Consider the following 144,179-nt stretch of genomic DNA (forward strand, 5'->3'; position numbering starts at 1 on the left):
TCATTAATGTCTTGAAGCATGGAATGGAGAAAATGTTTATAAAATTTGCAGATGACACCACACTGGGAGGGGTTGCAAGCCCTTTGGAGGACAGTCCTGACAGCACCTATGAAGTCTCAAATGTCACCCAATTTTACTCTTTGGGGTAATTTAGCAGCTAAGGTCAAAAATTTTCAAATTGGTTCTCTAATCCATATTTAGGCACTTTGTATATGTGCCTGACTTTAAGCAACTAAGTATGAATATTTGGCCTTAACAGATGGCTCTTCTGTGGGAGGACCTGCCACCACCATAACCCTAACCAGGGGTGAGGGTCACGGTGAGGCCCTTCTGGATGTATACTAGGGGTCTAGATACTCTGATATATTCTTTCTACATGTGGAACTCCTACTGCTGTCAATAGGAGTTCTAAATGCAAAATGAATGTAGAATCTGCCCCATCAGTCCCTCTCAAGTTTGAGGAATAAAAGCACAACAAATGCACTTTGAAGGACCAATCCATGACCAGGCACGTGATTGGGTGTCAGAAGACATGAGATCTATTCTCAGCTCTGCCTCAGATTTCTTATTTGACACTGGGTAAATCATTTAATATCTCTGTGCCTTAGTTTCCTCATTTATAAAATGGGATAATAATGTTTTCTTATCTTGCAACAGTGCTGTGAGATTCAATTCATTACTGTTTATAAAGGACTTTGAGATCCATAGATGGAAAGTACTATACACTTTCAAGGTATTATTTATTATTTTGTTTTACTACAGCCCTTTTCTCTTTACATCAAAGCCCTTCTGATGCTCAGACTTTGGCTCCAATTCACAGCAATTCATATTAAAAAAACCACACTCGAGGGAGATTGCAATGAAATGATCCAATCTTGAACTTTACCTGTTGATTTTAGCATTTCTGTGGGCTCTAGCACACGGAGCAGTTTGAATTTCCCTGTGGCTCAGTGATGCCTTTTAGCAGATTATTTTAGATTCTCTCTTTTCTGAAATCCTAATGGGAGAACAGCAGTAAGCATGACACCTAAAGGTCACAAGCCCACAGGGGCAAATGACTCACTGTATCTATATTTTAAAGGTACTTAGGAAAAGAATGACAAGCTCTTGGTAAGGAATGTGGATAATCCTCATAACAACCACACTATCTGCCTGGATTCTTTCTTTCTTTCTTTCTTTCTTTCTTTCTTTCTTTCTTTCTTTCTTTCTTTCTTTTGGTATCAGTGTTCTGGGTGGCACCAAGGGAAAGGAGAGAAAACAAGCTTCCATTTATTTGACATATGATGTTTATATAAAAGGCACAAAGTATAAATCAAAATTGTGCTGCTCTAATCCTGGGCCTACATTTTTAAAAGTGACTATTGATTTTGGATGCCTCCATTTTTGGCTGCCCAATTTATGCCATTTTAAAGGGGCTAGATTTTCAGTGGTTACGTACTCAGCATGTCTGAAAAATTCAGGCCCCTTTAAAGCAAAGTTGTTTAGATGAGTTCCATGTCACCCACACAACATACCCTTCTGAGGTCCTTCCATTACCCCACATCCAGGGCCATGCAGAAAAAGTCCTGAATAGATAAACTTTTGTTGTAAATAACCAGCCCCTGTTTATTTTTAAAGTATTGATCCTTAGCTGGTCTGCACTAATGTAGCTCCATTGACATAAATCCAGATAAAGAAAATGAGGATCTGGTCCTTGATGTTTAAGTTATTTTGCTAGGACTTAATTTGGTTTTGTCAAAATAAAATACAATATATTTAAGACATTTAGGTTATTTCATATAACCCCTGTAAGATCAGTTGGACTGAATAGCTCAAGGGGACATGAAGACTTTCAATTATTTATGATTAGAAGTCACTAGCAGCTGGTGCTTGTTTGGTAGCACCTGATAAAAGATCCACCTCAGAAAAACTATTGCATTATATGACAACCCTACTGGAAGTCTCTGCAGTAGAAAGGGCAAGGGTTCCATGAGTAGAGACACTGAATTGACTAAATAAACCCTTGCTTCTCTTGTTATTCAGCAAATGGACCAGGACTGCATAATGAAAGAGGCTGTTGTCTGGAGGATCCTTTCCTCTACCTTTATGGCAGTTGGCAGGTGTGTTATGCCGAGAATGAGGCAGGGAGAGTAAGGATAGCCTTCAGTTAAGATGGCTTCCCCTACCTAGGGGTATGTCTACACAGCATTTTGGAGCCTGCAGGAGAGAGTCTCTCTGCCTGGGTTGACAGACTTGGACTAGCAGGGCTCATGCTAGCCCTCTAAGAATAGCTGTTTAGATAGTGCTTTGATGTTGCAGCTCAAGCTGTCGCTCAGGCTCTCAAGCCAAACCGGACCTCCAACCTGAATTGAAACTTCAGAGTGCTGTCTACACAGCTATTTTTAGAGCACTAGCACGAGTCTCACTAACCCAAGTCTGTTGATCTGGGATGGGAGGCTCACTCCCATAAGCTCCGCAATACTGTGTAGACATACCCAAAGATAACTCATTTGTATCCCTGCCTCTGCCACAGACTTCTATATGGTTTTGGGCAAATCACTTAAATCAAAACTTTGCAGGAAACCTCTAATTGTGTATGCCTTACTTTCTGGGTGTCTAAAGGCAGACTTTTTTGATATTTCCTAATTTCCAAGAGTTTGAGCACAAACCCAGCGTGTATGTTCTGTGCAAGAACAGGTAGGGATTTAGATTGATCAGTGTGCCCATCTTGATCTGTGTAATTAATTATATACAAAAACTAATTATATAGACTGCAGATGGGTGCCATGAACAAGCTTAGTCCTTACCTCCCCTTGCACAGAACACACACACTGTGGCTTAGTAGCCAAACTCACCTTTCTTCTTGTTACCATACTAACATGTGGAGAACTAGAAGGATTCTTTCACCAACTCCACCTGAGAGAATTCTTTCACAACAATGGTGACATCACTCACAATTACCATGTTCCCACTGACAATCATAAGAAAAAAGACTTATCCGACCAGACGCCACAAAGCAGATGAAACCACACTTTTGATCATTACATTGTTTGCTTCAGGAAAAAAATTGAGTGTGAAATCTTTAACAAACATCACATCCAACACAATCTCTCCACCACCAGAGGACAGTTGTACAGTCTGTGAAATCTAATCACCACATAGGGACCAAACCAGCAGACAAAGGGGGCACCATCGTAGTCCTAAACTGTGATGATGATGTGAATGAGGCCAACTGACAACTCATCAACACTACCTACCATAAAGAACTCAAAGAAGATCCCACACAACAATTTACCCAAGAATTTAAGGATATCACCAAATCCTTCTACAAATAACTCCAAGAGAAACTCTACTAACTCATCCCCCATGAACCCACACCAGGGACCTTCTACATGCTTCCCAGCATACCCAAACAACAGAACCCAAGCAGACCCATCATATCTAGTACTCTTACTGAAGAAACATCGGAACTAATAAAAGCCATCTTCAAACCACTCACCACACAAAGGCCCAGCCTCTTTCAGTATACAATTGACTTCCTCCACAAACCTCTGCAACATTAACAACCTCCCTCAGAACACCATCCTTGCCACCATAGGTGTCACTTCCCTGTACACCAACATCCCTCACAATGCCTGCCTCAAATATTTACAAGACAATGGACAACCCTCAGATATCCAGCCCAAACACATCAGCAAACTCATCCATTTCATCCTCACCCATAACAATTTTATACTAAACAACAAACACTTTGTCCAAACCATGGGAACAGCCGTGGGTACTAAGATGGTTCCCCAATATGTCAACTTCTTCATGGGCCATCTTGAAGAAGAATTTCTGGACATATGCACCGTGAAACCAATGATATACCCGAGATACATCAAATATATTTTCATCCTATGGACAGACAACTTAAAGTCCCTCATAGATTTAAACCAAAACTTCAACAATACCCCTGATCCATTAAGCATTCTCTGGAACACTCCCACACTAGCATCAATGTACTGGAATACACGTTTGGCTTTAGCAATGGAATCCTTCAGAAACCCACAGCTCACCACATCTACATTCATAGATCCAGAAACTATCCCCAACGCACCAAGATATCTATTATCTACAGCCAGGCACTCAGATAACAAAGAATATTCTCTGAGGAGAAAATCAGGGATATACACATTAACACACTCAAAACAGCCTTCACCAAAAAAAGACACCCCACCAAAGAAGTAAATCACATCATGAAATGGGATCCCCATATACCAGCAAGCTGAGTAGGGGATCCACATAAACTAGCCATAGGAAATGTTGAGAAAAGAGGTGTGACCTAAGTCCCTCTCCCCAAAGGTAGTTAGACGCCGATGTCTGGACTGGAGAGCTATGACCTTCTCCTGGAGTTAGGTACTTAAGCCAGGTCAGTCTTTTTTTAAGGAAAAAAAAGGACTTAGTGCCCTGTTATAAACTTTAGCCCAGTGGTTAGGGCACTCACTTCAGATGTAGGAGACATAGGTTCAGTTCCCCTCTGCACCTGATGTAGAGCAGGTATTTGAACCTGTGTCTCCCACTTTCTAGGTGAGTGTCCTAACCACTGCATTTTGGGATTTTCTTAATCTCTCCTGCTGGAGCTGAGCAACTGTGCATAACTAATTAAATATTCATTGGGCCAGAGAACGAATGAGACTGACTTTACAGCCCAGTGGTTAGAGCCCTCATCTGGGAGTGGGAGACTAAGGTCCCCCTCCTCCAATGCAACATTAATTAGCTATACAAAAAGCAGAACAACTTCAACAGGAGATCGAACTGTTCCAGAATACCTCATAGCCCAGAGGATAGGGCACTCTACATTAGACAGAGGGGGCACTTCAACCCAGTCCCCTACATCCTGAGTGAATGCTCTAACCACTGGGCTAAAGTTTATAGGGGGGCAGCACCTCTTCAGCCATCCTTTTGGTATAGGTTTAGATACGCTTTGAGCATACCTACTGGATCAGGCCCCAAAGGCAAGTGAGGCAGGGAAACTCCTAGTGTGTGAATCCTGCTGGGGCATAGGGTTGTGTTAGTCATCAAGTTGCTGGGTAGTGTTTGGACTTAGGTGTCTGTGCTCATGTCCAGACACCAAAATTTAGGTATTCAAGGGATTTTACCACTGGAAACGTAGGGACCTAGGCTTAGGCGGCAGCTGAGCAGGGATTTTATGAATGCCAGTGGTGGCAAAGTGCTTCATTTAGGCTATATCTATATTAGCACTTTTGTCAGTGAAACGTTTGTCAGTCAGGAGTGTGAAAAAACAAGAGAGCTCCCTCCTGTCGGCATCAAGTGGCTACACGGGAGACCTTACAGCAGTACAGCTGTGTCACTGAAAGGTTGTAGCATAGACATTGCCTTTGGTGCCCTTACATCCCCTTTATGAATTCCACCCAAAGTCTCTTCTTGCTAGATCAACCAGGGAAAAGTAGGATTCTGAACATTTTCAGTTTGTTCTATAAATAAATCTTGATAATCTTTAAGGAGAAATAAATAGCTGTCATATAAATGACTCTCCTATGTTATTTTACCAGCATTTCCATCTCATTCCCTTAATGGTGGTCATCTTACGGCAGATTGGGGCTATGACTGAAAATAATACTCCAATATGCCAGTGAGTGGCAATTAGTATCATTTATTTATCGAGAGATATTATCTTGAGGAAAGATGAGGTGAAAGTAAAGACATGTTAAGATAACCCAGATATTTTCCCAACGCATTTTTACTTTCAGAAGGCAGTTTGTGAAGCCAGGATTGCTACTGCTCTGACTGATAGTGGATGTCATTTTGTAGATATGCAGCTAGATAGTAGAGACAGAACTGGCAGAGAAAGAGGAATAAAAACACTCAGTGAATTAACAGATATGTACTTTTTTAGAATTGTGTTGAAAACAGACTGCAACTGTAATTTTAAAAGTGGAAAGGCTCTATCTAATTACCATGAGTGGATGAACTAAAGAATGAAATGGCACATAAAAAGAGAGAAAATAAAACATCCAAGCATTTTACATTCAAGTAAAATTGCTGATGTTTTAGGTGCTTTTGGTTTCATCTGTAAAATTCAATTTCTGTTATGAAAAGTTTAACCCTTTGTGTCTGTATGTAAGCAGGGTCTGAATGAGTTCTCCCCTGACAGCTAGCTGACAAGGGGAGAGACTTCAGGAGCAAATTGTATTTACATAAACACACCTACTCTGCCTAGATATCCAGCAGATAAAGCAGTGTTGCTCAAAGTGATCAATTTTGGGTGGAGTTGGGTTACAAATCACTTTAGTACTGAATGCGGGGTAGTGAATGTTGTTATCAGTGTTGTTGTCTTCATTGTATGAGTAAAGGGGAGGAGAACTGTGCTTAATCTTTCCCAAATAAGAAGGTCACCTTCAGCTGAAAGGACCCCATTAAGCCAGGGGCTCGAGAGCCAGAGCCATGTGAAAGTCAGAGGGGTGGGGACAGGAATCCCAGCCAGGAGATATGAACTCTCCCAAGGGTCCTTGGGCTGGTTTAATATGTTCCTTCCTGCTATTCAAAGATAGAGTTAAATAGGCTCCATTAAGAGCCCTTTGTTATTTTAAGGTCTCAAAAGAGCTGACAATCACTTATGGTGGGACAGCGCAAGTGCTCAGATGGTGGAGCAAGCAAGGTGCCTTCTTTCCCAGGTGGGAGGTGAATTCATACAGATGCACTTCTAAACCCTGGGTCCTCAATGACCAAGGACAACCACTGTGAATGGGGCATGGTAAGGAAGCAGAGAGGGGCACAGAAAAGGAACTTTTGGTTGTAGAACTCAAGAACGTGAGGCAGAAGACACTGCCCCATGCATTCTGGAGTGGATGTCCTGCTCACAGTTTTGTGATTATGAATCCTGCTTGTGGCATTTTCCCTAATTAATGTCAGGTGACTTCTTTTCTTTCATTGAAAGTTTCTTTTCTACACTCAGACTCTGTGCTTGCAAGTGGGGAAGTACTGCCTCTCAGAGGTGCCCTGGGGTGGTGTGTAATTTTCCCAGGTTACTGTGTGGGCATTCAAGCCAGTTCTTTGTTGTATTGTTGAAAAGGAACCCCTAGATATTAAACCCAGCCCTGGTTGCTGCCAGCTCCACCTGGAGGAAGGGTTACCTGTGTAAAAAAAATGAGTCTGATCTTTGAAGGTGCTGAACATGTCCAGTGAGGTTCTAAAGAGCTGCCCTAAACTCCCATGGGAATGTCTGACTACAGTGGGAGCTGAGGACCAGACAGTTGGCACCTCAGCACCTGAAAGGATCAGACTCATGGAATGGTGAAAAAGTGGTGTAAGCGGAACAAAGAGGAGACATGAGAGCCAGCAGCTGTATGTATACAGCACTTTTCATGATCCATTGCTATATTTTAGTCTGTATATGGCACAAAAAGCTTAGGTCAATTCTTGTAGCTGTCTACAGCTTTCTGGTCAAAGCCACAGAAAAATTACAGATGAAAATGGCTGGAATTTTTGCCATTTTTCCCTGCAAAACATTTTAATGCTTCCTCACAATAACAGTAACAACACAATAAAATCAAGGGTCCAAATCCTCTGTAAGTGGAACTCCTTTGGCTTCTGTATACATAAACCAAGAGGCCAAGTATACATTAAAGTCACAGCCACAGTAGAGGATTTGGGGTGGGTGACCTTCCCCAAAGGGAATTCCTAGAGGAAGTTTATTTTAGGCAGGGGGTCATGAGGGGGTCACTCTGCTTTGCTACCGTTTGACAAAATGGCAATGAGCTTGACTGGACTGTATGGAGTGTATTTTGGGACAATACCTCTATCCCTTGGGAGGTTTAGAACCAGACAGCGGTTCTCAAACTTCATTGCACCATGACCCTCTACTGACAAGAAAAATTACTAGATGACCCCAGGAGGGGGACTGAAGCCTGAGCCCAACCAAGCCCTACCGCCCCAGGGTCTGGGTGGAGAGACAAAGCTGAAGCCTAAGCCCCACCACCCTGCTCTCGAGGGCCAAAGTCGAAGCCTAAGGGCTTCAGCCTTGGGTGGTGGGGCTTGGGCTTGGGCTTGAGCCCTGGACCCCAGCAAGTCTAACATCAGCTCTGGTGACCCCATTAAAATGGGGCCAGGACCGACTTTGGGATCCCGATTGACAGTTTGAGAACTATGGTGCTACACTCACATAAAGTAGTGTTCATTTATCCTGAGCACAAGGGCTGGGTTTGTATTCACACCCTGACCAGGATGCTAAGAGAGAGAAAACTATTCCCCTTCCTCACCCCAGTGCATCCATGTAGGATGGGGCCCAATGTTTAGAGCAAAATTCAGCCTTGGACAAAGGGTGTAGGTGCCATTTAAGGTAATTAAAGAGGACACAAGTGATAGAGCTTTGTGTTGCCCCTATGCACACGTTAATTTCAGCATTTCAGAATAATTCAAAGGCTGTTTGAACAGAAGTTAGTCTGATAAAAGATATTATCTCACCCACCTTGTCTTTATAATATCCTGGGACCAACATATCTAGACCAACAAAGGGAGCGATGTCATTTTAAGTATGCCATTGGGCTTTCACTCCCCATATCTGTAAGTATCTAGGCATTGTAAAGGTATCTTGGCTTTCTAAGGAGAAAGTATGACTCTATAACTCTGCAGCACCACCTGCCAAGCAATTGGCACAACAGCTTTCACAAAGGTTAAATAAAGAAATCTTTTGTCCTCTTCCAGGGTGGAGAAAAAGCATCCTCTTGAAAATGTAATAAAATGAATGCAGTAAGAAACTCCAGCCTCTGTTTTACTTTAGAAGTTGAAGTAGGAAGCTGAAATCCTGGCCCCTTTGAATTTGGAAGTTAATATTCCAATTGACTTCCATGGGACCTGGATTTTACCCTGAAAGTTCTAGGTGGAGAGTAATTGGATTCAGAGAGCAAGGCAAGGGTACGATGAAGATAAAGATAATATTTGCTTGCTAATACTAACATTTATCAGATCTCAGCAAGCTCTGACATTAACACCTCATTGAGGTAAATATTAGTAACGAACCAATTTTAGAAAGCTGTGAATTTAGGCAATTTTTTTCACTCCCACATTTTCTTAGTGGCTATAGTATTGAATCATCCATTATTCCATCATGATAATTTTGAGGAAATAAATGGATATTAGTAATTGCAGGGATTTTACAATTAAATTTTATTAATTCTCTAAATTTCTTCCTTCTCTGTATATAGCTGCAATAAAGTAGAAGAATAAAAGATCTTTACATTGCTATTTTACATCCTTCCTTTGTACACTTTGGAGAAAGCTGAGGTGTAGACATCCCAATAAATGTCTACTATGGCCTGAGTTATACAGAAGCTCAGATTGGATGATCACAATGGTCCCTTCTGTTTTTGGCATTAATGAGTCTATGATTAATTGTGGTTCTAAAACTTCCTGACATGATAGAATCCTGGCCAGGCAAAGGCGACAGTTTGAGCAGTTGCAAGTGAACATGCAGAAAACAAACTACAGGAATTGTACAAGAAAGACTTAAAAATTACAGTGTATCACTATTGTATCTATAATAGATGGCTTATAGTGGCCTTCTTGATTAGCCATCAAAACTGAAGGCTGGAAATATCCCCTTTAAAACTGCTGAAGCTTGCATTGTCTATTATATAGTAGTTCATGGCCAGAAAGCACAGCTATATGGTTTTGTTTATAAATCACTAGAAAAATGCACTACCTTTTTTATATTAGCAGTGTTAGGAATTGAACTCATAAGTTATTTATATACATACACAAGCTGCATGGATTAGAAAACTCCCTATGCATATGTACAGTATTAAAAATACTTTAATTGAACAAGTTAACAAAAATAACTCAAAAATATTTGAAAATTCAGACTGCCAACAACCTCCCCAAAACAAAAAGAGCCTCACACTCCTTCAATACCTTCCCTCAGGCAAATGTCTGTTTAAATAAGCAGACCTTGCAACATACTTAGAGATCAACAAATTTAGGCTCTGTTGGATCATTGAGGAGAGTGAGAGCCAGAGTTAAGGATTTCCCTGGAAACACTTTGCATTTAAATGTGGTCTGTTTGGGTGCCCCAGCAGTTGGAGCCATTGACTAAACAACACTAGCCAGGGCCAATGTGTATCAGAACCCCTGCACTGAATTGTACCTTGCAACAATTTAAAGCTAGTATAAATCGTTACATCTGCGCTGCCCAATTTCCTTGTGAAAAGCACAACTAATTGAGTAGACATTTTCTGCATTAGTTCAAGTTTCTGAGTACTTTTCAGGTGCAGCACTTTGCAGGGGGGGATGCATAATTGAAGATGATAATGGCAAAAGTAATTAATCATAGACACATTAATGCTAAAAACAGAAGGGACCATTGTGATCATCCAATCTGAGCCTCTGTATAACTCAGGCCATAGTACTTTCTGGAAAAGATTCCTAGAGCATATCTATTAGAAAAAGCATTCAATCTTAATTTTAAAATTGTCAGTGATGGAGAATCCACCATGACTCTTGGTAAATTCTTGCAATGGTTAATTTTCCTCACTGTTAAAAAATGTTCACCTTATTTGCTATCTGAATTTCAATTTCAATTTCCCACCACTGGATCACTTTATATTTGTTTTCTGCTAGATCGAAGAGCCCATTATCAAATACTTGTTCCCCATGTAGGTTCTTACAGACTGTAATCAAGTCACCTCTTAACCTTCTCTTTGTTAAGCTAAATAGATTCAGTTCCTTGAGTCTATCACTCTAAGGCAAGTTTTCTAATCCTTTATCATTCTCATGGATCTCCTATAAACCCTCTCCAATTTATCAACATCATTCTTGAACTGTGACACCAGAACTGGAAACAGTATTCCAGCAGTGGTCACACCAGTGCCAAACACAGGGGTAAAATAACCTCTCTGCTTCTACTCTAGATTCCCCTGGATAGGCATCCCAGGATCACATTACCCGTTTTGGCCACAGAATTGCACTGGGAGCTCATGTTCAGCTGATTATCCACCCCCGCCCCCAAATCTTTTTCAGAATGTCTACTTCCCACAATAGAGTTCTCCATCCTGTAACTGTGCCCTACATTCTTTGTTCGTAGATCTATGCATTACATTTGGTCATATTAAAACACATATTGTTTGCTTGCACCTGGCTTACCACGCGATCCAGATCACGCTGAATCAGGCACCTGTCCTCTTCATTATTTACCACTCTCCCAATTTTTGTGTCATCTGCAACCTTTATCAGTGATGATTTTATGTTTTCTTCCAAGTCATTGATGAAAAATGTTAAATAGTACAGGAACAAGAATTCATCCCTACGGTCAGGTGCATATCCAAAAGGAAATCTCAGTTTTATAGCCAAACATAGATGAAAAATTGTAGAATGATATTAAAATGGCAGGAATTGTGGATCTTTTGTATTCCCATTTTTCCACACTTGACTACTGTTTCTACTTGTTCTTCTTAAAACAAATAGGCACCCTTACATTGCAGACCACAGTAACAAAAGTGGGACATACTTTTTCTGTCAAAGGGTAAATATCAACTCCACAACCACTTCCAAATGTTCTACCATCCATCCATCCTAACAATTGTCTTCTCTGGTTTGAGACTCAGGCAGCCTACTCTCCTTTAGTCCCATTCCCAGTAACGAGAAAGTTAACCGTCTTATGCAATGAAAAGATACGTATCATGAAAGTATCATCAGCATATTGATAACATTGCAACTGCCTCATTATCTCCTGAAGTAGCCCCCATGCACATTGTAGAGTGGGTGATCAGAACTAGAACTTGTAACACCTCAAGTGGCAGAAAAGTAATCATCCTACACTTTTATTTTGTTTCTCTCCAAGAGAAAAAAACAGTGCAACTTCACTAACGTGCAACTTCCCCTAAGTCTGCAGCTGTGTCAGCAATAATTTATGGTCGAGTACCAAAGACTTCTGACAGATCATGGCTAAGGCTGCGAGACTGTCACAGAAGTCACAGATTCCGTGACTTTCCATGACGTCTATGACTTCTGCAGCCGCCAGTGCACCTGGCTCAGGGGCAGCTCAGGCAGCCTCTCCGCCAGGTGCACCAGCCACTCCTGGGGCAGTCTCGGGCCACTGCACAACCCCCCACCCCACCCCCAGCAGCAAAGTTTGGGTGTGGGAGGAGGCAGAGGGTTGGGGCACTGGATGGAGTGAGGTGGGCTCTGGGCAGCACTGACCTGGGGGGGCTCCCTGGAAGCGTCAACATCCCCCTCGATCAGCTGCTAGGCGGAGGCTTGGCCAGGAAACTCTGCACCTCCGCTGAGCAGCTAAGCAAGCGGGATGTTGCTGCTTCCAGGGAGCCCCCCAGGTCAGTGCTGTCCAGAGTCCACCTCACCCCATCTGGTGCCCCAACCCCCTGCCCTCTCCCACATCCACACTCTGCTACTGTGTGGGGGGGGGAGGGAGGTGCGGAGCCAGGTAGGGAGCTTGCCAGCCCCACCAACCCCCGTACCCCCCAGCACCAGTGGGGATCCCAGGCCGCGCACTGCCACCCTCAACCTCCCAGCACTGCCACTGCCTGCACCCCCAAGTATCAGCAGGGGTTCCAGACCATGGGCCACCCCTCCCCAAACACTGGGCCACCCTCCCCCAGCACCCGCGGGGGCCCTGGGCACACCCCCCCAAAGTTTTATTCACTGGTATTTTTAGTGAAAGTCATGGACAGGTCACGGGCCATGAATTTTTGTTTACTGCCCGTGACCTGTTCGTGACTTTTACTAAAAATACCCATAACTAAAACATAGCCTTAATCATGACGAATCGCAGAGCCACCTCTCTTTTGGCCATTATGAGGAGATTGTATGTTATCACACGATGAGTAGGCATGAACTTGGTAATGGTGAAAGAGGACTAACATTCCTCCTCCTGAAGTTCTGAATGTTAAAATATTGTGTGTGAAATGGAAGGACTTTTCCCAGCTCATCAGGGATAGATTTGTGCAAGGGAAAGCGGACAAGAAAATAGAAACATTTTTGGTTTCCCATCACCAATAGAAACATTTTTTTCTGTGTATTTTGTCAGCCAAAAATAGTACCATGCCAGCCCTAATTTTTCACATATAAATATAAAAAAGCCCTATATACAATAAGCATTATCCACATAAGATAGCATGGATCCTAATATAAAAGCAACAATTATCTCAGTAGAGCATAGATCTCAAAAGCTGGGTGGTGTTTTTCAAACAGAAGGTTTAAGGGATGTTGCAAATCCAGTGCCGGATTTTGTGAGCTGGAAGGTGGTTCAGCCACTCCAAACAGCCAAACACTCCAAAAAGTCCATGGAGAGGATCCTGCAAGTGTGAGCTCATGTTTTGAGGGCATGGCAGGAAGGAGCTGGGGAGTGGGCAGATGCATCTAGAAGTTCATGGTTCTTCCCATTCACCTCAAAGGAGGCTGAATACAATGGTTGAGAAGGCGACTGTGGCCCTGAGGCTGAAGCAATGATACACAGTGGCTTCATTGATGTTCTGCAGGCTGTGGGGGAAGATGAACCTGAATTAGTAAATGTTGACTAAAGTTTCATATATTTTAGTAAGGAAATGTGCAATTTTTTTAACCAGCTTTTTCATGAGAAGTTTAAAGAATAATGGAAAAAGAGAGAAATAGACAACTAAAAATCTTAAACAATTGCTTCTTATAACAGTACTAGAACATACAAGAGGATAGGCTCTTCACAACTTGGTCCTAAGAAACCTGCAAGTGTTGGTTCAGCAGCTGTTAAGCCACAGTGAGCACACTTAAGTTCCACATCCACTGTCTGCATTGGTATAATCCCCCAGAGACGGAATTGTACCAAAACCAGGCATTGTGATAACACTAAACTTTTGAGAAGGGGATTTAAAAACAACAAGGAAACATGTCAAAAAGATCCTAAACTCAAACATGAGCATGTTAAAATCATTAGACATCTGATGGAGGCTATTTAAAGGTACCATAAGAGATTCAGAGAAGCCATGCATAGCCCTAAATTAAAACAGAAATCAGAATCTAAGGAGGAAAAAAACAATATTCTGGTTAATGGCAAAGTAAATAAAGAATATTGGAGCCAAATAGGTATCTGCCAAAACATAAATTCATCCTTTCCCATCTTTGTTAGAAAATCCGTTTGCTATAATGATTTTATACAGTACTGATGTTGTGTTTTCTTGCATTGTACTGACGTTACTTTTTAATCAGTTCTGATGTCTCTACTGAAAAAGGACATATGCTGCAAATAAGACCAACTAAAGTGAATTCAACCCTTCAGATTCATCCTGTTTTAAATTATGACTTGCTTCATATGCAACATTAATGACATCAATAGTGCACAAGTGTTGGGGCCAGTGTCCAAATGCTGGAAAGGTTATAAGTCAGCAGAGATATTAGCTAACTTTTTTTCCCCATACGCTGGACTATTTGACATAATGGGCCTCCTTCTCAACTGCCCTGCATTTTATAACCATTTGAACCTGTGCAAAAAGTGAGCCAAATCAGAATGGTAGAATTTTACACTCACACTTTGTAGGTGCCGACAACTACACAAGGTAAAAGGGTGTGGAGAATCAGGCCCATTAACTATGGAGTTATCCATTAAATTGCATATAAATAGTATGGTAAAGATTTTTTTCTTAAGGCCAGGGAATATTGCTAACATCTTGAACTATGTGAATCTTACTGAGGCAGAACACTTAATTCATGCTTTTACTACATCAAAAATTGATTATGTAATGCTCCGTTTGTTGGACTGTCTGATGATTTGTTAGCATGGCTTCAATCTTCACTAAAAGCAGCAATTCATCTGCTGACTAAACATAAAAGCCTGAGTGTATTAAACCTTCTTTTGTTACTAGTTGGTTTTAGGATTGACTTTTACATTATTTCATTTGTTTTTAAATCTGCTCATGGCCTTGAAGCTTTCCTACTTGTCCCAGTGTAGCTTTGAGCACCTTGTACTCAGCAGTGAACAGTTCATTACAAGCTCCAAGGGTAAATTTGATATCTAATAAGCCTTGAAGCTAGGTCCTTTAGCTATTATTGCCCCAGTCTAAACTATAGAGCTAACTTCTAAGATGTATTAACAGGTCCAAGTGTGCCAGGGTTTTCAAGAATTATATACAGGTGCTGTTATGGCTATTGTTGCATCCACTGGGTTTTATATTTGTAGTCTGTAGGGAGGCTTTTAGTAAATGATGCTTCAGATAACAAAAATGGTGGTTATTGTTATTATTATTATTTTATTAACTCCCCTCCCCTACTAATACATTTTATGTTCAGACAATTACAGCTGTAAAATGAAAATGTCAACTTATCTTGAGTGAATTAAGGATTAATTAACCTTACATTCCCATAAGGCCATTCATCTGGAAACTGCAAGTCATTAATTGGATGTTGTAACCACTAGAAACCCAAATTTCTTAAAGCACACAGCCCACTTTGCTCTATGACAATATAAGGAAACATGCTCTAGCTTTTAATAATAATAGTAATAATATGTTACAATCTTTCCAGTCATCAAAAACTCATGACAGCCTTTGTATAACAACATTGATTTTATTTTACATAATAATATAGGGTTAGATTGTTCCTATGTGCCACAGCCTTGCATTGAGGATAGTGCAGAACCATGTTGCCCCAGAGGGAGCACAGAAAGCATTCTGCCTCCCTGTGCTCTCTTCCTAGAACTCTCAGTGTACTGGGGGAGTGAAAACTGCAATACCTCTTCTACTTTGCAGGCCAGCCATCTCCACTTAGCAACGGGTAAAGTTATGGCTCTGCCTACTCTTCATCCCATTTGGGGCACCGGGTACCTCCATGAGGACATCTCAGTTGCAACCCTGCACTATCTTCAGGATCTGCAATTTTTCTGTGCCCTTGTGCAGGCTGTGCTAAGTGGAGAGAGGGGAGAAGTTCCATAGTAAGGATATATGATGGCAGGGGAGAATCTACCCCATCATCTTTTGGTAGGGAAGGACGTCATCTTGGTCTCTGTAACTTCATCCACTGTGTCCATTTTAGCTAGAGTTTGTACCACACACTAAGTCAAATTCTCTTCTGGTATATGTCGGGTGCAACCCCAGTGTGTTCAGTGGAATTGGATCTACTTACTATTTGTCTTGTATTACTCTTTGGGTCAATCATCTCCTGATTGCCCAGTCCTTTCTTACTGGAATTTTAATGTGTGCCATCTTGTTTTGATCCTGACAACCTCTTGTCCAGCTTAGTGGCATTCACTATCTCTTTACATCCCTCATTTTTTAAAACTTTGTCACATCCCCTTTTCATCTTTTTTGTCCTAAGAAGAAAAGGCCTGAATGGCATGGTTTTGCCCTTAGTAATTTAAACAGACTTTGTGTCAATCATGCCATGAAGGGGACTACATGCATAGGTGACTCCATCCCCAATTCTACAGATCCGTGCAGAACATGAGAGATTCCCTGTAGGCAAACACTACATTGAGGCCCTTTGCTTCTGTATGGGGAATGGGTCTCCTCTGCTGCTCTTTCCCTTTTCTCTGACAGCATGGCTTTCCCTGCAGACAGTGGACCATGGAACTCACCCTGGGGAGCGGGGAAGAAGTTCAGTTCCAAGTATGGAGAAAGGGCTGTGGAAAATTTCATAGAGCTTCAATTTACCTGCGCTGTAAAAGTACTGTCTTTGGGCCTTAGGAGGAGACACTGTGTCCCACCCTCTCCCTAACCCACAGGTCCTCCTGATTGTCCCCTACTCCCCATTTATAGATTCCATACCCTATAAAGTGTTCTTGAGATTGAGGAGGAAAGGAGGATGTTGCCACAGATATACTTGATCCCACTCCTTTTGCCGTGCGTAGGAAATGTGTCTTATGGGTCTTGGTTCATTGTGTTGTGATGTCACCATTTCACTTAAGGGGTGAGGAGTCTAACATTTTTAGAAGTTTGCTACTGAATGTTTTTTTTTTTATCCCTCATGACTTTGTTATTTTAAAAAGCTCTCAGTCCTTTATGGCTGACTATCCTCCCACTGAGGACTAACCACATGATAATTCAGTCTGAAGAATTTTAATTAAACTATTTTACTACCGATGAAGAGGAAAAAAATCTACACATTTTTAAATGAAGATGTTTTTCTCATCCTATAATTTTCCTTAAAGTCTACCGAATGGAATTTTCTCAAAATTTCTTTAAAACAAACAAACAACACTCCCTGCCCCAAAGAAATGTAGGGCTATGACCATTAATGGCAAGTTTAAGCCCCCAAACTGAAAAAAAAAATAATGTGTCCACAGTGTTATGAAGTACAGAACACAGTTTTATAATAAAAATAAATTTGCATTCTATATGTCAGTATTTCTTACTCTGAAAAATATAACAAATGTATGTGTGAAAAAGTGAGATTTAAACAAGTTCTGTATGGGCTGCTCTCAGAGGTGACAACCATCTCTGTCTGAAAGCTGTAGTAGCTAAAAGTATGGACATCTTAAGTCATTTGAAAATTTCAGGAGCGATCTGAGAAACTATTTTCAAAAACACTTCAATGTTCAGACTGTCATAAATATTTTTTTTACATGGATGAAGGCTCCAGGCAAGAAATGTAGTATTATGTCAACATAAAACTTTATAGGAATAGAACATCAAAACAAGAGTATAGTAAGTGTAGCAGTAGGACAATAAGATGACATGCTGGCTCCTTGAACAGTATGACTGAGTGAAGAGAGCTCTGTACTATGAACACAGAAGCTTTCACTTATGCTCTTGAATCTGTGAAATTTCTAAAATGCATGTTGATCTTCTATTCCTTTAAAGAATTTAGTTGTCATAAAGTTATTCTTCAGAACTGACAGTAAGGTTGTGCTTTGTATTTTTGCCTAAGTTTAAGAACCTAATAGAAACACAATGATAAATTTCAACTGCCATAATTGGCGCAAGGCTGATGCTTTGTAAAACTTACTGGGGGCCAGATCTTGAGGTCCAGTCTCTTAAGTTCCTAGTGAAGCTTCACAAAGTTGGGGCAAAATCACTTTAAGCCATCTTTGTGCTTGGATTAGAGCCATCGAGTACCAGTCTCACCTTTTGGCATAAGATAGGTGGAAGTCTTCTCTGTCTTACTTTGGCTACTCACAGCCCAACAGGGCCCTCTAGGAGTCAGGCATTGCTGGGGAACATGGACACCCAGGACACCACTTTCCACCAGTTGAAGATGGCCTGGAGGTGCAGGAAGCTGTACTTCTCTTTCTTGAACACTATCAAAAATTAAACTTCACAGCATTGTCTACACTATGCAATTTACCCATTATTGGCCAAAAATGCCATCAATGAGTGCTACTTAACTCTATTTAGTTGCAAATGTAGACAGGTTTTAACCACACTTTCTGTAGCATAGAACGTAGTTTGCCCTTGTATATATTTGCAGGTGAAGTATGTTCAACATCAGTTTAGCTGCATCTCTTGCCACTTTGTTCCTCTTGTACCTTTTCAGCAATGGATTTTTTTCATATTGTAGGCAAAGCTATGTTGGTGTTATGGTTTAGGAAAATGCCTGCATGGAGAGGCCCATCTTTTTATGCTGCCAGATATGGCAAAGATTTGGGCTCAGCCTAATCTCTGGTGAGGTGAATCTGCTGCAACTGCAGACCTATTTCTACCTGTTCCAGCTGATTAGCTAGCAGAACTCTGTGATCCATGATGTTGAAGGGCACTAATAAGTCCACTGACACTGGCCTTGAAGCCTGCCCTCCGCATGTGGGAAAAGGAAGATAATAAATAATAAAAGTTACACCCACAAAAATACAAAACCGCTTAAATAAAGACATATGCACACATTTGAGTCAAAACAATGTTTGTCAACCCTTTTACTGCAAGCCACACTTCTCCTTCCTCAATCCCAATATTTTACCACAGACTGCAGACATTACTCATGCATACTCACATGCTGCACAGAGATCAAAATACTTTCTACCTAGGAAGTGGCTAACTGATGGAAAGACATTTAAAATGTATGCAGATCTGCACACACAGATGCACACTGCATTACTGGAAAGGTTTTTACAATAGATTCAAGCTTCTGCCCCATACCAGGGCACAAGCAGTGTAACATGTAGGATGCTCCTAATCTTCAGTAAATGGGAGGCTTCAATTTTCCAGTATGTAGGTGGGTGCATATATGCATGAGAGAGACGGTCAAGGGAAGTCATTATAGGCACAGCCCTTGGGTGGATCTAAGGTTTGTTTTTATCTGTCTCATTTCATTGAGCTCAATGTGCTCCATCAGAAAACTATGAGATAAGTGGTTCTTCCTGTCAGTTACCTCACAGAACTAAAGAAAATGAACTTATTAGAAGCTGATCTCAAGCAGCTTTCTATTCTGATTTATTCTTCTCATGGCGGGTGAGGGCTCTGCACTATTACTTCTTCTGCACTACTTCATCAGGAGATTTAGTCAAAGGAAAGCAAGAAATTGTTTGTGTTAGGTGTCACTTTGCCTCCTATAATGAAAAAAACAAACACACCAAACCCCACATTTAGGGAACTTGGTTTCACAGTAATGTTAAGAAAAACCGAAGACAAATTTGTTCTCTAAGAAACACAAGACCAGGAGGATGTGTTCTGGAAAACTTAAGTATTATTTGAACAATATTGGTTAAAGCTTTGCTGAAGAAAACAGTATTTTAAGGTTCACACTTAATTTAAGTAATACCAGTTTGTAGTATGGTTAAGAGACAGAGTTTTTAAGTGGATGTTCAAACCTGACCTCTACCCAGTCAATCAAACATTAGTGAATTTAGCAATAGGATGAGAAGAAGAGAGGGGGCTGCAGCAGAAATCAAACATTTCTGGCATTAGTTGTGTTGTCATCTGGAACAGAGAATACGTTGTCCTGGTACATTGGGAATGCTGAATGTAGTAAAGGAGAAACCACACGGCTAAGAGCAAAATCAAAAAGGTAGTGTTGTGTACTTTGACCTTCATGTAACAATAATAGCATGAAGAAATCACATTGGCAGCATGGGGTCCAAATAACTGTGTTTATTAAATATGCATAATTGGCAAGGCTTACTTATATACACAGCTGCTCCAGCTGGTTACTAAAGCACAGAACACAGGAAGAGCAACTAGAAGGCTGACAAGTTATTTAAAGGGAGATTAATTTCTATAAACTACAGGTATAGAGTAGTATAGTTACAGTTGTAGAATAGAAGAGTGGAAGGAGTGTGAGGCCAGAAGTAGAGATAAATGGGCAGAGAAGGAAGGTGGTTTTCTGGAATAAGATCAATGGAACTTTGAAGGGAGAGAGCCAACTCCAAAAAGCAAAATGATTCCAAATCTGAGAGAGATCTCGAGCCAAAAGAATTGTTAAGGAAATATATACATGTTCCTAAATGAAAACAGGCTTTAATGAAAAGTGACCTATAGTCCAAGCATGAAAACTGAGTTGAGCTGACTTTTGTTCTGAATGTCCCCCACCCCACCCCTCCAAAAAAAAAAATCAACCTGTGAGGGGCGCAGTCAGCAAAGGAATACGTTTTAAAGAACATTTTACAGATTCTTTCTTCCTTTTGAAAAAGCCCCTTGGAAGTTTCTGGTTCACTAAACAAATTTCAGAATACAATATTCTGTAATATCACAGGTACCATAAACTGCATTGGCTGCAATGGTTTTCATGACATCATGGTCTGGGATATTTTCAGTGGAAAAGTACTGAGAGGATTTTAAAGTGATATAAATCCTTTGTTTTGTTTTGTTTTGTTTTGTTAAGTTATGTACTGTAACAACTTTTTTGTACAAGATAGTCTCATTATTAAAAAAAAAAAAGTCTGATTCATTCCATTTTCATTTTGCTTTTTAGCTCACATGCAAATACAAATATGACCACTCATACTACTGAGTAAAATAGCAAAAGGACCATGAGCCTGATCCAATGCCACATAAAGTCACTGAAAGTCCATTTACTTCAACAGGTTTTGGAGCACGGCTCATATATTCCATTTTTGTGTTCAACATTTTTTTAATGAATTGTAATAATGTACTGGTAAGTGTCAGCAGTTGGTGCTGTTACACTGTCTTCCAACTGATTTTCTTAGCATGTGAGTAATTTTGTAGATATGGAAAAAATGCTTGCATTGTTGATAGCTTGCATTATTGTTAACTTGGTTGTGCAAAGATCGTTTGAGGGAAGCTGTGTGAACAGCTGGAGAGTCTACTTAATCTCTCTAAATAGAATCAATCATTGAGGGAGAGCTGCTTCTTAGGAACCAGGTATTGGTGTTGGACTGAGATTTCTGGAAAAGGGGGTTGCCTGCATGCTGGTTTGGGACTACCACCCTTCCAGAAGTAGTGTATATGTATAAGTAAAGCAAGTTACACTTAGACTATACCCAGATATCTCTGTTCTCTCCTCCACTGGGAAACTGACCTGCAGGTAGCAGAATTCTGATAGTATTCAGCAGAAGAGTTATGCTGGCATCTGCAACAGGACACTGGTGTCAGAAGAAGAGGAGACAATAAGATCTGGGTAATCACATTTAGGACAAAAGTGGGCAATACAGTGGGGAAATTGAAAAAAAGGAACACTATATATTAAAAAAGTTATAACTACAACAAACTGTAACAAAGAATCAGAATATGGAATATTAAGAGACAGGAACGTAGGAAGAGAATGGGAGCTAATTATAATACACCATCTATATATTTCTTCCTGGATACTTATCTTTAAAAATAATATTTTTGAACAAGTTCCCCCACGTTTCACAAATACCAAGATTTTTGTTTCAAATAATCACGAAGTAATTTAAAGCTGCAGAGGTCTGTTTTCTTTCTTTAATACAAACACCTGAGTCTGCGTATAGACCTAGATCAATGGGACTGCTGCCCATACTTACGCCAGCCTGACCAACTTCATTGTCCACTCTAGAGCTTGATGACAAATTCTAGGTAAGCAGAGTATTAAACTATGGAAGATAGATTCTTTAAGTCACCTCGAAAGCAGATCTTCCTGTGTATTCATAATAAAAGTAACAGTGACAATATTGCTCCTGTTTTTCTCTACTGTGTTATGGAGGTATGGGGAGAAGGCACATTTCGCACACACTATTCCAGTGTAAATATGGTAAAGAGAAATTCTACCCATTAAACTCAACTGATTTTTTAGACATTAAAAGCTCAGTATACCCCCCAGTGAAGGACAAATACCTCTTCACACCAGCACGTCTCCATATGCTGAACCTCACCTGTCCTGATAGGCTTGACAAAGTCATCTTGGTAGTTAAGCCATCCAGAATTTGCCATCAGAGTTAATGCTATCAAGCTATTAGTGTACAGTATCTATGACTCAGAAGTTATTTACCAGGCATTTTGGTACTCATTCAACACAATGACCACTGAAGTGTCTTTGACTTCAGCATCCCAGGCTTACATTTATTTCTAGATTCCCAGCTAAAACAAATATTTTCCACCTCTTATCAAAGGAAATAACCATAAGGAAAAATCAGTCCCAAATACTAGGAGATCAAACGTTCAGAGCACTAAAACCTAAACTGCACACAAATATGACTTCAAGGGAAATTGCCATTCAGGGAGAAACAAAAAGGAAGCAGAAGTATAGATATTTGCCTGCAAAGAAGTGAAATATCCCAGACTGCCATGACTAATGCTGAGATAAAACAGTGGTTCAATTAGAAGATTTCAGGAAGGGAAACTCCTTCATATCCTGTAGCCCCTCCAAATATTTCCTGTCTCAGTTGCTCCCCTTGAGATTTTGTGTCTAGTAGCCCCTCAAAATGCAGCCTACCATTTGTTAAGCACAAAAACATGGAATTCCCAGACCAACAGGGAGACTCTCTGTGCATTCCTGGCATGATTATTAAACCTTGTAACCCTGCAACCAAAGAAAGAAACTGTATGCCAAAGCCCATGCAGTTCAGTTGAGAACATTGAAAAATCCCCTGCCTTTATCATTTGTGAACCCTTATAAATAATAAATAAGTAAGATTATAAATAAAAATGTAAACTCTGAAGTGGTATAGGTCAATATTTTGGACAGGAGAGTACCTGAGATATTCTTTTACTACATACATACTGCACATTCTCCAACAATCAAATCAGTCACCACTGAGCAGCTATTTCAAACTCCATGTACATTTGCTTTTCCACTACAATACCACAGGGAGGGCAAGATTTATCATTTAGTACTTCTACTGTGCCTACTAATGAGAAGGAAATGGCACAGATGAACAGAATACAGGGAGAACATAAAAAGGGTGCTTTTACATTTAAAGTATTGTTTTCATAGTTGTGCGTTAAATGTTAAAATGGTTTGTGTGTGTATGTAAAAAAATGTTTTGTAATAAGAACAATAGTGGACTAACCAATGTTCCTAGGAACCAGATTCCAAACTGTAGAGATTTCATTCTTCAAGTGGTGTTCAACAGCTGCTTGTACAAGCTTGTATTTGTCAGGGGAAAGAATATAAATAGAAGCCAAGCCCTAAACATCTCTGACTGACATTTTGGCAGTTACCGGTAGATGGCTGCAATTTCTAGTTGCTGAAATGGCTCACTCAGAGCTATCCTGTTCCAAACAGCTGTTGGAAATGAACCAGCCTCTAATTGTGTTTTGAAGGTTGGTTGCTGATGAGGTTGCACTGACAGTCACACACATGTACACCTAAAGAGAAATATAGACAGTGTCTACATTGTACACCACTTGTAGAATTCAGTATCTACTGCAAGGTTTTTGAATCCCTGGAACCTCTGTTTTTCTACTGCTACACTTGTCACAATACCTCTTTTGTACACACAAAGTTTGAAAGTTATGTTTGACATACTCAGCCCCCATCCTCTTACTCAAAAAGATATCAATAACAAACGTTGATTTTTTTTCAGTTAAAAATATTTTTTCAGGAATTTGACTCAAGAAGTGTAGAAATAAATGGAAGAAGGAAAATAATATTACACTTTATGATTTTTATTTACCACTTTTTAATACTCTTTAAAAGTAGAAATTTTCCTCCCACCAATGTGCATCCTTTTCTGTTTGCTAAATAGTTATCGTCCTGTTTTTTGTTTTGTTTTCTTCCCCGGGAGCTGAAATTAACATGGGTGGTTGTCTTTTATGAACTCAAACATATACAGAAACTTATCTTGACAAAATCAAATTGTTTTTTCCTCACCAGTACCAGTACAATAATATTTCTCAATCTGCTACTGAGATATGCAGAAATCAGGCAGGAAATCAGATTGGCAAAGACAGCAAAGAGATATCTTAGAGAAAACTGATAGAAGCCAGATCACGTTCACGTTAAAGCTTTATACAAAAAAGAATAAAAAACACCAATATTGTAAAAAGAGGACATTTTATGGCCCAGATGAAAATACTGTATGTATTATAGATTTAGATTGTCTCTTGCCCTTGTAAACATTATGTTATATTGCACCATCACTCATTATATCCTAATAGACAGTGGCAACTATGTAAAGGTTATCCCATTTCTGCTGGGCCATGTAGCCTCTGTAGATACAAAATCAGACCTGTTTCAGAGTAGCAGCCGTGTTAGTCTGTATTCACAAAAAGAAAAGGAGTACTTGTGGCACCGTAGAGACTAACCAATTTATTGGAACATAAGCTTTCGTGAGCTACAGCATCCAATGAAGTGAGCTGTAGCTCATGAAAGCTTATGGTCAAATAAATTTTTTAGTCTCTAAGGTGCCACAATTTTTGAAAATCAGACCTGGAGTTATAGCCTCAGCCACTGGAAAAGGTCTCTGCATCCAGAAGCACCCTAAACAAGACCTAAAGGGGCTGATAAGGGGGGGAATCCTCTACTGGCTGAAAGGCCCTATCTTGGATATAGTCCCTTTTTGTCAACATCTTCTACCCCTTCCCCCTAACTCTCCCCACACACAAACACATACAACAGTGCAGTGAGCTTGTTGGTGAGGGGTTTGCATCCTTGACTAGTGAAATGGTCCCTAGAAGTTCATTGTAGCTGGAGCAAGTTAGAGGAACCTTGTGCTGTTCTAACTCACACGGGGGAATGGTTCAGGCGTCTGTCTCCAGGAGTGGGGGATGCAGGAATGTGGCTCAGCCCCACCTCCTCTTCGACTGCTCCATATGCGAGCTCAGTGCCTCTGTGGCTCTAATGTCTCTGTTGCAAACAAGACTGGCCTCACTGCTTTGTTTTGTATTTTGTGTGCACTTCCTGCTCGCTGAAACAGGAATTAATTCAGGGAAGCCAAATGGCCTCTTATACAGAAGGTCAGACTAGATTATCACAGTGGTCTCTTCTGGCCTTATAATAGATGAATAACCTTTGAAATGACAAACTAGTGGTATTGGCTAAAGATAAGCAGATAGATGTTTTGTTCAGGTTTCCTTATACAGCTCTACTAATGCATCTCCATCCTGACTTGCAAATGTTCAGGCTTCTTCTGGGCAGAAACTCTGAAAAGTGTTAAGTTCTCTGCTGTTTTATAGTGAGCACTAAAATGTATTAGTGATAACTAGGATGAATCCAGCAAACTCAGTTTTTTGTTGCTGTCACCACTATGTACTAGCAACGGGCATTTAGAAACTGAAGTGAGGTGCTGCAAAGTGTAGACAGAATAAGGAATCATTCTGTGACAATTCTTGCTAGGTATGCTAACTGGATTTTTTTTTACTCGTATAATTCTTGACAGGCTCTCATGGACTCTTCCTCATTTACATGATATCTCCTCATTTCCTACCTTTCTGACTACTCTTGTCATACATACTCCCTGACTCTTACTACTTGTGGAGTCTTTACGTCCAAGGGAGCTTGCAATGGACCATCAGGCTTGCTGACTGTTGATACATAGACAAAAATGGTAAAAATATAGCAATACAAAATAAAGCAACAGGTATGGACAGTGGTAGGTATAAATCAAAGGAACTCAAAGGAACTTACCAGTGTTTCTCTGTCAGGATTTTAGTGAGGATCCCCTTAGCATTTTCCTTCAGAGATAAAATGACAAATTAAGGGAGTCGGAGCACTCCAATACCTGGGACTCCCAGTTGCAAAAGACACATAAAAAAAAAGCAAGTTTAAAAAATTAACCTGAATTTTAAAAAAGAGCTGGGAGAAAGGCTGCTCTCCGCTACTAATGTTAACTACCTCTCTTAGCTTGGAAAGCTCACACAGAGCATGGGTTAAGAGTAACTTCCTAGACGAACATTAGTGTGTGTCACTTTAACTATTCTGTAGGGACTTGACTTTTATAATTTAATTGTGTCACATCAGTGTGCCACAAAGAGGGCAGAGAATTCTGTAATTTACAACATAACACTAGGGAGAGGTTGACGATGATTCAATGCCACTTCCAGCTGAAATATAAAATGGTGCACACTTATTTTCAGCTAGGAAAACTAGTATTAATTCATAAAGTAGCTTTTGCTGATGAAAAATGGTAACAGAGTAGGGTAAGTGGTTTCCCCGTTGGGGATTGGACGGTTGAATCCTCCTCAAACACTTTGCAGTAGAAGGAAATTTCTAAATGTATTTTTAGTGTGATTAAATAAGACGTTTCCTTGTGAACATTGAAGCTCAGTGTGTTTGCAGTCTCACCTTCTTCAGATGAAAAAGTTCAACTTTAAAAAACGTTTTGCTGTTAACTGCCACTGATGTTTATATGTCCTTCAACAGATCCAAATGAGTTATGAAAAATACAGAAACACTCACAGACTTCTTAGAAAAAAGAAAAGGAGTACTTGTGGCACCTTAGAGACTAACAAATTTATTTGAGTATAAGCTTTCGTGAGCTACAGCTCAATTCATCGGATGCATTCAGTGGAAAATACAGTGGGGAGATTTATATACACAGAGAACATGAAACAATGGGTGTTACCATACACACTGTAATGAGAGTGATCAGGTAAGGTGAGCTATTACCAGCAGGAGAGTGTGGGGGGAAAAACCTTTTGTAGTGATAGTCAAGGTCGGTCATTTCCAGCAGTTGACAAGAATGTGTGAGAAACAATGGGGCAGGGGGGGAAATAAACATGGGGAAATAGTTTTGCTTTGTGTAATGACACATCCACTCCCAGTCTTTATTCAAGCCTAAGTTAATTGTATCCAGTTTGCAAATTAATTGCAATTCAGCAGGCTCTCATTGCAGTCTGTTTCTGAAGTTTTTTTGTGGAAGAATTGCAACTTTTAGGTCTGTAATCGAGTGACCAAAAAGACTGAAGTGTTCTCCGACTGGTTTTTGAATGTTATAATTCTTGACGTCTGATTTGTGTTCATTTATTATTTTACGTAGAGACTGTCCAGTTTGGCCAAAGTACATGGCAGAGGGGCATTGCTGGCACATGATGGCATACATCTAATTGGTAGATGTGCAGATGAACGAGCCTCTGATAGTGTGGCTGATGTGATTAGGCCCTATGATGGTGTCCACTGAATAGATATGTGGACACAGTTGGCAATGGGCTTTGTTGCAAGGATAGTGTCCTGGGTTAGTGGTTCTGTTGTGTGGTGTGTGGTTGCTGGTGAGTATTTGCTTCAGACTGGGGGGCTGTCTGTAATCAAGGACTGGCCTGTCTCCCAAGATCTGTGAGAGTGATGGGTTGTCCTTCAGGATAGGTTGTAGATCCTTGATGATGCGTTGGAGAGGTTTTAGTTGGGGGCTGAAGGTGATGGCTAGTGGTGTTCTGTTATTTTCTTTGTTGGTCCTGTCCTAGCACATAAGAAGGGATCTGAGTTACTATAGAAAATTCTTTCCTGGGTATCTGGCTGGTGAATCTTGCCCATATGCTCAGGGTTTAGCTGATCGCCATATTTGGGGTCAGGAAGGAATTTTCCTCCAGGGCAGATTGGAAGAGGCCCTGGAGGTTTTTCGCATTCCTCTGTAGCATGGGGCACGGGTCACTTGCTGGAGGATTCTCTGCTCCTTGAAGTCTTTAAACCACGATTTGAGGACTTCAGTAGCTCAGACATAGGTGAGAGGTTTTTCGCAGGAGTGGGTGGGTGAGATTCTGTGGCCTGCATTGTGCAGGAGGTCAGACTAGATGATCATAGGAAAAACTTTTTCACTAGGAGGGTAGTGAAACATTGGAATGCGATACCTAGGGAGGTGGTGGAATCGTCTTCCTTAGATATTTTTAAGGTCAGGCTTGACAAAGCCCTAGCTGGGATGATTTAGTTGGGGATTGGTCTTGCTTTGAGCAGGGGGTTGGACTAGATGACCTCCTGAGGTCCCTTCCAACCCTGATATTCTATGATTCTATGATCATAATGGTCCCTTCTGACCTTAGTATCTATGAATCTGTGAAGCTCCCAGGGCCAAGGACTGACTTTTTACACTTGTTTATAGGGTGTCTAGTATGATGAGGCCCTGATCCTTAATTGTGGCCTCTAGATCAGGGATCGGCCACCTTTGGCCAGCTGCCTGCCAGGGAAAGCCACTGGCGGGCCGGGATGGTTTGTTTACCTGCAGTGTCCGCAGGTTTTGGCCAGCGCTGCTTCCCACAGCCCCCATTGGCCTGGAACGGCAAACCGCGGCCTGTGGGAGCTGCAATCGGCCGAACCTGCGGACGCTGCAGGTAAACAAACTGTCCTGGCGTGCTAGCGGCTTTCCCTGACATGCCATGTGCCAAAGGTTGCCAATTCGTGCTAAAGATGCTGCCACAATGTGAATGTATAATAATAATTTTAAAATAAAATAAATAAGTATAACAATTGAAACTGCTGGTTTGTGACCTTTGATGCCTTAAGGCCCAGATCCTCAAAGGTATTTAGGCACTTTACTCCCACTGAAATCAATACATTTGAGGTTCTGGGCCTTAAATAGCTTGGGACTCACCTACTTCAGAGACTGTCTCTCTCCCTGTATCATACTGCCACAGCTGCAATCAGTGACATTGCTTAGACTGGAGTTCCCTTATTTCAATGAGGTGGGGGCTGGGGACAGAATGTTCTCCCTGAGGAACTCACAGCTCTGGAACAAGCTTCACCCCAGTCCCCATTCAAAACAGCCCAGGACTATAGACCTCAGGACACATTCAAAGTGCCACCAGCAGATCTGTGTAGGGAGAGAAGGTGCATGTTTTGTTGGGGATTGCGTTCTGCAAGCTGGTGGGCATTGAGAAGGGGATTTACAACCACTATTTACATTTTCTTTTGTAACTTGCACCAGGGATGGCTGGAGCTTTGGAGAGCTGCCTATTTTTATTTTTTGTATACATCCAAATAAATCAAATTAAATTAAATTAAATTAATGAACAATACTAAAGTAGACAGTAGCTAATGAATAGAAGAAATTAAATTAAATCCAAAAATTCTTTACAAGAGGCAAAAATCAATACTGTGTTATTTAGCGTAAGACACAACCAGCAAGCACAAAACAGAGACAGAACATTGTCACATTTCCAGCAGGAATATGCAAACAACTCTCTCGTGCTTTTTTATTTTTAAACAGACGCTAACAAATAAGCTGTGAAATTGTATAAAACTTTCATTAATTCCTTACAAGTTTTTTTTTTTTTCCTAACAGAATTACTGAGCAGGAAAGGTGACACATACTTTATGCCCACCCCCCATGTATCTCTCTAGATTGCTCTATTAAAACAGGCACATCACTTATTCTACTAAGTATGGAAAAATTAGGCTGAAACATTGTTAAACGAACTATGCTAAACTCTGAGGAGACACAGTAGGTGGCTGAAGTGAGAATTAAAACTGCCATGTTCCCAAAGTTCACACATTTTTAATATTCCCCTTCAAAGCAGGCAATGATGGCAAGATCATTCCAGTCTTGTGATATAATTAATTGCTGTAATTTCAGATATTCCAAAAGCAAACGAGCCCTTCATACTGTGTTAATGAGAAGGAGCCTGCACAGGAGCTAAAGATTTTGTTTGTATACAATAATGAAAAATATCATTATCTGGAAGGGCACAAATTTCTTCTACTTCTGATTTAAACATAAAGGAGCAAACTCTGTCCAGTTGAACCCCACTAACTGCAGTGGTATAATTATTTTATATAGCTCTCCCACATTATTTTTCCTTTCCAACTCAGCTATCCTGGGTTTGATTTGCTTTTTCTTAAATATCCTTTCATCTGAAAGTCCTCCCTCGACCAGAAATAATCTAAAAAATGGTCTGCTGAATTGGACACACAATTTAGTGAGTAATTCACAGCAAATCATTTTATAAAATTAGCCTCTTTTTCTGCTCGCAGGTCTTCAAACAAATCATTGTTTCCTTTAATGTCTTCATTATTCAAATTCTTATCATTGTTTTCCCCAAGATATATGATCATAAACAGTTCCCTTTGAATACTTGATACTCAGTATTCAAATTTCAAATATTGCTGTTTAGTGGTGATTGGTCATGAAAGTCACATGGTAATCTCTCTGAACCCTGACTGGATAAGAAGAACTCATATAATCAGAAGGGATTATAGGCCACTGAGCCTTTGAGGCCCCGAGAGAGAGAGTAGTTTAAGCAGTGATATTAGATTAAGGAATTTTAGAACACTGTAAGCACTTTTCTTTGTGTTAACACAGACCTTGTCTGAGGTGTTACTGATATAGAAAGTAGATGACTGCAAGATTTACTGACTGACTGAAAAGTTTAAATTTAATTTTCTATTGTCACAGTTATACAAAATTATTGTGAACATGGTACTGGTTGTGAAGGGTGAGGTCAGATTCTCATATGGCTCAATTATTTGCTTTTGTGCCAGGTTTTGGTGATGCTGTATCGAGCAGTATCTCATTCCAAGAAAAATATACCAAGTGTATTGCATTTACTGCTCTGTAATTTTCTGTCATCACTGCAATCATTAACACTAAGTAAACACTAAGTTACTTGTAGCCATTCTCTTAGTTCAAAGGGTGCTGTCAAATATTTCTCTGGTATATTTAGTTGCCTCCATGTCAAAGTACCTGAGGTATTAGGAATTATCTTCCCGATTCATCATGGCAGAGACGATATTGGGCTGGCTACTATTTCCCAAGAGTCTAATAGGTGAGCTTGACCACTTCCATAGTCCTGAGGACGTGTGGGAGAAAGGGGGGAATTAAAAGGGGTATTAAAGAAGTAGCAGTCCAACAAGCTAATGTTAACACCCTGGTACTACCATTTAAGCTCCATGCTGTTCTCCTTTCATCTGCCACTAGAAATACATATGGCATTCCAGTGGTCAGCGGAATGTATCTGATACAGTGTCAGTAGAAAACAGATATTCATTCATCTTGTGACTTTTGCACAAGAGTTTCCCTTTAATCTGCAAACTCTTTCTCTCCAGCAGCCTGTCTTCCCTCTTTCTCCTGGACAGCAGGAGACTGCAAGGTGTATGTTTAATGCTGTGTGCACTATAATTGTGTTCCATTCAATGAGGTTATTGAAAGCCAAGCACTCAACTCAATGGCATCTCTTTGTATGTCTACCTGTCTGCCATGTGATAGCTTTTGAAAAACACATCCAATCAAGTCCAAAATTTCAGAGAATTGTCTTGGTATCAACAGCGAGAAACATTGATTTCAGTGAAAATCAGAAAACCTGAAAACCCCATTTCCACTATTCAGGCCCACAGAGTGTCCCCTTGGTAATTTAGGACACTGTGGTAAGACTGTGACCTTGCAGAGACCCACGGCAGGGGAGCAAAGTCACTCTTGATTCGGGGTGAGGTAATGACCTCAAGGTGATGATGAGGGTTAGGGCACCAGAGACCTTCTTCTGCCTCCAGGACCAAATGAGCACTCTGTGGGTCTGATTTTCATGGAAATCAGGCTCCTAGAAACCTCTTTCCCTCCACATTCCAGCTAACACTTCCTTCAGGCAGGGCCCCTTGTCCCCCACCCACTCCTTCAGTCCCTCCCCAGTCAAGCCCTCAACCTCGCACTCCAGCCAGGTCCATTAGATGGGCCCCTCATCCCCTAGTCTAGCCTGACCCCATTAATCCAGGATCTTCACTCTCCTTCTCCCACCCCTGTATCCTGAGTGACCAAATGGGAACTCAGATCATAAGTGTAGAACAGCCAGGAGTCCAGCTGTGATGGGGTGAGGGGCCCACTTGGGTGTACACTTCAGTCTACATAAGCGATTAAGTGTGTGACCCTCTGGTGTACTATTAGATGAAAAGCACTATATACATATGTAGCTCCACCTCCTTTTTATTGGCCCAGTATGAGGTTGTTCAAGATAGGGGACGCCTGCCTTGTGTCTTTTTACACAGCTTTGGGGAACTGGGCCTGAGGCTCCTTTGTGTGCTCTGCATTGTGTGTCAGCATCAGAAAAGACCCACTCAGACAAACCACTGGGAACGAGGCTTTATTCCGTAAAGAACATAGAACAGAATTACAGTCCAGCAGCCTCCTTTCTGCTTGCCTGCTATGTGCTCCCAGCTCAGTCAGTGCTGAGACCTCCTTCTGGGAGGACAGAGGGTACATGCTGGCATGAACCAGGAAGTTTTCCCAACATGCTGCAGTTTGTAGTCCACAACTTGAGGTTCCCACGGCTGCTGTTAAAGCACACTGGACCTTGGGCTACACCTACTGAATATTATATTATTTTTCTCAATGTGCACCTGTCATAGACCAGGGCATAGGCTGTCAGATCTAGTAGTCAAAACAAGAATCAGGAACCAGGAACCGGAGGTCAGAGACAGAGACCAAGTCAGGAGACAAGGTAAGGGTCAGAACCAGAGTTAGTAGCAAGGGCTGGGCCATAGAAGTTGGGTTCTGGAACAGGGCAGAAGGGCAGGAACCAGGAACAGCACAGGAAGGCAGGGCTCAGGAGACAGGCAAAAAGGCAGAATAAAATGTAGCAGCCATCCAAGATTTCATCTAGTTGCTCAACAACTTCCTGTGCTGCTTAAGTAGTGAGTCTGAGCCAACTGGTGAGGCCAAACATCTCCAACTGAGAACTCTGTGGGCAGCTTTGTGGAACTAGTCCACCAGCTCACATTCACGTCATTACAGAAAGCTGGTGCATGGTGGCTATGGTCTGATGACTGTCTGGGGACTCACAGATCTGGATTTGAGACCCATGATCCCTGCCACCACCCCTATTAAATAGACTCTGTTAGGTATGTCAACTCAAGCATTTGAGCTTAAAATGTATTTTCTGCAAACAATCCTTCAGATAAAACTTAGCCATGTGAACACAAATGTGGCATGAACTTGGACAAATTGTGACAATTTTTTAAGGAATTCTATGTGTTTTTTTTTCTGGCAGTAAGCTCAGCTGCCCTCAGGGAATAAATTACTTTCAGCAGACTTGAATGTCGCTGGTACAAACAACTGAAACATGAAGAACCTACAGATGTTTACAAGGAGGAAAATTGAGAAGAATTAGTAACATAGCACTGTAGGGTCACTGAATACATTTCTTCCATCTTGAATGATCAGAGATATACCGAGTGCTCAGTGAGACCCAAAGCACTGAAAAGATGTTGCAGATGGAAAGTGAAGCAGAAGAAGTGTAGGATGAAGGCAGAGGGGAACCACAGGTGCAGATCATAAATCAATAAGGTGACCCGCAATGGGGAGGGAATGGCAATGGCATATTGCTCTGGTGAGTGAATTCCCACTGTCCGTTGACTGGGGCATACATGAACATTCAACCTGCTGGTCCTCTGTCTTTCGCTGAACTCCTTATATTCTGATCACCATATATTCCTATCCTGACTTCAAGAGGGACCTGGGGTGAATGGAAACTTACAGAAATAGCTACGGTCCTTCATCTTAGACTGATCTCAGAGAATGTTGTGGGCAACTATTCCTCCATTTCCAGAGCCCTTGTTTGTTGAATCCCCACACGACTCAGTCATCTCCCACACATCTCTATACAGACATTGGGAAAGCTGATGAGACAATATGAGCTGACGCGCCAATTGTATGCAATGACTACCAGCCCTACCTCCCCTTTACATTGAAAGTCAACAGCATTATGGTGCAAATCCTCAAAGATATTCCCCAGTGGGAGCTTGGCACCTAAATACCTTTCAGGATCTGGGCCCATATCCCAGCTTTTCCATTGCCTACCTGAGCTTAGTACCTTGATGAAGAACATCTGACTAAATCTCAGACCTGCCAGACAAGACTGAGATGAGGCCAGTAGGAGGGAAGTGCTTGTCTGCTTCACAACAGCCTGTCCTCTGAGGGCAGAAGCCCTCAGATTGTTAAATCAGCCCACAGCAGCCCCACTGCTTTTGGAAACAAAACAGTCACAGCAGCAAAACCACACCCATTTTTGTTTGAAAGGCTAGAAAGTAGCACCCCAGTCTATAGTTATAAATCTGTCAGGGGAGACCTACGTATTAATAATCTCCAGGGTTGACTACTGTGACTCCAATCTGGGAAATGAGTCACATTCTCTGAAAAAACATCAATCAAGTATACAAATCTCTAAATTTACAAGAAGTAAATATAAGTAAATATAGCCACCCATCTGCTTATCAATACAGGTCACTGTTGTGAACACATCACCCAGTATTTTGCAGTCTACTCTGATTCCTCAGTGAATATAGAGTCCAGTTTATACCCAGTATGGCATTTGCCCCAGATATATGAGCATTAGGCCTGGTTTACATTACATTACTAGGTCGACATAAGCTGCTTAGCATTGATCTAGCTGTGGAAGTAGCTTCACTTAAATTTGGCTCCTGCTGACATAAGTGCCTTTCTACACCAATTTAGTAATACCACTTCCCTGAGTGGCATAGACTCATGGTCAATGAAATTAGGCCAATGCAGTGTCAGTGTAGACACTACATTGTTACTGGCTTTCACAGCAGTCTCATGATGCCCCACAGTGGCTATACAATTGATACAAATGTGCTTGGTGAGGATGTGCACCGCTAGCACAAGAAGCCAAGTGTGCATACACACAGGCGATTTAACAACTGCCATGGCTGTACGCCAAGTTAGGTTGATATAATTTTGTAGTGTAGACATAGCCTTAGGCACCCACATGTCATTGTGAATCTGGGCCATGATGCTGATTGCTCCTTGTTCCATCTGCCATATGTTTCATCACATTAAGAAACAAATACATTTAATACATTCTTAATATTACTTACCCATGCAAGCCATGACTAGAGTTGCAACCAGGATATCATGTGATCATGAAAGAACGGTGGTGTCTGCAATGGAAATAAGAAAGAAGGCAAGGCAACATCTCTACTAAATTATAGTCTATATTATGATAGCTTGAGAAACCCTGCTTTAGAAGGTCAGAGTGTTATCTTTATATAACTTCCAGGATGACCATGAGGAACTCAGTCATGTATAATATGTAGCAATCTTAGGATATGTCTACGCTACAATTAAAAAAACCCCACAACACATAGGTGGCTGGCCTAGGTCAGCTGACTCGGATTTACAGAGCTTCGGCTGTGGGGCTATAAAATAGCAGAGTTCATGTTCTGGCTTGGGCTGAAGCCTGGGCTCTGAGATGCTGCCCAGGGCTCCAGCTGAGGATTCCTGCAATTTTTAGCCCCACAGCCCAAGCCTCCTGAGTCCAAGTCAATTGACCGGGTCTCTGAGCCTCAGTGACAAGGTTTTTTATTGCAGTGTAGATGAACCATTACTTCAATAATTAGTAGTACATAGGTGAGGAAAGAATATGGCTCTAACTCTCTAATGACACTCAGTACTACTGCTATTATATCATGGATATAGATATCTAAATGAATTATGCAAATGGTTTAATATTACACTTTATAAAGGGACACAACTGATTTAGAAGGAGACAATTAAGATTTTCCAAATCCTTGTTTAAAGCTCGTTGAATAACCAACAAGTTTGGTCAGATATGAAAACTCAAATAGTATACTAGCAGATATTTTATGAAAATATATATGAAAATATTAAAAGTTCTATTTTTATTTGCTTTGACAAACAGTGAAATAAATATGGTCTGATTTTAAAAAAAATCAAACCACATTTTTAATCTTGCAGCTTCAAGATTGGAAATATAAGGCTATTATAAAGAAATATAGAACCCAAGGCAATTGCTGTAATATTTCAAGTAAAGTAAAACATTAAGCTTGAAACAACTTTTAATCAAATTTAGCTATTTTTATTATTAAAAATACTTCCCCTTGTAGTACTATGTCTGTGTTATATGAGTGCATTCTATACCTTTTGCAAATTTAAAGGTTTGAGGAGGTGAGGGTCTACTACAGACCACTGAATAAAACTGGAGAACAGAATCAGATACTCCTTAAGCACCTGTCTGTAATGAGTGGAAAGGAAAAATGTGTATTTCGGGGACCTCCACTATCTGAGGCATTTGTTTGAAGTCTTATGTAGCTAGTAGTCAATGAACTAACCCCAAACATCCCCCTGGATCTGCATGGCCAAGGACATCCATATGGAGTTTCATGACTCTTCATTATGCCCCCTTAGCGCTCCAACTCTCCTTCTTCCCCCCAAGATGCGGCAGCATGGTTGTACTTCAGCCACACTGCTAGGACTAGTGCTTTCCAAGCAAGCAATAATCTCTGGGACCTCCCTTTATGGGTAGAGGGAAGGTGCAGTGGATAATATAGCCTGTGGATGGATTACCTTTCCACTTGACATCTGTATGGCTCAATGGAGGATGATATGCATCGTTTGGCAACACTCCAGATTAATCATTCTACCCTAGCCAGCCCTTTACCTATAATCACCCTCCCATGAAGATTCCTGGGCCCATCTTCTTCCTGGAATGGGGTCATGCAGAGGGTGCCCTCTGTGTGAAAATAAGAGGGCACCATTGGGTTTGGTGTTATGACTTGTTTTTTGTTGTATATAATATTGGATAAGGTGCTCCAGTAGTTTCTTTCCCTGATGCAATGCCCAGAGGCATAATCAGTTTCAAAATATCAACAATATCCACAGAACCAGAGAAATCAGAGATAGAACAGATAAATAGACAATGATGCCACCTGAAGGACTCTATCTAACTTTCAAAAGTTCGAAGGAAAGACCTCTGTTGACTTCAGTGGGCATTAGATAGAGCTCAGTGTGAACAGACAAATCTGATAAGTCCCTCCACAGCCAGTTCGGATGACAGCTCAACCCAAAAGTTTTGCCATGATCTAATGCATGGGTCCAGTTATGAGATGGTAAAAATTCCTATTTGGGAAGCTATTTATTGATACACTAAGAATGTCCATAGGATAGTCCCTTAGTTTCCCGCTCACTTTTAAAGTGTGCCAAATGGCTGGCAGAGTAGAAAGAAAGAGAGAAAGAAAGAAAAGTGAGATGTCTCACAGTGATTTGAAAAACAAAATAAAACAAAACCTGCAGAAAAATCACAGTCCAATAATACCTCACCCCCCTCAGCCGCCTTCACCAGTTGTTTTTAAGACCAGGAGAAGCTAGTGGCAGTGGACTTGGAGGCCTGAGGCCTCATATACGGCACTGTCCTTCTCTTGAACTGCTGAGATACGCATGATTTTGGAGACAGAAGCATTGCCTGTTCCAGGGAGTGGGAGGGAAAATCCTAATAAGCCTCATTTCCATAGAATGATTTGTAAGACTCTCTGTGAGGTGATCCTCGCCAGCACTCTGTTTCCTCCTCCACTTCTTGTCCCGTGGATATTTCTCTGTGTATATGTGCATGCACATGCGTATGCATGGGGGCTGTGTTTAGGACTAGCATTTCTAATGGGTAATTTTTTATAACTACAATATGTTTTTTTTTACCTTATGCTACTGATATGTACTCACAACTTTAATGCTATTATAACAGAGTTTTTCTTGTGAGAATATACATTTCCTTTATCAAGGCAAGTTTTTCAGTACCAGTGAACCACAGAGACACCAATACAATCTCATATTTCTTGAGTACAGAGACTATACAAATTTTCCTTTGAATTATGAACAGAAAGAGGATAGTAACAAAAAGTTTAGTTAGATTAATGTACAGAGAAAGGAAGAGAAATCAAGCCTACAGGTAAAAAATGTCTCTTTCCCTCTCATTGCTTCTTTATATTGATCTACTGCTTTATGGAACGTGCCTGGTAGTATGTTTCTACCTGGTGTTCTGTAGCGGAAGAGCAATACAGACTAGGGGGAAAACACAAAAACACATGCACACACACACGACAGAGAAGCATGACAAGAAGAATAGGAAAGACAGATCTTCCTTGCCCAGGATCATTTTGTCTGAAGTTTAATGAATGCACACTGAAGAATCTAGTGAAGGTCTAGATAGTTGTTGTGGGATGAGCTCTGCAAGTTAATGGCTTCCTCTGTAATGAGACCTCTTTAATACTGACATATAACTAAAGCCATTGTAAAATGTATCTTCTGGAGGAAGCAATCTTTCTTATTGCTTTGTAAACCTCACCATGCATGCTGATATCTTCATTGAAGATGTATTGTGTATTTCTCCCCCTGGAAAGAAGACATACACAAGCACACAACTGTCTCCAGTTGGCTGTGTGTTTAACATTTAGACAGTGTTGTATTTTCTCATTTCTATGTGTTAGATTGGGAGCCACTAAAAGGAGAATTATTCCTGGTTCCACTGAATTCACTCATGGTAGGTTAGGTTAATCTATCTAGTCTGGTAGATAACATAAAGGACGTACAATGCTGTATATCAGATCCTGTTTCCTGATTAAAGGTGGTAGCCTGAATTAAAATAAGACATCTGTCTTCCTACTGAGTTCAGCACACAGAAAGTCTAAATGATAGAGATAAGAGTAAATAAACTGGATGTGTTTCAAATCACACTGAAATATCATAGCAATGTTCTACAATATATGTTTATTTCTGCAGATTATGAATTCAAACTTCAAGTGTTCAGATTGTTCAAATTAGTATTTCTGAACACAATATCTTAAATCCTATACCTTCCTAGTATTTCACTTCTTATATTATCTTTGAGATTTTCATTATAAATGTCTTAGATAAAAGACTTTACAGCTTTTTAAAACCCTATTTACAAAGATCTGAATGAAGAAAAAAGAATGCAAACATTGATAACAGCTGTGAAATATTTCTTGATATTATTGAAATCTATCAGAGCATACTGCAGCAGATATATAAATATTAATGTACCTATTTAGATGTGCTCTTACACAGATTCCACACCAAAAGTTCCAATCCAAAGCTCTGGGCATGTTTGACATACTTTTTTTAAAAATCTGTGAAAATGGGATAGAAAGTAAATATTGACCAAATCATCAACCCATTTTCTCTTCTACCCTACTACACATACTTTGATCACCAGTTATGTCATCAACTCCCCATCACACCTTGCCACTGAAGCAGAAATCCCATCCTCAGCAACCTCAGCTCTCCTCCAATCTCAACTCAAATAGTTGGGCTATTCAACATGGCAACCAGGGCAACAAATTAACCTTATTAATTAGTTAATCAGTTAGTTAAAATATGAATTGGGAAACTTTTCTAACACACACACACACAAACTCTCACTCTCTCTTTCTCCATATATATTATATGAAATGTATATGCAAATACACAGTATAGCATAAGCATATGGGTTTTTATCATCCTCTTAGAGTTTTATAATCAGTCAGATTGGTTAAAATAGGTCACATGACCACTATTAGCATTCCCCGATCCTATAGTTTGTAGAATTTAATAGAGAATGAATGTTATCCTCTCTGTATTTTCTTTCCTTCTAATCCATTCTATAGAGAGAATATAATTCCCTGAGAAAATTCAAAATATCTATACAAGGTTAACATTTTCTAATAAATTCTTTAGACTTCCTGTAATGGACACAAATCTGACATCAGGAATCATAACATTCAAAAACCGGTAGGAGAACACTTCAACCCCTCTGGCCATTCAGTAAAAGATTTAAGGGTGGCAATTTTGCAACAGAAAAGCTTCAAAAACAGACTCCAATGAGAGCCTGCTGAATTGGAATTAATATGCAAACTAGATACCATTAACTTGGGTTTGAATAGAGACTGGGAGTGGCTGGGTCATTACACATATTGAATCTATTTCCCTAAGTTAAGTATCCTCACACCTTCTTGTCAACTGTCTAAATGGGATAGACAGTTGTCTACAATGTCAACTTGTCATCTTGATTATCACTACAAAAGTTTTTTTTGTTTGCTTCCCCACCCCCACCCCCCCCGCTAATAATAGCTCATCTTAATTAATTAGCCTCTTACAGTTTGTATGGAAACTTCCAACTTCTCTGTATGTGTATATACATATCTTCTTACTATATGTTCCATTCTGTGCATCCAATGAAGTGGGCTGTAGCCAGGGGTGAAAGTAACTTAAAGGACTTACCGGTACTCCGGAGACCTTAGGAGGGGGAGGGGCCTCAATCGGAAGAGGCATGGTCTCTACCAGAAGAGGCGGGGCCTTTACATCCCTGGGCCCTATAAATCAAGATTTAAAGGGCCCGGGGCTGGGACTGTGGTAGCAGCAGCTAGGAGCCTCGGGCCCTTTAAATCACCCCAGAGCTACCAGCTGCAGAGGCAGCTGGGAGCCCCAGGGCTCAGGGGTGATTTAAAGAGCCTGGGGCTCCAGCTGCTGCTACCACAGTCCCAGCCCCAGGCCTTTTCAATAACCATCGGAGCCCTATGGGCTCCCGGCTGCCACTGCTATCCCGAGGCCCCGGGCTCTGGCAGAGATTTAAAGGGCCCGGGGCTCCACCGCAGTAGCGGCAGCCAGGAGCCCCTGGCCCTTTAAATCACTGCCAGAGCCCCGCTGCCGCTACCCCAGGACTCAAGCAGCGGGGTTCAGGTGGCAATTTAAAGAGCCAGGGGCTCCCAGCTGCCGCTACCGCAGTGGAGCCCCGGGCCTTTTAAATTGCCGCCGAGACCCCCAGGGCTCCAGCAGCAGGGCTCGGGCAGCAATTTAAAGGGCCCGGGGCTCCGGCCGCCATTACCACCCTGGGCCCTTTAAATAGCCACCAGAGGCCCCCCCCGCCATCGCTACCCCAGGGCTCCGGCAGGCTCCGGGGATGATTTAAAGAACCCGGGGTGGTAGCGGTTACTGGAGCCCAGGACTCTTTAAATTGTCGCCGGAGCCCTGCTGCCACTCCAGTGGCTATTTAAACGGCCTGGGTCGGTAGCTGCGGCAGGAGCCCCGGGCCCTTTAAATCGCCACCCGAGCCCTGCCACCACTTCCCCAGGGCTCTGGCAGCAGGGCTCTGGCAGCAATTTAAAGGGCCCGGGGCTCTAGCTGCTGCTAGGAGCCCTAGGCCCTTTAAATTGCCGCCTGGGGAAGCTGAACCACCCCAGTGTTCTTGCCGGTACGGCGTACCGGGGCGTACCGGCTTACTTTCACCTCTGGCTGTAGCCCACGAAAGCTTATGCTCTAATAAATTTGCTAGTCTCTAAGGTGCCACAAGTACTCCACTGTGCTTGGTAGGCACTGAGAATTGAGTGATAGACAGTACGATTCCTCAAAACAGCTCCCAGGGTTCCGGGACAGTGTACCAGCTGTGTGATCTCTTTGAATATTTTGTGAGGCTGTGCAAGGTGTGGCATGAAATAATACTTTCATTTGTTAGTGGATGAAAATGACAAAGGCCAAATCCTGCACCATTTAAGTCAATGAGAGTTTTGCCATAGACTTCAAATGAACCCAAAGGCAGCAGTACTATTAATATTGTATATTGCCTTTAGTCCATGGGTAGATCTCCGTTGGGTATCCTAGGAGCTCCACATAGCGCTCCACTTTATCAAAATATAATGGAAAGTTCTTGTCTCATTTACACTGGTCTAACTAAGATCAGAATATGACAGGTGAGGGTCTAAGCCTCAAAATATGTTATTTTTTAAAAAACAGACAAACACAACAACTAGCACAATGTTTTAAAAATCTGTCTTTTATACTTATTTGGGAAAATGTGGGTACATTTTATCAAAGTTTATAGAATTTCAGTGAAATGTCAGGCTTATTTGATGGTTCTTGTGTGTGTTTGTAGAATGCCTAGCACAATGGGACCCTGATCTAGCGGGGGCTTCTAGATGCTACTGTAATACAACTAATTAATAATAATAATTACAAATCTATAAAATTAAACCACATTTGCACACACAAGTACATTCAATATTTACTGTGTTTATTTTTCAACACTTCCTAGTTCACCTTTCATATTTCGGATACAATATCTAACAATTATGTGTATAGCTTAACTTCAAAATGAATACTTGTCCGTATTGAACAAAGTAGGTTAGGTCTGATGGAATAGGAATTTCCCTGACATTTTTATTATATTACTTATTTTATTTGGGAAGCAATGGTTCAGCTCCTGTTGTCTGGGGTCTGTGTTGGTATTTCCCATTATAAACTGCTATTTGAAGGAGTTTATGTTCAGTCATAATATTTCATTCTGGTGGAACTTGGCATCCAGATAGGTTCTGAGCAAGGGCAAGAATAAAGCATTTTGCTTTGCTATATTTAAAAATCTATGGCGACCCAAGCCCTTTACATGTAAAAACTTCTTTTCAAGAAACAAGGTCAACATTGGTAGTTTTCTAATGTGACCTACAGTTTTTTGCTAACATGTTTTGGAACGCTTGTGAATCTGTTCTTCAAATCAAATATTCACATGCTGTTTTTATCCCCTAAAAATAAAGACCAGCTGCTTACCATTTATGACTATGATCAGCGGTGCTGGAACAGTGTTTATAGTGGGGGTGCTGAAGGCAGAAACCATGTATATGGGTTATTATAACTACTTCAAGCCAGGGGGTGCAGCGGCACCGCTAGTTCCAGCACCTATGACTACAATAACAAACCAATGTGTATGTATGTGAGACGGAGAAAAAATGCAAGGAAAGTGATTTCCATTTAAAGTTTCCAAGAGGTATAATACAAATGAAATTTCATATATATTTGAATTTCTCTTACCTTTGGAAAGTGGGTGTGCTTCTTATTCTGTCAGTCAGGCAGGAATACTCATTCCAGACAGAGAGTGCTGACTCCCACTTTTCTTTGCTAAGCTCCTCCTAGGCTTTGCTTTTTAGTTATGATCTTCTGAAGAAGGAAAGAAAGGTGTTAGCCTGCACTGACTTACCCCTTACTAGCCACCCAGCCAGGTCCTGTGCTTGATAGGCAGCTAGAGTGGGAGTCAGTGCTGGCACTGTCACCTCAGAGAAAATAATGAGAAGGTGCCAGGAATTTTTTTTTCAGCCTGTGTCTTCAGCCAATATCAACACTAGGTCTATTTAACAATCACTTGATTGTGATAATGAAGGAAAAAAGAAATTATGGAGGTGGCAAAGGGACACAGGGAGAAGCAATTGAGTCTTTATGTATGTGGAAGTAACAACTACTGCTGAAAAGGAGTGTGGACAGGAGTATCGACAGGACTTCCCGCAGAAGAGACAGAAAAATATAAATAAATAATTAAATACTTCATGCCAGTACACTCTCTCCGCTTATATAATTCCCTTCAAACAACTATCTCTCATCTAATCTGTCCTCCTTTCTGCTTCCAGTGGTGTCTGTGTACAGGTAAATGAGTGCAGAATTTTAATAGAGACAAAAAGTAAAAAGTTTCCAAACAAAAACAAAATGCAAATCATGGAATACAGTGTAGACAAAATAACCAAAGATAAACATACAAACAGATATCTAGGCGCAGAAAATAATAAATACAGATTAACTTTTATTTTAAGAACAAATACTTTTATGGTTTTTTAAAGACTAAATGGCACATTTACTTTTGCTTGTCTTTCACTTACCAGTGCCTTTAATGCCATAGTAGTGAGGTCTGATACTCTCACTTGCTAAAGGTGATAATTCTCCTCAAGTAGATAAAAGCTCACCCTCCTTTCATGGATCATATAGAACCAGAGGCAAGTACAAAAACAAGATTTGGGACACCTGCAAAATTAAATGGGCTACATTCACAAATGTTGAGATGGGTGTCTACAAGTTAGACATCTGGGGGCAAGTCTACACTAAAGCGCTAAGCTGCACTGATGTAGCATGTCTGGTGAAGAAGCGCTATGCTGACAGGAGAGGGTTCTCCTATTGGCATAATTACTCCTCCTCCATGAGAGGTGGAAGCTATGTCAGAGGGAGAGATTCTCCCGCCAACATAGTGCTGGTATGGACAGTGCTTAAGTCGATATAACTTATGTTACTTGGGGACGGGGTCTTTTTCACACCCCTGAATGATGTAAGTTACATTGACTTAAATGGTAGTGTAGATCTGCCCAAGGATATGCTAGCTAGAAAATGGGTAGCGTGCAGTCATTTGAAATTTATCTATTTTACTTAGGCACTTTTACCATGGCCATTACTGTTATATCTGAGCACCTTCCAATGATTCATTAAGCAGTGTGACCAACATTTGTCACCATGATGATCCTTCTCAAGGAAAAAGATTGTGTGTGTAATATTTTGTTTCTTCGTAACTCCAACAACAACGATCTTTCACAATTTCTTTCTTATTTCCTATGTCTTGTTGAGAGTTTGTATCTAAAGTTTCAGTATCTCCGTTTTTTTTCCTTGGTTAGAGGTGGCATCCATGTCAAATTGCAATTCCCACCACTTCCACTGGTTGGTCCATGCCACACAGCCTGCCACTCAATTATTCTCTCACACACATAAATGCACAATGTTTCATCCACACATAAACACCCACATTGTTTTATTTTTCACATAATTTATCATCATAGGAATCTCATCTGCATCTGTTATTTACCCAGTTTTAGAAATATTTGCATGGGTGTGCATTTATACATAAAAGAGCAAAAGAAAAAATATAGATCTGCGCATTCTTTGGTCAAGATCAAATGGAAAGGTGCTAAGGATTACAGATGATTTATAAATTGCTCTTTTTAATGAAGTCTCTTGCTTTATTTCCCTTTCCCCACTATTTCACTATTTGATTATTTTGACCTGGTCCTGCAAGATGTGTTGCATTAAGCTATAGTCCATAACATATTGCACAATGTAGTATGATTGGCTGTCTTTACTTAGCTAAGGCCCAGGACTGGAAAAGCAAGTCAAAGTTGAGAAAAATTGGCAGAGCATTATGTTACAGTACATATTACTCTAGCCATTGCTTCCTCTCATAAGCAATAAATCTGATGGATCACCCACAGCAAGTTATAAAGCTAAAGAGATACAGTAACTACATTTACAAACTTCTACCCAAGAAACGTTGAATTAAGATAAATAAAAATGAATGTGAGAACAAGAGACGTGGCTTGTGCTTAGGGTGACCAGCTGTCCCAAATTTATAGGGACCGTCCCGATATTTGGGGCTTCGTCTTATATAGGCGCCTATCACCCCCACCCCCGTCCTGATTTTGCACACTTGCTGTCTGGTTACACTACTTGTGGTGGAGCAGGGATTATTGGTGAGGAGAGAAATTATTGCCAAGAGAGGTTATTAAGAAGACAGGTAGCCTTTACAAACTATCCAGCAATTCAAGGGTCTCTAGCACCTTCTAAGAGATTCTGTGTACTCAGAATAAATTTCTTATTGCAACCCGCAGGGAGATTACATAGATTCCTGGGACCCTGTTTGCTGGCAGCTCAGGGAGAGGCACACTGTCCCTGGTAGGGAAGGGGAGCCAAGGCAGACTCAGAGTCCACCCAGCAACCAATAGGGAGTGAGAAGCCCTCCCAGGGAGTTGAGAAAAAGGGAGAAGCCATTTTGGAGTCACTCTGGAGCCAGTGGAGGAAAGGACAGGACTGGCTGTGTGGGGATCTGGTGAGTCCCAGGCCTGCATGCAGGGTTCCCCCTGAGAACAGGCCTCTAGGGACCTGACAGCAGATCCCTTTGCTAGGCCTTTCCCTCTCCACTGATGATTCCCAATTTGTAGAGTTTGCTGGGAAATTTCCCCAGCCAGGCTGAGTTCGCCCTCCGGCTCTCTAGGTGAGACCAGTCACCACATGGTCAGCGCTGCTCTGGCTGCTAGTCCAGGGAAGCTGCCTGCAGAGTGTGTGTCTGGAGGCTGGGCTAGGAGGCTACAGTTTGGATGTTAGTGTAGTTGTGTAACCTACACCTTGAGCCCTGCACCCCTCTGTGGTGAGGGGAAATCCTGGGACCGACGCAGCCTGATTCCTGCCTGAGGAGGATCCCTGCCAGCAGAGAGCAGCCCCTCTGCAGTGATTGAGGAGTCCTGAGTCATCTTCGAACCTGAGGATCATTCATGGAGTTTGCGAGCGCACCATCGTTTGGTTAGTTAGTCAGGGAATTTGTTTTGGGGACCCCCACTCCCTGAACTGTGTCCTCAAGCCAGGGAATATGGGTTTGAGGATTTTATAACCTGCTGCAAATTACACCAGTGAAGGGATTTACCACCTTCTCCCACTTGTGAGTCCTTTGGGCTGTACTGAACCCAGTCAGCCACACTGCTAAACCACTGTAAAGAAGAATTTTGTGGTTATAGATCATCAAGGGCCCCAGCAAAGTATGTGTACCAACGGGATACTAATTTTACATTTGCTACATCAAGTCATGGGTATTTTCAATGTAGGCACCGGTGACCCTAAAAATAGTGTTTTACCCTGTTATGTTGTATTTTTCTTCTGTTTAATATAATTATTGTGTTGATTATATTGTATGTGTTTGAGTTATTTCTTGGAAGTCTCCAACTGTCTGGCAAGTAAGTGGGGATTACCCTGCAGATAGAATTTTCTGCCCAAACTGCCCTGGTGACCCTGCCAGGAAGGAGCGAGGGGGGTGGAGGCACCGCCAAATAATTTCATAGGAAAAAAGAAAAAAGATACACCCTGGTGAGTCGGTGGCAGGAGCCAAAAGAACCCAGACCTGTTAGCGGATTGGCATTAAAGGAGGTAACCAGGTGGAGAGGGGGCGCTACACTATTGTAAAAATCCATGGTTACCCAGGAGACATCTTGATGACACAAAGGCCAAATATAACCTCACATGGAGAGTGGGGATAGATGTTTGATCCTTCTGATCCAAAAGAACTGGCCTTGCCACTTTGGTGACAAAGGAGAATCACAATAGCAAAATTATAAAGCTTGGCAATTCTGATTCTATCCACTAGAGGGCTGTGAAACGCACACATTTTGGTCTTTCTTTCCTATACTCCCCTAATTAGACAAATCTTGTTCAGTAGTATCAGAAGTTCAGATCTTGTTTCTGATACTAGTGCAAGAAATGTGACCACCTAGGAGTTTCGAATTGTCCACACTATGACTAGTTGGTACTCTGAAAACAGAACTTAAACTCATGTCTTCATGCACGAAATGTAAAAGGCCTAACACTTGAGGTAAAGAAAAAATCCTGTAAATGTTATCAATATGGCACCTATGTCAAACTGTTGAGCTGTTATAATTCTATCCAATAGAAAGCAGCCATATAAATACAATGGCCTCATTACACTATGCTCCACAACAAACACAGGAGGACAGTCTCTCCCACTTACTGGTTTCTGATAAAAATCCATCTTTAAAGCTCAGTTTCTCATTCCAAAACCTCACAGAACTTAAAATTATACTCTTCAGAGAACTTCCTACAATGTCAACATCAGCTTAGCATCCCAATATTTACAATAGCTATTCAGTTAAAACTGCACTGTTCAAATTATAAAGACTTAGGGACATGATATCTCCTCGGAAAAAAGACAAGAAAAAAACCCTTCTTGCAGTTTTCCGATCAGATGCCAGTATTTTTTCCAGTATCATTTGCTCCCATAATTAGAGACTGATAAATATTTTAACAAAGAGTATTTGCAATCATTCATTTAAATAAAAATGGCAAATTTGCTTAGGTGATATCTGTAACCCTTTTCATTCATTTTTGGGTAATGATCTTGTGAGTGATTATTTTTTTATTATTATTGCTTTGCAAGAATGTTCAAGGAAAGCCAAAAGATTGGAATGCTTTTATTTTGTATTTACACACTGAGCTTGAAATCTCATTGTTTTTCCCATCTTTGGAGCTTCACTTTACTGCCAACTTCGAACAACAGACCTTAAACCTTAGCCAGAATTTCTCCCAAGCTTGGCTGTTTCTAGAGTTTCCTGCAGGACTTTCTATCTCTGCTCTTAGGTCCCTCTAATCAGAAAGTCACACACACTCAGCCTACATCTTGATGTAGTTAACACCATTTTAGCAGAGTACACTCAGCATCTTTTGCAGACTTCTAATGCTTGTTAACTGAGTTATACAACAGAAAAGCTCTGCATCTCTTTGTAAGGTAATGGATCTTGACCACTTGTTGCAATCCTTCCTCCATCCTATTTTCTTAGCTATGTATATAGTGCATAACATCTCCCCATTTTCATTTTTAAAACCAATGCAACTTAAATAAAAATCCTCTACATTTTCACTTTGAAAAAAATTATGATCTAATTTTTTTATAAGCAAAGGATTAACAGTTACTCTAATGCCCAGCCAATGAGTAATTCTATTTTTTCAGATAATCCGATATCCTGATAGTTTTGTGCATCTCTGAGAAGAATTTGAAGGCTGACATAATCAAAATTTTCAATGTTTATGCTCTTATAGCAGGTGAATGGTTCTCTTAGCTTTGAATGTGACAACAAAGAGAAAATGAGGGTTTTCCTTGGTTAAGTTAAGAAATATGTGGCCAATTCCATAGACAATGTTTTTCTACCAGAATTAATGAATATACCTGTATGAATGAACCATTACATGAACCATTTTTGAACAGAATTGTTGTAAAAAAGTGACAAAGGACAAAGAAAAAAATAATTGTTTCTGACATCCACAATTATTTCAATAAGCATTTCCAAAACTGACATCTGGTCTGGATTTAGTTGGACTATCAAAGTGAAATAGTTGTGAAATAACATGTTCCTTAACCAGTTGCACTTACTATACTGGAAGTCAGATTACAGTACAGCTACATATGTTTAGAAGGCATGGTGTTGATGGTTTTTGCCGGCGAAAATTTACAGTGGGGCACTTGAATGTATTTTGGTACTCAACTTTAAAAATCTAATTTTAGTTGTCAGATGTAGGAAATGCATCTCATTGTTACTGCTTAATGTGGAAAAAATGAAGCTAGGACTGTGAAAGCATTGTATGAATTAAATGGATGTTATTAAAGCTATGCACAAAGCGTAGCACATAAAGCAATATCAGCAAATTTAACTTCTAGGTGGTTTTGTGAAAAGGTGATGGAGAAAAGTTTTTCCTGGCTAATCTATTTTTGCAATAAACAAGAGATAGTTTTGGCATTGCGGGGAAAGAAACAAAACAAAAACTTTTCAACACAGTGGAAGTCAAAATAAAAAAAATTGCTGCTAAAGATTTTGGCACAGTAACTACATATGGTCTGGGGTCAGTAAAGATGGAGATAAGAATTATAGCCTTTTGTCCAAATGGTTGCAAATTTATTAAAATATTAACTTAAATAAGATATCTCTTAAAGACAGCTGGTCCCGGAAGCAGTAGAGATTAGTAGAGAACATAGCCCTGATTAAGTTAAGAACTTCTAGGGAGCAGTTCTGCGGAAAAGGACCTAGGGGTTACAGGGGACGAGAAGCTGGATATGAGTCAACAGTGTGCCCTTGTTGCCAAGAAGGCCAATGGCATTTTGGGATGTATACATAGGGGCATTGCCAGCAGATCGAGGGACGTGATCGTTCCCCTCTATTCAACATTGGTGAGGCCTCATCTGGAGTACTGTGTCCAGTTTTGGGCCCCACACTACAAGAAGGATGTGGAAAAATTGGAAAGAGTCCAGCGGAGGGCAACAAAAATGATTAGGGGACTGGAACACATGACTTATGAGGAGAGGCTGAGGGAACTGGAATTGTTTAGTCTGCGGAAGAGAAGAACAAGGGGGGATTTGATAGCTGCTTTCAACTACCTGAAAGGGGATTCCAAAGAGGATGGATCTAGACTGTTCCCAGTGGTAGCAGATGACAGAACGAGGAGTAATGGTCTCAAGTTGCAGTGGAAGAGGTTTAGGTTGGATATTAGGAAAAACTTTTTCACTAGGAGGGTGGTAAAACACTGGAATGTGTTACCTAGGGACGTGGTGGAATCTCCTTCCTTAGAAGTTTTTAAGGTCAGGCTTGACAAAGCCCTGGCTGGGATATTTTATTTGGGGATTGGTCCTGCTTTGAGCAGGGGGTTGGACTAGATGACCTCCTGAGGTCCCTTCCAACCCTCATATTCTACGATTCTATAGCAAGAGAGGACTGGTTCTGCCTAGAGCCATCATCTTAAGGATCATCCCAGCTCTCCACCAACCAATCTCAAAGTTTGTAATAAGTGCAGAAACTCAACAAGTGGCAACTCGCCTAAAGAGGAGGGGGGACACAATTGTTTGGCATCACATGGAGTGGTGTTTTGTTCCCCTGTGCCTCACCTTGCATTATAGGGTGATTTATTAAGGGCCAGCCCTCTTTATGTTCATGGGCACAGACTGCACCGCTTAGATCCATACTTGTATCACATCTTAGGCCATACTGTCTGAGTGTACTGAGGAGGCTATATGGATTTGAATTTGGGATTGTTAGCTCAATGGCCCCAGCTGACCTTGCCAGTTGTGGAATCTCTGGGGAAAGGGAGACATTAGTTCATACAGTCCATTAAGTTTTGTTGCATAAAATTCATGCACTTTTATATTTTTCAGTTATACCACAACAATTTCAAGAAACAAAATCCAGAAGCTTCATGCAGACTTAGTTTTTTAGATTGTTTTTATCTATTTAATAGTCAATGGGCCTTCTTACTTTCATTGATTTCATGAGGGAATGTTGTAACACTATTTGCTGCAAAGGAGTTACCCCTCATTTACATTGTTGCAAGTCAGAGGAGAATCAGGGCCAAGGTGTATAAATTACCCTTTATGTATTTCAAATTATGCAGTTTTCTTAGAGCGATACTTGCTGATGGTAATGTTTCCAAGACCTCTCACCAATTCACATATTTCCTATAAAGTCTCAGACTTTTGTTCCCCATTAGCATACCTCGCCATCTCATTTTGTCACATCAGAGTTGTTTTAATTAATGCTATGATATTTAAATACAGCTGCCCATGTGAGACTAACCCCTTTCAATCTTAACATAATAGATACACTAGGAGCCAGTAATGTTTGCTATCACAGCTGGTAGGAAACTTTTCAATTAAACATTTCATAATTTTTTTTCTGTTTCATCCACATTTTCTCAGATTCAGGATGGAATTTCTTGAATGGTGGGGAGAAACCCCAAAATAGTCAATAGCCTGTTTACATGAGTGCCCAGATCTCAGAGATATGGGGCAGTCTCTCTCTTTGGCCCAACAAATATTTAATTATTTATACAAAGTGAAACAGCTCCAACAGGAAAGAATGAGTGTGTGTGTGTGTGTGTGTGTGTGTGTTTGTGCGTGTATGAGAGAGAGAGAGATGGACGGAGAGAGAGAGGCTGTATATTCTGGTGGCCAGGACATTCACTTATGTTGTAGGAGACTCATCTGAGGTAGGTCTCTCAAGTTTTGATGAGAAAAATTTCAGAAGGTCTCATTTTAAATCTGTATCGCAATAAAAACAATTTTTGAAACCTCAATTTTTTTTTGAGAAACTGAATCACTTTTTGGATAATCCTGCTGTCAGAAACTGGTCAACTGATGTTAATGAAAATTTTGCCTGAGTTATGGCTCAGTAAGAACTTCAGGGTATGACCCATTGCTTTTGTTATACAAACTCAGTAAATAAAAACTTTTCTTCTTAAAAACTTTAATAATCTCATGCTTATTTCTATACCAATAAATCAGCAAGTCTCCCATATTGAAACATGGTAAGCCAATTAGAAATGGAAGTTTCTGTTTTATTTATTTATTTTTAAAAGGTCTGTTACTTAACTTTAAACTGACCATGTTTAAATAACTGTTTAGTTTGCCTCAGGTTATCTTGTTTAATTTCCTTTCTTCAGCTATTTCTATAACAATGTAAAGGATTTTGCGCATGAACAACAAAATATTTCTGCAGAAATTCAGAAAGTTTTCCTTTTGCTCCATGAATTATCCAAAAATGTTTTTGTTTAGTTCTTTATAGAAACATTTTAAATGCAATATTCCTTTCTTAGTCCCATGTTTCTAGCATTAAAAAAGACTAACATATAATAAAATTAAGCTCCACAAAAGCTATTTAAACAGTGTTCTACTCACAATGAAGAAATTCAGCAGTAAGGTGGAAAGATTATGTTGCCTCACCTCCTTGCATCTTGAAGACGATGAGAGATCTATGTAATAGCTAGACAAAATGAGGTGAAATAGGCTTCAGCCCTTAGTCTTAACATTTGATATCCTTGTTTTTTGTTAGTTAAATTCATGTGCATAGTATTATCTAAATATATTTTTGAAGGTTTTATTTTTCTTTCATCTTTCAAAGTATTTTTGAAAAAAAGTTGCATAATATGGAAATATAAATTTAACATGTGCAGCATCTCTTTGGATAATCACTGACAATTTTAAAAAGCAGTCTAAATGGTATGTGTGTGCATGTGTATGAATATACAGACAGAGAGAGTGAGTATATGACTGTGTGATAAAAAGGTGTTGTTTGTTTTTTTTGGTATGGGTGCAGTTTTTGCAAAGAGCAAAGCTCAGAATGATTTATGCCGGACATCCGTAATGAATACCATACCACACCATGTAATCAGTGCTACAACTTGCACAAAACCTTTTGTAGACTTGAAACATAATTGCAAATTATTTAAAGTTCTATTAGGGGCAATACACATTATATACATAAGAACATGAGAAGAGTATAAAAACGGCCAAACTGGGTCAGGCCAAAGGTCCATCTAGCCCAGTGTTCTGTCTTCCAACAGTGGCCAACCCCAGGTGCTTCAGAGGGAATGAAAAGTGATCCATCTCCTGTCACCCATTCCCAGCTTCTGGCAAACAGAGGCTAGGGACACCATCCCTGCCCATCCTCGCTACACATGCGTGCACATGCACGCACACATTATCATAGTTCTTATAGGTCAAGTTTGTTGAACCCAGTTCTTCTCCATCCCCTTCCCTTCCCTCATGTCATCACCCCAAGTTTCACTCACACAAACTACCCCTTCCCTCCATTTCATCTCCCCACTTCCTCCACTTGTAGTTTACCGCTCACTCCAGACAAATCACTGATTATTTTATTTCCTACTGTGTTAAAAAATAGTAAGTTTTAAAATGAATTTAGAGTTAAACCAAGCAACTCTCTGCCTTTGTTTAACTCTTGATCTTCATTCCCCCATACCAACCCTCCCTACTCTTTGTCTTCCTTATTCCCTTTTATTTAATCTAAAGACCCTATTCCTGGTAACAAGGATGGGAAATCACATGTATATGTTTCTCCTGCTCAGATCCAATTGCAGGATTGAGGCCCTGGGCCACACTCAAGCAAAACATTTAAGAACATGCTTAAATTTATGCGTGTGTGTAGTTTCACTGAAGTGAGCAGGAATATTCATGTGCTTAGAAATAAGCATGGAATAAAGTGCTTTTTTGGACTGGGCCCATAGAATCTCTACACTTTAGAAACTGTTTTATTATGTTCTGTATAGACCTGGTAGAAATAATAATAATAATAATAATAATAAATAAATAGCTAATGAAAATTAACCTGCATGATGCATGATCTATGAGCTGGCTAAAGACAGTTTATAGGGAAGCTCAAATTTCCACTGCCTATACTGTTGTTGTTAGTGAAAAAATTGAAGACTTCACTCTTGACATCTGTCAATTCAGCTCCTTTTATGAGCATTAAATTCAACTACAATAAAAAAAAGTAAATAAAATGAAGTGATAAAAGGTGTTCTTGAGTTATACAGTGAGTCATAAAAAGGTTCAGAAAATACTTAAGGTCTATTTTTGGTCACTCTGATATCTTAGAATTTAGTCCAAACACACTTTTTAATGTTTTCTGGTGTGTGGGGTGAGGGAAGGGGAGGAATCAGTCCTGGTTTATAACCCTCACTGCCAACTTTGAGCGTGAAGGAAATTTTTACAGCTGAGTTATAAACTCCTAAATATAAGCATTTATAATGGCAAGGCTAACAGCCCCTTAACTTCAACACTAGCTGTGTCAGTATAATATAAGATCTTGGAAAAGAACGTAATTTCAGTGAGGTCATACTGAGTTAAAAAAACTAAGCGCAGACCCTTCTATCCCACAAGCACATATATATCCTTAATTGCACCTTCACCTAATTTAAGGCTACTCAAGAAGAATAACTCAAGTGTTCAAATTATAAACCATATAGCCTTTTTCAAATACTTCATATACTGACATTTTCTGATGAGACCATAGTCAAAATCCTGAACACATCTTTTTATGTAATCCTGATTGTTTGGTGTTTGTGCCGCCAACGTTTTCTTCATGCTTTCTCCATGACTAAATAGACCATATGGTAATTCAAGTAGCAATTAAAGAGCCGTTAAACACTTCAACCGCAGGTACATTAGGGCTATGTCTCCACTGCAAACTGGGGGTGTGATTCCCAGCTCACACAGACATACTATTTTTAGTGAGAGCTAGTGTAAGTAGTGTACCTCCGGTAGCACAGCAGCAGCAGGACAGGCTGGCCTTGCTGAGTACAAATCTGGCTGAACCGATGGGTGTGTACTTGGCACAGCTACCCTGTGCTATCACAGCTATACTACTATTCTTGACAAGAGCAAGTATGTGTGTGCAACCTGGAATCACACCCGTAGCTTGTAATGTAGATTTAGCCTGAGTAATAAAATAACCCCCCTTCTTCTTTACTATATCCTGTCATATAATTGTATGGATTTTTTCTTCCATCTTCTCTCCCATAACTCCCTCCCTGTTGTCTTGTTTCCCCACCCATTGCATCATCTGTAATTTAGTTTTAAAGCATCTTGGGTGAGGGCATAGTCTTGAGGCTTTAGGAGACCCACAACACTCTTTTGAATGCTGACAGAAACAATAAATAAATCATAATAATCATAGATGGGAATAGAGGCTCACTTCTACTTCCACTGAAACGAATGGCAACACTCCTATTGACTTTAGTAAGGGAAGGATCCCCCCTTCCCCAACACCTGTACATTAGTAAGAATTTCTCTGGAAAAGGATATTTTTCTCTGTAATGTGTCAGTGAATGAAATCAAAACATCTTATTAAAGTTGTATTCAAACATAAGTTAACTCCTTTCATTGTCCTTGTTCATTTTGGCCAATTGTGTTCACTCAGTCAGTATAAATTACACTGCATGCTGTTCAAATAGATGTTGAATAACAACACAGAAAAAAATTATGGGATTTATGTCCAAGTGCTTCCAAGAAGAATGATGCATGCAAAAGAGACTTAGCTCAAAGGACAAATCCTGAAATGTCCTGTTTCATATCAATATGTTGCAGGCCAAGGAAATGCGTGTTTATTTAAAAGGTGTTCCAGCTCTATTACACCAATTTCATGAGTGATTGGATAGATCCGTTAGGATGGTGCAGCTAGCTCCCTTCTTGTGCTTAATCAGCTACTATGGTTAATTCAGAGGGACGGTGCTACTTTTGAAGTAGATTGTAACCATGTAGGTGCTAGTATGGACTATAACTGTCACTGGCCTCTACATAAGTAAGAAGGAAAAGGCCCCTTGCACTTTCCCTTCTTTGTGAACCTGACCCCAACGTTAATCCAAATTTTGCCTCTAGGTGCTGTACACCAATGGAAATTTGGAGTAACTCCAGTGAGTACAATTGCAGTTACTGATTTACTTCAGATTTACACTGGTATACCTGACAGTAGTTTGAACCTATATGCTTACACATCTGACAAGTTTTATTCAGAAGCAAATGTGAAAGTTTAATGACTCACATTAGGAGGATCCAGTAGAGTGTAAACACCCTCCTGTGCTGATGGAAGATGTATTCTTTGTTACGTTGTTATTTTTGCATCATTTTACCTCTCCCCCACACTTTTTAAATAATTTATGAACAGTTCTTTCTGCAAATACTTCTCTGTTAAGGTGCTGAATGAAGTTAAGTTTCTGGACAGACAAGCTGATTCCAAATATCTATTTCTGGAAGGGGTGAATAGCTTATCATGCCCCTCTTAGAATGCTGTGCCCTGGATCTGAACACCATCAGTTACTAGTATTGCCTCATTTTTGTCTGGACCAAATCTCCTGGAGAAACATGCTTAGCACCAATCTATCCAGATGCAAATTTCAACTGAAACAAGTTCTTCAAATCTATCTGAATATCTTCCAGTATGTTCAATATAAGCAACTTAGGGAAGTGGACATGTAATATGCAATTGCTTGTGAGACAAAACATATACACCATATAATTCAAGTTGCGTTGATGGCTGTGAACTTAGAGAGCCAAATTCTCCACTGATATAAATTGGAACAGCTCAGTTGAAATCAGTGGAGCTGTGCAAATTTAAACCAGCCTAAAATTCTTTTACACAAACACACATCTTAGAACATCACGTACTCTTCTTACTTTCCAGAACAGCTTTACAGGACTGTGTTCTATAAATAGAAATGTACTAGTAAAACTGGAGAATTACAGCAGTGTCCCAGTGATTGACGGAAGAGCTGTGGCTTTTGAATTCTGCTGTACATGAGGGACTGCTGGTTCAAGTATGCAACATTTTGTTGTCCTTCATGACCAAAGATGAAGCTGAGAACAGTTACATCTTGTGAGTATGATTGTGGCTAAAAAGACCCATGAAGAATGGGAGTCCCTTCAGCATTGAATGCATATGTAGCTCAATATTGAGGAATGGATTACAGTCTGTCCCTGCAGAATCTGCCACTGTTTACAACTCAGCCTCTTTGTCTCAAAAATCCATATGGCAATTAATCTCAAACTGAGTAACCCCATTGTTGATAGCAGCTCGCCAGTGAGATCCATTTGTTGCTGACGACTCTCAGCTGTCAACGTCAATATTGAACTGCTTCAAGATTATGCTTCAGTGTGTCCTTGGAACATTTCTTCTGGCCACACCGTGTGCAGGTACCCACTCTCAGTTCGCCATACACCAATTGATTTGGCAACCTGGTGTCATCCATCCTTAACACATGACCAATCCAATTTACCTGTGATGTGATGAGCATGGATTCAATCCCTGTGGAGCATCTGTATTCCGGAACCTCATTATTGGTAACTTTATGCTGCCATTTAAGGTGGAGTATGGTATGCAGATGTTGTAAATGGAACTTATCTAGAAGCTTGATGTGATGCCTGTAGCAGGTCCAGATTTTGTGCCTATACAACAAATTGGACATCACAACCACTTTATAGACTTTTAACTTTGTTTGAAGCATAATACCGTGTTGCTGCTAGACTCTGCCTGGAAGTCTGCCAAATGATAAACTGGCTTTGTTGATGCGACATGTCAGCTCCTTGTCAATAGTAGCATCATTCGACAATGTGCTGCCAAGATAGCAGAAGTCTGTAGCAGCATTCAGCTGTGTGGTGCTGATAGTGGCTTTTGGTTTCATGTAGGGTTTCCCTGGCACAAGTTGATACATGACTTCTGTCCTTTTCAGATTAATTTGTCAACCTATACCTTTTTGCAGATTCTGCCAATCTTTCCTAATCAATTGTATCTCTTCTGAAGTATGTGTCTCTCAGTCATGGGCATACAGAAGCTCATGAAGAATTGTTTCAAAGACCTTTGTGGAAGACTGCAGATGGCTCAGGTTGAATAATTTTCCAGAGTATCACAAACATATTCTCATACTGGCATTCAAGTCTCTTGCAGCAGCATCAAGCACTTTTGAATCAAAGAAATTGAACAGTATTAGACCAATTATGCAGCCCTGCTTAATGCCACTAGTGATAGGAAATGGGTCATCCACTACACGGGGAACTGTACAGTGTAAGCTCATAAAGTTCACCCCCTCCCTCAAAGTGGAGAGGAATATGCAACAGCTTTTGCTCCTTGAGCTATGATTCCCATACACATCACTCAAACTCACTGGTTTATATAAAGCAAAAGCAAATTTATTATCTACAAAAGATAGATTTTAAGTGATTATAAGTGCTAGCAAACGTATCAAATCAGATTACCTAGCAAATAAACAAAAAACACAAACTAAGCTTAATATACTAAATCGATTGGATATGAATTAGCAGATTCTCACCCTAAGAGAAGATAGCAGCAGGCTGCAGATTCTTAAGGGGCAAGCTGCACTTGCTTTACAGTTTGGAATCCGTAGGTGTTTCATTCACAGGCTAGAAATCCCTTTAGCCTGGGTCCAGCACTTTCCCCCAGTTCAGTCTTTGTTCCTCAGGTGTTTCCAGGAGTTTTCTTGTGTGGGGAGTGCAGAACCACAGACGATGGCACTCCCTGTCTTATATACCTTTTGCATATGATGGGAATCGTTTGTTTCAAAGCTTGGTTCCCAGACCAGTCTGTGGAAAAACACTGACATCCTAAGAGGATTCCAGCATCATGTTGTCTGATCACATGTCCTTGTAGAGTCACAGCAGCCATTACTCACAGGCTGTTTGGAGTGTTCTCAGGAAGGCTTATCACCAAGTGGGAGATAAGCTTCTCCTAAGGCCTACTGCTTTTTCCTAATGGTCCATTGCCTTGAATAGGCCCTTCCCCACCCACTATCTAGACTGAAAGCATCTTGTCTAGTGGGTGTTACCCAGGTGTAACTACATTTGAAATATAGATACATAGTCAATATTCATAACTTCAATTACAAAAATGATACATGCATACAAATAGGATAATCACATTAATTAAATCATAACTTTTCCAATGACACCTCACATGACTAATCTTGCATAAAATTCATCATAATTATGCTATAATTATATCATAATATCACTATGAAGATTATGGGGTGCAGTGTCACAAGTACTCTGGCCAGACCCTTTCCAGCAATGGAGAGTAATGAGATACTGTGATAGGTGCCAGTCAGATTTTCACCTTTCCTGTTGTTTGCAGTGATAATGGTGGTATCTTTGAAGTCTTGTGGTACATCTTCAGTACTTCATATATTGAGAAATAGTCCATGCAGTCTGATCTTAGAATCTTAGTCATGCCTCCATATTTGAGTATTTCTGTAGGAATGCCATCAGATCCTGGGGCTCTACAGATCTGTAGGGCACTCATTGCAGTGCTAGCTTCATCAAGGGATGCAAGAATTTGACGATGCCTCTCATCATCTTCTTCTGATCTGGTAGGTGGGGAGATATGGATAACTATGCCTTTTTGTTAGACTTAGAGGAAATAAAAAAATATACTGTCAAGTCATCTTGGCTTTTGGTGATTTCAGTTCTACAGTAATCTTTTGTGATTTTTTTTTTTTAAAACATGACTTAAATGGTTTTCGGAAGCTCCTGTGGCATTACATCCTCATATGTAATATCCTTTCTCCCCATTTACAGAACAGATTTTTCTGTTCATCTAAAGTATTTTTCAGAGATAATGCGAGTACCCAATACGAAGATCATTTGCAAACAAATGATTTTTTTCCGGAGTCAGTGCAAAATTACATACACCTACCTAATTCCAGTTTAACAGCCAAGATCCTAAATTGATTGCTATATCTTTCTTGGTGATAGGCTCCAATTCTTCTTTAGGCATTTGTATTTAAAGAGTTAACCCTCTTCCTCTCTCCCTGTTCTCACTTTCTGCTGGATTTAAATAAAGAAACGATAAAAACAGATCCACTTCCAATTCCTTAGCTGTTTGTTTTTCCAGTTAAGTGCCTGTCTAGCTGTGACTGAAAGTATCCCTGAATTCACATCCTACATACCATTGTAATTATCTTTGTACAAAATGTGCTTCGTGAGGTATCATTTGAAAACTAATGACTTGCTTCACCTGTGACTGGGTCTTGCCAATCCTGATTCATATAAGTGGCCTCATTGACTTCAATGACACCACTCACATGAATAAGAGTTTATAGGATCTGATGCATAATTAATTATTTTAGGATGTATTAGATGTATAGAGCTACTAATCTCAGTTTAAATAGTGAATAAAATATTTGGAATATACTAATCAGATTTTAGAAAGTTAGATTCAGCAGGATTAAGGTGAAGCAATTAAGAAAGATGAAAAAATATTAACTTGTCTAATGCATAGTGGAAATTTATGCAGTCACTGGCTGTCTGTAATAAATGCTAATTGATTGAATTTATATTCTTTGGTCTTCATCCCACAGGCTACATATCTTGATTTGAACTAAACACAGCCAGCAAAGTGTTACAACTTTCAGTCACTACCAGTCTTAAGGGGAATTCTAACCTGTTACCTTGAAGAGTAAGCCTTCATAGACTCATAGACTTTAAGGTCAGAAGGGACCATCATGATAATCTAGTCTGACCTCCTGCACATTGCAGGACACAGAACCTCACCCACTCTTGTAATAGACCCCTAACCTTTGGCTGAGCTACTGAAGTCCTCAAATCATGATTTAAATACTTCAAGTTACAGAAATTCATCATTTACACTAGTTTAAACCTGCAAGTGACCCAGGCCCCATGCTGCAGAAGAAGGTGAAAACCCCCCAGGGTCTCAGCCAATCCAACCTGGGGGAAAATTCCTTCCTGACCCCAAATATGGCGATCAGTTAGACCTTGATCATGTGAGCAAGACCCACCAGGCAGATACCTGGGAAAGAATTACCTGTACTAACTCAGAGCTACTCCCCATCTAGTGTCCCGTCTCCAGTAGTTGGGTATTTTTGCTACTGGCAGTCACCAATGGACCACATGCCAGTGTAGGCAGTCTCATCATACCATCCCCTCCATAAACTTATCAAGCTCAGTCTTGAACCCAGTTAGATTTTTTTACCCCTACTGCTCCCCTTGGAAGGCTGTTCCAGAACTTAGAATCATAGAATATCAGGATTGGAAGGGACCTCAGGAGGTCATCTAGTCCAACCCCCTGCTCAAAGCAGGACCAATCCCCAATTTTTGCCCCAGATCCCTAAATGGCTCCCTCAAGGATTGAACTCACAACCCTGGGTTTAGCAGACCAATGCTCAAACCACTGAGCTGTCCCTCCCCCCCAAAAAATCTTCACCTGCACCTAGGTACACTAGAGGCTGACAACAATCCCATTCATAGAATATCAGGATTGGAAGGGACCTCAGGAGGTCATCTAGTCCAGCCCCCTGCTCAAAGCAGGACCAATCCCCAATTTTGCCCCAGAACCCCCTAAATGGCCCCCTCAAGGACTGAACTCACAACCCTGGGTTTAGCAGGCCAATGCTCAAACCACTGAGGTATCCCTCCCGCCTCCCCTCAATGGTCCACTTCACTCCTCCAATGGTTAGAAACCTTCATCTAATTTCAAGCCTAAACTTGTTGATGGACAATTTATAGCCATTTATTCTTGTGTCCACATTGATGCTTAATTCAAATAACTCCTCTCTCTCCCTTGAATGTATCCCTCTGATTTGTTTATAGACAGCAATCATATTTCCCCTCAGCCATCTTTTGGTTAAGCTAAACAAACCAAGCTCTTTGAGTCTCCTTTCATAAGGTAGGTTTTCCATTCCTTGGATCATCCTAGTAGCCCTTCTCTGCACCTCTCCCATTTGAATTCATCTTTCTTAAACCATGAAAGACCAGAATTGCACACAATATTCCAGATGAGGTCTCCCCTGTGCCTTGTATAATGGTGCTAACACTTCCCTTTCTCTACTGGAAATGCCTCTCCTGATGCATCCTAGGACTGCATTAACTTTTTTCATGGCTGCATCACATTTACGGCTCATAGTTATCCTGTGATCAACCAATCCACCAACGTTTTTCTCCTCCTTTGTCACTTGAAATTGATAAGTCCCCAGCCTATAGCAAAAATTCTTGTTGTTAGTCCCTAAATGTATGACTTTGCACTTCTAAATTTCATCCCATTTCTATTACTGCAGTTTACAAAGTCATCCAGATCTTCTTCTATGATATTCTGGTCCTCCTCCATATTGGCAGTACCTCCCAATGTTGTGTCATCTGCAGATTTTATTAGCACACTCTCTCTTTTTGTGCGAAGGTCAGTAATAAAAATGTTAAATAAGATTGGGCCCAAGACCGATCTCTGAGGTACTCACTAGTAACTTCCCTCCAGCTTGACAGTTCACCTTTCAGTATGATCCATTGTGGTTGTCCCTTTAACTGGTTCCTTACCCACCTTTCAATTCTCATATTAATCCTCAGCTTCTCCAATTTAACTCATAATTTCCCATGTGGAACTATATCAAATGCCTTACTGAAATCCAGGTAGCTTCTATCTATTGCATTTTCTTTGTCTAAAAAAACAGTAATTGTCTCAAAGAAGGCGATCAGGTTGGTCTGGCATGAGCTACATTTTGTAAAACTATGTTGTATTTTATTCCAATTACTGTTCACCTCTGTGTCCTTAACTACTTTCTCTTTCAAAATTTGTTCCAAGATCTTGCATACAATTGAAGTCAAACTCACAGGCGTATACTTTCTTGGAAAACTTTTTTCCCCCTTTCTTAAAAATAGGAACTATATTAGCAGTTCTCCAGTTTTAGGGTATGACCCCCCCCCCGCCGAGTTTACAGATTCATTAAAAATCCTTGCTGTTGGGCTTGCAATTCATGTGCCAGTTCCTTTAATATCCTTGGATGGAGATTATGCAGGCCTCCCAGTTTAGTTCCATTAAGCTGTTTGAGTTTGACTTCCACCTTGGATGTCGCAATTTCTACCTCCAAATCCTCATTGCCATGAGCCACGCTGCCACTACCCCTAAGATCTTCATTAGCCTCATTAAAAACTGAGGCAAAGTATTTGTTAGGGGGGTTGGGCCATGCCTAGATAATCTTTAATCTTCACCCCATCCTCAGTGGTTAGTGGTCCCACTTCTTTCCTTTTATTCTTCTTATTTATAAGGCTATAGAACCTTTTACTCTTGGTTTTAATTCCCTTTATAAAGTCCAACTCTGCTTCACTTTTGGGAATTCTCACTTTATTCCTAGACATTCTGACCTCCAAGATGTAGCTGTTCCCTTGCTGATCTCCCCTGTCTTTCATTCTTTGTAGGCTTTCTGGTTTCTCTTAATCACCTGTTTGAGATGCTTGGTCTGCAAACCTTTCCTATGAATTCTTTCCCCTGAGTTGGGATGCAGGCTTCACATAGTTTCTGCAACTGTGACTTAAAAAAATTCCAAGCCTCCTCCACATTCAGAGTTATTTGGTCCAGTCCACTTCCCTAACTAATTCCCTTAATTTATTAAAGTTAGCTCTTTTGAAATCAAGGACCCTAGTTGCAGATCTATTTTTGTTTATCCTTCCATTTAGTTTAAACTGAATGAACTCATGATCACCCAAACCAAGGTTGTCCTCTACAACCAATCTATGTCAAGGGGGAGAAAAAAACTAACATACATGTTTTTATCTTAACAAAAATCTAATCAAAATATGTGTGTTAAATTTTAATATACAGAACTGGGAAGTATATATTCTATGGGTCTGATTGTCAAGGTATCAATGACTCAGGCTAGAGTTTCGGGCACTCAATACTTCATATTACTTTACCACTACACTTCACCCAAATGACCATTTATGAAATTCCGTTGTCATGCACTATTCACATGATCCAAAGCTCCAAAGCCCATTGAAGTCAATGGTGGGTTTTTACTTCAATTTCCATGAGCTTTGGGTGAGGCCCTCCTGAACTTCAACAGGAAGTTTAAAGTTGTCACCTATACTCAAAGAAACTATGCAGTGCCACACTTCCTGTTAACTTTTACAGACTCTTACTCACAAAGACAAGAACCAGTTACAAAGACTGAAACAGAGAATAAAGCTACAGTAGTATTAGTACTGTGTTTACACTTTTTTTCTTGTTGGTGATTAAATAACTAAATTAACCCCAGATCAGTAACACAATGTACTTTTTTGTAAAGTTTTGTCTTTAACTTGCCAGCATGGTTCGAGATTCATTTTATGTTCTGTACAACTGTAAGATCTACAAGCCAACATGAAAATGTACAGGTTTTATTCGTATTGTTTATTGTGCTATTATTAGAAATAGAAACCACAAAAAAGAAGAAAAAAGAACAATGAAACAATCTGTGACTATTTTAGCCAGCTTGCTAAAAATGTTAGTCCAATGATTAATTATAACAGCTCATGTTCAAGACAGCTATGCATATTAGTGACAATGACCGTGGTATACAAAGAATCTGGAAAAATGTGTCATAGAGAGGATGCCTGCAGAATTAATAAATATGAATCATCCTTGGGTGCCTACTCAAATGTAATTAGTGGAATGTAATTAGCATCTAATTATAACTTCCAGTATGAAAAAAATCTTGGCTGTTTTGCCAGATTCTAGTCAAAATGTGGCAAGAAGTCCACTAAATCTTTGTTATGATTTTTTAAGCTAAAGAAAACACATTTTAACCTTTTAAAAATATGCCTACTAGCTTGAATTTTTAACTTGCTGTTGTCCTGGTATTAATTAGCAATCGATGGGCAACAGCAAGACTATAAAGTGATTAGATAAATAAACACTAAGATAAAGGAACAATCAAAGCTTTAACAGTAAAGTAATTGCATGAAGACCACACCTTCCCTGGCTCACCTTCTCCAGTACATGGCACTGTGGAGACAGGCTGCAGCTTTGCGTTACTAAGTGCCTGAGGAAAATCTTTTAGTTAGTAGGGACTAAGTGATTTAATATAATAAGTAACATAAAATATGGTAAGAAGATTAAAGGGAGAAGAAGAGTTAATAAATGTAAGATAAAATAAATTGTAGAAGTATATATCTTTGTATGATTGTATTTAATACTTGAACCATCACTATGCTGTTGACTTCTAGTATTGCTAAGGTATGGTGGTGTGGAGAAGGGAGAAACATGGAAAGCAGACCATGAGATAGGAGAGAAAGTTGAGAGAGGAAAACAATTGGAGCACAGGAAATCTGATATTGATGAGGAAGAGAAGGCAGGAGAGAGGAAAAATTAAACAATGTTTGGCTTTGATTATTTAAATTCACATAGAGCAGGGGTAGTCAAACTTACTGACCCTCGAAGTTTCATACAACATTGTTCAGAATTTCGAGAGCCGGGCACGCCTGTTGGGGCTCGGGGCTTCACCCTGTTCCCGGCAGATGGCTCCCATGGGTCTGAAGCCCTGAGTCCCCCCTCCCCTCAAGTTAGAAGCCCCTACCCCACCACCCTGCAGCAGGACAGAAGCCCTGAGATCCCACGCACCCCAGTCTGGTAGCTGGAGAATGGAGGGCTCTGTGAGCCACACTTTAATTGTAAAAGAGCCGCATGTGGCTTGCAAGCCGTGGTTTGGCCACCCTGATGTAGAGGAATCATAGATAAGGCTGCGTTTCTGTCATGGAGGTCACTAAAGTCACGGATTCCATGACTTTCCGTGACCTCTGTGACTTCTGCAGCAGCTGGTATGGCTGGCTCAGGGGCTGCCTGAGCAGATTAAGCAGCTCCTGGGACAGGCGCACCGGCCACTGTTGGGGCAGTTTGGGTGTAGGAGGGGACTCAGGGCTGGGGCAGGGGGTTGGGGTGTGGGGTGGAAGCGACTGGCATGTCCCTGCAGCTCCTAGGTGGAAGGGCCAGGGAGCTCTGCGGGCTGCCCCCTGCCCAAAGGCACTGCCCCCACAGCTCCCATTTGCTGCGGTTCCTGGCCAATGGGAGCTGTGGAGCCAGAGCTCGTGGCAGGGGAAGTGCGTGGAGCCCCCCGGCCTTCCCTCCCCCTGAGAGGTGCAGGGATGCGCGGAGCTGGGTAAGGAGCCTGCCAGCCCTGCCAACCTTCCCCCCTCTTAGGACCAGCAGGGGACCCGGGCTGCGTGCCACTCCCCGATCCCCCCAGCACTAGAGAGGGTCCAGGGCCACGTGCTGCTGCCCAGCCCCCCTCTCCCAACACCAGCAGGAGTCGCAGGCCACGCGCTGCCACCCGCCTCCCCCTCAGCACCAGCGGGGGTCCCAGGCCACCCCAGCCAGCATCCACGGCACCCCCAGACCACCCCCCCCCAAGCACTCGCACCCTCCCCCAGTACAAGTTTTAGTTAAGGGTATATAGTACAAGTCATGGACAGGTCACGGGCCATGCACTTTTGTTTACTGTCCATGACCTGTCCATGACTTTTACTAAAAATACCTGTGACTAAAACGTAGCCTTAATCATAGACCATCGTTTTATTTTACAATATTCCCAATGTTTGCACTTATGAATACAAAGAGGGTGCTCAAAAGAGAACATTACTATTATATATTCTCAGATACTGACATACTGCAAGTTCATTCAAATAAAAACAAAAACAAAATTCCACAAACTACATTTAATCAGACTAATTTGTAGCTCCTCGGGCCTAGAATCTGGATTCTGGCTCCTGTGTCAAGTTCTTATTGTTTTTTCCAGTCATATAGCAGCTTCCATTTGCCACCTAGAACAATACTGGAAAAATATGGGGATGACAATAGCAGCATTTCTGTTTAAATTATAGCTAACATAAAGCCAACCTTATATATATTCCACATATCTTTTTTAGCTACTTAGAGTTTTGGGTGCCACAATTTGGCCATTCATTCAGTTGTCTTTATTCTGGCCAATTTCTGACCATATTTAAACTCTGTAGACAAGGCTATTTTTCATACCTTTTGAAAACCACTGACCAGAGTCTCTAATATAGTTGGTACTTTCATATGTTTTGTGAGAATTTTTTTTTCAAAAATACCTATTTTTACATTTTCCCTCTGTCTATGCTGTGCCTAAACCTTGTAAAATCTAACTGGGCACTTTTGTGCAGGGTTTTGAAAATTGATATGCTTTGAATAATCTCTATTATGCTTCCATCCCCCCCAAAAAACCCCAAACAAAAACAAACAAATAAGAAAACACCTTTGATAGTGAGTAAAAAGAAAACAACACTGATTCTTTTGTCACATTTTAAATTGATTGTATTCGACCACACTTAATTTGCATAGTTAAAATAAATTTTGTATATTACATTAATGAGCAACAAAAAGCTCTAGAAAAGACTTTAATTATAACACGTACATGTAATTAAATCTGCCCTGATCATTTTAATTCAGGTGAAAGCTACTTCCTTTCCAAAGTAAGTATTATCTAATCTAATCTGTCTGTCTGTCTAATATTTGGCTTTGTAAAATGATTATGTAAATTTCAAGCAATGCTTTCTGAGTTGTCTTTGAGACACATAATTTTCAGATGACTCATGTTTCTTTGTATCTAGTATCTGCTCAAATTATCTGGAGGTCAATAAATAAATGTGTGTATCTGTATCTTTTAGACATTAGACATGACCTACTGTTCTATATTCTCAGTGCCTGTTCAAATACAAGCCTCATGCATAGAATATAGGTATATTAAAAAAAAACAACAGAATTCAGTTGCTTAGCAGAGTCTGGGTACTTTGCATGATATGCTAATTATTATTTTACCAGCAAATGTATGCCAAAGTGTAATTTCAGGAAGATGTTACATGAGACAGGGCCACTATCCCTTCCCCCTATATCCCTTTTGATTATAAAATATATATTTACTTTTCCTTGTGCATTGGATCTTATATTCAAATATAGAAATTCCCATGGCCTTCTTGCTCTTGGGTGCTGCATTACCGCAGCAGGAAGAGGCAGAATTTTGATGTTATTTTACTGCAATTATAATGTCAAATATTTTAATATCTACAAGCAATTGATAAATTAACTATTGTATGTGTCTACCAATGAGTGACTCCCATTTGGACATCAGTTTGCCAACCTGAAATGTCTTTTCTAAAAAATAAATAAATTGATCTTCTGGAAATGTTTGGTCATAAAGGTGAAGGATATGGTATTTTCTAGGCATGCATGGTCAAATGAAGTTTGATGGTGAGCACAATAAAAGTGCACAGGCTGGTCAGGCTTTGTGACCACTGAAGCCAAAAATAGTCCTGTAATGGGTATCTTCAGGGTTGTCCCTGTAACACGCATCCATTCCCAGCTGTCCAGCACAGAGTCCATGCCTTCACCACACCTGTGCACTGGTATTGGATATGGAGCATCTAGAGTACTTTTCCCAGGGGAACTCTTGCGGACTGGTTGGCAGAGTAGATAAGTGAAAAGGGTGTGGCTAAAGAGTGAGCTCCTAAGTGTAGGCATTCTAATGGAACTATCAAGTGAGAGAGAAGGGCCCAGTCTTTTCTCAGGCTTACAGCCCACTGTATACAAGAATTTCAAAAGCAGATTAGAGATTTTTCATTGTGAGGATTTTAACCATTATGCATATGGGAGCAATGATATCATATGCCTTTCTGAGCACATGTAACACACTCTGGTAATGTCCCCCTCTAGAGGCTGGTTCATGTATAGCATAAGAGCCTACAAAAGTTATGTGCTTTGTTCTAATGGTAGTTTTGTGAGAGAGGTCCTGGGTTCAGTCCTACAGGAGCATCGTGTTGAAGGTTGTTGCACCTGATAAATAGAAGGCAGATTACAAAATATAGTATCACTTCTGTGCTCTGAGGTAATAGCATCAACATGGAGAACGCTTTCATTGACTGTATATGGTGTACAGTTTAAGGTAAGTTGCCCACCTCCTATGATTTCTTATTAATAATCCTTAGTTAAAACAACCCTCCATTGACAGCCTACTTATGGCTAGCCAGAAGCTGCTTGACTATTTCAAAAACTACTTTTCTGCTGTTGCCAAATTGCACAGCTCGCAAATAGAACTTTTTTTACTCTGAACTAGCTATAATCCAAGATACTGTGACCTGTTGGAATTCAACCTCCTACGTGTTACAGTGCCTGCTGAAGAACTAACAGGTTCTGATGGGAATCTGCTCTGAGGACTTAAATACTATTTTTTTCACTCAGTGCCAGTGGAACCTGGCACATACTGTCATTCAAATCCTTGACCTCTTTGAAGAGTTAACTCAGGAGTTAAAAACCAGAGATGCCACTATCCCTATCATCCTGCCAGCTGTAAGAGCACTGAGAGTTCACCTCAGGTCTGAAATTCTGCACAAAGGTATCCAGGTCAAAAAGAGAAAAATATTAATTCTATCTCTGAGTAGTTTAGCTATAATACTTAGTAATTATATAGTACGTTAGATCATCAGGTATATTGAGTCTCTGAGCACTGAATATCGTGGCTGGCATACTTGATAGCCCTTTCTAACTTTACTCTTTCAGATCCATGGCAACAATTATGCCCAAATTGCAACACCTACCAGTAGATTTTTCAAAAGAATGCTTGCCAAAATGAAACTGGAAAACAGAGACACTCTTGATGAATGCATCTAATTTTTTTGCTTCCGTACTTAGAGCTAGAAGGTGAGGGATCCAGCACAGATGCTCACGGGTGTCTGCAAAGACTTTCCTTAGATTACAGACTCACAGATGAGCAATAGAATACTGGTCTCTGCACTTCTTGAGGACCAAAACAGGGAGTGGCACCATTAGAGACATTTAATAAAGCTGATTGGAAAACAGGGCTTTGTTTTTGTGGGAAATTTTGACAAAAATGATTTTTTTAAAATTTTCATCTACATAGGAAGTAGGTGAGGTAGTATGTTCTATTAACCAAGTTCTGGTGAGAGAGACAAGCTTCTGAGTTTACAGAGAATTTTTCTTGTTTTACTATTAATATAAACTAACTCAGTGCTGATCTTACATGGAAAGGTGTATTTATCCCAGCTAATAAACTGCATTTGTGTCTTTAGAGGAACAAACTACCCTTATGATTTCTCTGAACTGTCCAGCAGAGGGCTCAACATTATAGAGCACATGGTTTTGGGAAGACTCAGGGCTGGGAATGTGTTGGGGTCACCTTGCAAGTAGTAACCCAGGGTGGTGGAAGCCAGAGTGAGGCTGTGGGACTGTAGACAGGCAGCTGGGGTCAAAGCAGCTGAACCGGGGCTGTCTTAACACATGGACATTCAGTGTAACCTGCATGCTTGTAGGCTGACTGTGAGCATCCAAGGTTGGTAGCTACAGCAGCAAAGCATCCAGGATTGCAGAGCAGGTGGTGACACAATCCCTTACTTGTCTGGATAGCACCTCAAACCATGACCTGAAGAAGAGCTCGGTATGAGCTCAGGGGTAGTTTCTACTCCATTTCTTTCCTCACTGGTGGATCTCAATGCTTGCCAAGTTCTCACAGAGTAGCTTCTGTGACGTTGAGAGAGAGAGAGAGAGAGGAGTTGACTGTGGAACTATCATTTCCATTTTACACCTGTTCTCTAACTCAGATCTGCTACAATGTGCTGCAGTCCATTTGGAGAAGCCATGGGAGCACCTATGTCTACATTGGTAGGTTTGGGGGGAATTTTGGTGTAAGAAGAGTATTACCCCAAGGCACCACAAATATATATTTTTACCACTTTTTATCTTAAAGAATGACATAACCCGTGTAGGCCAAAGTCAAGACCAAATCTTCCCAGCTCCCAGAAAATCCTGTAGAAGGGACAGGATATTCCTTAAATTTGAACTCTGAGTTCCTGTGTAATTATTTGCTTAAGGCTCATGTGATTTCAATCCGCTTCACAGAGCAGGCAAGGAGCCTGACACTGCAAACCAACAAATCTGGAGAATGTTCATGGAGACTCATTATGTCTGCATTATTCCTCTGCTGCTTCCACAATCTACATGGCAATATGTCTCCCTCAAGGACACCCCTCAACCTGCCCTGCGGAAGAGACAGTTCAATATGCAAACATTAAAGGTGGATATAATTATGATGATTGAGTCACTATAGGTAGCTGTTCTGTGTTTGTACAGCACCAGTACAATGGATTCCTGGTCCTAAGCACTACTACAATACAACTAATCCATCATCATCATTACCTTTCTCTTCAAAATCCCTGCAAGTTTCAGGGAGTATGATCCCCCAGAAAGTAGTTCTATGCCAGGTCTGATTCAGCATGATTTATACCCTGGCCTTCCATGACTCCAGAACTGCAGAGATACAAATGCAGAGAAGTGGGGATATGATAGCACTTAGGCTCAGCCTCCCTGTCCCTAACAAAATTTGGTCCATTTTCTGTGAAAATTACACAGCATTCCCACCCTCCACAGGCTTCTCTAGAGTACATAAACTGGCCCTTAGAAACTAAACTAACTCCATCTGGGCTGGAGTTGTGTGCCAATTAAAACAGCCTCATGACAAACGTATTGAGAGTGGAGTTTATAATAGAAATGCTGATAAGGCCCTTTTTCCGTACTAAATGCATACTAAAATGTAGGCTTAAATAGATATTACTGAAACTGAGGAAAGCCAGGGAGCCCAAAAGAAAAGTGAACTGTCTATCCTTGACTCATTCTGTTGTGGAGTTTTTTGTTTGTTTGTTTGTTTTTGTAAGTCTTTTATTTGGTCAGTGTAAATCAGACCTTAGAAAATAGATATTTCTATTTCCATTCCTTTCAGGATTCTGCTAAATGGGCCTATCTAAAGGTCACTGAAGAATGGGAGTCTTTCCATTGACTTTAATGGGGTGTGAATCAGACCCTACATGAATAAATGTAGCTGACTGAAGACACTCCCATTCCTCACCTTCTCAGTTTTAACAAGAGTGGAAACTTAGTTCTGTCATTTTTCTTATTAAATCTAGTTCTATGAATTTAACAAAGGGTTTAGCTAGAACTGCTTGGTAATTTAGTACCATGATACAAATTAAGAGACTGAACTTCGTGTGACCATGCTAGGAAGAGAGACATTACTCTGGTATAAAGTAAATAAAATAGTAGACAAAAAATTCTATAAATACATACTCTCTACAACATATGCTTAAAATAGAGTTTGACCCTGGATACCAAAAAAATATAAAGAAAAACATCAAGGATATTGTTTCTATTTTCACACAAAAACACACACAAAAATCATCTTATAAGTAGAGCTAGGCAATTAATTCACACCAAATAACATATTTAACAAACGTAACCTCTTTTTCTGCTCACAAATTGTTAGTGAGCAGCGTACAATTTTTGCAGTCACGTTCATAATTATCTGCTGAATAATGTTGGCAAATAATTTTTGGCCTGTAAATCACTCATGAGTAGTTCACTGCAAGCAGTTGACATTCAAAACTCAAGCTCATTCAACACTCAAGCTGTGCTGGTTAGTTTTGATTGGACAGATAGATCTCTTGATGCTTCTTGTGCTTGGGAAGTATCTCTATATGCACGTATCTATATCTCCACAGGGTACTGAAAGGATACCCAGTCATCTTCCTTTAGAAATGGCATGAAAGCTCTCAGAAAAGTTCCAACCAGCTGCTGCTGATAAGCTGCCTAAATGCTCTTCGAATCCTTTATGTTTTCAGTGCTTGCTATCAGCAGCCTTTGGCTTCTGGTGATGTGGAGTTGTGTGGGGAGGAGTTTTTCTCCCTACCAGTCAATGATTGAAGAGAAAACAGAGATTCAAAGTAGAGCCTCTCTCATCCCTATGTTGAATTAGAGACAAAAGGGTTGTGACACAGTTGTCTTTGCCTTATGCAAAGATGCCTTCTCCTGCTCCCATAAAATTATTTTTCCAGATATTATTATCTGATCTCTTAGTGGATTCTGGGTGCCTGCAGCCAAGGGAATACATATAGGGCATCCACTCCTGAGGCAGCATCCCTTACCATAATCTCACTTGCATGGAGCAACCATCATGATGTTGGGACAGCCCTAGATCCCTGTAGGTAGTTTTTTTTAAGCACCTACATTTTCTTAAGGGGAAGAGAATTGTGGGTGAGGAGTGGCTTTCATCCACAGTTCACTTGATCTTTGGCAATGTAGGCTTAGTAGGCCTTGTAAACACAAATTAGAAAAAGCTCCTTACCCATAACTATTTTACATTTGGGGACAATGTATACCTTCAAATCAGCGGCACTGCTATGGGTACCCACATGGCCCCACAGTATGCCAACATTTTTATGGCTGACTTAGAACAATGCTTCCTCAGCTCTCATCCCCTAACGCCCCACTCTACCTGCACTATATTGATGACATCTTCATCATCTGGACCCATGGAAAAGAAGCCATTGAGGAATTCCACCATGATTTCAACAATTTCCATCCCACCATCAACCTCAGCCTGGTCCAGTCCACACAAGAGATCCACTTCCTGGACACTATAGTGCTAATAAACGATGGTCACATAAACACCACCCTATACCGGAAACCTACTGACCGCTATTCCTACCTACATGCCTCCAGCTTTCACCCTGACCACACCACACGATCCATCATCTACAGCCAAGCTTTGCAATACAACCGCATTTGCTCCAACCCCTCAGACAGAGACAGACACCTACAAGATCTCTATCAAGCATTCTTACAACTACAATACCCACCTGCAGAAGTGAAGAAACAGATTGATAGAGCCCGAAGAGTTCCCAGAAGTCACCTACTACAGGACAGGCCTAACAAAGAAAATAACAGAACGCCACTAGCCGTCACCTTCAGCCCCCAACTAAAACCCCTCCAATGCATTATTAAGGATCTACAACCTATCCTGAAGGATGACCCAACACTCTCACAAATCTTGGAAGACAGGCCAGTCCTTGCCTACAGACAGCCCCCCAACCTGAAGCAAATACTCACCAGCAACCACATACCACACAACAGAACCACTAACCCAGGAACCTATCCTTGCAACAAAGCCCGTTGCCAACTGTGCCCACATATCTATTCAGGGGACACCATCACAGGGCCTAATAACATCAGCCACACTATCAGAGGCTTGTTCACCTGCACATCCACCAATGTGATATATGCCATCATGTGCCAGCAATGGCCCTCTGCCATGTACATTGGTCAAACTGGACAGTCTCTACGTAAAAAAGTAAATGGACACAAATCAGATGTCAAGAATTATAACATTCATAAACCAGTCGGAGAACACTTCAATCTCTCTGGTCACGCGATTACAGACATGAAAGTCGCTATTTTACAACAAAAAAACTTCAAATCCAGACTCCAGCGAGAAACTGCTGAATTGGAATTAATTTGCAAATTGGATACAATTAACTTAGGCTTGAATAGAGACTAGGAGTGGCTTAGTCATTATGCAAGGCAGCCTATTTCCCCTTGTTTTTTCCTACCCCCCCACTCCCCCCCCAGACGTTCTTGTTAAACCCTGGATTTGTGCTGGAAATGGCCCACCTTGATTACCATACACATTGTAAGGAGAGTGGTCACTTTAGATAAGCTATTACCAGCAGGAGAGTGAGTTTGTGTGTGGGGAGGGGGGGGTGAGAAAACCTGGATTTGTGCTGGAAATGGCCCAACTTGATTATCATACACATTGTAAGGAGAGTGATCACTTTAGATAAGCTATTACCAGCAGGAGAGTGGGGTGGGGGGAGGTATTTTTTCATGCTTTGTGTGTATAAAAAGATCTTCTGCACTTTCCACAGTATGCATCCGATGAAGTGAGCTGTAGCTCACGAAAGCTTATGCTCAAATAAATTGGTTAGTCTCTAAGGTGCCACAAGTACTCCTTTTCTTTTTAGGCTAAAGTAGTGTTCTTCCTGTGGAGTCACTATATTAGTGCTCCTCTATAGTGGAAAAAATACCCGGTGTCAGAAGAGTCCCCTAGTTCATCTGAAACCAAATAACAGCCCTTATCATCCTGATCCTTAGTCTGCCCCAAATCGAGCAGCTGAGAGAGGCTGAAAGCATCATAAATGATCCAAAAAAGTATCTATACTCTCTGTGTGTATGGGATCCGCAGTTGACTCTCAGACATTAAGGTACTCTGGTGCCCAAATCACACCCCATTATGAAGAGCCCGATGGCCCCAACATATGCCATGGCCACACACCTTTGGCACAGCAGCAAATTTCAGACTTTAAATGGATGGCACAGTTCACACCTCTTAGAGTTACTGTTTTAAGTTCTCTCTATGCTCAGCCAGGCTTTCGGTACACTTAGTTTAGGTCTTCAAGCTTTGCTTTGCATCCATGAGGGATAGCAACATAAAACCATATTCCCCAGGCCACCAAGTATGCACAAGCAGCATAAAGAGAACTTAAACTGGTAGCAAAATCCCACAGGAGAATTACTCTTGTTTAGGGGAAATCTCGGCCAGCAGAAAACACTGTGGGGGAATGGCTCATACTAGCTGCCCTACTATCCCTAGAATAAGGGTAAGGAACATGTTGGGCTGTAAAAAGAACAGGAGGACTTGTGACTAACTTCATCAGATGCATAGAAGTGAGCTGTAGCTCACGAAAGCTTATGGTCTCATAAATTTGTTAGTCTCTGAGGTGCCACAAGTACTCCTGTTCTTTTTGCGGATACAGACTAACACAGCTGCTACTCTGAAACATGGTGGACTGTGTTAGGCAGAGAAGGAGTATATTAGAGCCAAACTCCGGTATATTTGACCATCCATCTGTGGCAGACATTCAAGGAGGCTTCCTGCTGTTCTAGTTTCTATGAGGGTTGGGCAGCTCAGGATCAGGTTGCCTTAGCTGGAGCCCCTCTCCACTCAGGGCTGTCCTTAGGCATATGCAGCATATGCGGCTGCGTAGGGCACCTGAAAATTTGGGGCACCACTGCTGGGACAGCAAGCAGGTAAGACCGCGTGCTGCGCAGTCTCCTTAGGGGTTGGAGAGAGCCAAATGAGCCGGCACGGCACATTTTGCATTAGGGGGGTACGGCTGGGGTCTCTGCAGGGAAGGGGTACTCACTTGTGACTCTCTCCACCACCATGAGGGGAGGCAGGCCAGGCAGCGCCGGGCTCAATAGTATCCTTTGAGTTCTCCTCCTCCCCCTCTGCAAAGTGGAGCCCCCCATTGAACAATGGAATCCCCCTCCCCAGCTCTGAGTGCAGCCCCCTTTGCAGAGCAGCCAGCCCGGCGGGGAAATGACCACACGGGGCTGGAATGTGCAGCTGGCTGGGGTGTGCGTCTCACCTGGCTGGCAGTGATCCGGGGGTAGCCGTGCGGGGCAGGAGCTGCTGCGGGTCCCCGAGATGCCGCACTTCACTGTGGTGCCGGCAGCGGTGGTGGACAAGCAGACAAGAGACTATGACATCTTGGAAGAGCTGAGCAGAGGTGGAATACAGTGAGCTGGGAGGGGTGCGGGGCCCTGCAGACCCCTACGACATGGCCAGCTCCGGGGGTGAGTCGGGCAAAGTTCGTTCAACTTCTCCAACTGGCCTCTCTCCTCCCACAGGGACAAGAATCACCACTTGGCTTCTGGGACCTCAGCAATGGGGACAGGAGTTTCTTCTGGGGGTCCATAGGCGGAGGTGGTGGCTGTAACTCCTCGACTGGAGTCAGTGGGGCACCAGTTTAATAATACTGCATAGGTCCCCATAAATCCTAAGAGCGGCCCTGTCTCCACTATGCTTGAGCACAGCTCAGATATAGTGGGAAATTGGGGCTATTTTTTTAAATGACCTCGTCATGCAATTCCAGCGGCTCGAGCTGTATGCACTGGCATACAGTGCCTATGTTTTAACCCATTCCTCCTTCAAGACCAGAATTGTTTTCTCTGGATGTGCTCACTCCTGAGGGTGTGAGCATCAGTCTCAGCACAAGAAAGCCTCCAGCTGCACCAAGAGACCCTCTTCCTCCTGAAACGGGGTAAGAAGAATGCTTCAAAGTCAGTACTGAAGGGCATTTGTGGAGGATGAGGAGTGATTAGCACAGATTGCTGATCTTATTCTGAGCATTCCTGCATCAGAATTCCCTCCTAATTTGCATACATGAATGCAGGAAGGGAAATCTGGAGGCCTCAGTGTATCTTCTGATGACGCAGAGCTAAATACCACCGACTCCAAGCAAATAAGGCCTTTCTGAGTGGTTCCAAACTAGTTATTCTGTAAGCCCCATTCCCATTTATGTTTGACTTCAGTTCTACAGTGTGTTTGGAAGAAAAAGTGGCTCCCTGCCAGCACTAATATACATTTGAACAAAGCTCACAATAAAAGAGGGGTTTGGTCAAATTCACTTGGGAGACATGAAGAGAAGAGTGGAATGTCGGCTTACTTGTATTTAGCAGAAAGGATAAAGCCTTGCATACATTTGCAGAGAATGGATTTTCAGATGGAACTGTAACATTTTCTCCAGATTATTTATCTTTATTACAATATTTATTAGAGTTACAGCAGTGTTTTGAGGCTAAAGGGAGGTTCTGATGGATAATTCTTGAGGAAATTGATAATGCACATGAAAGAAAACATGTAGAGTCAGCCTTCACAACTAACTTTATTTTCATATTTATTACATTTTCTATGTGTATTTCCTATTCAAATTAAGTTACTGTACAATTCTGGCGCAAACTTGCAAAAACCAAGAAATCTGAAATGAAGGATTATAATCTATCCTTCACTAACGGTATTTAGCAAGACACAGAAAACAATTAATTATTTAGCATTTATTCAGTGTGTGCCATCAGAAAATAGATGTTTTCTATATTGCATCATTTACATTATTTTTCCACTTAAAATGAAAAATTCCACACATATAGCACAAAATTTAACTACAATGAGAGGGTAAATCCACAGATTACATTGGCTCCCACTACATAACATTCTCTGTGTGCATAATGAGTGACAGGCATAAAATTAGTAAGACTACAAAGGGGTTGAACGGTTGACTGGTTTAATTTGACATGCATTTATTTTTTAAAAATAAAGAGGCAGGTAATGAGTATATAAACGTATATAATATATACATTTGTACATGGAGTATTTTGATTGTTTTCCTTTCTCCTGCATGCTCATCATTCTTTGGGGAGTAGGAGAAGGTAGAAATAACCAGACCTGTGCTTATCATCATCTAGTCCACTTTGCTTTTATACTGTATTCTGCTCCCCATGCCTCTGTCAGTTCCTTGTCTTTCTAGTTTGTCAGCTCTTCAAGGTAGGGATTGTTTGTGTGGCAACTAGCATATTGGACTCCCAAGTCCTGAATGGAGTGTCTGGATGCTACTGGAACATAAATATTACATAACAATGGACAATACTTACTAACTGACATACACTTAAAATACTCATAGAAAAGCATGGTACTGAAAGGAAATAGACCTACCCATGTGTTGAATCTTAATGCTTTAATTAGATGTTCTTCAGTTCTTTCATTACTTGCTAACACTTTCATTTGGGAAGTACACTCATCTTGGTCAATAGCCACTGCTTTTTGCAGAGTGAAGTCTATTTCTCACATTAACCTAGCTCTGACTGGTTGCCCAGGTGTATAAAAATAATAAGGGGCCCCAATTAGTCCATCTGCTAAGTGTTCAAATTCACATGATTTAGCTTTAAAATGTAGGACTGTAACATAATTGTCAATGGTCTCTTGGTTTCTTGTTAACTGAAAAACACATTCTTCTATGAATCTCTGCATTCTTGAAACTTCCTAATTACTTTGTCCAGCAGTTTGTAGTGCTCTTCATGCTTTCCAGTGTCTCTGAGCCTGCCCTCTTGAATTTCTCTTCAATGCCACCTGCCTTCAGGAAAATCTGGAAGCTCTGCAACTGCCTCTTCCTGTTGTCTGCCAGTTTCCATTCTAGAGGGAGGAATTCAGTAACGTGGCTTCACTTGTTACATTTTTGCTAAAGAATTCATTTACTGCTGATACTGTGTAATAAAACTGGGACAGAGCAGAGTACTAGTCCTGGCCCCAGTCACTATGGTTACAAAAGGTTATTTCCCTGTTGCATGACAAGGTCAGTTTCTATGGCCTCCTGGGGTTACTGTTACATTTTCAAGCAAATTTGAGCTGGTGTGTAGTATCCCCCTGAAACAATGGGAAACTCTAGTATTTGTTTGATCTTGAGTCCATGCAAAAGAAGGGATTTGGGGTTCCTTTAAACCTGAAGTTCAAAGTAAAACTCAGGGGATGCAAAGCCACACAAATTGAAACCAAAATAAAAATGTTGTGTTTATGAAACCCTGTGGAGCTGCATGAAATGCTGCTGGGTGTCACACCCTAGTATCATAGCTCTCGTTTTGACTCACAACTTTGAAACGGCCAAGGAGATTGCCTCCTCCCGTAATTTTATGGAAAAAGAAATTCACTCCCCAGCTGTTGTCGATTACCTCAGAAAGAATGTTAACAGTTGGTTATAACCAACCCCTGATGATAAAGGGTATAAGTGTTATCACAACTAACTATGAGAGCATAAATGGTCCAGTGATTGTACAGCATATGACCTGGCAGCTTCTGGTCACTGAGCACCACTGTCCATCACCACTTCACTAGCCATAGAACAAGGGACAGAGAATGCTAGTTCTGCATATAATGCCCCTTGGGAAAAGCACAGTTCTGTTAATTTATTGGTGGCAGTCAGAGAACAGTTGTCAAAGTGCCTGGAAGCAGACCAGCAGCCTGTTGACTTAATTATGCCAGACAACAGAGCCAACATTTTAAAGCTGTGAAAGATGGCAATTTTTCACACTCCTCCCTCCCCCATCTCCTCCCACTGCCAGAATCCACTCATATAAGTCATTCAAAACATTAAATATAGCAATCAGCATTACGCCCTGTCTCAAAAACAAAACAAAAAAACCCACAAAACAACCCCCCCCCCAAAAAAAAAACCCCAAAACCTCATCTTTATAATTACTTCACCAAATAGTATCTTTTCTGGTAGAATTCAGGGCTAAAAACCAAAATCCTACCAGGTCAGCAGCTAATTCACAGCCAATTAAAATAACAGACATGCTGCACTGTGCCACCTTTTGGAGCTCACATCCTGGCCATTTCAGTAATACAGGGGCAGGGTGGTAAACACCGTCTATCAAATAAAATAGAAAACATAGCACACATATTCCTGTCCAGTCCTAAAATGTTGTTTAAGATTCTCTTTGTCTAGCCAAATATGAATAATAAAATTCCAGGATTGTCATTCTGTCTGTGTGTCACTCTGAAGCCCAGAATGTCTGTTGAGTCTGTGTGAAGCAATGGAAACAGCCACAAGTATGACTGAGAGCTTTTTGTTCAGAATGTCACCAGGTTGAATCCTCATTGGGATTCACAGCATGTTACCATCCAATTTTTACGTTCTCAGACATGTTGACTTTATGAATTACATCCAGCTACTGCACAGACTTTCAGCTACAGCTGAAAAGGACCTGGGGATTACAGTGGATGAGAAGCTGGATGTGAGTCAGCAGTGTGCCCTTGTTGCCAAGAAGGCTAACGGCATATTGGGCTGCATTAGTAGGAGCATTGCCAGCAGATAGAGGGAAGTGATTATTCCCTTCTATTTGGCACTGGTGAGGCCACATCTGGAGTATTGCGTCCAGTTTTGGGTCACCCACTACAGAAAGGATGTGGACAAATTGGAGAGCGTCCCGCAGAGGGCAGTGAAAATGATCAGGGGGCTGGGGCACATGACTTATGAGGAGAGGCTGAGGGAACTGGGCTTGTTTAGTCTGCAGAAGAGAAGAATGAGGGGAGATTTGATAGCAGCCTTCAGCTACCTGAAGGGGGATTCCAAAGAGGATGGAGCTCAGCTGTTCTCAGTGGTGGCAGATCACCGAACAAGGAGCAGTGGTCTCAAGTTGCAGTGGAGGAGGTCTAGGTTGGATATTAGGAAACACTATTTCACTAGGAGGGTGGTGAAGCACTGGAATGGGTTACCTAGAGAGGTGGTGGAATCTCCATCCTTAGAGGTTTTTAAGGTCCAGCTTGACAAATCCCATGCTGGGATGATTTAGTGGTGTTGGTCCTGCTTTGAGCAGGGGGTTGGACTAGAAGACCTCCTGAGGTCTCTTCCAACCCTAATCTTCTCTAATTCTATGATTCTAAAACATGTATCTGTTCCATGCCAAGAGTCCTAGCCCATTGTGATATCACAGGTAACTCAATCAGTCATCACCTTTACTCTACAGCTGTATGCAACAATTCCATTGCTTGTATAAGGGAAACTTCACAGATGGAGCTAGACTCACAAATGGACTTAGGCACCTAACTGCTACTTTATTCATCTAAATCCCAGAATTAAGCCCTACTGGGATTCATAAAACCCACACTAACGTCCTTGAGCCCTGTAGGTGCCTAGAATTGCAAGGGGCTTAAATTCTTGCAGAGAAAATTCCCTAGCTGTCTATCTTCTGCCTCTAAGCATGCACATTCTAGCCCAAGGAGAGGTGTATGGATGTCTAATCCCCAGAGAGATTGGTGAGCTAGGGAAGATAGGCATTCCTCTGTCTAACTCACCTGTGGAACCCAAACTGATAAGCATGTTCGGATATTGCCTACCAGATTACCAGATCGGTCCCCTATAGGTCAGCTTACACTAAATGGCCACATGTGATGGGAGGAGGTCATCCCTCATAACTTTTTGCCCAATAGTTAGATTGTGGGAAACCACCAGTTCAAGTCCCCCCTCCACCAAAGTGGGAGAAGGATTTTAAATGGGGCATTGCTACCTCACAGGTGAGTGACCTAACAACTGAGCTATGGGATATTGCAATGTGGGACTCATTCAGTTTCTTCTGTTGAAGCTGTTGCTCCCTCAGCATCGCCATGCCTAAATTTCCCCACATTGGATTACTTGGCCCAATGGCAACAGTTCTCCAAGGTCAGTCATCACTTGGATTTGCAGTCTGTTATCATCCATTTTTTAAAAGTTCTCATCCGTTTTTGGTGCTTTTTTTCTGCACAACTTCATGACAGCACGGCCTTTCAGCTACTAGTTTTTAATAATGGCTTCTAAATATGTATCCGCAAGTTTGCATGGACAACCCTTTGCACATGGAAAAGACAAAGGTCCTGATCCCGGAGCCTTTATGTGAGTGGACTCACAGATTTAATAAGAACGCTGATGTGTGTATGCCTGCAGTATCAAGTGGATAAGGCTTAAGTGGAATTAAGTTGTGTGTAAACCTGTACAGGTCTTCTCTGAAGAGCGCTGTTTCCCCTTAACTGATTTGCAGATGCAAATATCATTTGTATGCACATTATATTTTGCAGGATAACTGACAACATATAGAGAATTGTGTGTACAAAATGAAACACCATTTTCTGAAAATGTGGCCCTTAAAATCTGATCTTGCGCCCTTTGGCTCACTGGCTTCAAGATCGTTTTATTTGTTTTTTATTGTTGATTCTTTCAATGATACTGGTATATGTTAGAATCCTATTCTTCAGAGGAATTCCAGAATTTTCTTTACATCTTTAAGGTATTATTCTTCAGACACCATATATAACATGGGTACCCTGAACATGGCTTCTAGAAAGAGTATTCTACCTCATGTATTTTAACATGGAATTTAAATATAGTTAAGTGAAAAATCCAAATATACAAGTAAATTTACTATTTGATCAAAAATAATAATTTTATCATATTTCTAAATGTGGCTCCATCAAGTTACTCATGGTTCTGCTCTGAGCTAAATACATAAAACATTAATAAAACTATATAAAATAAGCAATAATATGCTCTTATATAGTGCTTTTCATCTGTACATCACAAAGCACTTTACAAAGATAGGTATAAGAACCTAAGGACTATATAAAAGGCTAATCCCATTTTAGTATGCATCAGGCAATGTATTTCCAGTAGAGATAGGTAAGTGTTAATAACATTATACAAGGGACTGGTGGGGCTTCATGTGGAATATTGTGTGCAGTTCTGGTTTCCCATGTTTAAGAAAGATTAATTCAAATGGGAAAACGCGAAGAGAAGGGCAACTAGGATGTTTCAAGGAATTAAGAGTTTGGCTTGTTTAGCCTAACTAAAAGAAGGCTGAGGGAAGATATGATTGCTCTCTATAAATGCGTCAGATGGATAAATACCAGAGAGGAAGAGAAGTTATTTAAGCTAAGCGCCAATGTGGACACAAGAACAAATGGATATTAACTGGCCATCAACAAATTAGGCTTAATATTAGGCAAAGGTTTCTAACCATCAGAAGAGTGAAGTTCTGGAGTAGCCTTCCAAGGGGAGCAGTGGGGACAAAAAACTTAACTGGGTTCAAGATTGATCTTGATAAGTTTATGGAGGGGATGGTATAATGAGACTGCCTACCATGGAATGTGGCCCATCTGCAACTGCTAGCAGCAAATATCGCCAACGGCTAGAGATGGAACAGTAGATGGGGCGGGCTCTGAGTTACTACAGATAATTCTTTCCCAGGTGTCTGGCTGGGGGGTCTTGCCCACATGCTCAGGATCTAACTGATCACCATATTTGGGGTTACGAAGGAATTTTCCTACAGGTCAGATTGGCACACACCCTGTAGGGGATTCACCTTCCTCTGCAGCATGGGATATGGATCACTTTCAGGTTTAAACTAATATAAATGGTAGATTCTCTGTAACTTGAAGTTTTTAAATCACGATTTGAGGACTTCAGTAACTCATCCAGAGGTTATGGATCTATTACAGGAGTGGGTGGATGAGATTCTGTGGCCTTCAATGTGCAGGATGTCAGACTAGATGACCATGATGGTCCCTTCTGACCTTAAAGTCTATATGAATGGCCATACTGAATCAGACCAATGGTCCATCTAGCCCAGTATGTTTCACAGGGAATGAAGAGAACAGGCAATCACTGAGTGATCTATCCGCTGTCATCCACTCCCAGCTTCTGGCAAATAGAGGCTGGGGACAGTAGGAGGATGATGTGCCATTGATGGACCTATCCTCCATTACCTTATCTAGTTCTTTTTTTGAACACTAGCAATGAGCTTTACTATCTCCATTTTGCAGATGGGAAAATTTGACACAGAGAGATTAAATAACTTACCCAGTATTTATGGTATGCATGTGGCCCCCATTGTGGTTGTATCTCGGCACTCCATGATCTTTAATGTATTTATCTTCTCAATACCCCTTCAAGGTAGGGAGTAGTATTATCCTGATTTTATAGATGGGTAAACTGAGGCAATGAGAAATAAAAGCTCCAAATTTTAAAAGGTATCTAGGCATTGCTCTGTTCAGCGTTACAAGGCTTGTGATTTAGGTAGTTAAGTCCCATTTTAGGCTCACATGCTGGACAATGGCTGTTAATGGTTAACCACCCAGGAGTTGGTTACTTTCCTTGGCATTGTCTCTGGAGAGCTAGTATCTGGGTGCTTCCAAAACCCACAACATGTTTTAGTGACAACCATACAACACAATTCTCATAATTTCATATGCATTAATGATATACATATTTCGATAGGACAGTGACTTTCAGCAGATCATAACCTTTCCCCGATACCTCACATGTTCTGCTTTGTGTGCAATATCACAATTATATATAAATAAGGAATATGGGGGTTACAGGATGCTCCACCAAGGTATAGAGTGTCACACATTGGACCACCCTTCCTTTTCAGCTTGCCCAAGGTCATACAGTAGGTTAGTAGCAGAGCCAAGAATACAACCCAGGTCTCCTGATTTCCAGTCCTGTGCAGTATTTTAAATATGAGCAACATTAGTTTAAAAACACAGCCAGAAAAGATGTTGAAGGAATGAAGTGGATGCTAGGAGGAGCAACCTTGACACTATCATAACAAAACCTCAAGCACTGGGTCAGCCTAAGGTTCAATCAGGGACGGATTTAGGTGATTATTTCATATTTTTTCTTTTCTTTTCTTTCTTCTTTATCTTTAAATTATGAAATGTAAGCAATATGAGTGGTTTTCCTAAATTAATTATTTGTGGAATATTTCTACAAACAATTCTGAACCTGCATATCTTATTGCATTGTAAGTGTTCAATATGCAACATTTCAACTGTTTTGATTTTACAACATTTATAATATACAATATTTGAGCTGTTTTGATTTGTTTTGAGGTATGTTACCTCATATCTTCCTGTTTTCTGATAGGCTGAACGTCTCTCTTCAAATCAGGCTTTGGTGCAAAAACTCAGATTTATTAATCTGATTCATTTCTATGCTAATAGTCACCAATATTTGTATAAAAGTCCTGTTTCCAAGAACATTTATCTCAGTAAACTCATTGCTAGAATTCAGTGAAAGGGAAAAATTGATGCAAACTTGTTACAAAATTCAAACAAATATTTGTATTGTTTTTTGAAGGATTCGCTCAGCTCTAGTTAACATTCTACCATGCTTGGATCTACCAAAATGTTGGCCACCTGTCCCCCTTTGTAAATACAAAGGCACCTCTGGACAGCTGGCCTCATGTACTGTGAATATGAACTGGTCAGAATGATGGGGCTCCATGCTGCTATTTCTCTTTTTCTCTCCTTTATTGCACTATTTTGTGACACCATTTGGGGGGTTGCATGAGATACCATGGATGCAGGTTTCCTGTCTTCCTCTCTGTATCCTGCACAGGCAACAAAGGGCCGATCAGCAGCACTCAGATTTTCATGACACTGTCTGCAGTCCATTGACTCAGTGCTGTATTGGTGCATCCTGTTACTTTATTATGGTTATTGCCTTAATCATCCATTAGGTTCAGTAGTGGAACCCCTTAACAAGGGAAAGTGTTTAAGCACAGATTCTGTTGATAGAATGCTCAATGAATCGGTGATATATATAGACAAACCCCTTCTGGCATTGAATCATAGAATCATAGAATCATAGAATATCAGGGTTGGAAGGGACCCCAGAAGGTCATCTAGTCCAACCCCCTGCTCGAAGCAGGACCAATTCCCAGTTAAATCATCCCAGCCAGGGCTTTGTCAAGCCTGACCTTAAAAACCTCTAAGGAAGGAGATTCTACCACCTCCCTAGGTAACGCATTCCAGTGTTTCACCACCCTCTTAGTGAAAAAGTTTTTCCTAATATCCAATCTAAACCTCCCCCATTGCAACTTGAGACCATTACTCCTCGTTCTGTCATCTGCTACCATTGAGAACAGTCTAGAGCCATCCTCTTTGGAACCCCCTTTCAGGTAGTTGAAAGCAGCTATCAAATCCCCCCTCATTCTTCTCTTCTGCAGACTAAACAATCCCAGCTCCCTCAGCCTCTCCTCATAAGTCATGTGCTCTAGACCCCTAATCATTTTTGTTGCCCTTCGCTGGACTCTCTCCAATTTATCCACATCCTTCTTGTAGTGTGGGGCCCAAAACTGGACACAGTACTCCAGATGAGGCCTCACCAGTGTCGAATAGAGGGGAACGATCACGTCCCTCGATCTGCTCGCTATGCCCCTACTTATACATCCCAAAATGCCATTGGCCTTCTTGGCAACAAGGGCACACTGTTGACTCATATCCAGCTTCTCGTCCACCGTCACCCCTAGGTCCTTTTCCGCAGAACTGCTGCCTAGCCATTCGGTCCCTAGTCTGTAGCGGTGCATTGGATTCTTCCATCCTAAGTGCAGGACCCTGCACTTATCCTTATTGAACCTCATCAGATTTCTTTTGGCCCAATCCTCCAATTTGTCTAGGTCCTTCTGTATCCTATCCCTCCCCTCCAGCGTATCTACCACTCCTCCCAGTTTAGTATCATCTGCAAATTTGCTGAGAGTGCAATCCACACCATCCTCCAGATCATTTATGAAGATATTGAACAAAACCGGCCCCAGGACCGACCCCTGGGGCACTCCACTTGACACCGGCTGCCAACTAGACATGGAGCCATTTATCACTACCCGTTGAGCCCGACAATCTAGCCAGCTTTCTACCCACCTTATAGTGCATTCATCTAGCCCATACTTCCTTAACTTGCTGACAAGAATACTGTGGGAGACAGTGTCAAAAGCTTTGCTAAAGTCAAGAAACAATACATCCACTGCTTTCCCTTCATCCACAGAACCAGTAATCTCATCATAAAAGGCGATTAGATTAGTCAGGCATGACCTTCCCTTGGTGAATCCATGCTGACTGTTCCTGATCACTTTCCTCTCATGTAAGTGCTTCAGGATTGATTCTTTGAGGACCTGCTCCATGATTTTTCCAGGGACTGAGGTGAGGCTGACTGGCCTGTAGTTCCCAGGATCCTCCTTCTTCCCTTTTTTAAAGATTGGCACTACATTAGCCTTTTTCCAGTCATCCGGGACTTCCCCCGTTCGCCACGAGTTTTCAAAGATAATGGCCAAGGGCTCTGCAATCACAGCCGCCAATTCCTTCAGCACTCTCGGATGTAACTCGTCCGGCCCCATGGACTTGTGCACGTCCAGCTTTTCTAAATAGTCCCTAACCACCTCTATCTCCACAGAGGGCTGGCCATCTCTTCCCCATTCTGTGATGCCCAGCGCAGCAGTCTGGGAGCTGACCTTGTTAGTGAAAACAGAGGCAAAAAAAGCATTGAGTACATTAGCTTTTTCCACATCCTCTGTCACTAGGTTGCCTCCCTCATTCAGTAAGGGGCCCACACTTTCCTTGGCTTTCTTCTTGTTGCCAACATACCTGAAGAAACCCTTCTTGTTACTCTTGACATCTCTTGCTAGCTGCAGCTCCAGGTGCGATTTGGCCCTCCTGATATCTTTCCTACATGCCCGAGCAATATTTTTATACTCTTCCCTGGTCATATGTCCAACCTTCCACTTCTTGTAAGCTTCTTTTTTATGTTTAAGATCCGCTAGGATTTCACCATTAAGCCAAGCTGGTCGCTTGCCATGTTTACTATTCTTTCGACTCATCGGGATGGTTTGTCCCTGTAACCTCAACAGGGATTCCTTGAAATACAGCCAGCTCTCCTGGACTCCCTTCCCCTTCATGATAGTCCCCCAGGGGATCCTACCCATCCGTTCCCTGAGGGAGTCGAAGTCTGCTTTCCTGAAGTCCAGGGTCCGTATCCTGCTGCTTACCTTTCTTCCCTGCGTCAGGATCCTGAACTCAACCAACTCATGGTCACTGCCTCCCAGATTCCCATCCACTTTTGCTTCCCCCACTAATTCTACCCGGTTTGTGAGCAGCAGGTCAAGAAAAGCGCCCCCCCTAGTTGGCTCCCCTAGCACTTGCGCCAGAAAATTGTCCCCTACACTTTCCAAAAACTTCCTGGATTGTCTATGCACCGCTGTATTGCTCTCCCAGCAGATATCAGGAAAATTAAAGTCACCCATGAGAATCAGGGCATGCGATCTAGTAGCTTCCGTGAGTTGCCGGAAGAAAGCCTCATCCACCTCATCCCCCTGGTCCGGTGGTCTATAGCAGACTCCCACCACTACATCACTCTTGTTGCACACACTTCTAAACTTAATCCAGAGACACTCAGGTTTTTCCACAGTTTCGTACCGGAGCTCTGAGCAGTCATACTGCTCCCTTACATACAGTGCTACTCCCCCACCTTTTCTGCCCTGCCTGTCCTTCCTGAACAGTTTATAACCATCCATGACTGTACTCCAGTCATGTGAGCTATCCCACCAAGTCTCTGTTATTCCAATCACGTCATAGTTCCTTGACATCACCAGGACCTCCAGTTCTCCCTGCTTGTTTCCAAGGCTTTGTGCATTTGTATATAAGCACTTGAGATAACCTGTTGATCGCCCCTCATTCCCAGTATGAGGCAGGAGCCCTCCCCTCACAGACATTCCTGCCTGTGCTTCCTCCCGGTATCCCGCTTTCCCACTTACCTCAGGGCTTTGGTCTCCTTCCCCCGGTGAACCTAGTTTAAAGCCCTCCTCACTAGGTTAGCCAGCCTGCTGGCAAAGATGCTCTTCCCTCTCTTCGTAAGATGGAGCCCGTCTCTGCCCAGCACTCCTCCTTCATGGAACACCATCCCATGGTCAAAGAATCCAAAGCCTTCTCTCCGACACCACCTGCGTAGCCATTCGTTGACTTCCACGATTCGACGGTCCCTACCCAGGCCTTTTCCTTCCACGGGGAGGATGGACGAGAAGACCACTTGCGCCTCCAACTCCTTTATCCTTCTTCCCAGAGCCACGTAGTCCGCAGTGATCCGCTCAAGGTCATTCTTGGCAGTATCATTGGTGCCCACGTGGAGAAGCAGGAAGGGGTAGCGATCCGAGGGCTTGATGAGTCTCGGCAGTCTCTCCGTCACATCGCGAATCTTAGCCCCTGGCAAGCAGCAGACTTCTCGGTTTTCCCAGTCAGGGCGGCAGATAGATGACTCAGTCCCCCGGAGGAGAGAGTCCCCGACCACCACCACCCGCCTTCTCCTCTTGGGAGTGGTGGTCGTGGAACCCCCAACCTCAGGACATCGCATCTCATGCCTTCCAACCAGCGGAGTCTCCTTCTGCTTTCTCCCCCCAGACATATCATCTGGTCCACTCTCCGCAATGGTACCTGTGGAGAGAACATGAAAGCGGTTGGTTACCTGTGTCTGTGTTACTGGAACCCGGACATTCCGCTTACCTCTTCTGGAGGTCACATGTTGCCAAGCTTCCTCACTGGCCTCTTGGCTCCTCTGTGCAACCTGCTCTATATCTTTAGAGCTTTGTGCCCCTAGAAGCCTATCCTGTGTTTTGTCCAGAAAATCCTCAGTTTCTCGTATGCAACGCAGGGTCGTTATCTGTTGTTCCAGACCTTCAATCTTCTCTTCCAATATGGAGACCAGCTTGCACTTTGTACAGACAAAGCCGCTTCTGTCCTGTGGAAGAAAGACAAACATGGCACATCCAGTGCAGGTCACAACAGCTGAACCCCCCCCTTCCATATCACCTACCTACTATGAGCTTCCTCAGAGATGTTTGCAAGATGTAAGCCTCCCTGGGCTCACTCCAGGCGAACTCCCAGGCAAACTCCTGCTGTGAGCTGCTCTGCTGTCCCCGCTGCTCAGCTGGTTCGCTGCCGCTCAGCTGGTTCGCGAGGCTCTGGCTATTTTTAAACAGCCAGGCTTCCCTGACGCAAACAGACAGACACCCTAATGCCCGCCCCCTGCAGGCTAGCAGCCAATCAGACACTCACTCAGGCGTTATGGTGTTGTGCTCTGGAGAGGTGAATGGGGCTTAAGGCAAATTACCAGACCTAATTCCTTATTTTCATAGCTGCAGTTAGAGAGGGAAAAGTAAGTACAAACTTCTCATTTGGAAAAGTTATACTGGACTTCTCATGGATCCCTAACTTTTATTGTAATCACATTTCCTTTTGGAATGCGTGGGAATCTGATTTAAACATACTTTAAATACTGAAATGTGCAGGGCATAAATGAAAAAAGACAAGGGAAAAATTGAAAATGAGTGCAACACTCTTACTGGTCAGTACTTTTTATGAGTTCTCTTTGCTGATGAAGATGTTTGAATAGGTAGTTTTGATTCCTCCCAGCCCAGTGTCCTCTTCTTCTTGAGCCTGTAGTGAAATCTAAATCATGTGTACATGGCACCAGTGTCTGTTGCCATGGACATTACTTCACTGAAGGATCAAACAGGAGAAAAAGCCTAATTATACAATTAGTTCTGATAACTAGAAAAATAAGCACCATTTATGGAAAACACATGATATAAGAATGAATTTATGGTTTGTCTGCTCTATAGAGAACATTTTCTCCAGTACAAAACAAAAAAAACAACCTTCCAAGGCCTGATTCCACAAACCCCTGAACACATCCTGGGAAAGTCCTCAATGCTCTCCATTTCAGTTGACTTCACTGGGAGTTGAGGGAGCTCAGTTACTTGCCGGATTGGGCCTTGAGTGTTGACAAGATCTTAATCTAGATGTAAAGTTTCCATCGCCTCCCCCCAGATGATAAAAGGGAAAAGGCAGTGATTAACATTAACATGTCATTCTTTTAATGAAAGCCAAGGCAAAAAAGGCTTATGTCATAAGTAATACAACAAAATGCACTACATCATTTACTCCCACTTATGTCCTGAAAACAGATGACTAACTGTAACTGGTAGCAATCAAAGGCATTTGCAAATATTTCCATTTAAAAAAACATCTTGGATTTGAAAATATGAACGAGAATTTTTCTACATGTCCATTTTTCTAAATCTACTCATGTATGAAAAATCTATACAGGGCAATCCCTGGATATTAAACTCTTTAAAAATAAAAATGGTTTCAATATAGACAATTCAGATCTTCATCAGAATTTTGAAGCTTCTGAAGTTACAGGGACTTAGAATTAGGGGTTTTGTTTGGCTACATCTGTGAGACTGAGATAGGCCAGTGGAGAAATAGCATGTCACTAAAGAAAAGGGTTGAGTTGCAGTGAATAGGCAAGACAAAGGAGGACAGAATTCAACAAAACCAACAAATACCATGTCATAGCGGTGAGGAAGCTGCTAGGATTTTGTTGGGTCGCCCTCAAAGTTATATAAGTATGACAGAATTATAATTATGTAGTAGTAGAAATAAAGATAGACAAAAGAGTATATAGGTATTGTAAAAAGGTATGAACATCAGTTCCATGCTGTTGAATTTCACTCTGTAACAAATGCAAGGCCAAAGTGCTAATTATTTCACGCTGGTACAGGCCAAAGAGTCTGTGCTGGAAAGTGATAAGAACTTTGAGGAAACAATGCTGTTCTTTAAAACAACACCCTGATGCTCTTCCCCTGCGGGGGCCCCTTGTCATGCCTATGTAAATCTTGGTATCCAAAGAGGGAAAAATAGATAGTGGGATAAAACTTGTTAAATGAATCAAGAGTCATAGATTGTGTTGTTAAGTAAAAGAATGAATGATGAGTGCATGGAATTGAGAGTCTGAAGCAGGGAAATAATTGGTTAGTAAATAGTGCCAGCCTAATCCTAAGAATTTCAACCTTGATATTGATGGGCCGAAGAATATACAAAGTGGAGATAACCGGATGATCCCCGGAAGGCGAACAGGAATCCACCCAAAAAGCATCAAGGAAGAACAAGAGGATAACACCTAGCCATCATGGAGCCATCATGGATGTACCACCTGCTGATTGAGCTGATTGATGGTCATCTCAATTGTAAATTCAGCGTGATGAAGCAACTTCCATAGACTTGTATTGAACCAGAGACCTATAAAAATTGGGTCCAGGGATGTGTTCTTTGAGTCTGGTTCTACGACCACCCTCCAGGAGCATCGGATGCGCATCTGACAACGACTCGGCTCCACTCTCGTGTCCAGGCCACCTGGCCAGTGACTTGGCACGAGCAACATCTAGGCTGGTAACTATAACAACCTTTATGTAGAACCTGTGTGTGAATGTCTGTGTGTGTGAATGGATCTATACAGAAATTGCATATGGGAATATTTTGTTGTATTTACAATAAACGTGGCAATTTGCCTTGTCCCTCTTACAAGATCCTGTTGGTATCATTTTTATTAGTATAACAATTTCTGTCCTAGACTGGGTTCTGGTGGGTACAGGCAGGAGGAAAAGTTACTAATGGATTTGTAGAATTGAGGCTAAGGGGTAGTGTGAAGTATTAATTAGTGTGGTTTGGGGACAGTGGTAGTGACTTTGAAGGCTAGCTGCTGCTGGCAGCTGGGGGCTTTTGTAATCTACAAGAAAGCGCAGCAGACACTGGATAAAACGAAGGTAAAACTTCAAGAAAAAAAAGTGGAAAAGTTTATAATCACCCTCTTGACTGAGAGGGTTTGCCTGCTATTTATTACTTGGGTTCACAATCTAGAGGTCATTTGGGATACTCTTTTGCTTCTGGAGGCCAGGTAGAAGGAGACCAAGAACACACTCCCTCCCTCCACCGCCCCATCTGCACTTGTCAAGGAGGCGGCTTTTGTCTTCAGTATCTATAGCTTTGTTACCTCAAGACTGGATTATTACAATGCCCTTGTACTGGAGTTACACTTGAAGATTACTCACACTTCTAGTAGACACATCCTGCAGCAGCTGATTACTTAGCAATGCTTTTCACAGGTTTTGAAATTCGGTCCTGTGCAGAGGACCACCACAGACTATGAAATACTTAAGCTTTACACTGAGGAATTAAATGGGACTTAAGTGTCGCATAGCCCTTGCGCGGTCCTCTGCCCATAGATGAGTATCACCTAGGAACAATATTATATTTGTGCTGCAAAGATTATGCTAGCATTATTCAGGGCATTAACAGCATGTTATGGTTTGAGTACTGCACAACTGATTCTGCATCTGTCCTAGTGTCTTACCTCAATAGCTGAGAACTAGGACATTCAAGATGACAGTCCTTAATATATCCCCGAGTTCTGGGCATTGCTAGGAGGTGGACATCAACTGTGGAATTTGTTTCTCCCTTTGGTCTTATTGAAGCTGAGGGGGTTTGGTTGTTGTTGATTTTACTTTCAGGGGACTCCCGAAGACCTATCTATTTTCCTAGGCTGTCTCTCAGGGAAGGAGTGATTGGAGGTGAAATGATGTGCCACTCCATCCATATTTCATTACTTGGAATATTATTCAGTTCACTTCTTGGTGCCCCTGGCATCTTTGAAAATACTATATCTTCATCACTTGTAATTTCGTGTCTCTTTTCCTCCATGTTTGGTTTACTATAATGTGGCTGAGATGCTTAAAAGAAGAAAATGGGCAAGGGAGCTTTTTTCCCCCAAACTGCTACATAATTTAAAAATCTCAGACAGTGGACCTTTTTTCTCTAGATGTGCTACACTACAGCTAAAGTTCACGCTCTATTGAGGTATCTCTGATGCGTCATATGATGATATCTCAGCCATTGGCCAGCTAGACAATAGTTTTCTGTACTATAGATGGGCCAGAGTACTAAATTATTTTATATTACTTGACTGTCTGTCTCTTACAATTAGATTATATTTGTTCTGAACAACAGTTGATTCTGACTGGACAATAATATCGATTTGGTTTGAATTTGAATTTTGGTTTGAACTTGAACTCACACAAACTAGTTTGAACTATACAACTGATGAGTGATATTATATTGGTATAAAAATGGTTATAGAATTATTTCAGTATGATCCATAATGTTTTCTAAGTTGTGACGACGAATGCATTCAAACCTGCCAACTTCCTGATGCCTCAATTTATCTGACTAAGTAATTTCTCTAACATGCTAGTGAAGCCTTCAAATCACAGCTCATTGGTACCACACTAGATAAGATACAGGAATGAATTCCAGCAATATTTGACTGAACATCATTGGTTAAATTCATCCCTGATTTCAGAGCTCTACTAGGGATGGATTTGGAACCACATGATTTAAATTTACCTACACCAATAGGAATTTAGATTTTTTAAAAAACATGACTAATTTATGTTTCATTGCCAGTGTCCCCTTTGATAATATTATTATATTATAATTATTTGTATAGCAGTAGCACCCAAGGATCCCACTCATGGGTCAGGCCCCCAGTGCGGTAGACACTATACAAACATCTAACCCCAGAGAGTGTACCTACCCCAAAGAGCTTACAATTTAAGTAAGCATAATATCAGCAAGCCACAAAAAAGAAGCATACAAAAATCTTTAGAGCAATGGGCTGAGCACACTAGAATATACGTCTCCCTCAGGTGACTGAAGTGATAGAAAGACAGGTGATGAGGGCTCAGAGAATGGCGGAAGATGTGAGAGAGAGAGAGAGAGAGAGAGAGAGAGAGAGAAGGACCATGATGGAAAGATGGAAAACCACTTGAAAATGTGTATTGATCATTGATACCTGCTTCTTTATAACACTGAGAACATACTGTAAGAATATTCAGAAAGTAAGAAAAAAGTCACACATTTAATTCCATGCATTCTGGATCCAGGATACATAGAGTGAGTAATCAACGTCATTTTCATAAACCTCCATCTAATTATGCAAAAACACATTTTAATAGATCTTGATGTGTTATATTCCTTTCACTAAGCTGCAGTACAGAAGTTCTTGTTAACTTTCAATAAAATAGCAAAAGGTTTGCTAATTTGTTTCTGTAATATTCCCTTTTTTTCAGATACAGCCTAAAATTATTGCTTCAGTGTGTACATGAAATGCTCATTCTCATCACTTGTGGATAGCTGATCTGAAACAAATATAATGAGCTTTCAGCTCATTAAATCTCTAGCTGTCTATCCTGCAATGTCCCTGAGGTTTCACAATGTGAACCTAGTGCTTTCAGTAGAAAGTGGATGCACAACAAGCTATACTAATAATTCCAGGTTTTTTGAGACCCAGTGATGGCAGATGGGTGTGCCAGATGTGTAGTCAGCAAAGGTTAATTGTGTTTAACAAAAGCAGATGACTATACGAAAGGGTCAGCAAGCACCAAACACACCACAGTACTGATGCTGAAGTCTGATGTTGGGATCCTGATAAAGTTTCAGTTACAAAACAGTCTGTTTCCAGAGGGTTCTTTGAACTGAAGTTCAAATGTCTTTCCCTGGACATCCCTTGGGGCTAATAGAGCACAGAGATATATTTTAATTTGAGTTTATTAACAGTAATTTTTATTGAAGCTTTTACTAACAAAAAAACCCAATAGCAATGCTGCTAACTTATATTCTTTTTCACAAGTGTCTCACTATTTGGTAAAGAAAAGGAGGACTTGTGGCACCTTAGAGACTAACACATGTATATGAGCATAAGCTTTAGTGAGCTACAGCTGTGTTGTTCTTAAAGCCCTAGTTCCCAGAGTCATTTGTTTATGTGAGAACCTCAAGTTTTCATTTTTAACAAGGACATTTCTGTCCTTTAGAGTTGAAAAGAAAAGCCTAAAATAAGACTCTTAAAGGCTCCAAAACCAGAAGACAAATGAAAAGAAACCCAAATTATTTTAAACATTCCATGTTTTGTGGGGCTTAATTCATTTTTTTTTTAACACTTGGGGCTGGCAATACAGCACTAGTAAAAACAAAGGAATCTAAGCAATGAGTTTAGGGAATTGGTGAGTGGGGATGGAGAGGAGCATGGAACTTGCTAGCCTAACTGGGCATTGGGTCCAGGACTGTGCAATAGGGACAAGTAAGTCCCACTGCCAAGCCCTGATCACAGTTAAACTATACCTCAGCCATGTAATTCTCCACATCCTTGCTCCTCCATATGACCCTTCTGCTCCTCATGTCCACCTGTCTGGTCTTACTCTATGTTCAATTTGGAGTCTGGTTCTGTGGTCAGGTTGGGTTCTGCAGCTGCATAATTGCAAAATATACTGACCGCTTTGTATAGCTACACACTTACTAGTAAAGCACTAAGTGGGAAAGTATGAGGCCAGAGCTAAAGCTGAATGTGAGGAATTGGATGTGTGCCATGTAATCGGTTATATGTTAGAAGCTGTGCTGTGATGCCAAGGAGTCCATGGGTACGTCTATACAGCAGCTGGTAGGTGTAATTCTCAGCTTGGGTAGACATACATGTACTAGCTCTTGCCTAATATAGCAGTGTGGCCATGGAAGTACAGGTGGCAGCTCGGGTGAGCCACTGACCCAGGTATCCTGGGGTGAGGTGGCATTGTATTTGGGCAGCTAGTCCATGCCACCATCTGTGTAGATGCAACTAATTTTATCACTGCTAATTTTAGCACTAGAGCTCAAGCAGAGTTAGTGAGTGTAGGTCTAGCCAAGTTGGGAATTAAATTTTCTAGCTGCTGTGTAGATGTTCCCTTAGAGTTTTTGGCTCTTATGATGTTTGGGTAGTAAGGGATATGAGCTGAGGTTGCTTTGACTATGACTGCTTGCTTAACTGGTGATTTCCTGGATTTTTAGTGATTGTATTAATATGAAATGCATTTGAGCAACCTAATTCTAAGGGCATGTCTTCATGACCCTGCAGTTCAGACTACCGGGATATAAATTTGCAGACTTCAACTGTGTGTTGCACTGTAACTGCCCTGTGCAAACCCTGCGAGTGTAAACTAAAAGGTACCTAATTCCTATTAGACTACTTTAGCATGAGCTAGGTACTTTTTTGTTTGTGCTTGCAGGGTTTACCTGAGAGCAGTTACAGAGCAGCACACTAGTATCTTCTGCAATTTACATCCCCATACACTTTGTAGACAAGCCATAACTTAACAGTTTTAAAGTGGAAACATATCGAAAATTTAATCTCATATGCTGTCATTCTAGTAATATACATGATTATTTAATTCCTTTATTTTAAAAAGAAAAGATTTCCTACTTCTGTGGTGACCAGTTTCATGAGTTTAAAATACATCTATTGTTTGTTCGTTTATTTATTTGTATTACCATAGCGCCTAGAGCAAAGTTTGATTAGCTAAATTATCTGTCTTCTCTACCAATGAGAACGTTTGAATATCGTAGCTTACTCCAATTAATTGATAGTGAGAACACATCATAATAATCTGAGGCTAGCAAACAAACTATGATACCAAAGTCATAGCTAATGACAGTTACTCTCATTAACAGAAATAGAACCAAATCAAATAGAAACATCTTTAATTCCTCACTCCTAAACTTTATTTGGAATCTAAATATATACCTGTGAGGTGTGAATTGATGACAGCATGGAAGGAGCATTTCCTGTGATGGAATAAGCCTGGCAAATATAGAAAATTCCATTGCCTGCATTTATCTTTGTAGTCATTGCTTCCAGATAGCATAAAGAAAATAGCCTGCTGTAAGAAATACAGAATAGTTAAAAATATAAGTAAGGTAATTGAAGTGAACAGCAACTGCTGAACAAATATCACTTTAAAAAATCCCACAAGACAGTGTCCAAGAATCCTTTGCTTTGTATCTGACTACACTGTAAATACCACTATCATATTCTTTGGATAGCTGCAAATTTATCAATTACATGGATAAACCTAATGGCTGGCCTTTCTCTGTTGTTAGTGCACTACATGACCACAACAAACAACTGGGTTCTCTTTCCTGGTTCAGTTTTTACTTGCACAGACAGGAGCACAACAGAAGCTGGGAGCACAAAGTCCCGTTCTGAGCAACATAAACCCCTGGGCAAACTATTCACAACTGTCCATTAAAAAAAAAAATTAGCCCAATTTTCTCTTAAATATCCACATTTATGAACGTGCTCATTATTTCAAATGATTTGATGGCTGATGTGTGGGCATATTTTAGCTGATGGGTGGCTTATAACTACAAGGTTAAAAATGATGAGCAGAACAGGCCCATACATAGGGCAAGCTGATCCTGAATTAATGAAATTGCTGTTGGGGTGCCACAGTTATTTTTGACTAATAGCAGGAGGGAGAGCAGAGAGGGGAGCAGTCAGATAAGCACCTTATCTGCATGTTGAAGATCCCACTTAAACCCTTGTCTCCCGAGATGTGCGCACTCTGCTCTCATGCCCCCCACCTTTTTATTTTCCTTGCACTAAACAATGGACTAGGAGTGCTAGTCCTTGAGACTTGCTTTCACTCAGAGCAGAGGATTATGCCTACTGATTAAATGTGCAATAGCACTGTGATTCCTGCTGTACAGCGTGTAAGGAAGAGCAGGATCAAGGGCTCGATGTTAGCTACAATGTCCATTTATAATAGAAAGCTAGTCCTAATAAAAGATACTGAAATACTGAAAAAACAAACCAAAACATAACATTGGCATCTCTGGGTAATATACACTGAGCTCACTTGCTGCGTCCTCTCAAACACAGCTACACACCCACTGATTCCGGGAAACTTTCCAGCTATGGTGATCTCAGAGTGTGGTGTATTCACTGTTGGGCTGCTACCACAATGGGTTGGTAAAGATTTAGCAGAGAAAGGGAAAGTAAAGAGGAGGGAAAGAAACAAAGGGAGACAGAGGGCTGGAGGTGGTCAGAAGATTGAAGGTGGGGACAGCAATGAGTGAGGTTTGCAAGGAGAGAGACAACACTAATGGGAGGGAGCAGGGAGAGGAGAATGAAGGAATCTGGTACAGAGCAATATAGGACCTCCTTTTCCTCTCACTTATACCAATGTAACACAACTGGTTTATGTGGAGCTACTCTGTTTAAATGCTGATTTGACTTACAGGAAGACTCACCCAAAACCAATAGACATTCAGTCACTCTCTGTTCAGCATCCTTCCTTTCTGGCTGCCACTTCCTGCTCCTAGATCATCCTTTCAGCTTTCCACCTAGAACATTCTTTTTCTTCCCAAATGGGTGGCTTTCCTGACCTGATCTCCAAACCATTTCTGCTCAATACCTCTTCCAACTCAATATGTTCCAAAGTTCCCTCCCCAAACACAAGTTTCCCTTTCTTTCTCCCTCCTACTTCCCAGCTGCCTTTGCTTCACCCAGAATTCACTGCCCAAGAGGCAGATAGGCCCAGGATGCCCACCAAATGGCCTGTCCCCTTCTAAAGTGGTCTCTCTGTTAAACTTGAGGGAGAGAGAGGTCTTTTTGTTGTTCTCTGGAGCTCCCTTTCTCCTAGGCTTTACCAGCAGGCTGACAGTCTCATTTAAGTGCTGGTGAAAATACCCCAGAACTCACAATGATCATCAATACTTCAAAGGAAGATACCCAGCCTGTTCCTGAGGCATGCCAAGATTTAACCCAGGGTTTCCATCAGTCCTCCCCTTCCTTTCCATTCTCCTTCCCCTCCTTGTTTCCATCCCATTTTTATTCCCATTGCAATGGCAGACCCAACCCTCTTCAATTGCTCTCCTTCCCTGCACAAGTATCTATGTAAAACTTAAACAAAGATGCTGACAAACTGCCATTAATTTTATTTATTATTGTATTGTGGTAGCACCTAGAAGCCCCAGAGGTCAGGTTTTCCTTGTACTAGGCACTGTACACACAGAGATCAAAAAGATGGTTTCTACCCCAAAGAGTCTAAGGCTATATCTACACTACTGCTTAAGTCAGCAAAATTTGTGTCCCTCAGGGATATGAATATTCCACCGCCCTGAGCAACAAATTACGCCAGCATAAGTGGTATTGTGCACAGCGCTATGTCAGAGGGAGAGCTCTCTCCCGTCGGAAGAGAGCAGATACACGAGAGCAGATACAGCTGCACCACTGTAAGCTCTCTAGTGAAAACATAGCCTAAGTCACTGCATATGGCCAATATATGCCTGGTCTGAGAACCACCCAATCCATCATTATCTTTAAACAAAAGTTCCCTTATCTAATCCCTCTCCTCCCTTCACATCCATTTATGTGCCTGTATCCACACTTCCGCTTAATAGAAGTTGATTGTTTAATTAACCTTCCACTAAGTAAGGTGTGTTCCAGCATGCGCCAAGAGTGCTGTTTCTTGAGGCTTGCTTCCATTCAGTGTGGAGGACTAGACCTAGCTCTTGACTTATACACATAGCCTCTGCTCACACTGACACTGCATGCAATAGTGTCGAGCTCCCTGCTGTACTCCATACAGGGATGGGCATTCTACACTACTTTCTAAGTGCCTATGGATTTATGGCATCACCCTCCAGAAGAGAAGTGTTGCTCTGTGTAATCTGTGAATACTGTATGTTGACCTGGTTATTGGGATGTTTACTGTATGAATATATTGGTTTAGTTTAACAGCGGGGGGCAAACACTTGAGGGTTGTTAAGAGACTATGCCAGGACAGGAAAAGGCATGGGAACACAGGAGATAAAACCCTGGTAAGCTGAAAAAAGGATCACTCTCACAAGTGGGGACAGGGGGAAACCACACTGAGACACAGGTATGGAGGTGTCTGAAGAAGTTAGGCATGCCTAGGTTACCATCAGGAGAAGGTGAGCCCTTAGTAAGACAGACATGTTGGTTTACACTCCTTCTTCTCTAAAAGCTTTGCTTCTACTGCTAAAACAAACACCACTTTGACTTTAAATATTCTGTTTTGTCACTGGATACCAATGGTCACAGACTCCTGAAGGGAAGAACCCCAGGTGTCCAAACTTGGTCAGACCTGGAGACTAAGTACAACAGATATTCATGGCATTGTATCCCAGAGAATCCCCACCCTTCTCCTTTCAGCCTGTTCACAGACTGCTACAGTTGTTAGGTACTTTACAGCTGCTGCAATTATTAAGATGACCACGTGGTCCCTATTTTCAGCATCCTGTTGCTTTTTCTCCTTAATTCAGCCAAAACGTTGTATTTTTTTTTCCTTTCTGCTTCTTGGGCCTGAGAGCCAATGGGATTGCAAAATCATTTCTTCTTTTGTCTTTTCTGCTCACAGAGTGTGCTGCTTTCTAAATTGTTAATGACTGCACAACTGTAGTAATTACAGGCACTCGTTGCAAAGTACTTTGCAACTCTTCACATGCCTTGCTGAACTTTCACAGGAAAAAAGTTTAGTCCCCACTGCACTCCCACATTACACAAGTTAGAACAGCGACACAGCAAAAGGAGACTTCTACCTGGTTAACATGCCAATGTGAGGGGAGGACAGACTTGATTTTTTGCGGCAGCAGGGACTCACTGTAGAAACAGATTGCTTTTAAAACACAATGGCTGACCTAGGTTGATAAAGCATTAGGGTGGGAAGAAGGAAGAAGAATCTTTTCAGGTCACTTGCTTTGGCAATAGACTAGCATGGGAGAGGAAACTTGTTCAGAGAAATGAACATTGCATTGCATGGCCATCGCACTCAAGTGAATGCACAGATTAAGATTTTGTCCAGCTCTGGAGGCTCCCACACCTTGTGCACCTGGACAAATGCAGAGCACAATCTATCCTCAAGGAATGGCACTGTGGCCACACTTCCCCTTTGGCCAGGGAGCGCCAAAAGGTCTGGTGTCTTCATTAGGAACAATACATCCTGAAACTCCCCACATGAGGTGAAACTCTCTAAAATAAATTCCAACCCATTATAAAATTCATCTGGCGTTTTACAATTGTCTTTCAGGATAAGCTATTACCAGCAGGAGAGTGGGGTGGGGGGAGGTATTTTTTCATGCTTTGTGTGTATAAAAAGATCTTCTACACTTTCCACAGTATGCATCCGATGAAGTGAGCTGTAGCTCACGAAAGCTTATGCTCAAATAAATTGGTTAGTCTCTAAGGTGCCACAAGTACTCCTTTTCTTTTTATGAATTTATTGGATCACCAAGAAAGAGGAGCTTGTAGGGAGCAGCAATGTCTTGCAGGGCACTGGGCAACCAAAGGTCAATGTGAGCTACCTCCAGAACAATATGCATGTTTGGAGAAATTTGAATACAGTTCAGTTAAACTCTTTATAGTATTTGACGTTCATCTGTTTGAGATTTGTGGATCAAAGTTCAGTCTCAGCTGAGCAGTCTGCCATGGTGGTCAGTAACTGTGCTAGTATATTTGAATATGCATATGTACTAGCCGATTTATCGAGGTATGCTGGTTTCCAAGTGCATCTTAGATGGAATTCAATATCTCACTTTCACCATATTGGGTGCTATGCTTCTCATTCCTCAGGAATTATATTTTCCAAGGTATTTAGACTCTTTAGGATACAGGCAGGTGCCTAGTGGGATTTTGAGACGTATCTAGGCAGGATGGGCACCTAACTTGTTTAGGTGCTTTTGAAAATCCCATACACACCTATCTGTATCTTCAGATGCCAAAGCAGCTTTGAACATCTGGCCTCTTACCCTTAGATTTTCTCTATGTCTAGAAGTAAATATCATTAATACAGTAATTTTCTTCTATGCTGAAGAGTGCATAGTTGATAAGTGGGGTGAAATATGCTATGGTATTTATATGCTCTATAACCTACCTGTATATCTTAAATCTGGACCCTAAAAGTGTCAAAAACTCAGACTGCTAGAAGCTGGGAGGGAAGACAGGATGGATTACTCCAATTCCTCTGTGCTGAACACTCTCCGTGAAGCTCTGTTACGGGCCACTGTCAGAAGCAGAATATTGGTCTAAATGGATTATTGGTCTGATCCAGTATGTCAGCTATCTTCTTATGTCAAAAGAAACACGCTTGTTTGCTTTTTTTAAATGGATTTTGTATATGTATGTTATTCTTCAGACATGCTGTATTGCATGAAATGAATATACGGTAGGTTGTAATACATAGAGATGTCAATAACAAAACATGTATAGATTGTATTCTCTTATTAGCTTTTTCACTTTTCCCTGCAGAAATTGTCCATGTCTGTTTTAATTTCTACTGCCCAAAAGGGACAACGAAGTGACAAGTGAGAACTAACCAGATGGCTGTCACAAATACACCACAACTGAGAATTAGTGTACAGTTTGGCAGTGCATCTTAGAAAAGTTAACAGCCCTGAGTGAAAGCTGTAAAAATGTGATTCAGGAATTTAAGAAATACAATTCATTTAGAGATAAATACTGTTAGGGACCAAGCAATTGTAGCACTCATCGGCTATATGGGGAGTTACAGGAGCTCAGCACTCAGCAGGATTTGACCCTTGTCTTTTCTTGCAGGAAGACTAATTATCTACAGTAGGACAAAGAAAGTTGGCAAACATAAATAAATAAGTACCAAGAGACAGACATCAATTACCTTAAAATCTTAGTTCAGATGCTTAGACAATACAGAAGTAAATTCAATAAAATAATACTGGATAGAACCTTTATTTGGAATGGTTATTTCCTTCTCACCATTTCTGATAGCCTTCACTACCTCTGCTCTGCTGACTAAATTGCAATTGGCTTTTTGCAAGTTGAGAATTAGAATGGATTGCAAGTCTTTGCACCTGTGTAACTCCAGCCTGTTTTCAGTGTGAGAGAGTAAAACAGAAGACAGAGAAAGGTACATGTCTATTTGGAAAAGAGAATATTAAAGAGCTGAGAGATTAAAACTGAAGATTGGGAGGTGGATCTATTACTTTTTTTTCCCAAAAAACTAAAGGCCTTGCTTTCAAAGGCATATACAATACAGTACATGCCAAAAAGAATTCAGTACAATTTGACTTGTCTGAAAGGATAACTGATTTTTTAACCCACCATGATAAGAACAGAGGTGCCTTATCATTGAGTGACATTCACAAAGGGCCAGATTCTGGCTTACACATGCATGCGTGCACGTAGGCATGCACACAAGGCATTAGGGACAAAGAACTCCTCCTCCAACTTTGAGACACCTGAACAGAAGTGGTGCAGTGACAGGCACATTCATTGCTCCCTTCTTAGGTCCCATGCCAGTGGTAGCTGCCAGAAAGAGGTCATGGGGGGGGCGGTGTAAGATTAAATCAGGTGCCAGGCTCTGCCCCACCCTGACTTGCTTTTGCATGTTGAGCATGGAAAATGGAGAGTAGTTGTATTGCAGTCATTTTCAAACGTGGTACCCTGGGACAACCACGTGGACTATTTGGGAGATCCCCAGCAGGATTCTGACGGACTCACCCTTCTGCTCCCCTTCTGATATGCCTTATAGCATAAGGAAGAAATTAGCCCTAAGATTGGCAGTTTCATCCTATCTCTGCATCTATAAAGGAATTACTACTGATTATGATAAATACCAAAGGCAAAATTCTACTTTTGCTTAAACCTCATGGTATCCCTATAGCACCTTGCTGATTTTCAGGAGATGGCTCTGGAAAAGTCCTATTCAGCATGAGTTTTATACAGACATTACAAGGAAATAGCTCATTCACTATCATACAAGTGAATTTATTGAACTTTACTAACATGGGGCCAGATTCTGGTACCCTTGCTCACAATGAGCTCTCTCTCAAAGCAAGTCATCTCACTGAAATCAATTGGATTGCTTGCTTTCAGAGAAAGTAGCTTCTAAATAGAAACATTTTAAATTAAATTCTGGAATTTACTGACAAAATGTATTTACTTAGAACTGATGCATTTAACTATGAGCCAAGTAAGGACTAGCAAGGAATGAATAATTTAGAATATGTAAGGCAAAATCTGGTTCACAGCAACTTTTAAAACTGCCTGGCCATGACAGGATTTGGTGACTCCAATGATGAGGCACAGCACTTCACCCAGAGGGGAGACTGTGGTATGTCATGGGAAATGTAGTTTGGTCAGTGAATGCAGCCCATAGGGGAGAATGGGGGCAAGAGGCACCCAAACTACAACTCTAGTTAGGCACCATGGCAGCTCAGGCAAAGACAAAATTATGTCCAACTGGCCAGAAACAAAATGTGTCAGTTCAGTTACACAAGATGAAATATTTTGACCTAGATCACCCAATCCAAATAAAAATATTTCATTTAGAGTTTCCTTACTGAAAATTGAATGTTTTCTGCAAAATCAAATGTTTCTGCCCAAAAGTCAATATTGCAGAAACCACATTTTCCATCTAAAACCTTCCAAATATTGTGAGGTGAAATTCCGAACCAGCTGTATTTGTGGCACATTTGCACTTTTCTGGATACAGCTTGGTATCAATGAAAGGTGCTTTGCAAATTACTATATGAAAATATGGCCTGAAATGATAGTCTTTTATCAGTCCCTATCAGTGCTAGTAAGTGTAATTAAGATTTTAGGCCAAGATTGTGTAATGATCCACTGGTGATAGATATTTTGAAATTTGCATAGTGAGTGAAAAGGGAGGAACTGTGGGCAGAGAATTCTATGAAGCTTCAGTTCTATCAGGCTCATCCTGCCAATGAAATTTCTGGAAAGATAGAGAGGGTTTCACAATGTGTGCATGTCTATGTGTGTGGGAGGGGAGGAGCTGGGGACAGGAGGGAATGAGAACTTTTGTTTACATTGGGTAAAAAAAACCCCAAACCCTGCTAATACAGGCCTTGATCTTCCAGTGAACTCTGAGAGAGTAGGCATCTGCCCCACACAGAGATCATTTCAGGATCAGTGAGTAACATTGTATATTGAAGTCTGGATTCTCAATTTTTAGGTTAAGGGTTCCTCACAATATGAGAAATGGAATATCTATTACACTGTAGAACCGTCTGAAGGAGTGTGGTGCAGGACTGATCACGTGGGAGAGCTTAAACAAGATTACACAAAATATCAGGAGAAATACTGCAAGGAATGGACTTGGTTAGGCAGCAGGATGGACTAGGTAACCTAACAGATTTTTCCCACCCCATCTTTTATATTTCTGTTCCAATGTAACTATTAAGAGGTCTCTGGGAAACAGCAAAATAGGAAGTTGGCTGCCAAAATCTGATTGAGTGACCAATACAATTATTCTATCATGAATAAAATTGAACACCTATAAAAGGGATGGTATTTACATAGAGTTGAGGGGCTTTGAAAGGAAAATGCTAGGAAATGCTAGGATGACCACAAAATACACAATCACCACAATCATTTGCACAACTTCATGGTGAGCAGGAGCCAAATATCAACCAACCATCTCTTTTACTTATGTAAATACCACACATTCTCAAAAAAGCAGTGACTTTTCAAACTTTTATAAATCTCCTTTAACCACTTCATTACACAGATTTTAGCATTTTACTTAAAAGCAAATGTTCTAGGTGCTGAAGTTTGTGGATGACCAATGTATATAAACATACATGCCCCCACAGAAAAGCAAATATCAGTGGGTTTGAATTAGCACATAATTATTTATATAATTTGATAATCGGAATTAGGTGGTAAAATGTCATATTCAGCTGTCCACAAACTCATACATGAAAACAAGCTCTTCAGCTGAAAAAATAAAGCAGTGAAAGACAAGAAGCATAGAAAGATTTCCATGCACAGAAGAGAAAGAGGTGGAAATTGTTCCAACTAATTCCATTCTAAGTGTTTTTTATCAGTGTAAAGAATGACATGAATTTCTGTGATTGTTAACTTTGTTCCATTCCATTCAGGTACATAAATTAAGACATAATTTGTAGGACATCTGTAACAAATGTCATGTGCTACTAAAACATATTTATTGGTAATGGTTTATTAATATGGTGCTCGTCTTACTCCTTTGTCATCTTTTCAATCCTTCCTGCCAGTTTCTGTCACAAAACAGGACTTTGAGTCAATAAAATTAGGCATCTCTTATCCTATTATACTGAAAAATGTTTAGACAGTGGAATATATGCTGAGGCAAAATGTTTATGTCTTCAGTTTTCATGGTTATCTGAGCCACTCATTATCTATATAAAAATACCTCAGTTCTGATTTCCATTTTATAAATAATTGTAATCTCCACCTAAAACTGCTTTGCTAGTTATTTTCTGCAGGGGCATAGGAAATGAGTACGAAAAATATTAACAACAGACATTATTAAAATAATCATTTGAGTGTTTGAAATTCAGATAAAGTGTAAATATTTTTCCCCTCTATCATATCTATTCTACACGAATGATGCTGCAGGTTGAGAAAAATTATAGGTAACAAAAGAAAGACATTAAAATATTGTCTGAGGTTTTAACTTGCAAATAGCAAGTCCTCCACAGGGTACAGCTCAGCAGCAAAACATCTGGTTTTCAAATCCATGCTATTTCCTTGGTATAATTCTATTTAATTCAGCTTTTTATATTGCCCTCATCACCATGGTATCTGTGAGACTTCCAGGTGGGCACTGAGTGATGAGGCTAACATCTATCCTAGGTGGTTCATTTTCTCTCTCCATAATTAAAACATATGAGAGAATTTCATATTTTTAGCCTTCTGTAGCAATTCATAAAATCATGAAAATTTACCATTATTTTTGTAATTTTGCAACCATTTAGACAAAAAATAATGGTAAAAAGTCTATAATAAAGGAATTGTTGTATTGTTTCATAATAAGAGATGATTATCTTAATTGTTCCAATACTGCAGAACCCTGGGCAATAATTCTTCTAAGGGTGCACCCTAGCAATTAGACAGGAGAACTCAGCATTTGTCCTTTACCTTTCCCCATAATAGAATGTTCATACACAAGTTTTAGGTGGGTGAAGTGATGGTCAACTTACTGATGAAAAATGTTGTATACTATGGCCAAGATATGCTAAGATTTAGGTACACGCTTAACTTGTTGTGCTGTGTGGAGTCACATTAAAGCCAATGAAACTTCTTGCAGTGCATAAAGTAAAGCACCAGCCTATGCCTTTGCAGGACGGGTTGCGTAGAATTTTTTTACTTAAAGGGGAAGATCAGAAGTCTTTCTGAAGGCTCCCAAAGCAACATCATTTATGAAGATGAACCATAGGCCAAGGAGATCAGCTACAGACAATTCTGATGTCCACATTAAAAAAAAAAGTCAAAAAATTGGAGAGGCTGCAGACAAGAGTCAGAAAAATGGTCTGAAGAGCTGGAGAAAATGTCCTATGAGAGACAAACAGGTTGATCTGTATAGCTTATCAAAAAGAAGGTGGAGAGGTGACTTGATCACAATGTATAATTACTTTCAAGAAGAGAAAATACGGGATATGTGACAAGATGGCCAATGCTCATATGGTAGGTCCTGCGCTTTTCTTGGGGGGGAGGGAGGGGGAATAAGATGCCACCCTTTGCCCCTGCTCTTGGGTGCCGAAGGCCACGCTAGTAGTCCAGGAAGGTGGTAGAGGAGCAAAGCAGGGGAGGGTCTGGGTTTGCTCCTCACTCTGAGTCCCAGCCCCTCTCAACCCCTCTTACACTCTTCCCCCTTGGGTGGGGGGAGGAGGGGTCCTTAGAGGCTGTGGGAGGGAGTCTCATCTTCCTTACTTCAGTTCTCTGGTCTTTCAGCTCTCACAACACATCTCCAAGCTCCAATCCTCTCTTCTTCCTCCTCTCTCCCTGACTGCCTGAATCAGGGGGGTTTATTAGGTTCCTGACAGGGACTTAATTGACTACAGGTGCTTCAATTAACCTGTAGCAACCCTCCCTAGTCTACAGGGAAGCACAACTTAATTAGCCTAGGGCTTATATATTTCCCCTCGACCACTGCTACCTGGCTCTCCTGTATCACAGGTATGACAGGGCTCTTTAATCTAGCAGAGAAAGGAATCAGAAGAATGAATAGCTGGAAGCTGAAGTCAGACAAAATCAAATGAGAATTAAGGCACACATTTTTTAATAGTGAGGATGATTAACCACTGGAGCAAACAGCTTTGAGAAGTGGTGGATTCTTCAAATCAAGACTGGATGTCTTTCTGGAAGACATGTGTTAGCCATACACAAGTTATTGGATTAAATTCGGGGCAACATGGGTGAAATTTAAGGACCTGTGGTATAAAGGTGAAACTAGATGATCTGATGGTCTTTTCTGGCCTTGAACTGGGTTACTCTTCCCTTGATCTTAATATTGGACATTTTTGCACACAAGAGTGGAATGACTCTTTTTATACTACAGTTCAACCTTTGTTAACCAGACCATTTTTTAAATGGCATCCAGGGGTGAGGGAGGGAGGACAAATCAATGGCAGCTGAGAGGCAGGCAAGGAAGGATTGGTGGGGGTGAGAAGTAGCAGTCAAAGTTAGAAGAAAGAGGGACATTGTGATAATTACATAAGAATAGTGGGAAGAGCTGAGTAGTGGTGCTGTGACAATTTGTGGAGAGGATCAATAGCTGCTGTAAAAACAACCGGAGGGTAGTTCTTCCCCTGCTGACTTTAGGAACTCTATAGGAGAGCAACACTTCTCTAGACAGAATGTGCTCTTGTAGCTAAGCTGAGAGCCACAGGAACAGAGAAGGGAAGCTTAGCTAATGTGGGTGATTGTGCTGTCTGAACCAACACAGCTTTGTATGCCTGGGTTCCTCCTGTGGCCAACTGCTTTGGGGATTTCACTGGAACAAGGAAGGAATCCAAGCGGGTTTCAAGGAGCCTCTGATTGCTTTACCCCAAAACATATTTCAGTGGAGAGGCAGTAGTAGAAGGATTGGGGGTAATGAGGCTTTCTCTCATTCCACTCTTCCTTTGCACTGCTCTATTCCCTATCACTACAGCTACCACCTGCTCCCTCACTGTATGTCATGCCTGTTCTGCAGTCTGGTGGGGTGCTGCTGGGGTCATGCCCACAGCGCCTCTTTAGACCTTTGGGCAACAGAGCAGTCTTTGTGCTCTCTAACTGAATTTTTTGCCTGGGATTTATGGGTATGTCCACGTGGCAAAGCCAGCTTGGTCTTCAGGGGCTCAGGCTGTGGGGCTGTTTTATTGCTGTGTAGACTTCCAGGCTTGGGTTGAAGACCAGGCTCTAGGGCTCTGAGAGATGGGAGGGGCCCAGAGCTCAGGCTCCAGCCCAGAAGGCTCTAGCCCCTTTTCTACATAAGGGCTAGATATACTTTGGCCCTAATTTAAGTCATGGGTGTAAAATAATTGGAAGGAATGGAGGAAGGGAAAATCTGACAGATTAAACAATTGCAATAGCTATTTTTATGCTGTAGAACAGTAAATCACACAAAACAAAGATGTGGATATGACAAAACAATTGTACTATATGTCTGTTAAGAGCACATGGCAATAAATATCTGTGCACAGTCAATTTCTTATTACCTTTTGCTGTATTGTTATTGCCTTAACAATAAAAAAATCAATAAGTAAAGCATGAAAAAAAACAATTTTGCATTGTACATTTTCAATTATGTCAACAGGTGCCTTGTGGCCAGGATAGGCACTGCCCGCCTTTTAGTTATAAATCTAAATAAAAATAATATAATAAAACATTTCATTGCTAGTGTCTGGCTGTTTTGTTGTTGTTTTTTTACCCATCCTGAATAATGGGGAAGGCTTCTGTTAAACTTAGACTTGCCTTTGGATATTTTATGAGAATATCTTTCAAATATTTAGGAGCTCTTTTCTTTTCTGCAAAAGCTGTATTTCATCCGGACACATGGAGATTTACACAGAGTACTCTCATTAACACTAATGGAAACATAAATCGCTGTGCACCAGGACTCCCATAACATGTTTTAAACAGGTGCAGAATAAACACCATGCCAAATACACTCCAGGCCTTGCATCTAAATTCAATAAAGAGGAAAATAAATGTTTCCCAGGGCCATATTTTGATTTAGTAGAACAGTGAGTGCTAAGAGTGAGCCATGCTGCATAAGCTTAAGCAGGAACTATGTCAAAGGGCAAAATACCTTGACCCTAGCAACACGTAGGTTCCCAAGTCAGACATACAACAGATCATATATAATGCCTTCCTAGGTTTTATATTTTTACCACATTAGCTAAAACATTTACTGTATCACTGTTTTTACTTAGAATCAGTCCTGGCCTCTAAAATCATCCAGGCAGCTATTCTCTGCTTTATCTACTGAAGGGACAGTTAAAAGAGTAAAATATAGTAAAGGCGGATCTATTTTTAGTAAGTAGAAGAGTTCAACCTTTTCCTCAGTGGAAAAGAGTGTCATCTCCAATACGACAAAATGATTGATATTGAGCAAAGAAGGAACAGCGATTGCAATATTGTCCAAAGCTAGCTTCTCTGACAATGAGAATCCTTTCCTTCCACTTAACACTTCCCATCCTGTATGTATTGTTTCACTAACAGAGAAAAAGATTATATCCCAGCTGCTGTCAGTATTCTTACTGTGTTCTGTGGAAGGATGTTGCTTTTGAAAAGTTCTATCAATACTTTTTTTTCATTATTACCAAAAGAAGGCTTAGCAGTCTTTGATGGCTTCTTATTGGTATCATTACAGATTTCTAAAACTAGTTAACAGTTCTGTAGGTTTTATTTAGCACCATATTGAAATTCTGAGTTTGAAGTGAGATCTGTCAGGGATAGGTTTGTTCAGACCAGAAATGATACGGTCTTCATTACTTTGTTTATAATACCTCCTTTTTGTGGTCAGTGTCTAAAGCAAGTGAAAGAATGGCTTAAATTTTATTTTCCAAGTGTAGGCCAAGTTTTTAACCTGGATATTAGATTCCACAGGGTAAAACTCAACACATCTATCTTGTGCTTTTCTATAGACTCAGCTCTGTTTGGAGAAAAAAGTAATTCTTGTAAACATAAATCACTTATTACTGGTGATGCTTTGGTAAATGGTTGACTCACAGCATTTTATCAAGGAATTTTCTTCTCCTCAACAATGAGCAAGAGGCCACAGATTTCAGATTCTATTTATAACCTAATGTTAACAATGGAAGGCAACACAAAATCAATCTAAAGAACATGTGTGCAAGGGCATGTGGGTTTGCATGCATGCTTGTGCATACGCATGGGGGAAATCTGTCTAACACAGAGTATATACTTAATCATTCGCTCCTGATACAATGTTCCCAATCTGCTATAAATCAGGCACATTGCTTCTGCTGCTCTAGGAACATTTTTTAAAATATCCTTTAGCACAGGCTGTTCCAGGTGTTCAAATCCTGGTTATCTTGCTGTGACACTTTGGGGAATCTGTCTATGTACCATTTATGAATTCTGATTCATTTTAGGAACTTGATGTGTAACTAACCCTCATTGCCATTTGCTGATAGGCATCATGTCATATATCACACACCTAACACTTTGTCTGGAAGCACGTTCAGGACATTCAAAAGGGAGTAGACTGAATGACTTTTCCCTGGTAGAGCAAAGAATATGCCTAAGAGACTGACCAAGCTAAGGAGCAGGAGTGGTTTAAAGCAATGAAATCCCCTGCAGTACAGAAGAATAAAGGAAGAGGTGTTAGAACAGTGGTCCCCATATTTTTTCTGCTGTGCCCGTCCCATTAATCGTAATGGAATCTATCTTCACCCCCACCAGGAGCCACGCTTAGGAGCTGGGGCAAGAAGTGGAGCCGGGGCCCAGAGCTGGGGCCAGAGCACCACTGGGGGCAGAGCGGGGCTGGGTGGCACTTCCTCCCTGCCTCCCATGGGGGCTGGCCTGACCCCAGCCGTGCTTCCCCCCTCCCCCTGTTCTTCCGGGCCCTCCTAAGTTGGCATGCCCCACAGTTTGGGGACCATCGTGTTAGGAGCGACTGTTGAAAGCAAACAAACAAACAAACCCCCACTTCCCTAAACATATGCTCTCTGAGTTAGGGAGTACCTGTTGAACTCCAGACCTGAACAAGCAAAGGAGAGCTTGTTGCGGGGGCAGGGAGAAGTGAACCGGACAGCAGAGTAGGTGGAAAGCAGGGTCTTGGGACCGTGGAAGGACTGACAAAACCCGAAGGGCTCTGGGAGTGTTGAGGGTTCTGGAGGGAGATTTTTTGCATACAGTTTTTGCTGTTTTTGCTTGGAACGGTAAGTCTCTAGGCTTTCTCTATGAATAAGTATGTGTACTTACAAAGTTACTGTTCAAGGCCTCTGAGTTCCTTGCTGTAACTGTCACATGTCCCTGAAGGAGTAAACTGGAGTACCCACAAAAATGGAGCTCTGGGAAAGGGCGTGATTAATTTTTTGGAGAGACCGGGGAAGAGGGGCTCAATTGTGGTCATGGGGCCTTGGGCAGCTAGACGACAGGGACCCACTTCCAAGAAAGGGCATGACATAGTGATTCTCAGGGGTGAAAGTAAGTTAAAGGATTTACTGGTACGCCGGAGTCCTGAGCAGGAGGCATGGCCTCAACCTGAAAAGGCAGGGCCTTAAATCCCCGGGCCCTTTAAATCACCCCCGAGCTACCAGATGCAGAGGCGGCTGGGAGTCCCGGGGCTCAGGAGTGATGTAAAGGGCCCAGGGCTCCAGCTGCCGCTACTGCAGCGGAGCCCTGGGCCCTTTAAATCACTGAGGAGCCCTGGGGACTCCCGGCTGCCACCGCTACCCTGGGGCTCTGGCAGAGCTTTAAAGGGCCTGGGGCTCCGCTGTGGTAGTGGCTGCCGGAGCCCCGAGCCCTTTAAATCCCCGCCTAAGCCCTGCTGCCTGAGCCCTGGGGTAGTGGCAGCTGGGCTCCTTAGGGTAGCCCTGCCGCTGCTACCCTAGGGCTTTGGCAGCAGGTCTCCGGAGGGGATTTAAAGGGCCGGGGCGGTAGTGGTGGCTGGAGCTCCAAGGCCCTTTAAATCCCCACCAGAGCCCTGCCACCGCTACCCCAGGGCTTCGGCAGCAGGGCTCAGGTGGAGATGTAAAGGGCTTGGGGCTCCAGCAGCCGCTACCGCCCCGTCCTTTTAAATCCCCTCCGGAGCCCCGCCACTGCTAGACTAGGGATTTAAATTGCCGTCTGGGAAAGCTGGGGCGTACCGGCTTACTTTCACCTCTGGTGATTCTGAACCCCAGCAGTAAGCTTAAGAGGCCAGCGACAGTACCTGGATGCTACTCAGACTGACTCAGTGTACTTAGAATCACATTTGGATCCAAACTCAGCAGCCAGGTGAGAGTCCAGCTGGGGATGCTTATACTTGCTATGAGCTTCAAAGTGTGATTAAAATGTTTGTTACTGAAATGGAACCTACTTTGCTAACTCTTTATTTGAAGTGTTGTACACCTGATCTCCTTTCTGTTATCATCTCATTTATGTTTGTCTTTCACGTACAGATCTTTAAACACACAGCACTGTGCTCAGAAACCATTTAAAGGAGAAAGCTGGAGGAAGCACAGTGCTGTAGATCTACCATAGGCATACCATTTTTGAATGATTCTTTAATATATTTGGGCTGTACTTCCTGGAAAGTCTTGGTATCCACAAACCCCAAAGCATATTACTGTACTTTACTAGGGTGCTTATATTAAGAGCTGCTCAGCTCTATACTTTGATAATGAAACAAAAGGCCAGGTTGCCAACTATATCACACACACACACGAAATCTCTGCTGCTATTAAACTAAAGCAGCCCTGTGTGATGAAGTGGGAGAATATTTATTTGTCTGTCGTGGCTGTGTCAGTCAGATTTCTGAAATGATGACACTCTCGTGCCTGTTTTTCTTCTATATCACAGATTCTCCTTCTGCTGTAAACAAGAAGCTGAGGACTCTGAATGGGAAGTGATTATAGCTGAGTTACTAATTTTTTCTTAAAAGCAAAGATGAGAGGCTATAGTGAAAGAATTTACTTCAGTTGCTCCTGTTCCTCTTCCACCCCAGCTTTAGGCTCACTTTCTTGTATACTCATTTCTGCAGTCTGTTTGTCTGTCCTTTTTCTACTTCCGGGTATGCTCACGAAAGGGTCAGAGGAGGCTCGCTATCCACCTACTATCTTTGACATCTGTACAAGTTTCAGGTGCTCAGCGCCTAACAAAAGATGCTCGGCACATCACAGGCTCAGACTCTAAAGATTAAATCCCAAACTGTGTTGTGCTAGTATTCAGAGGGAAGGGAATAGAAGACATTTTTGCCACCATGCTAGCAGCAAGGTCTGTTTAACTTGTTGATCCACTGACCACAACCCCTTTGTGGTGGTGAGGTAAGTTTATGGTTTAGTGCAATGGCTCTCAATCTTTCCAAGCGACTGTATCCCTTTCACAGGGCTCTGATTTGTCTTGCATACCCCCAAGTTTCACTTCACTTACAATCTACTTGCTTATGTAACCCTTCTGCCAGGCCAAGTTGATAGCAGCAAGGGCCGGGTTCAGTACACAGGGGTTCCCTCTCATCAAAGCAAATACAAAACTGGCTCGAGCCCCCACCCAGTGACCTGGGAAAATCTTACACACCCCCTGGGCGCCTCGAAGAGGCAATACTTCCCCTCTCGCAAGCACGGAGTCTCGGTGTAGTAGAGAATCTTTAATAACATGAGGTAAACGACATCAGCATTAAATTGGGAAAACACCACAACTAGTGTTCATTAACCAAACCATGAGCAAAGACCCACCCCAGAAAATTGGGCCACATCCTTTCCCTCGGGTTCTTGAGTCCCAGAACCCAAATGTCTCTTGAGTCCAGCAATCCTCAAATCACCCAAAATCCAAAAAGTCCAGCCCCAGAGTTCAAAAGTTCATCTGCAGAGTGTTACTCCCCAGTCTGGCTAAAATGTGCCTGTGTGTGGGGGAAAGAGGTAAGGGGTACCTTACGTGTCCTGAAGCTGACTGCCCCACAGGGCTCTGCTCTGCTACGCTGTCTCACGAACGGCTCCGCTCCACCACGACCGGCTCCACTCTGCACAGCTCGCCGTCTCACGAACAGCTCTGCTCAGCTTGCCGTCTCACGAACGGCTCCGCTCCACCACGACCGGCTCCGCTCGGCACAGCTCGCTGTCTCACGAACAGCTCGGCTCAGCTCGCCGTCTCACGAACACACCGCTGTCTCACGAACGGCTCCGCTCCACCACGACCGGCTCCCTCTGCACAGCTCGCCGTCTCACGAACAGCTCGGCTCAGCTCGCCGTCTCACGATCACACCGCTGTCTCACGAACGGCTCCACTCTGCACAGCTCGCCGTCCCACGAACAGCTCTGCTCAGCTCGGCGTCTCGCGAACACACCGCTGTCCCACGAACAGCTCTGCTCAGCTAGCCGTCTCGCGAACGGCTCCGCTCTGCACAGCTCGCCGTCTCACGAACAGCACCACTGCACTCTAGATCTTCCGGCTCCCCACTACTTGACACAGTGCTCAGTGATTTCAGCTCTCAGTGATTTCAGCTCATAGTAGTGGGGGCCTTAGTGCTGGTGCACCATAAGGCCAAAGTGAATGCAGCACAGTACCTGTAGCAAGACTCTTAATAGACCCAACATTAGCTCTGACATTCCACAGTGGAGAGAGACAGAGGTGCAATTGGTGCTTCAGGCCCTCACAAAGGGGCCCACACCACCAGGTACTAATACCTGTCTCAAGTCTCTCTCCCTTCACAGAGTTTTGGAACCCATGTCCCTTGCCTAGCGAGTGCTACTCAGTTGATGGTGAGTCCCTCCATCATAACAAAAGGCCAAGTACAGTTCCAAGCACAGTTCCCATAATCAGGGTAATAACAATTTACTCTTCCCGCCCCAATAACAAAGACACTGGGGATCCCACAACAGCCAAAGTGACCATTTGGGCAGTTATGGCCTCATTCTAGGCGGGGTGGGTGTGCCTATGCAAATTGAGATCAGCCCCTGAAGTTCTTTTCCACTACTTGCCACACCTCACCACCAGATGTCAGGGTGGAGCCCATCCTGACTCTGCTTACACTTACAAAATCAGACATAAGAATCCAAAAGTGTCACAGCACACTATTAATGAAAAAATGCGTACTGTCTCATTTTTACCATATAATTATAAAATAAATCAATTGGAATATAAATATTGTACTTACATTTCCATCTATAGTATATAAAGCAGGATAAACAAGTCATTTTCTGTATGAAATTTAATTTGTACTGACTTAACTAGAGCTTTCTATGTAGCCTGTTGTAAAGCTAGTGAGATATCTATATGAGTTGATGTACCCCCTGGAAGACCTGTGTATACCCCCAGGAGTACAAGTAACCTGGTTGTGAACACTGGTTTAGTGGAGTGGTTATACCTTCTATTTGGATACTGTACATCCAGCAAGTGTTAGCTAAGGTTCATAAGTATTAGCTAAGGTGTTAGCTAAGGTATTTACTGTTGCTCAGAGAAACCACAAAGTGCATAACACATTTTCCTCCTCATCTCTGAGTGCTTTCAGGATACAATAGACAGCTCTTTAACCATGGTGGAAAGGCCAGGGCAGGATGTGGCTCTAGTTGACTCTTTATTGCTCATGATTTAAAGAAGGCTACACCCTTTCCAAGAACTCCCCTGCAGAGGGAAGAAACCAGGTACAGTATATTTAAAAACCCCTTTATACATTCCTCACATTTTTAATTCCTTTTGATATATATGGTGTAGTCAGTAAATGGAAGGCAGAGGAGTTGCCTGAATCTTTCCTTGACAAGCTACTCACTATTTTTGACTATGTAACAACTTTGGTGAATGATTTATTAAATTTAACCATTTTGGAGCATGCATTGTTTCTCTATTATATTTTGTTGTTACTGTTTGAGAACTATAGTGTTTCCTACTGTAAGAAAAAAACTGAACAATGACTTAAAGCAAATAAGCTTAGCTCACAATTTGATTCATATTTTATAATATATTTATTAACTTTTTTTAAAGTTATAACCACACAAAACAAGTTAGAGTTCCATGCTGTCTACTAGAAACTTCTCCACGCTGGGGAAGGTGTTGAGTTGCACTTATTCTGTGGGCATTTTAGGTGATTTTATGCCTCAAGGAGAATGAACAAGACTACTTGTGTGACTGACTGCTTACCAGGTGTGAGTGAAAGGTTCACAATCTGGCCCTGTGGAGATTGAAGCAGTGACCTTCATCACAAGCATCTGCCACTTGAGTTTAAGGAATCTTTAGCAGTCTTTTAGGGTATGTCTACACTGGAATAAAAGACCATCAGCACCAGTCCCTTCCTGGCTGGATCAGGTCAGGTGACTTGGGATTGTGGCGATGGGCTGTGGGGCTAAAAATTGTTTTGGCTTGGCCTGGGCTCTGGGACCTCTCCCTGCTTGCAGGGTCCCAGAGTTTGGGCTCCAGTCTGAGCCTGAATGTCTACACAGCAATTTTACAGCCCTGCAGCCCAAGCCTCACAAGTCCAAGTGAGCTGACCCAGGCCAGTGGTGGGTATTTAATTGCTATGTACACATACCCTGAGTGCAGAGAGCCAGATAGGTTCATATACACTAAACTAGTATACTAAACATATGTTCACACTTATTGTTGCCTTATATCCTGGGGGAACATCTTTATAGTTATAGTCTGTACTACTAAAAATACTATTAGGTAAGGTAAGGTAACTATAGAGGCCTAGAAACAGGATCATATTCAGGATTAGTGGGAGTTTATGGCAGTTTCATCTCTATTACTGTGGAAATTGTTTTTCTTTACCATTTACCCCATCATTTAAAAAGAACAAATAAAAACAGTATTTAGGAAAGATTACACTGAAACACATAAATATCTTCTGCAATGAGGTTTCAGAGGGAGTCTGAGGACCTGGTTTGGCCTACGTTTCCAAAGGTGTGACAGAAGTAGGGGTATAAGGCATAGCACTTACTAAAAGTTAATACCCCTACAGTTTTATGAAGCAAAGAAAGCCAGCCTCATATAGGCTATCTTTTGGGAAGGGTTTTTGATATTTTTGTAATTATTGTCTCTCCAATGCTAATCAGTACCATCACCATCATATGATAATATTGACACACTAAAATTCACTATTGGATAGGATATTGGACAGGACCAACTTTACTTCCAGGAATATGTGAGAATGTTCTCTGAACTGTCTCCTCATTATCAGAGAGAGAGAGACACACACAAGGAAGGAAAATGAATCACACTCATACGCACTGTTAAACTGTCTTATACAAGTTCATTTGCAAGGCAAGTGGGTTTCACAGCTGAGAATAGTGTTCGTGCTCCAACAGACATTTACTGTATATCTATCCAATTACTTTAAGTATTATAGGAACTTCATGAAATTATTAATAATTTGATTTTCTTCCTATTAACCATTAAATTATCCACTCCTTTGACCTTGCATGCCTTGGAATTGGCCTGTATAAAGACATTATCACAGTCACAGGTAGGTCATTTCAAAGTGAAGTACAACATACGTACAGTGTTTGTCTAAAGACATGGATAACACTTTTTGTTATATATGTGTTGTTATGAATAGCAGATTTACTTAGGACTAGGAAGACTCAGAGTTAAAAGCCAAACATGTTTTTATTTTTTCTTTAGCACCTGACTAGTAATGTCACAAATTATTGCATTTAAAATGGATGAGCCCAAACCTGCTCCCATTGAAATTAAGGGGATTTTTTGAGCACAATCCAGCTGAAGATAAGAACATAAAAATGGCTATACTGGGTCAGATCAATGATCCATTTAGCCCAGTATTCTGTCTTCTGACAGTGGCCAGTGCCAGATATTTCAGAGGGAATGAACAGAATAGGGTAATTATCAAATGATCCATCTGCTGTTTTCCAATCCCAGCTTCTGGCAGTCAAACATGTAGGGACACCCAGAACATGGGATTACACCTCTGACTATTTTAGCTAATAGCCATTGATGGGCCTATCCTCCCTGAACTTATCTAATTCTTTCTGATGAACAATAAACATGGGTTTTAAATATCTCATGCATTCTTTGCTGCTGTTTTTATTCTCCTAGATAGAGATGTGCATTTTCTTTGACTATGAATAAAGGAGTTCTTTTTCAACTATTTTGAGACAAAAAACAAGGATTTCATAGATACAGAGGGCAGTTTGAGGTGAACAGTAGGGTAGCTGTCACATTAAAATAATTCACCAAAGACTTTTGTATTCTCTAAATTCAAAAGACAATGCAAATTATGCACCAGGATGTGAGAATGTTATTTTTTCTAATGCCCCATCTGCACTCCCATTATAACCATGATTTGCTACCCATTTACAACATAAAGGTGTCCCAACAATGCTTTTACATGGTTTAGTTCTGTCTAAACAGGTCATACCAAACTGTATTATAACACATTTGGGCATAACTGTGTTATAATGATTGTCAGACTGGTAGTGTAGTGTAGATGGGGCCCAGATGTGTTATATTCCCTAAACATGAATTGCTTATAAGCCTTTCTATGTTCTTTTGTAATAATGGAGGTATGATCTGAAGAAGATTTTGGATGTCTTGCTTGGAGCTGAGAACATTTGGGTTTTCAGTTGAAGGGATAAAGATCTAGAGAGTACAGCTGGTCAGGAATTTTTCAATGGAATATTTTTTGCTGAAAAATGCCAATTTATTGAAACCACATGGGTTGCAAAATAGGGTCTGTTTTGATTATTTTCTGGACTAGAAAAAAATGTTAAGAAAAATTTGCCTCATTACTTTCTTAAACACTTTTCAGTGACACTGACTATGAATGCAAGTGGTACAGATGATTGCTTCTCATTCTGTACAATGCTATTATTTCTTATTACTATTATTATTAACAGTGTAATGCTGAGGAGTACTGGTTGGTTTACAAACCTCTTTGAGATTGGATGGAAACACACCTTTCAATTAACATAATTGTCAGGATAAATTAATCACAAGCCCCACCCCGCCTAAGACAAAAGGCAGCCATGATCCCATCCAGGACATTGTGTCTACCCTACAGTGGCTACAATGGCACAGCTACATCAATGGAAGGGTTTTTTCCCTTCAATGTAGATAACCCACTTCTCCAAGAGGTAGTAGCTAGGTCAACAGAAGAATTCTTCCATTGACCTAGAGCAGGTGTAGACCAGGTTCAAATAGGTGGAGCGCTTTTGCTGAGTATTGTTTGTGTTTTGTGTGTGCATGCATGTGTGAAGGAAGATAAAACATGCTGAAGCCGTGAACACACAGAACAGAGAGAGAGAGAGGGGCAGAGGCAAAAAGCAACAAAGCCAAGCATCAACCTCTAAGCATTGTGTGACCCTTGAAAAAGCTAGAGAGAGGGTTCTTGGGTCAAATGTTGGGAGAGGCTTGGGAGTCGTAAGCTAAGAAATTACTTCTTTTTTCTTGATTCCGCCTGCGTTTGGAGAAGAATAAACAAGATTGCAGCAAAGAAAATACTAGACTCCATCAATTTCTACTTCCAAATGGAACATCCCCAGGGCCCCAAACTTTGACTTGCTGATCAGGTCAAAAAGGGGCAAAAATAATAAATAAGCATTCATTTGGGGAGTGTGATGGGGCAGAGAGTCCCCACCCCAGCAGAGAAGTGATTAAAGAAAGTCTATGGGCCCAACTAGCCCCACCCTGCTATATCTGAAGCTAATGCCAAGACTAGAGGAGGGATAAAAGGAGAACGCCTGTCTCAGTTGTGGATTGGCTAGCCAGGAAGGAGGAAGGAGTTCATGCCTGAAGGGAGCTTTGCATGCAGAGTTATGGAGAGATAGGTCTGCTATCTGGAGCAGACACTGGGGAGAACCAGTTGGTGAGTGCCAGGAGTGAGCGATGACCCAAAGGAGACAAACCTGAAGGAAAGGCAGGGAGCACCCCCCTGGAAAACTGGGGAACTATCCAGTATTGAGTTGTTTGCTTTTTTTTTTTTTTAAGAACTTTTCAGGGCTGAGCCCTTCCAACTCATCCATCTGGAGGGAGATAAGGCTAAAGGGACAATTATCTAGTGAGCCAGAGCCCTGCTACAGTGGGCACCAGAGGTGGAGACTTCTTCCCAGGAAGACTCATGGAGGCAACAGGGCTTCTGGAAGGTCCATAAGGGGATGCAGCTCCCCCATGATGCTACAGAGAGTTTTCAGTTAGAGAATTTTGTTTTGTTCCCATTGTTGGTTTTTTTAGTGTTTTAGATTTTCAAAGCATAGTACTAATTAACCAATCAATTTCCTGCTTCATGTTCTTTGCCAGGCTCTATTTCTCATCAGTAGTTAATCACATTTGGAATATTTTAGCTTAGTTGAATATTGTGTCTCAGCCTCTTTGTGCCCAAATGAAAATGATATTGTCTCAACATTTTACCCTAGGTTTGCTATTAGGCAATGGCAAAGTTCAGTTCAAGAATCAAATTATGAGACACCAAACTTGTTGTAAGATTGGAAGATTAACCAGACTATTTCCGGTGTTGTAATGCATGGTCTTACTGCAAGATTTAAATCTCAACTTGCACATCAATACAACTGAGCTGAAAATGTGTTGTAGCAAATTTACTTTAGTGTCTCTGGAAAATGGGGATTTTAGAATGATTGAAACATCACCAGAGTAATTCTACTCACATTACCTCTTACAAAATTTTTGCTCCCTTTGCACTACTATTTCACAAGATTTTTCAAACTAGACAAAAGCCAAAGTCAGGATAGTTTAATGTACATTTTTGGCACTTTCATTTTAATTCTACTCATTAAAGGTCACAGGGACCAAGCATATGTTTACTTGACTTTGTGAAGGTGATAAAGCTTCAGCTATACACAACCTGAAGGAGCTCCACATTTCTTTATTTAAGCTTGATGTAGAAATCATTCATCTCTTTTCTCTAGGCAGCCCTGGTTCAATATTACAGAGTAAAGGCATTATGCTTCACAACCTTTAGCTGGTTTCTCATTGATCAGTGACATTAATATATCTATAAATGACACAACACAGCAAATTAATATAAATTTGAGCCTGAGCGAATTTATCTACTGCAGAGAACTACAAAACAGCAAATACCTATGCTATGAGGTAATGTCAGGTGAAATCGCAATCCTAATTCATTTTAGCTAAATCTACTTTTTAACTTGCATTTCCCTGTTCTTGTAATATAAAATACATAAAAGTACAGTAGAAGCTTCTTATTAGGGCAAACCCAGGCAAAAATAGATATACACCAGTTAACAGTCTTGATTTTGAAATTATGGCAGGAAATATTGTGGCAATAGACAATCACTTTTATTTCATAAATTGCTTTTAAAAAAATAGATGGGAAAGTATTACAACACAAGAAAAAAAACCTTTCCTAAAGTTAAATTTAGGACACCTTTACACAGACATTAAAATCAATTGTAAGTATAATTTAAGTTTCATTATGGCTCAACTCTTTTCCAAGGGCTGAGATCTATTCTGTATTAGGTATTTCTGTGTCCCCCATTACCACAGAATCTGAGCACCTCAAAATCTTTAGTGTCTTAACCATCACAATGCTGTCAACCTGATAGGGAAGTACTGTCATCTCCAATTTACAGACAGGGAACTGAGGTACAGAGATGCTAAATGATTTGCCCATGATCGCACTGGAAGCCTGTGGCAGAGTAGGGAACTGAATGTAGGTCTGAGATGAGTGCCTGACACACTGAACCTATCTCCTTTTCCCAGAAGGTTGCCATCTTCAACTCCCACTGATTTTGGTGGCTTGACATCTCACAGAATTGGACACACAGTTTGGCTGATCAGTGGGGACTGAACTAAATGAAGTTAGAACCATTGGGACCAATCTTTTTGTGTCAGTACTACTTTGGATGAGGTGAGGGGAAAGAAGGTGGCTTTAAACCATCTTTATGTTGTCCTGATTCTAATTGTTTCGGTGCTGAAACATAACTTAGAGCAGTCTATCAGCTGCCCTAAATTACACGGCTAGTAACAGCTCTGGAACACAGTGAAACATATAGGAAACAGCATGGGTGGAGGCGAGACAAAAACAAAATGAATATACAGACCAACAGAAGTCAACTGGTAAAGGTGAGTTGTTAAGTGAGTTAACCAAGTAGTGGCAATGAGGTGGCAGTAAAAATGAATTGGCAATCAAATAGCATAGCTACGTTAAGATGGTAACGTTAATGGATTATAGCAAAACAGACACTTAAATGGAGCTAATGGATTAAAAAACCTGTGAAGACTAGTTAGATGGCACACAACAACAAGCTCCCAAACACCAGGAATGCCACAACCTGGCACACTTCATTAAAAGGCAGAACAAATGAAAACCATTAAAATGTGCAAGGTCCAGCTGTGACATAATGGTGCAAGAAGGCACTCTCTTCGAGCCCAGTCCACTGGAGGCAGCTGAGGCACTGTACTTGATGCTAGTGGTTTTTAGAGCCTGCTCAGGTAGCGCCTGGGGGCATAAGAGGTAGGACTTGTAATATATAGCCATCTAGGATACCTGTGGGACCGGGGAATAAGTAACAGGCCTGGTCTTCTGTGAAGTATGGAGGAAAATGCTAATTAATAATACTAATGACATATAATGAATTACTCAGGATGCTGAATCAGTGTTGTTCTATAAATAGCCCTGTTGAAACAGTTCTTATTTATTTTTTCAGGGTTTTTTTAGTAACCTAGAGGCAAAAATGGAGCATCATTACTAACTTCTAAGGGATTTGCTATTTGTAACCCATCCTAACATTTCCAAGGTGCAGAAAAAAAGCCATTAATCTATATGATACCAGATGGACCATGAAATAGGGAAAGTATGAGGGTCTAAGTGAAGTCCTGTCAAAATTCCCCCAGAGATGCACTGCCCAGCACTGCAAACAAAGTTGAGAGCAATATGGGGGGTACAAAAAGAACAGGCACATAAATTAAAAGTTAGAACTCATTTGTCACTATCCAGAGTCCACTATGGTTTGGGGCTTCTATCAGATTTCACCCTTCAGAGAATTACAGTCTCTTCACCAATTTTATAAGGCCACTGGCACTTTTCCGCCTGTTATTTAACCTCTCACCTCTTGCTCTCTTGGTAGTACACTATGCAAGAGGCCTGCATGATGAGTGCCTGCAGCAATGTGTTCTGGAGCTAAATTGCATTTGTAAAACTTTCTCAAATAAAAGAAGCAGAGGAATCTTTTTCATTCTCAACTATAACAGAATAAATATTTTATCATCTCTTCTTAAAATGCTCATCTATAATTCTATAGGCTTACAGAGAGATTTAAAGATGGAATGCTTTTAAGTCATATTTTAGTTTCAATCACATTACAACAGTGTATTGTACATTTTATATTGAGATCTTGAAGTGATTCATGACAACAATGTGCTTAAAATACTCTATAGGATTTCAGACTGACTTTTAGTTATTCTCTTCAAGTAAATTGCCACATTTTTCAAATGCCACAAAACAGTACATAAGCAAAAGAAAGCTCCATGTGAATGAATTCTCATCACGGGTAGACTTACAGAATTGTGTGGAGGGTCTTCTTTTTTTCTTTTTTAGAATCTCTCCAAAGCAGATGAATTCAGTAAGCAAGCAATAAAACATTAATGAAAAGGCATGCTGAAGCATTTGAAGCGGGGAAAACAATCATTTCACTTCTCATCAGACGTGCAGAGAGATTAATCTGAAGCCCTTCAATAAACATAGGCAAGAATTTTATCTAATTACAGATGTCCCTCCCAAGTCATTAGGGAGTCCCTCACTGAAGGTCAAGATTCAAGAAGCAGAGCTTAAGGCCACATCTGTTACTGACCTTGTGCACTACAGGTAATCAAGAGCACTATTGCTTCATAGGACTTTGATTTGTGGTTTCCTATTCCCAGGAGAACTGCTGGAGCCAGGCAAGAATATGTGACCTGCTGAAGATCAGTAAGGGGGGAAGAGGCATAGATGGTGGAAGGTACAAAGACAAAAACAAAATAAGAATGAGGTAAGGCGACTGTCTTGCTTTATGTTGTTTCAGATGATGCAGGTGTATCAGGAAGGACTATTTTGAAATGGAAGAAATAAAAAGAAAAGTTAATTTTTATTTTGTGATATCTCTTCATGCAGGTTTTCTTTCATCCCACAAAAATCATTTGAAAAGGACGATGTTTGAATAACTGTTTTCCCTGTCAGACTACTGTGTATCACTCACAACCATCATTTTACTTGAATAATTCTGATGGCTGACAGCTTCTTGTGCTACATCTATCCTACACACCAGTGTTGGCAGCGTGTAGCGTACATATAGCTACACGTCACAGAGAAAAGTAGGCTGCATCCACACTAAAGGTGCATAGCTGCACGTGGCAGTGAAAGACTTCAGCTGCTGCAAGGCAGCAGGGAAAGGTTTCAATATCTCCCCCGCTGCCAGATCTTTTCACTGCAGCAAGGAAAGGGTCTGGCAGTGGGTAAACCCTTTGCCAGAATCTTTCCCTGAAGCGAGAAAGGGCTCCAGCAGTAGGAAGCTACCCAAGGCTTTCCCCACTGTCTCCTCTCTGCCAGACTCTGCTCACTGCTGGAATCTTTCCCTGCTGTGGGGAATGTCTTCAGCAGCAGGGTGCTGTGGGACACTACACTGCTACAATTAGCAGTGGGAAAGCATGGTTTGAGCAAGAAAAGAGATGTGTAGGGTATGTGGTTGGGTACACACCCATTCCATTCAGGCATGTCTTTACTCTACTTGCTAAGCCACGCCTTATCGGCTACACTGCTATTTGTACCTGTGCTAGGGGTCCAAATAGGTATGTGCACCCCACACCACCAAAAGAAGCATGCAGTGTAGATGTATACTTGTACAAACAGAAATTTAAAAATCTGAAAAGAGAACTATCCAGAATAACAGGTTTCAGAGTAACAGCCGTGTAGTCTGTATTCGCAAAAAGAAAAGGAGTACTTGTGGCACCTTAGAGACTAACCAATTTATTTGAGCATGAGCTTTTGTGAGCTACAGCTCACTGCATCCGATGAAGTGAGCTGTAGCTCACGAAAGCTCATGCTCAAATAAATTGGTTAGTCTCTAAGGTGCCACAAGTACTCCTTTTCTTTTTATCCAAAATAAGAGCTCCACATATAAAGATGATAAAGAAATTCTAATTCCTGCAAATTCCATGCAGAGTTCTGTACATCTTCCTGCATTCTCTGATGAGATTTTAAGTCTTTTCCTTTAAAAAAAAAAAACTCTATTTGCACTGCTGCATGACTGAGCTTTTACCTCTGGTGCATTTAATATTTGGGTTCAATCTCATGTACATTGAACTTTACAGCACTTTAGATTTAAAAATCCTAACAGGCATATATCTTCAGGGTCAGCACCATAATTTCTGAATCCTCCTAGGTGTGTGCCATAAACATACAGCTAAGGGTAGCATAAAATCCCTCCTTTACCTGTAAGGGGTTAAGAAGCTCAAATAACCTGGTTGGCACCTGACCAAAAGGACCAATAAGGAAAGAAGTTCCTTTCAAATCTGTGCGGGGAGGTCTTGTTTGTGTGGTCTTTTGTTGTTCTCTCCAGGACAGAGAGGGACCAGGACAGGAACAACCATCTCCTAAAACCCTACCTAAAATAAACTTCCACGATTACAAAAATTGTAAGTAATAGCAAGGAAATGCGTTAGCTTATCTTTTGTTTTAGCTTATGAATTTTCCCTATGCTAAGAGGGAGGTTTATATCTGTTTTTGTAACTTTGAAGTTTTGCCTCGAGGGGAATCCTCTGTGTTTTTAAATCTTATTATCCCATAAAATTACCTTCCATCCTGATTTTACAGAGCTGCTTTTTTTACTTTTTTCTTTATAATAAAGTTCTGTTTTTAAGAACCTGATTGGTTTTTAGTGGTCTGTGCTCACCTTGTTTACCTATTTGGTTGGTATATTATTATCAAGCCTCCCCAGGAAAGGGGGTGAAGAGGCTTGTGGGGGGATATTTTGGGGGAAACAGGAACTTCAAGAGGTCCTTTTCCTGAATCTTTGTCTAACTCATTTAGTGGTGGCAGCGATACCCTCCAAGGACAAGGAAGAATTTGTGCCTTGGGGAAGTTTTTAACCTAAGCTGGTAGAATTAAGCTTAGGGGGTCTTTCATGCGGGTCCCCACATTTGTACCACAGAGTTCAGAGTGGGGAGGGAACCCATACAGTGTGTAAGTGCACTATTTATCCTGTCTGTCTTTTTATCCAACTACCTTTCAAAAGCAATTTGGAAAATGAAAAGAAACCCCGATATTCTTTCCCACATAGAAGTTAAAACTCCACATGTCTATCTGTGCCCTCTAATCCATCAGTGTTCACGACTTCTATGTCACTCTCAGCCCCATGGCTGACCTTGGGGGTTAGTGGGCCGGTCTTATCCCAGGCAGTAGCAGGGGGCAGTAGGTTGAAGGGTGTGTGTGTGTCTTACTGATGGCCATACCCAGGCAGGGATCAGGACCCAGCTTGCTCCATGCTCAGCTCCAGCCCAGGCTGTCACTGCTGCTTCCTGTCTGGCTGGCAGGAAGAGAGGGAGGGCATTGACCACCTGGTGATTAGGAGCCTTGGCCCAGCCTGCCCTTCAATACCTTTGCAGGCCCAGGGGAAACACTACAGTGTCGGCTGACAAGGAGCTATGAAAAGTCTGGGCAGGGGGAGTAGGGAACAAGCCAAGGTTGTGGGAGCAATTGCCCCCTGCTCCATAGAAAATTATGCCCCTGCTAAACCCTCTCCTCATTGACCTCTCTTCTTCTCTTCTGTGTTTCATTCATCAACTGCCTCTACTGCAGGCTCTCTGCCAACCCAACTTCCTTGATTAACCTCTTTATATCACTGCAAAGTCCATCCCATCAACCTCTAACCTTGGGTCACTCCTATCAATTGCTTCCCACACTCCTTCTCCCAGGGACTCTGGAGAAAGTCCCATGGTCACAAACACTTCCACCACTGTAAATTCATCCTCTGCTCCTTCTGTTCTGATATCTTTCTGGTGCCAAGGAGCACTGTTTCTCCACTCTGATACACACACACACACACACACACACTCCCCATTCCAACTGCATACTCCTGCTCCTCCACACTACCACCTTTCAGAGTAACAGCCGTGTTAGTCTGTATTCGCAAAAAGAAAAGGAGTACTTGTGGCACCTTAGAGACTAACCAATTTATTTGAGCATAAGCTTTCGTGAGCTACAGCTCACTTCATCGGATGCATACTGTGGAAAGTGTAGAAGATCATTTTATATACACACAAAGATAAGCTATTACCAGCAGGAGAGTGGGTTTGTGTGTGTGTGGGGGGGGGGGGTTTTGAGAAAACCTGGATTTGTGCTGGAAATGGCCCAACTTGATTATCATACACATTGTAAGGAGAGTGATCACTTTAGATAAGCTATTACCAGCAGGAGAGTGGTATTTTTTCATGCTTTGTGTGTATATAAAAAGATCTTCTACACTTTCCACAGTATGCATCCGATGAAGTGAGCTGTAGCTCACGAAAGCTTATGTTCAAATAAATTGGTTAGTCTCTAAGGTGCCACAAGTACTCCTTTTCTTTTTACTACCACCTTTGACACTCTCCTAACCCTCTATCCCCCTTCTGCCCTGTGCTCCCTCTCTGCATAGGACCTTGCTGATTTTACCAAGAGAAAATCAACATGACTTCCTCTCTTAGCTCCCTCACCATCACTTTCTTCTCTTTCTCCCTTCTTATGGACACTGAAGCCTATTTCCTGCTCTCTTCTAACTATGCCACCTGTCCCAGTAACTATAGCTCTTTCTGCTTCATGACCTCTTTGAAGGAGTGCTGGAACAATTTGTATAATGGGGGTGATGAGAGCCATTGAACCAAAGTGTAAGCCGTGTATATAATGGAAACCACTTCATGCCAAGAGTGCAGCAGCACCCCCAGCATTCCTAGTTCCCTCCATTGTGTTCTCTTCACTCCACTGGAACTACCCTTCTCTAAAATGCTTTTCATGGCTAAATCTCACGGCCCCTACATACAGTCGTCCTGACCTCTCACAACAGCTTTTGACACCATGAAACAGTTCACTCCATCTTGAAATTTTTAAATCCCTTGGTTTTTGTTACTGAATTCTTGCCTCGTTCTCCTCCTTGTTCTCTGGCATTCATTCCTTCAGCATACACTATGTGGGTTGCAAATGACATTATGAACCCTTTTCCTAGGGTATATTATATGTTCACATAGCTTCATTTCTGTTATGCTTGTTATCTTCTTCCTTTGGTGAATATCATTATGTCTCCGTAGTAAAGCACACATTTTCCATTGAAACATTTTTTTGATGGAAAATGGCTTTTTGATCAACAGAAATTTTCACATTAAAATAATTGTTTTCATAGAACTTTTCAGTGTTCTGTGAAAACTAAACAAATCTGGGTTTTTAGTTTTTCCACTAAAATCTAGAAAATTTGACAAATTTTTAAAAAATAGTTTGTTGAAAATTTTCACGGGAAAAATGCATTTCCTGACCCTCTTTACTCAAGAGTAGGATTTTTCTCTTCTTCTAAAGAGACACTGGGTTTTTTCAGTCTTGATTTGGGAAAACACCTAGTTTGACCTTCACTCCTAATGCGAACTTATCCTGGCTCTTCCATCAAAGAACTGGGTATGTGCTATTACAGTTGATATGCGGACCTCATCACTGTATAGATTTACTTTAATTTTTAGGAAGAAAGACTGAATGTCAGTTTAGTGTGCATGATTTCAGTGGGGTTGAGTGGTGTGGTATGCTTTTAAGCATGTGTAACTCATGGTATGTCTACACTACAAAATTAGGTCTATTTTATTTAAGTCCACATTGAACCTCCGATTTAAGCAAGTTGATTTTGCATGTCCCCACTATGCTCATTGTGTCAGCAGAGTGCATCCTTACTAGCAGGGCTTTCATTGATTCACAGAGCACTGCACTGTGGGTAGCTATCCCACAGAGCATGGAGCCGAGTGGAATGGTGGGTTGGGCTTGCAATGCAGTGGGACTCTAGCATCCAGCTGCCTTTTTTGAACCTCAACCAGATGCCTCAACATGTCTGTTTGCTCCCTCATAATCCACACCGTCTCATCCTGCGTGTCACACTCACGTTCTCTGCATGCTCTTCTGGCCTCGTGGTCATTGTGCAGGCTGTCAGCCAGTGCAATCCTCCATGCGCTGAGCTCCGTCTTGTCACTCTCAGAGGCACACATTAACTCATTGAACATGTCCTCCTGAGTCTTTTTTCCACCTTCTAATCTGGGAAAGTCTCTGTCCTGGTGTGGAGGATGCGCTGTTGGACAAGGCTTCCACTGCAAAGAATACAAAGCACAAGGGTAGCATTGCTGGTGCATACCTTGCAAGCATCTGGGTACAAACCTGGTCCTTATACTGCAGTGCTGTGTGCCTCAATGATGCCAGAAGAGTTAATACTGGAGGGGCGTGGGAAAGTGTCCTACCGTGGTGGACGAAATAAGGTAGCCCTTCCCAGAAACCTTCTGCAAAGGATTGCAGAGTACTTCCATGAAAGCTTCCTAGAGATGTCCCTGGAGGATTCCAGGGCCATGTACATAAACAGTCTTTTTCAGAGAGCCATCTGTAACCGCTATATCATTTTTTTTTGTTCAGATTCAACGTTAAAAATAATAGCATGTAATCCCTAGAGTTTGATTGGAAATGTGTATTCACCAGAGGTGTCTTCCCCAGCATCACGCTCCCCCAACAATTGGTCCTGTGTGGGGACAGGCTCCAGAGTTAAAAGAAGGTGTTTGTTGTTGGGGAGAATGGATCCTCCACTTGCCTGTGTTACATTCTCCTTCTCCTCTTCTTCTTCTTCCTTGTCAGCAATGTCCTCTTCGTTGTAGCCCGTGGTTGCCCAGGGCTCCTCAGAGGTATCTACGGAGTGTTTTGGTGTAGTGGTGAGGTAGCTGCCAAGAACTGCATGCAGCTTCTCATAGAAGTGGCTTGCCTATGGCTCAGAATCAGAGGGACTGTTCGCCTCCCCTTGTCTTCTGGTATGCTTGCCAAAGCGCCTTTATTTTCACACGGCACTGCTATGTGTCCCTGGTGTAACCCTTTTCCCCCATGCCCTGTGTGATTTTGGCATAGATGTTAGTATTTCTTCTGCTGGATCGGAGCTCTGCCTGCACAGACTCTTCTCCCCACACAGGAATAAGATCCATCACCTTCTGTGTACTCCATGCTGGAGCATGTTTGCGACCTTGAGCATCCATGGTCAGTGTGCTGACGAGCTCTCCATGCTGATCAAACAGGAATTTGAAATTCAAAAGTTTCCAGGGCTTTAACAGGGGGGCAGCTGTTTCCTCTGTACCTGGCTGAAGTGCAGTATAGTTGAAAGTGCTCTCCAGAGCAGTCACCGCAGAGCACCGTGGGACACCTCCTGGAGGCCAATTCATTCAAATTACACAGCTCAGTGTCTCCACTATCCCCATGTTGATGCATGGATGTTGACTCAAGCGCTACAGCCCTCACCGAGGTGGAGTACAGAGTCAACTTTACAAGCCCTTTAGGTCGGTGGAAGGGACTCGATAACATAGACACATACATTATTAACTCGACCTAACCTGGCATATGTTGACCTAACTTTGTAGTGTAGACCAGGCCTCAGACAGAGCATTTCAGCTGGGCACTATGAAGCTTTTGTGATACATAGCCAGTTGGAACCAGAGACAGAATAAAACAGATCTCTTGCTAGTCCTAAGCACCGAATGATCACTAAACACAAGACCTGGGTGTAACTGAAGGAAAATTTAGCCCAGGTTCTATTTGGCAAGAAGTGTTGCCCTTGTACTGTCAATCAAGATCTCTCAGAATAGGTTTCATGGGACTGATGGAACTGTATATCTATTTCTGCCATTATTTACACCTGTGCAATTAAGATCAGAACCTGGCTCCCTAGCTCTAGTAAGTAGTGAGGTGTGGAATTGAGCATGAACCACAAATAATATGAAGTAATAGTGCAGAGACCACAGATACAGAATGAAACATACTATAATATTAGTCTTATCTTGCTATACAAAAGGGATTGACAATTTTTAAAAGGCAAAATAACCTGCATATCATATAAACTTTAAATATAATTACTTTTATTTTATTCCATTCCATCTCCTTCTTAGTCTTTCTCTCTTTTTCAGTTTGAAATATTATATCTATCTGTATTTTTACTTTGCAATGACTAATTCACATTGCCTTATTTATGGCTTTGTCTTTGGGTCTCAAGGTGACCTTCTCTGCTGTTTCATTTTTTCCAGTTGTCACCTAACTGTTTATGTCTCTCAAGTACAAGAGAATACCGATTTGAATTCTATTGTGTCTTTTGCAATTGCAAAATCATCTCATGGGTTCAATCTGTGGTGTACCATGTTAGTTGAAGATAAATGCATTAAAATTCTTGCAGTAATACTTGCTAATAGCCTTTTAGGGTTTCAAGAGTGTATCTTAAATTGCTGAATCCCAAAAGGAAAGGATAGGGATTCCTGAAAGCTTGTGAATTCTGTTGAACTCTGCAAAGTTGTGTACCTGCAGCAAATCTGGTGAAATGAGTTTTTCTTTTGCCATTTTCAATACTGGAAGTAAAATTCATTTTTCCCTGTGGCACTTTTGTCAATTTCACCACATTTTAAAAGCAATTTTTGTTAGTGTACAACTGTATATTCACTTCCCAAAAATGTAATGTGTGAATCATTTAATGGAGACGGGAGCTGAAGGGCTGAGTGGAAGGTTACTGTATCTCTTGGTTTTCAATCGATCTGAATATAACCAATGTGATCGCTGGCATTCAAACTCAATTGGGAGCCCTTGAAAAAGAATTAAGGTCAAGTATGTCTAAAAAGAAATTGATGTGAAGACTAAATACAAAAATGGTTAAAATCACAATTCTGTGCTATCTGAGTTTTTTATACTTCTGAACATCATAAAGAGGACACTAAATGAACTATGAAGCTGTGTTTTGGAAATGAGAGAGGAAAAATATACAAAAAAGGAAAAACAGGAAATACAGAATAGGAACAAATAAATCAGTTAAAAGTTCTGTACAAAAACATGGTAAGAGACAATCTCTGCCCGATAGAAATTACAATCTAAATAGATAAATATTACCATTCCTGTTTTACTGATAGGTAACTGAAATAAAGAGAGAATATGGCCTGAATTCAGAAAAGCATTTGAACGTGCACTTACCTTTAAGCATGGGACATAATGCAAAATCAATGAGATTAAATGTGTTGAAAGTTAACAATGTAAGTGAATTGCAGAATTATGCATAAGTGAGTTGAACAAGGTCCTCCCTAAATTCATGGTGGAGCCAGGATCTAACCCCAGAGTTCTTGAGTCCCAGTTCATTGTCTCAGCAAGAACAATGTACTTTCTCCTTTTAAAAGTTTTATTATTTTTGTCATACCTTTTTTACCCTATTTCTTTGAATTCTGGTTCCTCTTAAAATACAACTCTCTCAGCTCTTCTTGCCCATTAGCTTTTACGTAAGCATGGGGCACGGGTCACTTGCTGGAGGATTCTCTGCTCCTTGAAGTCTTTAAACCACGATTTGAGGACTTCAGTAGCTCAGACTTAGATGAGAGGTTTTTTGCAGGAGTGGGTGGGTGAAGTTCTGTGGCCTGCGTTGTGCAGGAGGTCGGACTAGATGATCATAGTGGTACCTTCTTACCCGAATATCTATGAATCTATGAAGTTAGCCCCGTTTCTTGGACTTTTCCATCCAGATGAGAATGTTGATTTGTCTTTGTAATTTCATAATTGTTATAAAATTTTGCTGCAAACATTTTGGAATGCAATATTGGCGTTAGTAGGCAGAGTTAATATTAATTCTTATATAAAGCGATAATTAAAAACAATTACCCTTTACCCAGTACAGTAGCATAAGTGTCCTGATTTTGTCTGTATTGTGATAAGTAAAAAGCATTCCACATACATTCTGTTTTGTTAGAGTGCTGATAAATCTCAAGTTCATTTTTACTGCAGTCTTTTGCTTTACACTTATAAAAGACTGACTATAATGAGCTGAATATATGGTATTTTATTTGTTTGTCCTTGCTGTTTACGGAATATTTGTAACAATCTTTTCCGGTCTCCTTGCAATGGTAAAATAATTTGTTTTCTGAACTAATTTGTGGAATGGAAAATGTTCACAGTTTGCTTTCTAAGCTAGAATGAAGTGACAGAATCCAAAAATGCCCTTGAAAACCTGCCTGTATACAGCCAGCACCACATTTATCTGTAAAGTGCCAAGCAAACTGCTAACATTCAATACAATAAATACAATACAATATATAAACATTCAATACAATTCAATACAATAAATAATAAATAAACATTCAATAAATAAACATTCAAAACAATTCAATACAATAAATAAACATTCAATACATAAATAAACACTATTATCTTTGACACACCTTTCCTAATTTTCGCTTCCTTTTCTCATTTTGTGATATATCTTGTGACTCAGAGGCAGTACTTCACAGTGGCCCTCATCCACCAGAGCTCTCAGTCACAGGCTGAACTTTCATCATGTTGAGTAAATTCGTTGACTTCATGGTTTGCTGGGTTGGGCCCTGTTGAGGTGCTGCTCTGCTGTGGCATTTAATAATTCCTAGGCAGATCCTGTACTTTTCTGTTTCTTTAATTCTGTCTATTAATGCTGATTTCTGAGAGCTCTAGTTATAGCTCATGGGTTCTAAGTAATCACTGAAAGATACAACTAGTGGTGATATGAATGTCTCTAAAGATATAGGGTTTGATTTAAAGTACTACTTATCACCTTCAACTCCTTAAGTTCAGAGAAATTGCAGGTCCTCCATTTATCTCAAGATTTATCCATTTGAACATTGTGGTATTTATTTTCCTTCAGATGGAGAGTCCATTTTCCCTTTACCTCATTTATGCACTGTACTAATATCCCAAATTCATAGTTTAAGCTAATATATACATATTCATATATATCACTTTCCATTTACATGGAAGTTTGTTGTGTATATTAGAGATCTGAAGACCCAATCTGTACAGTACTTTTCAAATAATAATTATCTATTATGAGCTAAATAATGACAGGTTTCAGAGTAGCAGCCATGTTAGTCTGTATCCGCAAAAAGAAATAATGATATACCTGTAGGTATCTAGTGATATACTAATCAACTTTTCTATCTATTTAGAAATTTAGGCAAAGGATAATACATTAATTCTGTTTAAAAAGTCTTGAACTCTTAGGAAAGTAGCTTCATATCCTCCTGGGTTCACATGTGAAAATGAGATTAGTGGTCTCACCCTTGTCCCTCGTGCACAAACTAGGGCAAAACTACTGCCCAGTTTAACTCAATTTGCCACAATTTACTTTCATGAAGACATTTTGAAAGAAAAAAATCTTCAACATCAATAAATTGTCATCAAAGGTGTGCAGAGAAAAAAGGCACCAGCCAAGACAATATATATAATTAAGGATGAACTGAGTTTTGCACTCAAAACAGTTATGTATAACATATGGTATTTGAATGTCTGTGAACCCACACACTGAAAAACCATAGACAAAACAGTGATACAATACTGTCTGTCTTTCTCTCCCCCATTATCTGTAATAGTGTAAATAGATTTTCACACTTCAAGTCCAAAACATAAAAAAGAGTTCATGGCTAGAATATTGTTCATTCTACAATGATCTCTTCTTTCTAAGTTGACATTGGTGTAGAGATAGGAGTGTGTATATATCTCTCAGGTATTTGATTGTGTGACAGGAGGACTCGTGAACCTCAGTAGTCAATGTCACACTGTAAGGAGTGTGAAATGTCTCACTGCTGGACAATAGATCCTGCAGTTTGTTACCATTTCTGCTTCAAGATATTTGTGCTCAGTATTTCTCATGCTAATAATTTTACATACAGTGAGATTACCACATATGTTAGGGTATGGCTGTAGCATCCCTTGGGTTTCAGGCCAAAGGGGAAAAACTAAGCTCTGAGGCTATTCTTTGATGTTTATATCAAAGTGACACTGTGATTTATGACAAGAACAAAACGCAAAATATACACCAACAGAAAGGATTGTTTTGAAAATAGCTTGTGTTGAATTCTCATGTCTTTTTTGTGATCTGCTGGCAGCTTGGCATTTGGGCTGGGGCTTGGTATATCTTGTTTTTGGTATTTGCACATAGAGGAGGATAGAAAGTTATCTGCATTTGACTGGATTCACACCCCTACTGACAATTACAGCTATTGTATTGATATTATTTTTCTTAGCAACAACTATAATTTCATAGTAGGCTATCAAAATTCCTCTAATTCAGTTAGGCCTTGAAAATACAATAACTGGATCAGAAAAACAAGAAAATAGAAGCATAGGATCATTAAGTTACCACAGTGAAAGAGTCCCTTTTTTGATAAGCTGCATCTTGCCCCACTTCACTCTTGTTTCAGTCTCCAATCAACCCCAGCTCCAACTAGTTCCATTTGACAAAGCACTTTCAATGGAATATTCCAGGTCTTAAAGGTGAAGTAACCACACACAGCTCTTAAACCTCTACGCCACAATACTGTGCAGTTGCCAATAGGTAATTGCTTAATTTAAAAGTAGTATGATAAGCAAATACCGTTAGATGTCATGATGGTCCGTGAACACTTGGACCTGGATCCATAGATTCATAGATTCCAAAGCCACTGTGATCATTTAGTCTGACCTGCTGTATAATGCAGGCCAGAGAACTTCTCCAGAACAATTCCTAGAACAGAGCTTTAAGAAAGCTATCCAGTCTTGATTTAAAAGTTGTCACTGATGGAGAATCCATGACCCTTGGTAAATTGTTCCAATGGTTAATTACTCTCACTGTTTGAAAAAATTATGCCTTATTTCCAGTCTAAATTTGTCTAGCTTTAACTTCCAGCCATTGGACCATGTGATACCTTCCTCTGTTAGACTGAAGAGCCTGTTAGTAAATATTTGTTCCCATGTAGATACTTATGGACTCTAATGAAGTCACCCTTTAACCTTCTCCTTGTTAAATTAAATAGATAGAACTCTTTGAGTCTCTCACTGAGGCATGCTTTCTAATCCTTTAATCATTTGTGTGGCTCTTCTCTAACCCTCTCCAATTTATCAACATCCTTTCTAAATGGTACACATCAGAAGCGGACTTGTATACCACCAGTGGCCACACCAATGCCAAATATAGACATAAAGTAACCTCTCTACTCAAGATTCCCCTTTTTATGCATTCCAGGATCACATTAGCTCTTTTGGCCACAGCATCACACCATGAGCTCACATTCAGCTATCCCTGCCCTCCCCCGAAAAAAGTATTTTTCAGAGCCACTGCTTCCCAGGATAGGGTTCCCCATCCTGTAAGTATGGCCTACATTCTTTGTTCCTAGATGTATATATTTACATTTAGCCATATTAAAATGCATATTGTTTGCTTGCACCCAGTTTTCCAAGTGTGATACAGATCTCCTTGAATCAGTAATCTGTCCTCTTCATTATTTATCACTCCTCTTATTCTGGTGTCATCTGCAACCTTTACCAGTGATGACTTTATGTTTTCTTCCAGGTCATTGATAAAATTGTTAAACAGTATAAGGCCAAGAATCCTACACTGGAATCACAACAACTCCTTATTGATTCCCCATTTACAATTTTAGACCTATCAGTTAGCCAGTCTTTAATCCATTTAATATGTGCCACGTTAATTTTATATTATTATAGTACTTTAATCAAAATTTTGTATTATATCAAGTCAAATGCCTTACAGAAATCTAAGTATATTCATGCATCCGATGAAGTGAGCTGTAGCTCACGAAAGCTTATGCTCAAATAAATTGGTTAGTCTCTAAGGTGCCACTAGTACTCCTTTTCTTTTTAAGTATATTATGTCACCACTATTACCTTTATCAACCAAATTTGTAAGTGTGACAGAATCTATTTTCCATAAACCCATGATGATCTGCCTTAATTATTACCCTCCTTTAATTCTTTCTTAATGAAATTCCATCTCTACAAAGGAACTTAAGTGTTGCAACAACAAGGGTTTCAAGGCCTAACTTTTAGGTACCTAGAAAATCACAGGAGTAACAGTTTTCAGAGTAGCAGCCGTGTTAGTCTGTATCCGCAAAAAGAACAGGAGTACTTGTGGCACCTTAGAGACTTACAAATTTATGCTCAAATAAATTTGTTAGTCTCTAAGGTGCCACAAATACTCTTGTTCTTTTTGAGGAATAACGGTGTGATCCACAAAACCTGAATTAGGTGTCTAAGCTTCCCATACAATCACTGTGAAAATCTTGGCACCTTAGACTGCAATCCACAAAAACCAGCACGTTAGAATGGGAGCTGCCACCTTTATAATCACTAGTCCAGTGGCTAAGGTAGTCACCCGGGATGTTGGAGACCCCTAATTCAAGTCCCTCCTTTGCCTACTGAAGAGAAGGGATTTTAACATGTATCTGCCACTGTAACATGCTGCTGCGGGTACCCAAAGCTACCTCAGGAAGAGGTGAGTTTTGCTGGTAATTAGACTTTGCATCAGATCCCTGCCACACCAGTCTGTCTTCCCCACCAGCAAACTCCTCAAGGCTGTCCCAGCCCAAACCTCACCTAGCAGGTAACAATCAGTGAACTCCAGCCCCCTAACTCCTCAGAGATGCTTTTCTACAATGCCCAACCTCTACTACAGTGCATTCACAGAAGACATTGATTTCACTGCTTTGTTAAAGAGTAAGTATATTACAGCTTATTAATTTTACTGGGGCAAAAACACCATTCCTTTCAACCATGCACTGAATTGGTTCATAGTAAAAGTAGAACAAGTTTATTAACAAAAGAGCACAGATTAAGTGATTCCAAATAAAAGAGACAAAGGTAGAGATGGTTACTAGCCAATAAAACTGAAAACACAAATCTAAAAATCTAAAAAAATCTAACAAGAGACAGTCTTTGCTCATTCTTTTAAACCCAGTTTTCTTTCCAGCTTTGTATTGGCCAGGAACCATCACAGAGACCAGATAGCTTGGTTTCTTTGTCTACATGGTGAAGGATAAAGCTAGAGTCTCTGTTTCTTATATCCCCAAAGGGATGTCCTTGTCTTTCAAGTCAGGAGGCTTCCTGGGGATTTAGTCTCCTGTGTCTCTCTCTACAATGCAGGAGCTGTGTTATTTCTCTGTCTCTTGAGTTCAACAACAATGTAACCCACGACCCCCTGGTTTTGCTCAATAGCTTGGTTTATTGCTACTGTGTAAATTGAGGAAAACCCACATTCCCTTGTCCAGGACAGTTTTGTTTGTTACCTTTACCAAGGCGTGGCTATCTTGTCTGAAACATGTTCTAGTAATGTTATACAGAGGGACCTCATAAGTTCACAGGTAAGATTAATGGATGCATTTTACAATGATCTTAATACCTCAAAGGTTATTAGCTTTCACATGATACAACACAAAGCATATTTTATACAAATATCATTGCAGTAGTGCATAGGGGGTGAATACAGGGGTGCGTATGGTTACAGGTGTCTCTCAGTTGAGTGCTCTAGCCACTGGGCTATAGACAAGATCTCACTCCTTTTTCTGGATCAATTCTTATTTAATTAGCCAATTAAAGTGGAACAACTTTAATAGGAGTGTTGAGGGAGCACCACATCAGAATATCCCACAATTCAGTGGCTAGAGCTCTCACCTGAGATGTGGCAGAGCTCTGTTAAAACCTCTTCTCATCAGAAAGAGGGGGACTTGAAGTGGTGGTCTCCCACATCCCAGGTGAATACCCTAACCATTGGGATCAATATTATAGGAGAGGGCTGCCTCATCCAGCTGTTTTGTGTGGAGTCAGGTGTGTCCTGAGCATGGCTGCAGGAATGGGCCCTGCATGCAAGTTAGATGGAGGAGCACCTGTCTTTCTCCAGTTCTTGGATTACACTGGGGCTTACACACGAAATAGGCATTTGCATGCTTAGGGTGAAGCAACAGTGCTTGTGCTCAGAGGAAGGGAACTTTTACTGCAAAAACTTAGGCACCAAGTGACCCTTAAAATTGGATTTAGGGATCTAAATATGGAAATAGGTGTGCAAGTACCTTTGTGGACCCAGGCCATGATCCCTTCTCCAAATAGTTTTCATACTCTGAGTAGGAAATAATAAGCATGGTACTATCATGAAAAGTGACTCTAGCAATGGCCTGGTGCAGCTCATGTTTGTTCCTCAGTGATGTACATATCATATCTGCTGAAAAAAATGTTTTGGAAAATATCAGAGTTGCAACTTCAAACTAGAATCTAAAATTCAATCTGTGTTGTTTTTTTCCAAACATACACATTGCCAACAATAAAGATTCCAACTGTGTAAGAGCATGGAGAATCAGGCTCTAAGATTCTGCCTTTGGAACATAGTTAATTCTGTTGATTATGTGAGATCCAGAATAGAACCCAATTCACTGTCTCTTAACTATCGTGCCACTGAAGTGCTGACAATAGTAAATTACAACAATATTTTTTGTCACTGAAATAAGAAGCTGTGTTGCTGAATATATAAAAGTGGTGGTTCTGCTGAGTTGAAAGTGCGACATTTTTACAGAGTAACTTTTCTGACAGTCATTTTTGGTGACCACTGTATAAGCCATTTTTTCAATAAAAATTGCACATGTGATGTTCAGTTAATCTTCTTTTATTGATGAACAGTCAAAATGAGAACTCATAAGGATAAATCAGTTAGCAATTGTAAATGAGGTTCCTGTGTGTGTGTGTGTGTGTGTGTGTGTGTGTGTTTTCCTTAACAGATTGAAAATCCTGAAGTTGAATTTATATGTAGAAAAGTCGTTCAGTAAAGTTGATCTAATCATGGAGAATCTTGGATTTTTTTCTTCCCCAATGAAGCAAACTCATTATCCTTGCTTTAAAAAACAAAAACAAACAAACAAAAAAACCCCCAACAACAACAAAACAGCTTTTTTGTCTTTTCCAACCATGTATTTTCAACAGCTTACAACTCCCCTTTTAGGCATTATTATGAGAACTATTATTAGTTAAGCATTGCAACAGAATAACAATGCCTCAACATTGCTGTTCTCCGTAGTTATCAGTTATCTTGGTTTCATTCATGTACAGAACACAAGAGGTTAGATGTCAGAGGCATTTAAAATTCAACTGAGTGAAATTTAAAAGTTAGCATTAAATGAGATTGAAGGGGGAAATGATTCTCAGAGCCAAATTTAGGGGTGTTTCTAAAACATAGATCCTAGCTGTCTTGTAAACCAACACAAAGGAAAAAGGGGTTATGAGTTGTCCCCTTATTCCTTTTCACTGGTAACCCCTGCTGCTCTTCTCAGGCTCTGATTACCATAGCTACATCAGTGTGCTAGGTGATTTACGCTACACCTAGTATAGACCTGAAGCAGACCTTGGAGTCACATTCTCTGTTCTAGGCATATCTTTGGACAGCACAATGACATGATGCACTCTTATTCTGGGCTTGTTGCAAAGTTACAATTAATTCATAAGTGAATAACACATCTAAAGGTATGACTTAGTTGAACTCACATCTTCTTCCACCTCAACCTTTCTATCCTGTATGTTACACCAACGTAGACTGTCATTAGACTCTCTTAAATTAACAAATATACTTGGATGCACATGTATAAAAACATAGAAGGATGTTTATGTTATACCACCTCTTAAATGAGGCCCCTGTAACTTTAAATGGAGGTCTTTTAGTAAATCAATTAAAGGAAGAATTTATATTAGTTGTTGAAGTGAAAAGGAGAATTTTCATTATCCAGTCTGATTTACACAAACTCTTCAAGGTATCATCTATCCATTTCTATTAGTGGTGGGTGAACCTCAAAAGGTTAGGAGCTTCATTTACAATAACTTCCCCAATCTACATATATCTCAGCCATTTTTCTTCTTCTCCCTAACCCAACTGGGTTTATCCTCATGCTTCTCTGACTACTTCCCAGTTCTTGACTTAATTCTGGGATCCTCCTTCCCTCCAACCAACCCCCTCATGATGCAGTCAACAAAATTATATTCCCAGTTAAATCGTAAATCTGGAATCAATCCACTGAAGTCAATGTAACAAACCTGAACTTGGTCCACTGGATGGGACAATCATTGGGGACATATTCACACTGGCTCTTATTGAGCTACCAAGCTACTAGTAGAATGTAGCCCCAGCAGTGCAAAAAGCAGCAGGGACTAACTGCCCTAAGTGTGTGCCAATCAAAGATTCTTAGTATATACTCAGGACAGCTATCCTCTCCTGCTGCTCACACTGCTACTGGTACGTTCCATTTTTAGTGTGAGAGTTCAATGAGAACTAGTGCAAGTAAGTATCCTGAAAATGGGAATCACATCGCCAGCTCAAAGTGTAGAAATACCCTTATTTACAAATGGAATACCAATGGGCTTTTTCCAGGATAATTCCAGGATGAATAGATATTCCTGCATCCCTCCCATTTTTCACAGTGTTTGGTCTGAAAATCCAGACGAGTGACAACAATGCTATCTCACGCTGTTTCACCACTGTACCTCAAGTACAACAAAGTGAATAATTCAGTTTTTGATGGCTGAACTGAAAAATCTAAAAAAAAAAAGCAGTTTGATTAGCAATGAAACTGATTTTTGTTTAGTTTTCCTCAACTGAAACAAACAAAAAAATAATTAAAAAAAAATCTTTTGGGTCAAATATAATGTTTTGGTCAACCTAAAACATTTTTGGGAGGTATTTCAGGTCATTCCTCAGTGGTTTTCACCATTTGTGTTTGTTTGTTTAAAAAATACCAAGGTAAATTTGTAAATGAAATGCCATTTCAAAATGAAAAAATGAAACATTTCATTTTGAAATGATCAAAATAAAATGTTTTTTAAATGAGAAACCGAAACATTTTCCTTCTGACTAAAAAAAAGATAAAAAAATCCCAGTTTTTTTATCTGAAACTATGTGATGAATTCAACCCAAATTCACAAAGTTTCAGTGCTCTAAAAAAATGTGGGTTTTTTTGACAAGATGTCCCACAGTTCCTGGGAATGGTTAATTATCTTGGAAAATTCAGACCTAATCTATTTACCAAAGCAGCGGCTTTGAGAAAACTCCTAGAGAATAAAAATGAATGGCATTGTGGTTCAGAATAAGAGTAATCATGGAAAGGTTTAAAACAACAACTGATACAAGAAGCAGTGTTGAAATTCTATGCCTATTAAAAGCTCAGCAGATGCTTCACAGTATTGGTTAGGTGCAGTGATTTTACAGAAGCAGGAGGATTGTCGGCAACCAGTAGCATATTCATTCAAATCACTGAATGACGCAGAAATCAGATATGCACAGATCAAGAAGGTGCTTTTAGGAATAGTGTTTGCCTGTGAGAGATTCAATCAGTATAGTTATGGACAGACAGTGGAAGTGAAAATGGACCATATGCTTCTGATAGCATTATTTAGCAAACCACTAAATGACTGTATCTTAAGGATTCAAAGAATGATGATAAAGCTGCAAAAATATGATTTGGTTGTGACCTACACACCCAGTAAATTCATGTTTACTGCTGATGCACTTTCCAGAGCAGTGGCTTCCAAAAAACCAGAGAAGACTTTAGAGGCAGATGCAAGCCTGTGTAGATTTGATTGTAAAATCAATTTCCATAGCTGACAGGAAACTACAACAAATAAGAGAGGAAACGGAGAAAGATGGCTTGTTTGGAATCCTTAAAGAAGTGATAATTAAAGGGTGGCCTGAAGAAATAAGCAGTTGCTGTCCAAGTGTAAGAGACTATTGGAACTGCAGACGTGATCTTATATGATAGATGGGGTGATTTTCAAGGGCAGTAAGGTTGTAATTCCAATGAGCCTCTGAAAAGAAATTCTACAGAAGATCCACGAGGGTCATTTAGGAATTGAGAAGTGCAAACAATGAGCACGAGAGGTGTTGTATTGGCCGCGGATCAATCATGACATTGTTAATGTGATAGGAAACTGCTTTTTATGCTTGAATTACAAGCCATGCCAACAGGCAGAGCCACTGAGACCTCATGCAGTTCCTCAAAGGCTTTATGAGAGGGTAGGCACTGACTTATATACCTGGCAATCAAAGGATTATTTAATCGTCACAGATGATTTTTCTCTGTATCCAGAAATTTGCACACTGCACAGTATTAATAGTAAAACAGTGATAGCTGGCAGAAAGGGAATCT

This window comes from Natator depressus, chromosome 1, assembly GCF_965152275.1.
Source record: "Natator depressus isolate rNatDep1 chromosome 1, rNatDep2.hap1, whole genome shotgun sequence".
In the NCBI taxonomy this organism is placed as follows: domain Eukaryota; kingdom Metazoa; phylum Chordata; order Testudines; family Cheloniidae; genus Natator; species Natator depressus.